General features: G+C 40.8%; 10 protein-coding genes across 15 annotated transcripts; 9 read left to right on the plus strand and 1 right to left on the minus strand.

Annotated features, from left to right (window-relative positions):
• Positions 1-456: 456 nt before the first annotated feature.
• Positions 457-2,070, plus strand: lbx1a (ladybird homeobox 1a). The gene is made up of 2 exons (XM_026356213.1): positions 457-787; positions 1,538-2,070. The coding sequence occupies exons 1-2, from the start codon at positions 457-459 to the stop codon at positions 2,068-2,070; spliced, it is 864 nt and encodes a 287-aa protein (XP_026211998.1).
• Positions 2,071-29,429: 27,359 nt separating this feature from the next.
• tlx1 (T cell leukemia homeobox 1) lies at positions 29,430-33,404 on the plus strand. 2 transcript variants are annotated; one of them, XM_026354088.1, is made up of 3 exons: positions 29,430-29,906; positions 31,189-31,426; positions 32,167-33,404. In XM_026354088.1, exons 1-3 carry the CDS (start codon positions 29,495-29,497, stop codon positions 32,375-32,377), a joined length of 861 nt encoding a protein of 286 aa, XP_026209873.1. In that variant the 5' UTR covers positions 29,430-29,494; the 3' UTR covers positions 32,378-33,404. The 2 variants fall into 2 exon arrangements, with proteins under 2 accessions (XP_026209873.1, XP_026209874.1); XM_026354089.1 differs by having other exon boundaries at positions 31,225-31,426; positions 32,167-33,403.
• Positions 33,405-35,445: 2,041 nt separating this feature from the next.
• On the plus strand, positions 35,446-37,035 carry sdhaf4 (succinate dehydrogenase complex assembly factor 4). The gene is made up of 3 exons (XM_026353925.1): positions 35,446-35,603; positions 35,823-35,930; positions 36,239-37,035. The coding sequence occupies exons 1-3, from the start codon at positions 35,522-35,524 to the stop codon at positions 36,346-36,348; spliced, it is 300 nt and encodes a 99-aa protein (XP_026209710.1). The 5' UTR covers positions 35,446-35,521; the 3' UTR covers positions 36,349-37,035.
• Positions 37,036-37,302: 267 nt separating this feature from the next.
• On the plus strand, positions 37,303-47,113 carry cep68 (centrosomal protein 68). 4 transcript variants are annotated; one of them, XM_026356613.1, is made up of 9 exons: positions 37,303-37,382; positions 39,772-39,863; positions 40,415-40,698; positions 41,629-42,678; positions 44,050-44,278; positions 44,446-44,630; positions 44,748-44,870; positions 45,063-45,159; positions 45,249-47,113. In XM_026356613.1, exons 2-9 carry the CDS (start codon positions 39,812-39,814, stop codon positions 45,431-45,433), a joined length of 2,205 nt encoding a protein of 734 aa, XP_026212398.1. In that variant the 5' UTR covers positions 37,303-37,382; positions 39,772-39,811; the 3' UTR covers positions 45,434-47,113. The 4 variants fall into 4 exon arrangements, with proteins under 4 accessions (XP_026212398.1, XP_026212399.1, XP_026212400.1 ...); XM_026356614.1 differs by having other exon boundaries at positions 44,449-44,630; XM_026356615.1 differs by having other exon boundaries at positions 41,644-42,678.
• Positions 47,114-48,536: 1,423 nt separating this feature from the next.
• LOC113158962 (ras-related protein ORAB-1-like) lies at positions 48,537-57,116 on the minus strand. The gene is made up of 6 exons (XM_026355375.1): positions 56,709-57,116; positions 52,759-52,831; positions 52,377-52,472; positions 51,964-52,059; positions 51,296-51,427; positions 48,537-49,761 (listed from the first exon to the last, which is right to left on the minus strand). The coding sequence occupies exons 1-6, from the start codon at positions 56,720-56,722 to the stop codon at positions 49,561-49,563; spliced, it is 612 nt and encodes a 203-aa protein (XP_026211160.1). The 5' UTR covers positions 56,723-57,116; the 3' UTR covers positions 48,537-49,560.
• Positions 57,117-59,678: 2,562 nt separating this feature from the next.
• hells (helicase, lymphoid specific) lies at positions 59,679-68,316 on the plus strand. Of its 2 annotated transcripts, XM_026353660.1 has the most exons (23): positions 59,679-59,897; positions 60,353-60,450; positions 60,727-60,845; positions 61,131-61,253; positions 61,342-61,383; positions 62,298-62,331; positions 62,510-62,568; positions 62,658-62,699; positions 63,397-63,624; positions 63,748-63,930; positions 64,039-64,182; positions 64,696-64,892; positions 65,015-65,108; positions 65,217-65,378; positions 65,540-65,682; positions 65,771-65,915; positions 66,010-66,093; positions 66,212-66,331; positions 66,845-66,961; positions 67,067-67,226; positions 67,329-67,425; positions 67,548-67,624; positions 67,767-68,316. In XM_026353660.1, the coding sequence occupies exons 1-23, from the start codon at positions 59,890-59,892 to the stop codon at positions 67,853-67,855; spliced, it is 2,565 nt and encodes an 854-aa protein (XP_026209445.1). In that variant the 5' UTR covers positions 59,679-59,889; the 3' UTR covers positions 67,856-68,316. The 2 variants fall into 2 exon arrangements, with proteins under 2 accessions (XP_026209445.1, XP_026209444.1); XM_026353659.1 differs by lacking the exon at positions 59,679-59,897 and having other exon boundaries at positions 60,342-60,450.
• Positions 68,317-69,237: 921 nt separating this feature from the next.
• On the plus strand, positions 69,238-72,878 carry calhm3 (calcium homeostasis modulator 3). Its single transcript, XM_026356369.1, has 4 exons — positions 69,238-69,524; positions 71,897-72,024; positions 72,113-72,240; positions 72,426-72,878. Exons 1-4 carry the CDS (start codon positions 69,238-69,240, stop codon positions 72,873-72,875), a joined length of 993 nt encoding a protein of 330 aa, XP_026212154.1. The 3' UTR covers positions 72,876-72,878.
• A 2,043-nt stretch (positions 72,879-74,921) lies between these two features.
• On the plus strand, positions 74,922-77,842 carry LOC113158241 (calcium homeostasis modulator protein 2). The gene is made up of 3 exons (XM_026353994.1): positions 74,922-75,092; positions 75,307-75,929; positions 76,922-77,842. Exons 2-3 carry the CDS (start codon positions 75,375-75,377, stop codon positions 77,333-77,335), a joined length of 969 nt encoding a protein of 322 aa, XP_026209779.1. The 5' UTR covers positions 74,922-75,092; positions 75,307-75,374; the 3' UTR covers positions 77,336-77,842.
• A 1,845-nt stretch (positions 77,843-79,687) lies between these two features.
• On the plus strand, positions 79,688-94,238 carry ncapd3 (non-SMC condensin II complex, subunit D3). The gene is made up of 35 exons (XM_026356772.1): positions 79,688-79,807; positions 80,824-80,996; positions 81,329-81,491; positions 82,084-82,250; positions 82,452-82,622; positions 82,697-82,758; positions 82,845-82,932; positions 83,395-83,528; positions 84,122-84,194; positions 84,331-84,456; positions 84,728-84,980; positions 85,153-85,191; positions 85,785-85,877; positions 85,987-86,060; positions 86,164-86,298; positions 86,391-86,611; positions 86,766-86,957; positions 87,084-87,181; positions 87,259-87,368; positions 87,542-87,649; positions 88,066-88,180; positions 88,440-88,535; positions 88,681-88,919; positions 89,290-89,369; positions 90,075-90,212; positions 90,356-90,489; positions 90,623-90,831; positions 91,362-91,472; positions 91,984-92,151; positions 92,551-92,663; positions 92,775-92,839; positions 93,270-93,317; positions 93,482-93,544; positions 93,694-93,742; positions 94,014-94,238. Exons 1-35 carry the CDS (start codon positions 79,756-79,758, stop codon positions 94,078-94,080), a joined length of 4,227 nt encoding a protein of 1,408 aa, XP_026212557.1. The 5' UTR covers positions 79,688-79,755; the 3' UTR covers positions 94,081-94,238.
• Positions 94,239-95,354: 1,116 nt separating this feature from the next.
• On the plus strand, positions 95,355-111,335 carry ccdc85a (coiled-coil domain containing 85A). Its single transcript, XM_026356204.1, has 4 exons — positions 95,355-95,588; positions 97,784-98,822; positions 108,080-108,137; positions 111,260-111,335. Exons 1-4 carry the CDS (start codon positions 95,355-95,357, stop codon positions 111,273-111,275), a joined length of 1,347 nt encoding a protein of 448 aa, XP_026211989.1. The 3' UTR covers positions 111,276-111,335.
• The last annotated feature ends 31,416 nt before the right edge of the window (positions 111,336-142,751 follow it).

A 142,751-nucleotide genomic window follows, 5' to 3' on the forward strand; every position in this document is an offset into this window, starting at 1 on the left:
TGGCTCTGCTCCTACTTTCTAATTGGACCCCTCCTCTCCGCCGTGCGCCCTAATTACCGCTCCCCGGCATCTGACTGCATCACACACACACACACACACACACACACAGAGAGAGAGAGAGAGAGAGAGAGAGAGAGATTGTTTTCCAGTCAGCAATAACTTGTTAGTGGTGGTCAATCTCTGCTGCTTTAGAGCACTATCTGCCACCGGATGGGTTCGGCTCGTACCTCACTGTGCGTCATCCTGGACAAGTTGCTCCGAGACGCGGTGCGTTCCTAAGTCAGAAAGTGTCCCCGCAGCCTGCAGCTCGGCGGCCGACATGTGGCTGCAGAGGCACCTGTGATAGGAGCTGCAGCCTCCTGTCGCCCCTCTCTGTGCAGCTTCACCCTCCGCCTGTTCGCTACTAAACGCTCTCGCCTAAATAACCACAGTCAGGTGAGACCCTCCAAACCCGCCATGACCTCCAAGGACGACTCGAAATGTCCAGCGGTGCTGGAGGAGCGGAGGCGCAGTCCGCTGGATCAGCTTCCGCCGCCGGCCAACTCCAACAAGCCGCTGACGCCTTTCAGCATCGAGGACATCCTCAACAAGCCGTCAGTGAGGAGAAGCTACTCCCTGAGCGGAGCGGCGACACACCTCCTCTCCGCCGGAGAGAAGCAGCCCTCGGCGGGTCACAGCCTGTCCAGCCGGGCGCTGCTCAGTCAAACCTCGCCGCTGTGCGCGCTGGAGGAGCTGGCCAGCAAAACCTTCAAGGGCCTGGAGGTCAGCGTCCTGCAGGCTGCTGAGGGTAAAACAGCAGTGATTTTCTTCACTTCTTGTCCTGTTTTATGGGAATTAGCACGAGCATGAATCATTAACTGTTATCTACTTTTCTAAGAAACTGTTTAAAAATTCATAAGTTCAAATTATGAATTTAATTTTAATTTACTTTTAGTTTTTTATAACCTGTGCGTAAAAACGCGGAGGATCCAGGGTCCAATTGTTTTTATTAGTCTTATATTTCAGTGAAACGATAATAATCTTTTTATATGATGGAATTACAAAAACGTCTTCAGTGGAAATATAACCCAAACACACAGTAGAGCTAAAGCTACAAATAAAAATTCTGTTCTACTTTATTCACATACAAAAGACCAACAGAGCTTTAAGATGATGTTAATGTTAGAATAATATATAATAATATAATATCCTGGGATTTGACTACTTCATTGTTTAACCTGCATTTTGAATTTTTATTAATAATATTACCGTAGAAAGGTGGAAGTCAAATGTTTGCACCCAGTTCACAGGAAATGTGAAATGTTTATTTTAAACATGCATTTGTCCTCTAGTGTGATATTTTAAGAAAGAAACTGAAGAGAAAGTGTCTTTGGAAGGAATTAAGAAATCCGTTCAAGCCGTATTTAGATTATTAGATATATTAATATGTATTCTATATATAATTATTATATATATTTTATGTTTATCCGCTCTGATCTTCAGTGTTTTATTTTATTATTCAGGACCCTGTATGACCTAACTCTTCCATTTCTCTTAGGCCGAGACGGGCTGACGCTCTTCGGTCAGAGGAACACCCCTAAGAAGCGGCGGAAGTCCCGCACGGCGTTCACCAACCACCAGATCTACGAGCTGGAGAAACGCTTTCTGTATCAGAAATATCTGAGCCCGGCGGACCGGGACCAGATCGCCCAGCAGCTCGGTCTGACCAACGCGCAGGTCATCACCTGGTTTCAGAACCGACGGGCGAAGCTCAAGCGGGATTTGGAGGAGATGAAAGCGGACGTGGAGTCCGCGAAGGCCGCGGGTTCCGTGGCCTTCGAGAAGCTCTCCAAGTTGGCCGAGCTGGAGAAGTGTGCGGCGGGAGGCATGGGCGCGGGGGCGGTGTCCACGTCGGGTCACACCGAGCTGGACCAGGTGCCCAGCGGGTCGCCGCATGAGAACACCGAGAGCCTGGACTCGGGGAGGCCGCACTTGTCGTCTCCTTCACCGGCGTCGTCGCGGTGCACGGACCGGCTGAGCAGCAAGTTCTGCTCTGAGGATGAAGACGAGGAGATTGACGTGGATGACTGAAGTGAGTGAGTGAAATGCCAAATAACGACGGAAGCTCGGACACTACGGTGATGCCTTTACGCACACACGCGCAGCGAAGTGTTGCCAAAAAGCGGCTCGGTACTGTGATTTCCACAGAAGCCAGAGGCCCCTGCTTCCTGCTGAACAACACAGAACTCCGTGTGACGCGTTTCCAGATGGACAGAGACGGTCGGGAGGAAAACATGCAGGTGCACTAAACCTACGAGTTCATCTGGATACAGTCACGGAAAGATGTCACTGCATGTTTCGTTTGCTTTTATTTTGAAGTGGTTTAAAGAGCTTCTACTGTGTAGAGGCTCGAGCCGAGTGTTGTTGTTGTTTTTTTTTTTTTTGACATCTTAATTAATAAGCTAAATGAATAAATATTCCGACATGATAATCACACACAGAAAAGGTGGAAGAGCTTGTAATAAATCACCATTTGATATATTTATAATGCTTTGTACCACCGTGAAGTGCCTTTAGGATGCAGAGACGTGTACAAACTGTAAGCTGATGATGTAAAATAAAAAACAGACCTTTATTACAGCCACTCGTGTGGGTGTCGTCGTGTTTCTGGGAGAACTGTGACGGATGAATGTCCATTACAGCAGTAGGTGGCATTCTGACCCCGAGAAAGAGAGAGGGAGAGAGAGAGAGAGTGTGTGTGTGTGTGTGTGTGTGTGTGTGTGTGTGTGTGTGTGTGTGTGTGTGTGTGTGTGTGTGTGTGTGTGTGTTCCCCGCTGCCACCCTCCCGCAGCGCGCAATACTGAAACAAGCGTGTCTCCACGGCCGCACCGTCTTCACAAAGGCGGCCAGAGGAGAGCGTTTCAGGGGCCATATGGTTTCGGGAGTCTCCTCTCAATTACGAGTCCCTTTGATAAATGGACTTAACCCGTCCTTTCAGCAGCGTAACCTCCGCTTTGTGGCGCGGAATTCAGACACGCTTGCTGGCCTCGCGGGCCGCTGCGTTAAAAACACGGCCATGAATGTGAATGTGAGTTCGCTGGAGCTTTGACAGCCGTGAGATAATGAACTAACAAATGAACAGAGGCCGACTCAGTCAAACACTGGATCCGTTCTCCATCAGACATCTGCAGCACTTTCCTCCAGTAAGGACAGAGCTGCACATCCGAGTGGGTTTGTAGAAACAGACCCGTTGCCATGGTTTCATTATGATGGAGGGATATATAAATACAAACAAATGAGGCGATTAAAATCAAAAACACACACAGCAACACTACATGAAATGTATGACATAATATTTGTCTGTTTATTTTACTAGACTTATTGCATATAATTATATAAAAGTATACTTATATGTAAAACCTATATACACATCAAAACAATAATTATTAAATTGATAATCAGTGACTTAACATGTAGGCATAAATAATGTAATTATATATGTATATATATTTATAAGTAATAGACTTATAGATAATATGTAATATCTATTACAGATAGTTATAATCATATATATATACACATGCATGTATTTGCAAATTGCCTCATTTATATTAAATTATATCTGTTTATAACAACGAGTCTTTTTTTAAAACTGCTTTTACCGGTAACTTGACGCAGCTCTGTCATTGAATGCTGCTAAAAACATTTATTTTGTCATTTTCTCTAAATTGACTTTGGTATTTCTCCAACCTCCGCTGATGTCTGCATGTGTTTTTTTTTTTTTTTTTTTTTAGAAATAGATTTTTTTTTATTTGCTTCTTCAAGGCGCACGTTTGCGCGTCAACACTGTTCAGTCAGATAGTGAATTTCTGTGCTATTAAACCAACAATATGTCCTCATCACAGTGTCTTGTGTTGTCCTCCTTTAGTGTGGACCAGCAGACATGTTCCCTTTCTTTCTGTCTCGCCTGCACACAGCACACAGCGCTGTGGAAAGACAACACGCAGCGTGTGTAGTTCAGCTTTTCATTAGGAAGCGGTGACCTCACTGTTTGAAGACGTGTGTTTTTTTTAAAGGGGAGTTATTGACCAAACACACATGCACACACACGCAGAGGGAGGGGGGAAAGATAGGAATCCTTTATTCAATCGACCAGAAAATTGAAGTTTGATGCATGGTTCCCTGCTTAAACAACTGGACCTGACACCGCTCTGTGGCTGCTGCCATCTGAGACCAGCCAACACACTGACAGATATACTCATACACAAGAGAAACAATCACCAGCTGCCACTATTAGCAGTATTATTGTTGTTGGTGATGCTTTTAAGATAAACATATTCATTAAAATAGTAGCTTTGGCACTTCTTTTAGTTAAATTCTTATTTAAATAATTCCCGGCTTGTTAAAAATTGTTATTCTAGTTGTTGTTGTTGCAGATTTCCAAATCACTGTCTACATAATAGTAAAATACAGTTACAGTGCTTATAACAATGCTATAGTCCTAAATGGTTGGGATTAAACTGTATTATGCAGAATCAGTGAACACAGGCCGTCATTATTATTATTCTCATCTCCATCATCAGTCCTCTTGGTGCTGTGCAGCTCTGCACAGTGCAACACAGTGCTCTTCTTGTACTGAGTCTGCTGCAGCACTGCACACGGAGGAGCAGTGTGTGTGTGTGTGTGTGTGTGTGTGTGTGTGTGTGTGTGTGTGTGTGTGTGTGTGTGTGTGTGTGTGTGTGTGTGTGTTAAGCAGGCATGTACGCGCTGTGTCTCTGTGTGTCAGAGCCGAGCTGAAGAAATGAGCTGCCTCTGCCGCGGGGCACAGCTTGATTGATCACTAAATAGGGAGGATTTGAAAGTTTTAGTTATAACGTTCCTGTAGAGCCCCTTAACACTTCAAACTTCAATTTTACGGGCTATTGAACTAAGCGTGTCCCTGACAAAATTGATATATGTATTAATTTACTTTAAGCGGTGATTAATTACTATCCACAAAGAGAATAATCCCAAGACTTTCTCCCTCCCCCCTCTGAATGTGCATATTAATCAAATTCTAGTTGATAATTCAGATGGAGAAATGGATTTAGCAGTGCTGGAAGGCATAACTCTATCTCCCACTCTGTGTGTGTGTGTGTTTCCACAAATGTGCAGCGTGTCACCCTCCCTTCCCCAGGGCCTGTGCCCTCTCTCCCTGGCTGCTAAGCTGCTTGTCGAGTGTATTAAAATCAGAGATGCAGAACGAGCTCGGCTGGCTATTTGGTAAAAACAGAAATTGCCTGTCCACTTTTATGATGTGTTCATGCTGAGCAGGCTCTTCTTAATGTGGCCTGTCAGAGCAGTACGGGATTTACAGGGAGCTGGGTCTACACACCTGCGTGTGTGTGTGTGTGTCAGTACAGTGTGGTCTCGTGGGGTAACCTGTGTGTATACCCAATGTGTATTGATGAATGGAAGTGAATGTGCTGAAGGAAAAACACAGGATAAGTGAATCAGGTAAGAACAAAGCAGGAGCATAAGAATGTGTTGATGCAAGCAGAGAGCGGCACTTTGAAGAGCATGGAGAAAAAGTCATGTTTCAATGCCATATGTTCAAGCAGTTTTTAAAACGATGTTTCACTTAGTTCCCCCCTCACTCTGTATGATTAGTGAGCGTGTTCAATAAAAGCATGAAAGATCATGACTTTTTGTGATTTGTCAGCTTTGCAATATTCTGTTTATTGATAATTGGGACTTTGGTGAAGATCAGATCACATTTCATCACCGATTCATGCAGAAAACCTGGACACTGCAGCAGTATGACTTTTTCTCATATGCACACAGACACATGCAGGGGAACGAGTAAGGAGTCTAAAGACATTCTTTATATTATCAATACACATGTTTTATGGGCACGTCAGATGCTAGTTTCAGAACCAGCACTTTTTCTTCTATCGTTTAGCTATTTGCTCATTTTTGCTATTTTATATTCATTAACAACTGTGTCCATGGGGAATCTGTTGCCACAGTGAGCATGCTTTATTAACACAATCACTGATATGTAAATAAAGTTCATTAAGGTTTTATTTTGTTCATTATGTGTGAATGAACAGTGAGCTTTACAACAACAATGCATTGGTTTAATGGGGGATAATCATCTCTTTTTATTATAGGGTTACAAGGAAGATACAGTGTCCAGTGTCTGTAATCACAATAAACTGGACCATGTTATTCCACATGATTAGTAGAAATATCCATCTAAAAACAAGCTGCTGATGTTGTTCCACTGTGCTCTGTATTTTGCTTGTCTTGACACAATCAAAGACTGGATGTCTTCCTTTCTCCTTTTACAAGTGACGTCTGTCTCATTGAATCTCACTGAGATTCTGATCTCTCCAACGTGTGTGTGTGTGTGTGTGTCTGTGCGAGCAGTCTCTCAGTCATTCCTGATCTCAGGTGAACCGAGGAGTCAGTCAAGTGCATCTGTGAATCATTTTGGACTTGATACTTCATGATTCACTGTGACGTAGCTTGTGCTGTTCACTCTGGGCGACACACTTCCTGAGATTTTTGCTGAGCCTCTGAGCATCACAGGGGAAGTCCACAGTGTCAGCCTGGCGTCTAAAGAGGCTGGAATCAGTGCACGGGTCAATTGCCCAGAAATACTTGTCTGTCAATTTATTATGGACTTCCAGGGTAATATGGAAACACAGTGCACGTCTGGATCACATAGACGGAGAAGTGTTCTCAAACTCGTCAACATGAGCGGTGATGAACAACACCCTCTGCTGTAAGCATAACTCAGGGCTTAACTCATATCCAACATGCAAATACATCAACAAACAATGTCTGGCTGTTTATTATCTGATGGTCTTATATTATTTATTTGTAATCAGCAAATGGAGAATCTTCACACTGTGATTTGTCCGCTGGTTCTCCTCATTTGCAGATTCCCTGTTTCTGGTCTTACATTGGAACGCTTAAAGAGCCTCACATCTGATTGTTATGATTGTAAGAAATAGTTTCTGTTGCTTCCACTCTGAGGCTGAAAATGTGCCATCATTATGATGCACTGATGACTTGACAGACATACATGTAGAATATGAAATAATGCTCTCATGTTCACAGCACCAAGCACTGCTGAGATCACCCCTCTGTTGTTCCTCTCCTGACACCTAGTGGTAGAATCACTAAATTACCTTAAAAAATCAAAGCCTGTGACACACAGGCCCAGACTCATTGTGCTGTAAGGTGTATGTACATGTATGCTCAACATGAGAAGTTAAACTGAGACACAGTGTGGAGACTGTTGGTCCTGGAGGCACACGGAGGCAGTGGCTTCTGTCCTCAGAGCAAACTGCTGCACCAGAAACATCTTCAAATCATGATGTCCAACTACAATTCAGTAGAGGTAGTGTGCAGTGTGCAAGTACTACCTCTCTTCGAGAGTATCTCGAATGACATTCTGTAAATGTGAAAGTTTGTTTCAGTGTTCTCTCACAGTTTTATTGGGAACAAGTATTGAGTATTTCTGTATTCTAATGGTCTATGAATCTATCGTTCCCTCAATGTATAAAACCTGTAAAAAAAATGGAATAAAAACACATATTTCACTGTACAAAACAAAGTTTATAACATTTATACTGAAACATGAATTCTATATGTAAATAGCTCCAAACTGATTGATGCCCCTTTTTTCAAGGAAAACTTGTGCTATGTTTGTTTTGTCCATTTTAATGCATCTAGGTGACCCTGTAACCTCATAATACAATAACAACAATAGCATATATTGGTGTTGGTGCTTTAATGTTGCCTCCGGCCTTAATGTTGTTTCCTGTAACTAAACTACATGGGAAACCAGTCTTGGACCTGGACATCCAAGACATCTAGCAGAGCTCATTTTTCATAGAGGTGTGAACCAACCAAATTGTGTTTTTCAAATCCAATGTGGGCCCTTCCCATGTGGTCCTCGATCTGATTCATATCAAATCTATTTGCTGTCAGAAAAGTCAGATCAGAACTCATGTGTGTTGATTTGATTGTTTTTAAATTTGACTCACTTCTGAGCACATCTGCAGCCATGATCAGCCAGCTTCAGCACATCATGGTCCAATAAAGAAAAGCACAGACTTGAGCAACAGAGACAGAGGCTGACAGAGAGATGACTGAACTTTGCAGTGAGACAGATCAATTTATGGAAGAGTGTGTTCCAGATGAACAAAAGATCTGAATGTTGTATGTTCCTACGTCTTAATAAATAACATTTAAAAAAAAAAGGAAATCTTAAGGAGAACATAAAGTCTTTTTGTTTAAATGCATCATTAACCAGTGCGTTTAGAGGCTTATAAAAGTTGTACAGCTTCAAACCACAAGGGGGCAGGTCCTCACTGTGCATTTTATTTGAAAGAGCCTCCAGTAATTTTTCTTCATTATCACTGAAACTTACTGTGACAAGTAGGAATTGACATAAAACTACTCACACTGTGTGTTCACTCCCATCTGTGGCTCCTTGTGTCTGTTCTGCTGCAGGTTTATTGTCCCCTCACAAACTGCTGTTTGCACATATTCTGAGAACAGATTCTACACATGTAACATGTGGTAGGTTTGAGCCCCCGCCCCTGATGGATGCAATTCACAAGTGTAGCAGAAGTGCAGGGTTAGAAACAAATCACTGGTGCAATCAACACACCAGACATCAAGTGGTGAGAAAAGAATAACTAAGCTCTAATCATTTTAAGTCCAAACTTGTGGACAGGAGTTAAAGTCATCACCCAACAGGTCTCCTCCACTCAGATGACTTTGAATCCTTCATTGTTCCTCCAGATTTTCTATCAAATTTCCTAGTAATTTAACATTGCAGCATTTTTCATGTGACTGACAGGGTGCTGCTGCACTTAAAAAGTGCATGTACAGCATAAATAAATGAGATTGGAAGATCAGAAATTATAAGAAAACAATAATATAAATAAAAAACTGCAGTCTTCAATACAATGAGAGCTTATATTGACTACAGGAGCCACGACAGATCAGATTTTATCCATATGTTTCATCTGAGTTTAGGATTAAATTGAAAAGCCTGTGGTTTTGGGGTTATTCTAATCTTTTCTTTTTATCACGCTCATGTCATTAGTAAAATGAAATATTAGGATTAGAGCCTGGGTCAGGTCAGTTCTTAGTTGGTGTTACTTTAAGTTATTAACATCACGCATTAAGGCATTTCTTTAACAGCCGATATCATATACAGCACTGATATTTCCTACAGTGTAGTGATACTGTGATGGAGAGCCCAGATGGAGGTTGTATTTCACAAGCTCATTGAAATGCAAAAACCTGCAGCACTAATGCCACAACAGTCTAAGTGTGTGCTGCATTTTATTTCTCATCTCGGTAAATTATTCATGTTGATGTATTGTAGCCTTTAACAATAAACAGAGCGTTTCTATGAATCGAATTATACACTATTAAGGTATTATATGATAATAAAAGCTTTATGCATCTATTTAATATTTGTTTTCGGGTGAGAAACCAGAAAAGCCTGAAAGACAGAGACAGTGTTTGTGAGTATTATTTATGGCATGTGAGTATTACATCTGCGGCTTTCAGTAGGACATTACAATGTTGTAACTACTATGAAAATGACTGTAACTCAACCTCTTTCTCAATTAATACATAGTCATAGTGGGATACTCAAATTATTTCTAGACATCACAAGATAAAGCAATAATTATTTACAACATTAGGTGTGCAATTCTTTAATAAGTGCAGTATGTTAGGTTTTGGAAAAAAGGGAGCAGCTCAGAGCCGAATCAGCTGGCATCATGGAGTGAAAGGCCTCTACAGGCCTTCACTATCTCTGGTGAAAATTCAAATAATGTTTTCCAGATACATTTTAATGTAGAGTCATGTTAAACCCGTCTGTGTGAAAGGTTGTAATAAAGTGTGGTCATAGGGCACATCCAGAGGCAGCCTTTTTCGGGTTATTTCTGTAACGTCATTGCATTTGCCATTGTGCCTTTAAACTACAGTATGATTTAAAGTACCCTCTGGAGTAAATGGACCAGAATTTAAGAAGACTTTTCTTCCTAGAACTTCCACACCTTTAAATTCAAGACTGCTGTAATTCTGAACTCCTCCATATGAACATTATTAATCATCATCTTCCATACACACATATGCAGCGGTGCATTCTGCACATTTCCTTTTTACCAGTCATCCCTGAGTTAAACATCTGCCGTCTTTCCCTCCAGAGGACCACAACGGAAATCAGCTTTTAGCTTTACTGTGTTTTCCTCCTTGGCATAATTGTGTGTCAGGACAGGATAACCATACTGTTGCAATTGCTTTTACAATTGGAACATAATAAAATCTATCTACTGCATCTATCTATGCAGTACAATAGGTATGCTGTATATCACACTAATGTCCTTGTTTGGCTCTGAGAACTTAGGAATGGGTGCTGACACCATGGATAATGTGGTTACACTACAGCTGGTTGTAATGGAGGTCGACCCCCACAGTCATTATTCACCTTATTTTGATATTTTTACATACATTTTGGGCAGATTGTGATTTTCTTTTTTTATTAGATTTGCCAAACAAGGCAGCTTAGTTTTAAACTACATTCAGTGATGTGAATTGATGTGATGTGGCCCCACCCACCTAGATTCAATTAAACCAGTAAGATCATTTCCAGCCCCAGTTCTTAGAAATGGTCATTAGCCGAAAGGCAGAGACACAAAGAAGTTGTGGTGATGAAGGCCGATTGTGGCGTTGCCTCAAGTCGACCTTGTCTTGGCCAAAACTTGAACACATTACAAAGACCACAACCAACAGCCAAGAGCAGATCTACAGGGGGTCATTGAAGGCTTTGAATAGTACAAATATATTGTGTTCTAGTGGAAAAAGGCTGATTGTTCCGTCATGTACAGTAACTAAAACCTTCACCCACTGTCGACTAGTTTTTCTATTGTACTGTGTGTGTTGGATTGTACTGTCTGAAACCTTAAGGGCCTTCTTGGCCACGACTAACTCTGTTTCTAGAGGGGAGACACACAAAAGACCCACACCCCGCCCCCCAACCGGCCACACTGCCAAAGCTTTGTGCCACAACATGTGTATTTTTTTAGATCCACCACCTTCACCGTCAGCTGAGCTCAGCCTGCAGTCGAATTTACTCTGCTTTAATCCAAACCATCCAGTCTGACTCAGGAGGAGTATTTACTCACACTGTGTACCACGTAACCATGGAATTGTGGGAGACGTAGGAGAGGTAAGACGAGAGAGCGAGGGAAGCAGGCGGGGGTGGTGCTGAAAACAGAACAGTAAGAGGGATAGGGTTTTTTTTTTGCTTTTGTGTGCCTGTGTGTCTGTGGTTGGAACTAAGTGTGTGTGTGTGTGTGTGTGTGTGTGTGTGTGTGTGTGTGCATATTCAGTGGTACCTGTGCTCTGTCTCAATCTGTCAGCCACTTTGACACTGAGATCTATCTTGCAGCAGTGGGCAGAAGACCGAAAGAGAGGACAGTAATTAAACCTCTTGGTGTGTGTGTGTGAGAGAGAGAGAGAGAGAGAGAGAGAGAGAGAGAGTGTGTTAATTTCTGCATGTATGTGTGTAGCTGCAAATGTATTCCATGTGCTCCATGCAGGTTTGTGTGTCATCATGTATGTTTTCCTACTTTGTGTGTACACATGCATTTTAATGTGTATCTGTGTGGAAAGCCCAAAGGGTCACATGTCTTTGCAATAGTCTCTGCTTGTGTGTTTATGCATATTTTAGCATGTCTATGAGTATCAGAATACGCGTTGCAGCACTTGTGAGTGCAAGCATGTGCGTGTGACACTTTTATTGCCAGAGAATGGAAGCAATATCTTGTTTACAAGGCCAGACGCAGGTGACAAAATGGTGTCTCAATTTCCTTCGGGGAGCAGCGGCTCCCTCCATCAACTCCACATCAGCGCTAAACTCAATCACCCAGCAGGCCGAGCAAAACAGGCCTAATGTTTATTTACAGCTGCAGGGCCACAGCAGCACAGATCCCATGTCACCCTGTATGACTCCAACGAAGTCAGGAGTGGGTTAATGCTGAGGAGTGGAGCAGTGTTTGCTGTAAGTCGTGTCAAGAGGCTGTTGGAATTTATTTAGGTTTCATTAAGGATTAAGACTAGTCGCTTCAGGCTCCAGATGGAGGATCAGGACTGCAGTGCAGGTCTAATGTGTTATATGTTAAGTGTAAAACTTAAAGCCAAGGTTTTTCTGAACTGAATTTATTTTATGCTTAAATTCAAATAACCTACATGAAACACTCAAGATGTGAACTTTATTTAAAGAAGTCTGACAAAAGAAGCCCCTGTTTGGGGGCTCATAAGTAACAGAACAAACTAACATGAATAAAAAATAAATCTTGCCTTTAATACTTGGATAAAACGTCTTTGCAGTCAATGAGCCCATGGATATGACTAAATGTTTAGTTCAGAGATGCTTTGCCAGGCACTTACTGCAGTGACCTTCAGCTGCTGCTTGTTTGTGGGTGTTTCTATGTTGTAGATTGATTATAACCAGTTCATCAGTAAAACACCATTGACCTGGTTTCAGTGGCAGCCATACATGCCCACACCATAACACTGCCTCCACCATGTTTGACACATGACGTCTTGTACTTTAGATCATGATCTGTTAATCTGAAGTTAATCTTTCCGATTCTATGACTAGTCGGGCTGTATCAGTCAGCATTCACAAGATTAGCCATAATTTGAAAGTATTGACTGCACTGATGAGGGAGAGGTGTTTTTTTTTAGCAAACCCTGTTTCACATTCACACCTACAAAATGTAAAAGACAAAAACAGTCTGACCTGCTGGTTACTGAGCAGCTGCACTGGAGCAGTTGAGATTTACAGTCTTGTTACCAAAGGAGGCACAATCATTTATGTTTTTCACTTTTGATGTTTATATGTGTATATGCCCCTGAAAAGTACATTGGCATTGGAACCAAAATTCAAGAATTGTATTGCACTGATCTAACACTGTCTGTTTTGCCTATAATTAAAATTTGAGATCTTAAGTCAAACGTCTACAGAAAATGAATTCACTGTTTAATTTTGTCAACTAAACAGTTGATAATTTAATAAGCAAAATAAATATACAAGTATCACTAGTTGAGGTAATCTACCGGCATAATTTCTGGCATACTGTGCTTGAATAAAAAAACAGTGGCAACACTGATCATAAATGTGATGTCAAATGCCATTAGAGCATCATAGTGTGGGACTGTGTAAAAAAATAAATTATATTCAGGTGAAGTGGTGCATATACACAAGTTTACAATATGTACCCAACAATTAACAGTCATGTTGTTGCTCTCCAATACACAGTTAGGGTCGTCTCAAAGGCTATTTAAACACATCTACGTTTGTATTGTATGTATTTACATAGAGAATCTGCGTCAGTTGCCATTTTGCATTGCAGTAAATGCGATGCCCTGTTCATACAACAGAAGTCAGTAAAAGACAGTGTCCCGTGGTCCCACTCAGGCCACAGAACTTGTCAAACAGAAAAAAAATTCCTACAGAAGAGGAGTGATTTATTTTGCTTGTGCTAAATTGTTGCCGACAGAAGAAGAAAAGAGTCAAAGTAATGTTTCCACGTAGCCCTCCTGAAATGTGTCTGCCCTGGCTATGATATTATACATTTTGCAATCCTCCACTGTAAGCATTGACCCTCAGGCTGCAGTAAGTGGTGTTAATGCAGTTTGTAATGTGGGGTGTTTAATACGCAGTAAGACTTTTGTTGCTGGAGTCTTTAAGGCCGAGCCTCCTTTGGATATTTCTACATTACAATTAGTGCAAGATCTAGTCACATAGAAACTAGGTTTTAGTAGCGCTCTCCTACTGCTCTGATATTAAAAAGGTCATTTAATTGGACACAAACTCCAGATTCCTGCATGACAGTATGAAAACATACGATGACAATGAATAGTATGTAACACTCGTCTCTTTTCTGGCTCAGATCCTCTCGTGGATATATGTAGTACACATAAATTCGCCAATAAATGCTGTAATCAATCAAACTTCATCATATCAGAAGTGACTGAACCACATCTGATTGTCAAAAGAAAAACAATATCTGCTATATGAAGCGCTATAACCTGACTGATGTGTGAGGACCACACACACAACTCATCTCCCAAGCCTGGCCTGCCTCCACCTGGTTCATCAGCTGTGTGTGTGCTGGCTGTGGGTGGGTGGCAGTGTGTAGCCGTGTCCAGCTTTGAGAGGGTAATCCATCTCCATCACTTAAATGATTATCCCCATTAATCTGCTGTAAACTAATAAAGTAAACACCATTCCCTCTCCTGTCTACTCCGCCCCCTCTGCCTCTGCTCTGGATGGAGGTTCATTAAGTCTTTAGTACATTAATATGTCTTCTTGTCCCCCCACCGTTCCTATCACCTGGTGCAATTGGGGCCCCCAGAGGCCCCAATACACATTCTTTCTCTCTGTGTCTCTGTGTGAGAAAAGAGGAGTGGAGAATGAAGCTGCTTGTGTGTGTCTGTGCACGAGCGTGCGTTTTTGTCTTCATAGGAGTGACACCGAGTCGAGGTGATGAGCTCGCTGGATTTAATTTTGCGGTGCGGGACTCAGATGGCCCCGGCGGTCGCCACGGTAATTTGCCTGATCAGGTTAGAGAATCGTTGCTGTTGGTGATCAATCATCCAGGTTGTCACAGCGACTAGGGGCCCGGTCGGCATGGAGCCACTTGTAATTGGCGCTAGATTGATGTGGTCACGTTTCCCTAGCATGTTGAACAAAAGTTTGGTCAATTAAATGTTGTTAAAATTACAACCTCTCCACAAAACAACACACACACAGTGTGTATGTGTGTGTGTGTGTGTGTGTGTGTGTGTGTGTGTGTGTGTGTGTGTGCTCTTCTTACAAAGAACGCACACACAGTAGGCTGCTAATGCTTGGCTGTGTTGTCCCTGGGTGGGAGGATGACAGTGACAAGACAAGAGCAGGCTGCTAGAAGTGGAGACAGGGAATAAGAGAAGTGTGTGTGTGTGTGTGTGTGTGTGTGTGTGGGTGGGTGTGGGTGTGTGGGTGTGTGACAGAGAGAAAGACATGGGACAGTAAAGCAGGAGGAGGTCTGGTTTACTTTAAACTCTGACACTATTTATGTTGTTGAGTGATGCCGTGCTGCCGCTACTTATTACTGAGTCAAACAGATAATAACTCCATCTCTTTCTTCAACCCACACACACACACACACACACACACACACACACACACACACACACACACACACACACACACACATACATATATATATATATATATATATATATATAGAATGGCTGCTAATTCAAGTTAATTATTTTCAAAGACCAATTGATTATGAGAAAACCCTTTGGAGCAAACAAGGGATTATGGCATTCCTTAGGTTAAATTATTATCTGAACATCAACAGTTGTTGTTTGTTTACAGGTTCAAAATGGCCAGAAAGAAAGACCTTTCATTAGAGACCTGTCAGTCTATTGTTGTCCTTGGAAAGGAAGTTGAGAGGGAACTTTAAATTTCTTATCATGCTGTTAACTACTCCCTTCAGAGAGCAGCACAACCTGGTTCTAACAGGGTCAGAAAAAGGAGTGGGAGGACACGATGCACAACTGTACAAGAAGACAAATATCTGAGAGTGTAGTTTAAGGCAAAGTCGCCTCACAGGTCCTCATCTGGCAGCTGCACTAAACAGTACATGTCAAACACCAGTGTCAGCATGGACAGTGAAGAGGAGACTTCAGGATGCTGAACTTGTAACTCAGACTGGCCAATAAAAAAAAAAGACTCAGATGAGCAAAAAAGCACAGAAATTGGAAACTGGAAGAAGGTTGTTGTGGACAGATGAGCCCAGGTTTTAGCTCTTTAGATCAAACATGAGGACATTTGTGAGATGCAGAACAAATGAAAAAATACTAGAGCAGGGCTTAAATCGTTCAGTCAAGCATGGTGACTTTTTGGGTGGTAAAATAGGAGATTTGTACAGAGCAGAATGGACCTTGAGGTGAAATTAAGTTAATGTTTTGAATAAATCACAAGGAAGGCCCTATGACTGGGTTTGCCTGGGACACACTAAAACATCTCTGACTTTATTTAGTATAATGTAGCTTTTTACACAAAAAGACCTCCAACAGTTACAGCCATATACGCCCATGTGAATATCCCAGGTATGCCAAAAAGGTGTCAAAATAGAGGCAGTTGTCAAACTTACCATCAAAAAAAAAAAAAATAAAATAAATCAAAAACACTCAACTACAACAAAGTGCTTACATTTAGCACGAAAATAATTATTTAGAAAGTATTTGGATGCAGTCATAAAAATGACTACGGTTGGAATGGTTACTGACCTTCACATGTCAATTATCAGACATTTGTTTTCTATTGGTCTTCCACTCTGGTCTCCTGTGAGAAAGTCCTGTACTATGTTGTCTCATCATCCACCCCAGCCTCCTCCTGACAAACAGCCTCACCTACTTCCAAGCGCAAGGGAATCTACAGTGTCCATGAAATGTCATGTCATCTCCTAAGACCACACCAACTATTAATATGTCAGGTTAAGTGGGTTACTTCAGGCAGTTATATGTTTAGAAACTGGATTTAGTTTTCGTGTTTAGTAAGTACTGGAAGACTATGGGCCATAGCTTCAGTGTAAGTTGGCAAATATTACTATAACTCCAGTTTTACCATATTCATGCTATTCCCTTTCTCCAATCAAATCTAGGAATACTGTAGAAACACGGCTGTGAGCACAGAGCAAAACAGTGGCCTCTGTGAAAGGTAACCCCTGTAGATATAAAATATATGACAATAAAGGAATACTATATTCTATTTCAGCAAATAGATCCCTCTAAATTTTACACACTACACCACAATAATGCAGGTATTTAAAGCTGATGGATGCAACATATTTATAATACAATTTTCTAACAAGTCAGCAGGATGAGAAAGTTCCCAAACAGAGTTTCCCAAATATGTCCAAAAAACGTCTATTGAACTAAATGGCATCTTTATATGTTAAAGAACTGATGGAACTCAACTTCTTTTTCGTCATAATGGGAATGCCCTACAAAGTCCCAAAAAGGCCTACAGAGGTCATGCTCTCGGAACATACTTCCTAGGTCAAGGTTGAGGGTTAGACGCCATCATAAGTCCTGTGTGAGTGTGTTTCTCCAGCTTCCTGTAGCTGGTCGGAAGCTCTTGGCTGCCTGCCTCTCAGGACTGTCACACTCAGAGATATTTATGAGCTGGAAACTCAGAGTTCACACAGTAACTCTTGTTTCTTAAAGCCCAAACTAGAGCATTCACGTGGATTAAATCAGTCATGTTAGGAGAGTGACAATAGAAGACCTACATCTGGTAGGAGGCAGTTAGGGACAGTACTTCTCAAAAAACTTGGTGCTGGTCAATCAAATATTCTTAACAGCAGATTATATGGTATGTGCAACCCAGGGAACTGATGCAATTGTAAGACTTTGAGGATTTCATCATCTACATAATATCATTAAAAGGAGAAAATCTCTGTTCATGGAAACAATGGCCTTAATGTACTACCACACTAAAAACAGACCCAGTTCTAAGATGGAAATTACTCCAAATGCAAATTAAAACAAATGCAAGTTAAAACTCTATAATGGAAAGAAAAAAACATATATAAACAAGATACTGCCATATTCTCTGGGTGTGAGCTTGTGGTTCTTTTTTAAAAAAAATGTAATTCTCTTAAGAAATCATGAACCCTGCATCCTCTGAGCTGAAGAGGAGGGGGATCATCTGGCTTATTATCAACAGACACAACCAAAGCCAGACTCTATGATGGTATAGTGCAGATGACGTGAGTGATTGCACGTCTGTGAACACATAATTAGTGCTGTATGATATATACAGGTTTTGCAGCAACATATGATGGCTTTTTTCAGGTATAAGTTAACACCAACCCACATTTGCCATGTATTACCACAACATGGCTCAGAAGTAAAAGAGTCTGATCCTGAGCTGCCTGCAGGGCAAGCTATTTCTTGAGGAACATTGATGGATCCATCCACACAGGGCTTCATTTGATGATAGAGAAGTGTGTCTGAGTCCACAGAGGGAGCTGCTCAGTAACTCTATCTGGCTGCTGGATGGCAGTGTTGTGTCTAACACCGGTGTGTTTGCTGGTTTGTTGTTCCTCTCAGGTCCATGTCTGCTTCTGATCTGAGCTGACCTGAGACCTGCTTATTTTAGGTCAGGACAGTCCATTAAGCCAATTAGAGCTGACCTCTGACCTCTGGAAAACACGAGACAAACACATAAGACAGAAGCAAAACAATATTCACACACACACAAACACACACATACACACACACACACACACACACACACACACACACACACACACACTCACCTGTCACCTTCTAATCTGTTAATGTGTTGTGTTTCTGCGTTTTAAACCCTTAAAGTTTTAAAGTTTTAAAGTCTCAAATGCTGTTTAGAACACACACACACACACACACACACACACACACACACTGAAAGAGCTGATATTTCCCAACATAACAAAATGTTTTATAACCATTATTTATTTATATGGTGGTTTTAATGTTGTGCTTTGCCTTAATTAGCGACTGACATGTGTCAGAGCTTGTGGGGGATAGGTAGTACCTGTAGGGCCATGTTGACCATAACATTAAAACCATCAGGGGGATTTAATGTTCATACTGAAGATTTGTGTATAAAGCTTACTAGACATCATAACACAGCCCAGTGGTTTGTGATACTCTTGGACGGGACTGATCAGTTCTGGACGGTTATCCTCACAGGACAGCTTTTTTGTCAACCAAGAATTTCCGTTTGCATGTCTGTGATTGGCCAAAGCCAATCAGGTGGAAACCACAAGCTTCCACAGACAAGACAATGGAAAAACAACAGTGACTGCTGTACTTGAGTTTGTCAGTGTGATTGCAACTTAATGAAGTGACAGAGCAGGTCTTGGCCAGACTCTGACAGATCTGCTAAAATGGTTTAGAGAGGGGGAGGGGAGGAGGAGGCCTTTGACATTTAACTGATCACTGAAGGAGTCCATATTATTCTTTTTGCTTTTTCTGTTTTAATGTATAAACTCACTGTTGTGATCATATGGTAACATGCAATGCTAAAGACAGGGTGAGGGTATAATGGAGCAGAGTCTTAGAGATAGAATAGTTGCAACAGCGAGGGGTCAAAAATGCTTGTGGGTCAGGTGATTGATGTAGCTTCTTTACTTTTTGATTGGCTTTGGCAATTATGTGTGTAAATCAATGATTCATTGTACGAAACTAATAATAAATAGGAACAATGGCTTTTCCCATGACTTCACTCAGGCATCAACCGTCAACACAACAGGATCAGCATCAGTAAAGCATTGAGACTGATGGTGTACAACAAGTCTGCTAGAGCCCAGTGTTCAGTACTATTGTGCATTTGGCAATGTTGTCGCTCTCTTTCTGAATTCACTCTGTCACCCCATTTTGTATGATGAGGGATCATATTTGATCTCTAACGTACTATTTTAGAACTACATTAAAACCACACAAGGAATTTGAATGCAACACTTACTGTGCACATTTACACGCTAACTGCAGATCTTGTATATTTACATCACAAACAAAGAGCCTCAGGGTCTCATGTCATCACAAACTCAGAACAAGTGACTCTTGAGTGATACTGCACAGAGCATCTCATTGTCCCCAAAGAGGTTTTCATGATAACATAGAATACTGATTACCGTTAGCTGCTTGTAGTTGTCCCTTAGAAGAAATGGATATGTTTCAAGATTTATTTTGCCCTCTGAGGTCTGTGCATCAGTCACATAACTGAAAACGATGAAAAGTTGAACCCTACTCAGAGACCTGCAGGGACCAGGCGCCTGGTCGCTGCAGGTCTTGGCTTTCATATTGTGAGCCAGATCCTCAGGAATGGAAGGAAAGAAAGGGTAAAGCTACTTGAGGAGATGAAGAGAAGAAGAGGAGAAGCAGATGAGTGGTTGTAGTAATAGCAGAAGGAAAAGGAAGCCCTGGATCCTGGACCCTCCTCCCTGAGTGGCTGAGGACACAATGCAGCAACGCACACCACTGAGGCCTTTACAGGCACCAGCCAGTCTGTTTGGGAATCATGTGTGTGAGTTGGTTGAAAATTATTTGAGCTTTTGACGATTGCCGGTTAGCGTGTGAAGCTGCTCCTTAATTACAGTATCCAGCAGGTGGCGCTGCCATTCAAGCGCCAATATGTTTTGGGGTATTTGTTGAAAACGCTGATGCTGGCTCACACCACCATACACTAGTTATCCACAGCTCAGACTATGAACAGGTCACGGAAGCAGAGTGAAGTGAAGTAGATGGAAGAACAGGATGATCCCATCTGTCCTGCAGCATCTCCCAGCTTCCCAAACTGGATGGATGGGTGAGAACTAGAAACCAGAATAGCCACTACTCATCCCACCCAGTCTTACATAGATGGGAGGAAGCGCACACTCGACCCACAGAGCCCCGGACAGGACGGAGGCACCCGCATCGCACTGGGAGGATAGTGGGGGGATTGCTGGGGCCTCAGGGTGCTGACAGGGACTACCGTTCCACCGGACACAGTCCACCTGTTGGCTGTGTGAGTGTGTGTGTGTGTGTGTGTGTGTGTGTGTGTGTGTGTGTGTGTGTGTGTGTGTGTGTGAAAGGTACTGAAAAATAAATCCAAAAGCCTGTTTACTGGAGTGAGCTCTGTTGCTTCAGTGAAGTGATGAAAAGACGTAATGTTTCTGTACATTCAGCAGGCAGAAGTAAATAAACAGTAAACAATGACCACTTTGCCTGCTGTACTGAAAACAGGCCCCTGGGCACACAGGCCTTCTTCTTTTCACTTTGTGTCTTTTTTTGGTCATTGAACTTTGGGTTTGTTTTGCAGCATTGCCACAAACTTATAATAAAATAATAGTAGCTTTAAAAATACCACAGTACCAAAAGTAAAAGTACTCTTTATGCTAAATGACTCATTTTATATCAGAGAATATGATATTATAATTCTAATTATTTGATGAAGCCCATATGGAATAATATTAATAATAATCATTGCAATAATCCTCAAGACAATGTAGATTAAGTAGAACTATCACAAAAATGGACTCAGTTTAGTAAATGTACTTCAGTCACTATCACTATCTTTATGGTTAGTTCCTGTCTCTTTGAATGTGTTTGGTTTCTCTTTGTGGTCATTTTGTGTCTTTGTCTTTGAACTCCGAGACTTTCAAACAACAAATATTAACAATCACCAGGCCCTTAGGCCAGTGCTCGATGGGCTATATAGGCTCACTGGATAATCCATGCATGGCTACTGTGTTCACAGATCTTCCTAATGATTTGGAGGAATACAAAATTCATAAAATGACTGAGCCTTGCACCTAAAAATGAAATAATTTATTTGTGCAACCAAAACTCTTAGAAATGATGTAACTAATTTGCAACATTAATGCATTGCAATTAATTAATGCAGTTTGAAGGCAGCTTAATTACAACCATGTTACATTTTCTATTAGTAGTGTACTAGTAAAGAAGAGAAGAATATGACATCAGACCGTGATTTATGATTCAGACTCAAATGATCCTCACCGTGTCCCTGATCATCTCCGCAGCCAACATTCCCCACCATTTGTCAGCTGTCAGTGCTCCACTGTGGGGACATGGTGACAATCAGAAACATGTGTTAGAGATGGGAGTAGCCATGTACTTATGATATAAGTACATATGAACATTGTATACTCCACATGATTATATTCGGGGCATCCAGCGCAGAGGTTGTTGTAATCATTGTGGTGCATTTGCACACCATCACATTAGACTGATGCTTGTTAAAGCACGTCTGTGTAATAGATTGTGTTTGGTCTGAAAGGGACTTTTCACACTGGCTCCAGTTGTGGTCGGCAGTATCCCGGCTCTAGTGTTGTGTCTATGGCTGTAGGCTCTAATGACACATGTTGCCCTCATTTGTTACCACAGAGCAGACTCTGAGCAGGGCTGACAGATTGAGTGCTGAGCATAATATTGTATCATTGAAAGTGCACAATGTTTAATATTTGACCATTTTTAATGCTATTTAAATATCCTCTGAGAGCCATCCAATTGGATCCGTTCATTTACCTAACGTCTAATAATAAATGTTTTCGATGCAGGCACATCCTGCCTCCTAACACTAACCTTTCTACCACAACTCATTTGCATCACAAAATATGTTTTGTAGGAACCATCATTTCTTTCCCATCATTTTTATTAATTGCTACAGAATTTAGTTTGTTACATTTTTCATCTTTGAAACTTTACAGTTCACAATAAATATTGTGCCCTTTTTAAGAGTTACATTTCACTGGTGTGTATCCACTGACATTTACTTTTTTAATGCTACTAATCCAAGGGTTGATTGCTGAGTGGAGAAAATGAATTGATGATTTTTAAATTGAATACATAAATGTGCGGGTTTCTGAAGTGGTTCTCTCCTTGAATTCAATTAAATAACAATGTTTCCGATTTCTGCAGGAACCTGATTTAAGAGGCACATGGAACAAACTGGACTAGACATGTGCATTCACATTATCAACAACATCAAGTTCAACAGTGTTTAAGCAGCTGGATAGAGTAGTGGTAAGACACTCCACTCCATGCAGGAGAGCAGGGTTTGAAGCCACTTCTTTCACACATGTTGCCTCTGAACATAATCCAAACAGAGATTTGTCATTTTGACATTTGTCACCACAAAATAACTTGGAAAATGATTGAACTCTGTAAGCTATTAAGTAACAGGTGGTGCCGTTATTATCAGCACCACTGCACCACAGCAAGAAGGTTCTGTGTGGGTTTCCTCCAGGTACAAGCTAAAGACATCCACTTAGGTTAACAGAACTTAAGTGTGAACGTGAACAGTTTTCTGTCTCTATGTGTGTCCTTTTCCAGTGTCAGCTTGGATAACAGCAGCTGAGCTTGCTTCTGAGACTTATTGCTGATGTCATGACGTGCCGTGAGCATTGTATCTCCTCCGTCTCTCTCGTGGATGGAGTTTCCACAATTAACGTTTAGTCAATTTGACTGATGTATGCCAACATGGATCTTCCTCCGTTGAAATTCACACAGCAAGCATCCGTAATCCCAGTGTCAGAGATCACAGTCAGATGAGGTTTCTTCATTAACATCGAGAAGTTTCTTCTTCCGCTCTGAGAGCTCAGGCCAAACATCAAGCATTCCCAGCTTCCTCCCCGATCCTCCACACGGAGCCACCGAATCCTCCCATCAGCCACTCAATCTGTTCTCCTCGAGAGGTCAACAGCACTGGGCCTGACTGACACCGGGCCATATATGGGAAAGTACGGAAAGTTGTGGGTCATTTGGTCCATTACTGTAAGGCCTTAGTTGGATTTTGTTTCACTGTACACCACTGCAACATGGAGAGCCCAGTTAGTCATTTCACAAGCTGAACTAATCTGAACATGTCATATTTTCCATACATCTACTTTACAGTACACAGAGCATTTTGTATATTGTAATTCAAGGGGCATTTGGGACCTGATTCACATTTATTTCACATTTATGTATTTAACTTATACATTTAGTCAACTAAACGTAGCTCATGTTTAAAGCATTTGTCCTCCTCCACTGATGTTTCCACATGTTCTGCTTTGTCTGCTCAGTCTTTCTCTTCACTCTCTCTTCTCTTCATCTGCTGACTGGCTTCCATCAGTCACCTGAAAATGGGAATTCTGGAAGTACTTGACATTCAGATGATAAGTGCACTGATAGGGAGCTGTCAATCATACAGCTTGGAAGGAAAACAGCAGCCTTCTGCCTGAGAGAGGCCTGGAAAACACCGTCACGGCACGAGTGTTTCCCGCATCGCACAGTGGGGAAAAATAAAAAGAGTTACAAAAAATACTTTCCTCTCTGAGTTTTTGTTTTTAAATGTTGGCATAAAAGAACGCTGATACCAGTAATCTGGATTGTATCATATGCCATGGATGTAGTAAGCTGTTGAGAGGGCCCTGGGCAAAATCTGCTAATGGGCCCCTTTTAACACCCCACCCCCACCAATGCCCTACGTGTATTGTGCATAGACAATATAGCACGGCAGGCTATACATTTCTTAGGAATGTCCATACACGCAGAGACCAACCTATTTTCATTTGCTGCAATATTACTGACATGGTAATACATGGTTTTAACCACCATGGTCATATGGGACAGATGTAAATACAGTATAATGATGTTTCCAGAATAGCTGGTACGCCAGGAAAAATTTAAATGAATCTACATTTTTTATCTACAAAAAAAATAGTTCAACATAAATATATGTCTCAATGTCATGATTTTCATGATATTTTATTATAATAGGCTTTGCACTGCAGTGCTTTTGGAACCAGGGTTGTAAATGCAACAGCTGATCTAGACCTCTAGAAGTAGAACGGCTCTTGTGTTGGTGGGCAGTTGCTGCTTAAAGTACCAGTGAGAAGATGAAATCTGACCCAGGAAGTAAGACACGGGGTTTATCACATGGTTTGTCGGATCTGAAAATGGATTTTACATCTCTGGAAAGTCACCACAGCAGCAGCTCTATCTTTATCTAAAATACACACTTCAAAGCATCATTTAACATTAGTACTTCCGCAGGAATTCCTCTCTATCCATTTATTTTGAGTTTGGTTATGTGGCCTGTTCTTTATAACTACAAATCAGACGTCACCTCCTGTTCCCCAGGACGGGCCAGACATCAAGGGATACAAACAGCAACAGTGAGGCCTTCAAGGGCATCTACTCCCACTTGTCCAAGGTATACAAAGTGCTTGAGACAAAATAAAACTATGCCTCCTCACGTTTCCCACTAATGTGACACCAAAGCAGGGTGAAGTCTGACAAATACAGCCTATTTCGCCTGTTGCGTCTGACTGTGTTTGTGTGTGTGTGTGTGTGTGTGTGTTTCCTACACGGGGGGGTTAAAGATGCTGCAGGGCCAGTGGAGTCCGTTCAGTGCAGGGCAGGTTCCCCTTGGTGTCTGCCGTTTCCCTGCGTTACAAAGCAAACAGGATGATCAGTCACTTATCTCAGCGTGTCTGTAGCTCAAAGTGTTATTTCAGAGCTGACAGAGGGAGGCTCATGGTTAACTCCTGTCAGTCTCTCAGTACGGAAAGCCCAGGTTTATCCTTCTGTTCAGCCAGGATCACGCTGCGTCGAAGAAGTCAGTGGGGAGGCTATCCAGCTATTACAGCATATTACAGCAGCTGAAGTGAAAAACTGTCTCCAAAGCAAAGCGATTTGCTACAGGCATGATGATGAAGGTACAAAAACTCCACTGCCTCCATTCTAAACAGGCTCATTTCCAGCTCTGTTTATAGTGTGCGAGTTTCACAGTGCAAATCACTGCAGTAAATACACGGGTGAGTGTACAACCCATGATGGAAAGAGTCCTCCTCGCACTTCTCATTTCAGAGACAGTGACAGTGAACAATTCCAGCCGAGTCCCCAGGCTCTGTACTCACCAGTGGTTAGAGAAAGCTCATCTTGCATTTAGAGGAAACGCTGATGGAGCTGGCGCCAGAGAGGTTGAGGTCGAGGGTCAAGGACTCTGCAGGTAGACCCCCTGACCTCCTGCCTGACAAAGTATTTACTAAACTGTATGATGTTACGGTGGAGGTCTTGCTGTTCATTAAATGTCCAACATTTGTTTATTCATTATTCCATTTTAGTATTAGAAGAGGTGTTCCTAATATTTTGTCCGCCATAGTTTTTCAGTAAAGGCAGAGAAACAATCTCCAAGGAAGGAGGATGACTTACTGTAATTTAACGTTTCCATTGTCTGGTTATTTGGATTTATGCTTTAAAATAACATTTTACAGTATTTTTTAAAATACCAGTGTCATGATGGCCTGCTAAAAAACTGGCAACAGGCCCACACAGTATTTTTACAGGAGCTGGTTAAAATAGGTTGTTTACAGCACTTTGAAGCCAACGTGTCATGGCTTGGACGTAAAAAGGGAGCTGCTGCTGGAGCACCTATAAATCAATAGGAGTCTACAAGATTTTTTTTTTTTTCTGCTGAAATAAAAAAGATATGTGTGAGTGTTGCTGTCACTAGATAGACTACATATTCATAGCTGTTACTGTCAGGAGAGTGCAACAACGTTTATTCTAAGCAACAATTATTTCAAAAAGCAAAAATGACGTTTACCACAGTGGTCCACACAGTATAATAATAATAATAATAATAATAATAATAATAATAATAATAATAATAATAATAATAATAATAATAATAATAACAGGGCGGTCTCGCGTAAAGAATTATATGTGTATAAGCAGTTATGGGTGTATTTTGCAGCAGCCTTCTGTTACATTTTTATTCCAGTAACGTGGCCGCTGTTTGCAGTTTCCAGTCGGTAACCTTCATTACTGGACCACGTCTGAACGGGTCTGTGCGCCTCACCGTGTGCGGACCAGCTCCCGGCGCCTTTACGAATCTAACGCCGTTCAACGGACCAATACGAAGCGCGGGGAGCGCATCAAACATTAATAGGTGTTAAGTAATGAAGTCCCAGCGGCTTTTAGGGACAGAGCAAATCAATGGTTTAATTCTTCGTTTAATTGCGCTGTTGCTAAGTTGGATTCGCTGGATTCGCCTTAATGCGCTCGTTATTTCTGATCTACGGTGAAACGCGTTTCCATCCATTTGTCCTGCTGCAATAAACAGACCGCGCGTTTCCAGCCGCTTCACAGCCATTGATCATTCCCGCATTCATTAATATTTGTTTAATGAATGCAGGTTAATGCCAAATAACGACTCTTCGTCTATTTGTATTATTAAAATGTCACCTTTACTCTGGGGTTTAAGGAATATTAAGGTGAAGTATCCCAGTAACAAATGAAAAGGAAGGAAGGAAGCGCTGTTTGGAGCAGTGTCATCACTCTGAGCATGAATTAATAATACAGCCAGCTCCGCTGCATATATATATATATATATATATATATATATATATATATATATATATATATATATATATATATATATATATATATATATATATATATATATCAATACTTTAATAATGCAAACATCAGTCATTCTTTCACTGATTTATAATAATAAAACAGCGTTTGTCGTTGCAAGGAATGAATTGTGGGCTATTTATTTCTCCAGAAAATAGTCTTAACAGAAAGTCCTGTTTAGACGCAGTTTGAACTAATCCTCCTGTCAAACACTGTGATGATGATGATGATAATAATAATAATAATAATAATAATAATAATAATAATAATAATAATAATAATAATAAAGAGCAATGGTTTATTTGTCTATTAAAATGATCGATTGTATTGTTTGTCGTCAGTGGAATATAGATTTCAATAATGTAGTACAAATGTCGATAACAGATATTTTTATACACTGATACGACAAGAAAATCAAAAATTTAGTTTCTATTGAGAGAGATGAAAACAACTGTAGAATGAAAATAAATGAAACAGGCCAACCACTGTGTGTTATTGATCTGTTCCAGTGGTACTAAGAGGTTTGATAGGTCCAGCCTCTATTGTCTCTCTCTGTCTCTCTCTGTCCTCTCTCTGTCTCTCTCTGTCTCTCTCTGTCTCTCTCTGTCTCTCTCTGTCTCTCAGTGTCTCTCAGTGTCTCTCTCTGTCTCTCTCTGTCTCTCAGTGTCTCTCTCTGTCTCTCTCTGTCTCTCTCTGTCTCTCTCTGTCTCTCAGTGTCTCTCTCTGTCTCTCTCTGTCTCTCTCTGTCTCTCTCTGTCTCTCAGTGTCTCTCAGTGTCTCTCTGTCTCTCAGTGTCTCTCAGTGTCTCTCAGTGTCTCTCTCTGTCTCTCTCTGTCTCTCTCTGTCTCTCAGTGTCTCTCTCTGTCTCTCTGTGTCTCTCTCTGTCTCTCTCTGTCTCTCTCTGTCTCTCTCTGTCTCTCTGTGTCTCTCTCTGTCTCTCAGTGTCTCTCTCTGTCTCTCTCTGTCTCTCTCTGTCTCTCTCTGTCTCTCAGTGTCTCTCTGTCTCTCTGTCTCTCTCTGTCTCTCTCTGTCTCTCAGTGTCTCTCTCTGTCTCTCTCTGTCTCTCTCTGTCTCTCTCTGTCTCTCAGTGTCTCTCTCTGTCTCTCAGTGTCTCTCAGTGTCTCTCTCTGTCTCTCTCTGTCTCTCAGTGTCTCTCTCTGTCTCTCTCTGTCTCTCTGTGTCTCTCTCTGTCTCTCAGTGTCTCTCTCTGTCTCTCAGTGTCTCTCAGTGTCTCTCTGTCTCTCAGTGTCTCTCTGTCTCTCTCTCTGTCTCTCAGTGTCTCTCTGTCTCTCAGTGTCTCTCTCTGTCTCTCAGTGTCTCTCTGTCTCTCAGTGTCTCTCTCTGTCTCTCAGTGTCTCTCTCTCTCTCTGTCTCTCAGTGTCTCTCTCTGTCTCTCAGTGTCTCTCTCTGTCTCTCTCTGTCTCTCAGTGTCTCTCTCTGTCTCTCAGTGTCTCTCTGTCTCTCAGTGTCTCTCAGTGTCTCTCAGTGTCTCTCTCTGTCTCTCAGTGTCTCTCAGTGTCTCTCAGTGTCTCTCTCTGTCTCTCAGTGTCTCTCTCTGTCTCTCTCTGTCTCTCTCTGTCTCTCAGTGTCTCTCTCTGTCTCTCTCTGTCTCTCAGTGTCTCTCTGTCTCTCAGTGTCTCTCAGTGTCTCTCAGTGTCTCTCTCTGTCTCTCAGTGTCTCTCTCTGTCTCTCAGTGTCTCTCTCTGTCTCTCAGTGTCTCTCTGTCTCTCAGTGTCTCTCAGTGTCTCTCAGTGTCTCTCTGTCTCTCAGTGTCTCTCTCTGTCTCTCAGTGTCTCTCTCTGTCTCTCTGTCTCTCAGTGTCTCTCTGTCTCTCTCTGTCTCTCAGTGTCTCTCAGTGTCTCTCTCTGTCTCTCAGTGTCTCTCTCAGTGTCTCTCTCTGTCTCTCAGTGTCTCTCTCTGTCTCTCTCTGTCTCTCTGTCTCTCAGTGTCTCTCTCTGTCTCTCTCTGTCTCTCAGTGTCTCTCTCTGTCTCTCAGTGTCTCTCTCTGTCTCTCAGTGTCTCTCTCTGTCTCTCAGTGTCTCTCTCAGTGTCTCTCTCTGTCTCTCAGTGTCTCTCTCTGTCTCTCTCTGTCTCTCAGTGTCTCTCTCTGTCTCTCTCTGTCTCTCTCTGTCTCTCTGTCTCTCTCTCTGTCTCTCAGTGTCTCTCTCAGTGTCTCTCAGTGTCTCTCTGTCTCTCAGTGTCTCTCTGTCTCTCAGACATGGCCCTGGACTCTCAGCTCCATCTCGCGCTGTCTATTTGCCACTTTGATCGATGTCCTCGCGCGCAGCGAGGGAGGCAGTCCAGCCCCGCTCTTCTGCACGCGCACACGCCACAACATGCGCGCGCGCGCGCGCTCACTAGATAACGACCAGCGCTCGAGCAGCAGTGAGCCCAGACAGCGCAGAGTCCAGGGAGCTGCGCGTGGAGCAAGCTGTGTTCCTCGCGCCGGAGCGTGGGGCTCGCGGAGGCCATGGAGCACTTAGGGATGCTGGGGGCCCATCTGCAGCAGCACCCGCACGTGGAGCCCATCAGCTTCGGCATCGATCAGATCCTGAGCAGCGCGGAGCAGAGCTGCATGCTGGGAAACAGGATGCACGAGCCGGACTACTCGCACCCGGCCTACGGCGGCGGCGGATTCACGTGCGCAAATACGGGATATAACGGCACCGGCAGCTCGTGCGGGATGGCGGCCCTCGGCGGGGCTTATCACGTGAACGGGACTAACGTGAGCGCCGCCGGGGTCATCCGTGTGCCCGCGCACCGGCCTGGGAGCGGAGGGAGCTCCTCCGTCCCCCCGCTCAGCGGAACCATGAACAACCTGAGCGCGCTCACCTTCCCCTGGATGGAGAGCAACCGGCGGTACACGAAGGACAGGTTCACAGGTAGAGCCCATCACACACACACACACACACACTCACACACACACACACACTCACACACACTCACACACACACACACTCACACACACACACACACACACACACACACTCACACTCACACACTCACTCACACACACTCACACACACACTCACAGTCCGTGTATTTTAAATGTAAAATACAGCGGAGCAAAGACTTGAAACGCTCAACAAATGATAGAAGATGCGCACATGAAGACAGATTAATATTTGACAGATGCCACCGGTAGTAAAGCTTCCTGTCAGTTTAAAATAAATGTAATGTAATCAATGCAATGAAATGAGTTTTTAAAAAGCAACATGAAAAATATTAAAACTTCCTTTCTAAACGTTTTTCTTGCTCAAACCGTTGTTATCACAAAGTAATGAAGATTCAACAATTTACAATAAGAAACCGAAGAGTTTATTTCACTTAAAAATAATAAATATAAGCTACATTTCACATTATTTTTATTACTGAAGTTGTTATATTTAGTGATAATAAATAATACAGTTCAAATTTCACTAATGACACACTGAAAAATCTTTATTATTATTATTATTATTATTACTATAATAATAATTATTATTATTATTATTGGGAGCTGTGTAATCAGGCTGTCTCTTCTGAAGCTGTCCCTGCTACACTCTGCTTCTTCTTCTATGTCTGTAGCTCTTCAGCCTGCACCGTCCCTCCACACCAAACCCCTGCACTGCATTACATTTGCCCTGTAAACATCCAGTGTCAACCATAACACACCTATGTCACTGTGTGGAAAGTTAAAGTTCTTATTTTTAATATTATTATTCTTATTATTGAATTGTTGAGGTTGAATTTAGAAAAAAATGCAGTGACACACAGATGTTTTCCAGATGTTCTTTATAGCCTAATAAATAGAAAGCCCATTATCATTATGAACAGTTGCATTTTCTACAGTCCTACATATTTGTTGAGGTTTAAGTTGTATAGACAGTATTAGAACTGTGTTTATTAAATCAAATATACAGCATGTCCTAACTGTTATGGTACCTTACAGTGCCCGTGCTACTGCTTTGCAGTGTGTTTGCCCTGCCTACCCTGCTTTGACCTGTCCTGTCTGTGCTCTTCTGTCCTGATGTCTCCTGCCATTCCTGTCTTGCTTTGGCCTTGTCCTGTCCTGTCCTGTCCTGTCCTGTCCTGTCCTGTCCTGTCCTGTCCTGTTCTGTTCCATTCCATCCTGTCCTGCTCGGTGCTATCCTGTCCTATCCTGTCCTATCCTGTCCTGTCCAGTGTCCCTCTCACCCCTCACTGTGGCACGTCGTGTAGGTCATCCCTACCAGAACCGGACGCCTCCCAAGAAGAAGAAACCTCGGACGTCCTTCACCCGGCTGCAGATCTGCGAGTTGGAGAAACGCTTCCACAGACAGAAGTACCTGGCCTCTGCAGAGCGGGCCGCCCTGGCCAAAGCTCTGAAGATGACTGACGCTCAGGTTAAAACCTGGTTCCAGAACAGACGCACCAAATGGAGGTGAATCTGCTTATTTTGCTACTTTTGCTAGTGGAACCATTAACCTGAACAAGCTGTCTTAATGGAGGGCTGGAGGTCCTCTTGGTTCCTAAGGGCTGTTAGGAACCTCCACCGGTTTCTGAGGGGCCAAGGGGTCCCACTGGACCAGACCAGAAGATAGTTTAAGTTGACTGTCACAGCCCAAAATGAAAAAAAATCATCTTTCATACTGTAGTTACATGTGCACTTATCTGATGCAGAATAATAACTGATTACAAGTGATATTGTGGCAGTGGACAAAATGATGATGATTTTGTTGCAGGATTATTTTTATTAGTTAAGTTACTAGTTTTAGTTTGAGCAGAGTGTCCCCAATAAACTGAACTCTGTTTAAATATATTTAAAGGAAGGATTTCTGCTGCGGTTTGCTGTGATCTGCTTTAATAAAGAAATTATAATTTTTTTTTCAACAAATAATTTTAATTTAATAAAAAAATGAACTCATCATGATAAAAGATGGAAAATAAATATTCTTATTAACGAAATAAAATACCCCAGAGCATGTCTTTAAAATACACGTTATCGAATCATTTTAATTTGCATTAATATACAATAAAAACACGAATAACGATTATTATTATTATTATTATTATTATTATTATTATTATTATTATTATTATTATTATTATTATTATTCTAGTGTGATAATACATGGCCTACGGCAGCATGTGTGAGTCCTCCGCGGTGTTTCCCTGTTGCAGGCGGCAGACGGCGGAGGAGCGGGAGGCGGAGCGGCAGCAGGCCAACAGGATCCTCATGCAGCTGCAGCAGGAGGCCTTCCAGAAGACCATCAACCAGCCGGTGACTCCGGACCCGCTGTGCCTGCAGAACAGCTCTCTGTTCGCCTTGCAGAACCTGCAGCCCTGGACTGAGAACACCGCCAAGATCAGCACAGTGTCGGCCTGCGAGTAGAGGCAGCGCTTCGGCCTCCAGCCAGAACCGGCGCCGGAAGCGACACGCTGCTGGAGGGCAGAGACACGGGCTGCGGCTCGCTGCGGAGCTCCGTGCAAAGGAGGCTCCCGGTGCAGGGCACCGATCGATTCTGGTTATCGGGTCATCTCCCTGCTCTTCTTTTCACCCGCTGCAGCTCTAACAACACACACATGCTCCACACGGGCTCTCATAGCATTACTCCCATCTAATGGGGGGTCCACAGCCTCATGTGGATCTGTCAGAGGCCTGGACAGAATCCCTGGCTCAGCTCTGCACAGACCAGACTCTAGGGCTGATACTTTTGGAAGGATCTGGAGACATCATGGAGTGTGTGCAACAGGAAACCAGAGGACCAGGATAGACTGGCCCTAGTGAGTTCTTATATACGTAAGGTAACAGTTTACCCACAAGAGACTTGATGTTTCATAAACAGCATATTTTCATATCAGCCTCTCAGTATTTATCTGCCATGTTAATGAACTTTTTATTCAACTGTAAAGTAACAGAGCACTTGTTTTAGCACCTTTGTATGAATTCAAACATCTAATCCAACACATCAGACTCCATGTGATGATTTACAGCAACTGCCCACTGATATTTTACCATTTTAGAATTTATGTATAAATGGGCCTAAAGGCCGTCAAACATCTGATTAAAAGAGGGAGAATATATGTGGCTCCATGTGACGACGAGTATACTTTCAACTGCAGTTTAGTGCGTCTCTTATTTCATCACTCTCAGCTCTTATTTTTGTATGGATGTCTAACAGACGGTATTTTCTATCCGCTGTGTAAGCTGTGTAAGCAGATCATTTCAGGCCTGTGAGCAACCACAAAGATCATTTCTTATTTTTCAGTGTGTGTGTGTGTGTGTGTGTGTGTGTGTGTGTGTGTGCAGCACTAATAAGTATGAATTTAAAATCTGTTTAGTGCTGCAGCGATTAGATGATTCATTGATTAATATTAATCAGTAAAAATTGATTCTGAGCGAAAGCACAGGACACGTTCTACTAAAAACTGATCATCGATTTATTACTTTAACAAAAGTGTCAAATATTGCTGTTTCTAACATCCTGAATTTTCTGCTTTACATTTTCACATGTGAAAATCTTTGGTTTATGGATTGTTGCAGATAGTCGTTTAAAATTTGGCATTTATATATATATATGTGTGTGTGTGTGTGTGTGTGTGTGTGTATATATATATATATATATATATATATATATATATATATATATATGTGTGTGTGTATATATATATATATATAATAGACAAACAAATCCAAATCAAATCCAATCTGCAGATTAATCAATAAGGAAAATTATTTATCGTTGCCAAACTAATAATTTTCATTTTCTATATGCAACTTTTATTTTGCTAAAAGAGCAGTCCACTGTTTTTTTGTTCCCACCGTGATTGTATTTTTTTTCTCTGATATTGTACAATGTTTGCATGAGTCATGAATCTTCATCAATCACAGAACATAGCTGTGCACAACATATTACATACACAACTGAAAATAACAATATCAATAACAAGACGATAAGCAACAAAACGCAACAGATCTGAAGAGCATCAGTTTCAGCAATTAGTTTCTTCATCTTCTCTGTGTTCACCTGATGGATCGAAATGTATCATTCCCTTTATTTTAGCTCTGTATTAGGTCGGGATTTTTGTCCTAGAAGTTTTGGGTGTGCACAGGAGTCGACAGAGCATGCTGAGCCAGCTGTTTGGCAGTGTGTGTGCGTGTGTGTGTGTGTGTGTGTGTCTGTTGTGACATTCTCCAGGACTGCTCTCTAAAAGCTTAAAGAGGAATGTAAAGGAGAATTTCATCATTCACTCAGAACTATCAGCGCTGAGCCGCTGGGTTTGAGCTACACGGAAAACCTCCTGGAATTCCTCTCTCTTTCTCTCTTTCACTCACACACACACATACACAAACACACACACACACTTGATTTTACCCCCAGGGAGAAAAAGTGGTCACCAGAGGAGATAAAGGTGAAGCAAGTTGGAAAGAACTCCAGCGACTCCCTTCTATTCAGTATTTGACACCAGTTAACCATGAAGCAGACAGCCCGTGCTGTTTTTGGGACCCGGAGTGAAATCTTAATGTTCCAGCATATAGCGGCTCCATAAACAGTAGGTATTCTTCCAATCTTGTGCAGTGCTGTAGCTAGCAGCTCTATGGAGACTAAATGACCAAAAGTATATAGACACACAAACACTGTAGAATTACAATCGTGTGAACTCTATGATGCACTTACCAGATCTCTCCAAGCTTTCAGTGGAGGGTCACATCTCCTCATAGAAATATCAAAGTGAGATGCAGCTCTAGTGTAACCCTGCCACATTACTGAAGCAGCTCGGCCTTTGATTTTCAATAAATGAACAAGCGTCACCTCAACACGTGTCATAAAAGAATCCCTGTTCAGTAGGACTGTCTGTATTGTAATAGTTAGGGCTAGTGTGACATTTTATTTCAGACCCAGAGGGGTATAGTCCGACAAGTCCCACTATTCTGTAGTATGAACATTATGTAAAGTATGTCTCAGTATGTCATTTCAGGGAGGTTGTTGATTAATAGCTTTCAGTTTATCTGTTAGGCACTGGCTACCAGAATAATGTCATCTTCACTCTCTCCTATAGATTCAACTAATAAAATAAATAATGGTTGTCAGTCAGTTTTACCAAGTATACTTTGGAACTATACACAGAGCCAGGCCAGCTGTAACCAAGTCCACTTACACCTGCTGATATAAGACTGACACAAATAGAAATAAATAAAAATCCCTATTAAAGAATGTATGGAAAATGAGAAAATACTGCAAAGGCGAGATGTATTAGTGTTATTTTTATGTCTGAAACAGACACAAAATAAAGACATTTATTATATTATTATATTATTATTATTATTATCAGTTACATTTGAAAGGATCCATAACAACAACCTGTCATTATAGAGTTAATTAGTCTAAATAAAACTGTTCAGTGCTATGGCTCCCTCTGCTGGCGTTTAATATGAAGTGCACTGCGCCGTCGCTGGATGATGACGAACATTGCTTGTCTGATGCGCGATAGACAATAACTTTTTGCAGCGTGCCGGAGCGTTTGGGTGGTAGTCATGTCTGTCCTACGGGTTTTCTTGGCTTCAGCCAGCAGACACGTCGTTTATCGGAGTCTGACAGTGAACCCGGTTCTCACAGGTTAGTGTGTCATTAAGGCCGAGTCTCGGTTGCTCCGCTCGGGCTTCACATCAACTAGATCTACGCTCACGACGTTGCTGTTTCCATGTTTTTTCTCTTGTGTCACAATGACACAACGTTCAAGATACAGTTTGATTCTAGTGTCGGCTCGAGTTACGTGATTCGTCCCTAGTTTTTAATTCTCAAATAGTCCTTGTCGTATCGTTGTGTCTTGCTCAGGTTGTTCTCGGGCCGCCAGCGGGACGGTGAAGGACAAGGAGCCGCTAAAGAAAGCGAGAACTCCGCAGGGTCGGTTTGACATCCCCGAGGAGAAGAGCAACGTAGAGAGTGAGGATACAACGGGATCAGAGGGGCAACGATTTATGAGCATCTTACTCATTCACTAAACCTGTGCTGAATTGTTAGACCAGCTAGATTAAAAATCTGTCACTGAATGATAACTTCAAACGTCCAAGAACAACAGTTGTACACAATACAGTAATGAGTGTGTGTCAGTGTCACCATCAGTTGCAACAAACATTCCTCATCAGTATCCCAAAAATAGCAACGTTATCCTACTGTCAAGTGTCCATTCCAGTTATTTATCCATGAGATCAATGTGAACAAATTGTTTGACTAAATTCCGTATTTTCCAGAGTTCCCTGATGATGTGAACCCTGTAACCAAGGAGAAGGGGGGTCCCCGGGGTCCCGAGCCCACCCGATATGGAGACTGGGAGAGAAAGGGTCGCTGTGTGGACTTCTAGTGCTTTCCTTCAGGTCCTTTCCTTGAGATGTGTTTTGTTAAGGAGCTGTACAGTGACTGGCACTTTGTAAACCTTTGATTGTAGGGATGTAATGACACAATATTAACGGTTGATCCTGGATGCCCACAGATTTGATATAATATGGTAGATGGGATATTTTTTGCTTAGAGAAACGCACTTGCCTTAGTGTGTGGGCTTTACATTAATAAAATAACTGAGTGTAAAGTGTAGTATGAGCAGCCTGTCAGCTGTTGCTCTGATGTGCTGCCTTTAGGGACAGTACAGAGGTCCTCTGTAGGTCAGCTGTATTTTGAAAGCTCTCAACTCGCAAATAAACAAGCTGTGGCTCAAAAATGAAGAATCATTACACCCCGAACTACTTGTCTTTGCTCCAAAACTTAGTGTCAGGAAACTATAAGAATTATAAAAATACATGTTGAAATTAGTTTTCTACATGTGTAAATGATGTAAATCCTGCAACAAACCCTGTGAATGATGATGATTGTAGTGTTGAATCTACACCTTCCTAAAAAAAACTGGGTGTAGACAAGACCTAGTTTGAGCTGTAGGATAAACTGTAATCCTTTGTTGATTTCACACACTTGCTGTATTTACTGTGAGATACAAGATGTATGTAGTTTTTTATTTATCTCAATAAAAGGGAATAAAGCCTTAAATGCCACATCAGCCTGCTTCTCATGTGTGTTATGTTGCCTTCAAGCCATTAGCAATATTGTAATTATGCTTTTAGTAACAAGTAATAATAGTATAATAAAAGCTAAACCTAGAAGGCAAACTGTATTGTTGATTTAGAAGGTCCAGTTGGTATTAGCCATTGTAACTGAGGGGAAAGCTAATAAGAAAGTTGGGCAAACTGTCACTGTTTTATACTTGGCTACGTAATGAGTGATAAATAAGCGGATTTGACGAGAGGTACGTGAAGGCAGCACGGCTGGAGGAAGACACTAACAACACAAAGCTACAGCGAAGAGCTGGAGGAGTAACTGTAGCTGGAGGCTACTGCGCTAAATGAGGTAAATGTCGGCTGTTTATCTTATTATTACGGTGAGAAAGACTTTGAACGGCGGTTGTAGCAGTTTGTTAGTCACAATGCTCCGATATACATCCCATAAGGGACTATTGTCTGACTTCCGCCCATCAAAACCAGTAACGTTGGTGGGCGCTGGAACAGGGCTAGACACTGGAGGAGGAGGGGGTTGGTAAAAATGAAACACTCTGGTGAAAAATAATAATTTACGAGGAGGTTTTAAAGAACCGTAAAACGTCTTTCATTAGTTACATATGTCGATAAGCAAAAAAGACGTTTGAACTGGGTTCGTGTTGCCCATGTTTTCATAGGAAGGTCTGTATTATCGCTGCTGTCACGTTAAAGCTCCTATCTTTTAAATAGCTTTTAAGGTTTCATTACGTCTCTCAAATGTTTGTCATCTCCATGTGTACGTTGTTCATGGAGCTAAATAAAGCGAGCTCTGGTCTGAAGGTGAGGAAGCACACTGCTGTGATGAGCAGCTCCACTTACAGCGTGTGATCAGTCTGTGTCTGACACACTGTATGTTTATGTTCAGATGAAGGAGTCAGCTGACTGACTACAGCTCTGTGTTAGTGATACACACACAGGTTTTGCAAGGGGCCCAAGGGGTCAGAGGGCCCCTGGGACAGAGTAACATACAACACAGAGTTGTCCTGAAGAGACGACCAGAAATGGGCTCAAAATCATCTCAGGATCCATAGGAACCTGTTTAAAGTGAGAAGTGCTGAGGGCACCACAATCCTAACTTCATTCATTTATTTGCTATTTAGTAATTTCACCCAACACAACAACACTGACACAAGTGACAGATCAGCTGTTAAAAGCGATTATTTCTCAGTAACATCTGGTGACTATTCAAGTTTCTCTCTTCTGTATTTGTCTGGAGAAGTGAAGAGCATTTCATTATTAGTATAACTGCAGAGATCACTTCCTCCTTTCTGTGACGTGTACTCCATTATCGTGTGACCTGCTGCTAAACAACATGTTCAAAGCGTGATGTTCAAACAACAAGTTAGTTGCAGTGAACAAAGCTTTACTCTGTTCTCGGAGTCAGCTCAAAGCGGCATTGTTTCTGCAAAGCAGTAACATTGGTGTGTGAGTTGTACACATGATGTGTCCGTGAACACACTGACCCGCTGGACACACAGTGTTCTTCCTCGTTTGTTTGGTGAGCTCAGGCAGGCCTGAGCATGCAGTCTTAATGAGATCAGTCAGGTGAGGAGCAACGTATCATTACACTGTTTGGACCCAGCTGGATGCTTATCAGGCCCGCTGCTTAGTTATCTCACGACAAAAGGCACAGACTGTCCCATGACCAAGCAACTGGAAGTGTGTATAATAAGTGCCGCTAACACATACAACAAACCATACAATAATTGTATTATTTTTAGTTGAAGCGGAGGGCAAAGGATTATAATTTAAATGTTAAGAAAGGTTGATATAGGAACTAAAACTAACGACTAAACTCAGGCTAACGTCAAAAGTCAATTTGTTTTGCTGCAACAAAACAAAACTAAAGAAGATGCAGGCAAGCTACTGTAATATGAATATAACCAAAACTCAAAATAACTGAGAATAGGTGTGGTAATCAGCATACGTGTGTGTGCAGCTTCAACTGGCAGAATATGGCACCATTTTTCATGTGTCAAAATGGCACAGAGTTCTTTGTAAACATATGATTGAGCACAATCACTATCCACAACAATCATAACAAACAGCACTCTACAATCCCCAAGTCTCCCAAACACTGATGAGACCGTCATATAGCCCTTTCAGCTTGACAAGGCTCACTTTAAAGGTGTTTGCTGACTGTAGCCATTGTTGTTCTGTGCTTGGTGTTACTGTTGCTGGGAAGCTGTAGACATACAGTATATGAATGTAAACAGTGACATAATGACATAGATCTATTTGACTCTTTGAAAAACCATAGCAGTTTGCAGATTTGCTAGTTCAACCTGAAACCAGCACCAGCCAAGAACAAAAACCTAGTTTGTGTCAGTTGAAAAAAGGGTAACTGAGAACCAGATTTTCTGTAGCTAGCAACAGTAAACAAATTAATATAAATAATAATAATAATAACAGTAAAGTAAAAGTGGTCTAACCCTGTGTCTAAAAATCATTGTTGTGAAAGATTTTTAAACACAAGTGTTCAGTCTCTTAAATCACTCATTCACTGCATGTTAAATATACTGGTATGGGTCTCCTGTTTTAGAGGTATACTGTGCAGGACTGTGTTGGGAATGGTCTTTACATTAACTGTGACAATGTTAACATGTTCTGCTGCCACCACGTGGCCAGAAACTAGATTAATTCAGCTTTAAATTTTCTGCTTGTGTTTGTGCCTGATACTATATGTATTTCTTTTATTACAGTGCTCTTATGTGCCTTGAGTCACCAACATGAGGTGCGCTGATGTGCGGAAACTTAACAGAAAGCTCCGCAACAGACCTACAGTTCCCCCAAGGTGCATGACATTTACATTTAGGTCATTTGGCAGACACTTTTATCCAGACTTACAAGAGAGGTACAAGACAAGCAAAATAGCTAAGCCAAGAAAAAAACATTAAATTTCTACATTTTTTTTACATTTAATTGCAGAGAGAGTTCTGTTTTTAGCTGTCGTTAGCTGGCAGACCTGGATGAGGGAGTTCAGGTAGCCAGGCGCTTTTGAGTTGACCACTTTGTAGGTTATGGTAAGGGTGTAACATGTTTCTTTTTTGGGTAATCAAAAATGAGACGTTTTGCTGCATCTGGTAACCCCATCAGTAAGTCAAGATGAGATATGACCAGAGTTGCATAGTCTATTAAGGTCTGATCTTTCTCATGTGGAAAAGGGCAAATCTGCATGCCACTGAGACAGAGAAGATGCGATTAATAAAGCTCAGTTGATCATCAGTGATAACTCAGAGGTTTCTGGCAGACTCATGTTTTAATGATAATAAAACAAGACATCTTAATTTCTCTTAGGCAACAAAATATTGTTTTATAACACTGAACCTTGTTGTATTCCTTTAGTTGACAGAAACGTCTTACATTTCATTTGCCCAATGGAAGCCAATGGATGCAGCGAGCGGTGGAAGACTTTCCCAGGGTTGAAATACAGCAGGAGAAGCTTGAGTCCGAATGCAAAAGACAACAAGACAGAGAGAGACAGAGGACGAACACACAAAAGTGTTACTCTGGCGCCTACCTCCAGGTATCTGACAGACAGATCTTACGTGATGAGAAAGCCTCTGTTCTCTGCAGAACAGCAGACATCAATCTTAAAGAAGACAAATCCACTGAAGCAGACAGAGAAGGTGAGAAACACAGAGAAAACTACATGTTCTAGTAACTGCAGACATTTCTAGACATGTTATGTAAATGAAATGGTAATTTCATATTGGTCTGGAATTTCAAATACTACAGTAACTACCTGCGATAGCATAGGCCAAATAGAAAAATAAAAAATGAAAAAAATTAGGCAAAGCCTATGAGCCAGTTTAGGAAGTCCACCTCAAGTCCACATTGGTCACTGAAGTAACTTAAAAGTGACATAAATAATAATAAATAAACATATACAACAAATTTACTATTGCATTGCATAACATTGCTTTTGAGTTGCATTTTTGTAGAGCCCAGTTTTATTAATTAGTTTTTTAAAATGCATCTGTAGAACTACAGCCAACAGCAATGTCAGAATTTCATTAAAATGAAATAATAGTATGAAGAAGCCATAACCCATTCACATCTCGTAGCTGGTGTCAATACATTGTCAGTGATGTGTCATCAGCAATCCACACAGGTACAACTGCACTAATCCCAACATGTGAAACCAACTGAAAACGGTTCACTTCATCTGCCAAAAACATGTAAAGAGCATGCACAATGAACATGGAAACTTTTAAAATATGTCATGAAAATGGCACTTAATGATATAACGATGAATAGAGCTTATCTTATGATAATATTGTAGATAATACACCTTATGTCAATCATGTATATGCACACTGCACCCATCTTCACAATACTATAATAAAGTAGGGGTGGGAAATGCCAGTCATCAGGCAGCCCTGCTTGTTTTCAATCTGCCTACTGCAGATTACCTGTATCAGGTTAATCAGAAGCTGGAAGATACCCTCTCAGATGAGACTAGAGTAGGGGAAGACAAAATGAATTGAAGGACAAGAATTGAGAACCCATTTTAGAGCATAACAAAAAAACATCAGATCATTGTTTCATTCTGTCAGTTTTCTGCCTTCCAGGACAGACAGTCGGATGTTAGCAGAAGAAAACACACTGACGAAGACTTCCAGACCAGATCAAGAGAGGAACTGAACCTAGAGAGCTTGAGCTCTCCTTACAGAGATATCACACCTGCCTCAGCCTCTATAGAAGACCTTGACACAACCTTGGGTATCTCAGAGCTCAGGAGTAGGTTTTGCCATGAGGGACCTGTTTTTGGATCACCTCAACTGAGCCTCTCTAGCTCTATCCCGCTGGTCCAAAGACTAAGGCCACCCCTGACCTCTACTGTCCTGTATCCAACCTACATCCCTCACTCAGGATCCAGGTCAGGCCATAGTCAGCTCAGGCTTGGGCGTAGTGAGAGGAAAGGTGAAGGGGAGACCAAATTATCTTTTTTTGGAGGACACTCAAAGGGAGAACCCATGACTCCCTATCAGTCAAACTATTGGGCCTGTACTATCCCTAAAACATCGCCTCCATCTCCGGACAGACGCTCTTCGCACTGGAACCCTAACAGAGAGTACCAGGCTTTGCTGGACTACACTTACCCTCTGAGACCAGGACACAGTGTGAGTCCATGGGACAGTTCGAACCTCCATGAAGACTCTGTGCTGCAAACGGATCTCCAGGACTCAGGAATTGAAATGGAACACCTTTGTAGCTCCACCAGTCTGTCAGTGTTGGACTTTTCAGTGAGCGGCATGGGGAAACCTAGAGAAAGAAGCCCTGTTGGTGCGGGTCATAGGTCCCATGACCTGCCAGGGTTCACCATATCCTCAGATGATTGGGCCTCCAGCACTCCGCTCTCCTTAAAAAACCCTGTGGGTTTGTCCTTGGACAGTTTAGACTGCAGTAACGACAGAGGTGGACTGAATCGTTATGACAGTGTAGGTCACAGTCATCAGCAACATGCACTGACTTCCTCCACCTCCACTGCTTTTATCCGCTCCACCAGTGTCCTCCCTCGGTCCAGGTGTGTGGGTGGGGAGGTGGATGAGGAGTTCTGGCCTCTTCCAGAACAGCTGGAGGAGCTGCAACTGCTTTCCAGACAGGTCAGTACTGCAACAGGCATTCTGAGAACATTAGCTTCTTTGAGAAATCTAAAAGTGAAGTGTTTTCCGTGGTACATAATTTCATGTGTCATTTCAAAGATTGCACTACTTCAGTTTATTCCACCATTCAATAGATAACAGTAGCAAAGAAAAACACTAAATGAGAAGATGTAACTGAAATTCTGACTGATACTGTGTATACCAATGTTACAACAGTATAATATACAGTATGTAAATTGACACACAGTTCCTTTTTGCAGCTAAGTTTGTATAAGACACGACAACAAAGCTGCACTATGTACCAGCACCAGCAATCATGCATCTTAAAATTGATATAGACATGAAAATAAATGAAGGTTAAATTTGGGATTTATATTATCAAAGTAAGGCTTTTGGCTTGCTCCTTTCAGAGGTCGCCACAGCGAAACCTATTCCACATGCTGATTTGGCATGTGTTTTTATGCTGGATGCCCTTCCTGCCAAAACCCTCCCGTTTTTTCGGCCTTTTCTAGACCTTTACATTGTAATTCAGTTTCAAAAAATGTAATAATGAAATATATGGCCACTTTGCATTTCAACTTGAAAACTAAAATAAAATGTTGACCAATTCTTTTCCAGACCACTCATCCTGCTGATGATGGACTTTACACACAATGCAACAAATATTACAAGCAAATATTTTCGTTCAATATTTTAGTCTTACCACAACATAGTGACATTTGGTCCCGCTAGAAATTTTGTAAACTCCAGCTCTTGGTTTGTGAACCCAGCAGCCAGTGTAGTGCACACAGCTTTCTATCTGATCAGAAGATCATTAAGTCTAACTGGTGCTTAACTCCATTCTGTTAAAGCTACAGTTTGCATCTTAAGGTAGTGCTAGTATGAGAGCATGTCAGTTCACTTTATGATGTCACTAAATCATGCATTGGTTTCAGTAACAGTAACTTTGATTCTACAAGGATTCATGATGACCCCTCTAAAACATTCTGTAGGAGCTAAATAAAATGCCTCACATCTGGAGCCATTTTTACAAATGAACTCTGGATAATATTGGAAGAGTTATTGTGTAGAGTTGTTTCACACATGTAGCGCACAGTGGGAGATTGTCCAAGTCAGACACGTTCTCACATGGGGACAAATTCCACATGATTTTAGCAGTGGTGGAGGCTCCGAAATTACCCAGACAATGTACCAGGGGGTTTGCAGGATGAAGTCCAGGTAACCTCTGGGACGTCTGCCTCAGACATTTGCGTTTTCACATATTGCTTATTCGGTTATTGTCTAGATAATGTATGTTCAGGTTTTCAGTGCATGATTGAAAGCAGCTTTTCTCGGCTAAACAGACTGAGAGTATGAAATCCTTGTGTGCAGGTGAGGGAGGTCATGACCCACCTGAGCCAGCCTGTCAGAGCCAGTTGGGAATCTCTGGAGCCAGGAACTACCTCCATCCTCTCGTCCATCACCCTGCCTGAGAAACAAGAGGCTGAAAGCAATGAGGAGGAGCCGGAGGTTGAAGTCGAAGAGTCGAAGAGCATCGAAGAAAACACAGAGGAGGGAAAATATGAGCTGGACAGAGAGGAGAAGAGCACTGCTCAGACAGGTACGTGTTGTATAGGTGTTTTGATTTTGGGCCTATATTTAAACTTGAGACTTCTGACCACATGAGACTTCTGACCACAAACACAGTGGACAAGATGTGGAATTTAGTTAGTCATTCTAGCAGCACTGAAGCATTACATCTTTCAAAATCCATCATCTGTCCAACAGCAGTTCATCACAGGAGGACATCTGGACCCTCTGTGGAGCCTGTTGGAGAAGGGGGAATGACTCAGTCTAGTCTCAGGGAGGTAGAGGCTTTGGTCGAGCAGCTGTGTGGCCTCACCCTGCCTGGCAACCAGCGGAGCAGGCAGGAGGACCAGGAGCAAAGGGATTCCCTGATGCGACACATCCAGGTAGAGAATTGATCCCTTGATCTGATTGTAACTGACCCCAGGGAAGGCTCAGAGCTGCAGGGTTTTATTTTCAGTACACACTCTGACATTTATCACCATATATGGCGCATGTTCTAGGTGTTCTGTTCACATCTGGAGCAGCTCATCCAGCAGCTGTACACAGTGTCAGAGAAGATGGAGCTGCTGGCTGCCCCCGCTGTGGACATTGACAGTGTGAAGTCGTCTCTGGCTGAGTATCAGGTGGGGCCCTCTTACTGTACTTTTGCAAAGTAAATTGGATAAACACTGGACTAATCAATAAATTGATTACAACAAGTAACAAGTAAGAAGGAGATTGCATAGACGTCTCCTAGTGTGTGTTAGGTCAGGTATCCGCACACCCAGTCCCATAGAACAAAGTCATGTCTCTGGTTTCTGGTGTCTGGTTTTCAGAGTTTTCAGAGAGAAGTGAGCAGCCATCGGCCCCTGACTTCCTGCGTTTTGCAAACAGGACGGCTTCTCCTCAGCTGCATCGACACCACGTCTCCACGTCAGTCTCTCGACAAATGCAAAAATATCAGCAAAAGATTCTATCATCTCTTTTCAAGTTTGTTTTTTATTCTGTTTCCTGGTTTCCAGTTTTAAGAGACGCCCTGCTACTGATTGAGAGGCAGTCTGGAGCTCTGCAAACCCACACTGAACTCTTCCTCTCGTCCATCCTGTCTGCCATGGACTGCCTGACCCAGCCCAGTCAGCCCAGTCCAGTCCAGAAGTGCGGAGCAGATGACCTGCATCCTGTAGAGATACAAGGTTCTACCATGTGAACAGACTGCTACTGGAGACTTGTAGACTCTCGGACAGACTCCTGGTCTTTCTGTTTTGTCGTAATATTGCACTGCTTTTCTACTCACACTTACTGTCACTTGTATTTGTCAGGACTTCACTATCCTCCGCTCTCTTTCAGTGCACATTAATAGACTGTTACATAGAAGTGACTCTGCTGGAAGGAAGAACACAAAGGTGAATAAGTGGCAAATGAGGTGCTGCTCAGTGGCAGCTGAGGTTCTTGAAGATGTTTCACGTCTTATCCTATGTCTCGGTCATTTAGCTTGTTGTTAATTGACACCTTTAGAATGTATTGCTGTCACAGACATGATTTTAATAGAGGAGTAAAGGAAGCCATCTACTGGATCAGACTGGAACAACCATGACCTAACATCACTGATCCCTCACTCACTGTACAGTGGTCTTGACTCCTCTATCAGAGTGGGGCAACAATCCACCTGTGACCTCGACAACCTTCAAGGTGATAACGGCTTAACAACTGTTATAATTGAAGAAGTGATTTCAGATGAGAATCAAAACATCTGAAAGAACCTCATGCAAATCCAGATCAGGCCAGCTGTGGTTCTGATTAAGCAGTTATCCATGAACCACTTGTCTATAGTTTGATTCCTGGTTCTTCTTAGGGACCTGTGTCCCAGGACAAGACAGTCAATCCCAAACCATTGATGCCTTTACCATAGCTGTTTAATAGCACTGAGCAGCCCTTTGACTGAGAATCTTTACAGATAATTTTATTAATTATTCAATTAATAAAATAATTGATTCTCAATGTGAAGCTTGGATAGGCCTTTGAATGCAGCTGTCTTTCAAATGAGCGTTGGTATCATCACGATTGTAGTTAATATAGTCTGCACTCCACTCGACAATACGTACAACTCCTAAAACCTGCAAACAAGTTCATTTGAACACTTCTGGCTCCCTCATCCTGAAGCCAAGGTGTTTTTCATTGTTAACACAAAGTCAAAAGAATTACAGGTTTAATTCTACATCATAGAATGCAACCTTACGAGCACCTCTCACACCCTCGTTTCTGAGTGTGAGGGAATCGGGGAAAATCCCACTGGCCTCTTGTGGAGGGTATGAGGGTGATGCTAACTTCTTGGTTGGATGAAAAACATCATCCCCACAGCACTCTGTCTCAGAACATAAATTCCCATTGTGACCTCTGTATGAACAGGAGCTGGACTATGTGGCCACTGGTTGTGTGCAGTAACAAGCAGTAACTTTTCGAAGCTCCATTAATTCTGTGATTTACAGCACTTAAAGACAACACATGAACAGTTTTTGAAAAGATTATTGATTATACAGTGATTATTGTAGGGGCTCAGTGATGTCAGACAGTGATCAGCTGTGCAGTGGAGCATAGAACGTGGCACTATGGTGTGAATTTTCTCACAGATTTAATAAAGTAATCACATTTGTACACACAGCCTTAACACACGTTTGTATCTGTTCCCACTGATGTCGCTGTTCTAATGTTAACAAGTGCGGTAAAGACTCATTCACTCTGTTTTCTTTGTCTCTGGTTTTCTCTGCGGCTACTTTCTTCCCCAGAAACACAACACAGAGCACCAGTTTGGGTGGACCCACCCTTTAAGTAAAGGTTTCACATATTGTCATTTCATCAAAGTCGCTGAATAAAGCTTTTTGTGGTTTCAGTCTCTGTGTCCACACTTAATAGTAAAGTGACTTTAAACACTGTGACAGAGTACTAACATACATGCTAGTGGAAAAGTACTGCACTAAGATCATAGTTTAAACAGTGTAGAATTTGATGCTGGTAAATGTAGAAGTTTAGTTCACATTAGTTTGATTCATTCTCAAAGATTCTGACTAAAATGTGTTGTTACCTACAGACTGTGGAACAGAAACAGGAGGCGGATTTTAACCACCTTATTTAGATATTGACAGGAGGTCAATCCATCAGCATTATATTACATTTACACATTTGGCAGACGTTTGACCCAAAGCGAATTACAAGCTACAAAGCAAAGGCAGGATAAGTTTAAGGAGGTCTTGCCTAAGAACTCCTACAGGAGTTAAGTAGGTCACAGCCAGGATTTGAACCCCGGTTTCCTGCACGGAGGGCGGTGATGTTACCGCTGTCAACCAATGCTGAGAGGACACAAATCTGACTGTCTGCTCAGTTTTATAACAGCGTGACAGAAGTCATACGCAATTGTTCAAATAGTACTTCCCTTTTGACTGAATGGGAAGTACAGTATACCAAAGTATTTTGAATGCAGGAGTATCTGTTGGTGTACTGGTCATCTGTCATTTACTTTAGTAAAAGCTGCAATATCACAGTGTAGATATACTCTGTTATCAGTTACTTTCTGAAGGCTCATTTCAAATGAATACATATGTTATTATTAGAGTTGAAGTACTGATGCATTATCATGTTTAATGTTACAGCAGGTAAAGGTGGAGTTTAGAACAGCTTATACAGTATGTAGCTTGATGAGTATGTTTTGAATCTTAACCACTGTTTTGAGGTTATTTTCACTTAACTACAATTCAGAGAAAAATATTGTACTAGTCCTTACTAGTACTTTTTTCGTAAAACAATATTGACTATGTAACTTTGCAGTAAGTATTTGACTCTTTATTCAGATCTCTGAGCTTTATTTTTTTCTTAAATACTATAAAGTTTATACATTTATGTCATTAACAGCATTGAATTCAACAGATTAAGATACATAGTTTTCCTATTGGAGTACTTTTACTTCTACACTTTTGAGTACAATCTTAAGAGCATATAACTACTACTTTTAATTATGTAAAACTAAGTATTTTTTGAAGGTGATACTTTTACTTGAACATTGTGTACTTCTACCACCCCTAGAAAAGTGCCAACTCAGGTCTTTACTCTCTCCCGTTAACTGACGCTGCAGTGATTCAACACTTGCTGTCTGTAGAGCACCATGTTCAGCGAGGTCACTCAAGCAGCAGCTTAGATGTGTGTGCAGCTCGTATGCATTTGGACATAGGAACCACGGTGACCTCAATCCTATGGCCTTTGTGTTGCGACCTGACAATACAGGATTGTTCTTAAGCACACAGCAAACACTGGTCCCAGAGTTCTTTTCAAACTGAATTCAGTTGCCTTTATTATGAAAACAAGAGAACCTTCTGTTGGATAGATGCAACTCCGCACTGAGATTACACAGCAGTTTGCAAACAGACCCGATGTACTGGAAGTGGCACTTTATATATGCCAAATGAATGCAGAATAAATAATTCAAACTGGTTTTCTACACAGACGGGTCATTTTATACAGTCTGGTAGTACAACATTTATTTTCAGTTGAAGTGTTACATGTTGAGCAACAAACTTACAGTTGTCTTTAGCCACAAATGTGATGCAGAGAAAAAGAATCGAGACTATCCCAATATTATTTTGAACACTACAGAACAACTGGCAAATCAGATCTTACATTTATATATATACAATGTTTATGTACATATACTGTTGCACTGAATTCTAGATGCTGGACAGCTGCACACAGCTGTGCAGAGGTTGGTGTGTGTGTGAGTGTGTGGGGGGGATTCTTTTGAATTGGGACAGACAGACTGACAGAGAGACGGACACATGCTGATACTAACAGCAACGTAATCACAGAGGGGAAAAAAAGAAACTAAATCAAAGTGATTTGTTTACCACCCCCCCGTCACACTGTAGGAATGCAAAGAAACACACATTCACACTCTTCTCATGAACCTGTGTTCAGAGGGCCAAATAAAAGTAGTAGAGGACTGAGATGGAAGGGGTGATGAGGGGGGATGTGGTGTGGTGAGGTGGGGTGGGGCAGGTCGTCACTAACAGGACAGTGTGACAAGTAAGATGCTTTATTTGTTTTTGGTAGTGCGGCTACAGTATGTACAGTACAAATACAGGCAACACATGTGAATCATGTCTTCCCTGTCCTGTCTGGTTGTGGGGAGGGGTTCGGGGGGGGGGGGGGGGGGGGGGGGGCTTTTCTGGGACACAGTGGAGTTTACAGGAGGATGGCGCGGCCAGGCTGACAGACCCTGCTGAATAAGCGGGGATAGAGAGGGAGGAGGGAGAGAGGCCAAAGTGGAAGTGGATTCTCTCTCTCTCTCCTTCAGCAGCATCCTCCTGATGAAGGCTTGACAGTGGTGCCCGGGGTCAGCTTCACGTTGGGCTTCTCTCCTCCTCCAGCCGTAGCCCCGGGGCCCATCCTCTTCTTGATTTCGGCAGCCATAGTCATGAAGGCCTGCTCCACGTTGGTGGCATTCTTGGCGCTGGTTTCCAAAAAGGGGATGCTTAGGGAGTCTGCGAACTCCTGGACACAACAGAGGAGGGTGAGAGGACAGGGGTTTACACGTCAGGGAATGTTTCCCATATGAAGACGTAAAGCCATCCAACCACATCAACAGAATAAAAACAAGTATGTAAATTATTTGAAGTGATCCGTTTTCTGCATTCAACAATTTTAAAATGTGAGCTGACCTTCAGCTAAAGCTTAGTGCAGTTAGGATTACCATTACAGAGAAGGCAGGGGGTAAAATATTCCCTGTGGTCCCTGGTGGTCTAATTCACTGTCTGGACATATTTCTAATCATTGTGGAACTACTGAAAGTAGAGAAAGCAGTAGTAGGAAGCTAAAAAAACACAACTCAGTGAAATACAGACACACACACACACACTCAGTTTCTGATGAACACTGGAGTTCAAGGTTTCTGGGAAGTCTGATTTGGTGACGTGCACCATGTTTGAGAAAAATGCTGGCTCAGATGTTTCCTCTCTCCTGGCGTGACTCAAACAGTCTTACCCATCAGTTCTTGTGCATAGAGCAGCAGCATCAACTTTCCTATGAAATCTAAAAGAACCAAGAATTAAAGAAATTTCAAAATGGCTCCTACAGCAGCTCCTCTTAATGTTGCTGTGTCTTGTACTTTAGTGTTTAATTCACCACTCTTAGAGACTCAGCTTCTTTCTTGGATATCTTAAGCTCCTTTTCTAGAGAAGGACTCAGAAGGACTTTTCCAGGGCTCCAGAACCTTTTGTTTCAACAGCTACAAGCTGCAACAGCAACAAGAAGCAACTCTTGTCCTGGTAAACTTCGAGAGGGAGAACTACTTTTTGCTGGTCTAGAACCAAGAACCCCCGACATGAGGGGAAGGGGATCAGGTTATCATGACCAACTAAAGCTTTGTAAACATAAAAATAAGCGTATCTTTTCTTAGATTTGTTTATCTGCAGTGTGATTCAAACCAGTAAAGTTGATGCTTGGTAATTAAAAGCTTACAAAGGCTAAGATTACCATCCTACATACAGTTTTAACACTCAAAATGTATCAAAAGATAATCGCTGTACACAGCAATCACAATAGGCAGACCAGCATTGTTTAGATGTCAATGTTGGTCTACAAAATCAGAAATAATGCTTTGTGCAGACACATTGCTGAGCTTATCATCAGCACTGCTATGAGGGCCGAGATATATTGATTTAAATGCTATGGCTCTATGATGGCTCTCTAGCTAGAAAAAAAACAGTGGTTCCCAAGTTAGACCACATCGGAACCAGCACTAGCACTAGCCCAGAACTAGCACCAAGTTCTTGCTAGTTGGAAAACAGTATGGGAAAGACACTACCAGGAACCTTCTGGTGAAAAGGAAGCCTTTAGCTGGGACCAGCCTAAGTTTATTACAATGGAAGGGAATTTTCACGGGAAACAATCTATTATCTCCAGATCCAAATATGTCAACTCTTTTCAGGAGACATGGCAAGAAACTGAAACTAAGGACTGATTAAAAGACAAAAACTGCTGTAGAATGAAAAGGATGACATGCAGCAGCTTGTGTGTGTGGCCTTACCTTTGCTGTTGTGTAATCCACCACCTTCTTTGTCGTCAGGTCGCACTTGTTCCCAACCAATAGCTTGTTGACATTTTCACTGGCGTAGCGGTCAATCTCTTGTAGCCACTGTTTGACGTTGTTGAAGGACTCCTGAAACATAAACATTAACACTGAGCTCGTTGTGATACTTCAGCACCTCAGTGAAGCCAATCACGGCTCACAGAGCTACAACAGGAATTTTACTTTTTTTGCCCAACATATAATGAAGAAGTGTCTCTATCCTGTGAACATACAGGTGGCGGTGGGTGCTTATTGTTCATTTTAAATACCTCTTTGTATCTTTTTTTACCTTTTTTTTTTTTAACTAGGCATCAGAGAGAGTGTGGTGAACAAAAACCTCTCCTCTTACAGATACAGATAACTTATTTTGGCTTCTATACTTAATACCATTGCTGTCTACCTCTGGCACCTTGCAGCACTACGCCCAGACACCAAGCTCTGACTGAAAGCAGCAAGCAGTCTCCTCATCTCTGGGAGTGGAATTAAAATTAAAAACTCTAACTTTACTGTAGAGAAATTATTATATTTCTTATTTATGAATAAATTTAAAAAGTACCCCAGAGTCTACACCTCATCTGCTAATGCACTAGTTGGAACAGACATGAAAGATGTGTTGTTATACTGACCTGGTCTGTGACGTCATACACTACAATGATACCATGAGCACCTCTGTAGTAGCTAGACGTAATTGTACGAAACCTCTCCTGACCTGCTGTATCCCACTGTCAAAGAAAAAATCATGTAAATGCAGCATTCAGACACAGTTTCTTTTAGCCACATACATACATACATTTGGAACAATGTTCTTTTAATTTAGATTGCCGTTTCATAAATTGCTTGTACCGTCTTCATTACTGGTACATGTTGTTGCACATATGGTTAATGATTATTGTGGTACAGTGAAACATAACTGGACTTCATTATAAACATTTCTAAACTATTCATCAATTAATCAAAAACAAGCAGCTTGATTTATTAAAAAAAAAGAAAAAAAAAAAAAGTCTTCTTGTCAACTAATGATATGTGGCAGGTTACTTACAATCTGAAGTTTAATCGTCTTTCCATCTAGTTCTATGGTTCGTATTTTGAAGTCCACACCAATAGTGCTAATGTAACTTTCTGTGTATGTGTCATCCTGGAGAGAGAAACAGTCAAGAGTTAGAAGGATTGCATATCCTGTTTACTTCCTGCTTCACTATATGCACAAATAGAACCATCAGTCATTACTTGTACAAGGTGTTGGTATTCAAACTGGAGCATGTTACACTAAGCTACAGACACACTGAAGCATTGTTTCCTGTTTACAATAACGTAATAGTGTATTGAGTTAAAAATATCACATGTCAACCAAAAACACTCTCACAATGACCCCTGTGCTTGAATGTAAGCACAGTCTCTGTGTTTTGTTTGGGGAAACTTACTGCAAATCGGAGAAGAAGGCAAGACTTTCCAACACCGGAATCGCCAATCAGGAGCAGCTTGAATAAATAGTCACTGTGAGAGAAGGGTAAAAAACGCTAGTCAGAAAATATTCAAAAATGGTTAACCCAGTGAATGAGTAACAGATTACCCATTAACAACCTAAATGGCAGCCACAGTGAGACCTGGGAGATAATTCTAATTCAAGACCTCACATTGCTTGTTTGTAGCTGTTTTGGGCCTTTTATAGTTAGATCCAGATGCTTCTCAGTATTAGTGTCATTACATTGTTTGGCAAAGTGACTGAAAGGGCTGCATTTTATAAGGAAAGGAAATGTTGAGGATGATGAACCATGCAGGAAAGGGCTGATCATGTGACTGGACATATCAAGCTTCAGTTAAATCAGTTCAAAGAACCTCTAACAAGCTACGTGAAGTGAGGCATTAGCATACCTGGAAGAAAATTATTTTGAGGGTGTGGACTAGAGCTACTTTGAATGACAAAAAACACTCTTTTTCAGAAGAAGAAGATGCTTATGTGAGCCAAACCGCGCCATAAGAAGCTTCCAGAGGATCTACGATCAAGAATAGTTGATTTACATAAAGTTGGAAAGGGTTGAAAAATTATGTCAAAGACTTTAGAAACTCACCAATCTACAGTTAGGCAAACAATCTACAAATGGAGACACTTTGGGAGTGTAGCTACACTACCAAGAAAATGGCGGCCAGACAAAATGACCCCAAGAGCACAACGAACACTCATCAATGAGGTAAAGAAATAACCCCGAGTGACAGCCAAAGATTTGAAGGCATCATTGGAACTGACTAACATCTGTGTTCATGAATCTACAGTATGTAAAACACTGAACTAGTAGGGTGTGTATGGCAGGACACAACAAGGAAGCTGGTGCTTACTAAAAAGAACATTGCTGAGCGCCTGAAGATTGTAAAAGAGAACATTGACTCTGCACAGCGGTATTGGCAAAATGTTTTGGACTGATGAAACAAATATTCAACTATTTGACAAGAACACACAAGACTACATCTGGCATAAAAAGGTCACTGCATATCATCATGAAGACATTATCCCAATCGTAAAAAATGGTTGAGGAAACATCAAGGAATCGCCAGCTTGCAGTGACTGGGGGGAAGATGCATTCCCAAGTGTATCAAAAAATTCTTCAGAATAATGTGAGAATGTCTGTACGTCAGCTGAAACTCTGTAAAAGTTGGGTGATGCAACAAGAGAATGACACAAAACACACAACAGAATGGCTTCAGAAAAACAAAAGCCGCCTTTTGGAGTGGCCAAGTCAGAGCCCAGACCTCAACCCAATAGAGATGCTATGGAACGACTTAACAGAGCCACACACGAGACGTCTAAAGAATATGACAGATCTAAACAGTTCTGCAGGAAGAATGGGCTAAAATTCTATGACAAATGAATGCAGAAAACCATGAAATTCCAAATGGTTCACATACTTTTTCATGCCATTGTGTGTAATTATTTTGTGTCTCTTTCAGTCTTGGGGTCTTTCATAGAATGGATAAATGACTTCTTATTTTCTCATGATCCATGGCTGATTTAACAGGACAGCAGTTCCTACTACTGATAAGGAACTTTACTATGATATTAACCACAGCTACATAAGTCTGGTTTTGGTTCCAGACCTCCTGTCCAGAACAAAAGTCCCTATTGCTAAGCTGGTACTTTCCAATGAACCAGCCACAACTTAGCATTAAGGTAAAATGAGCAGTACTGAACACCACACTTGTGCAGTATTTATTAGGACAGCAGAGAAGTACTACATATCACTAGTATTAATTCTAGGATTGAAAGGTAAATTAGAAACTAAGTATGCTAATTTTACTAACATTAATGGGAATTTGCATTGGCTTTCATTTTCCACCAAGAACAAATAAATTTGGGTAATCCTTGCAGTTTTTGAGACTGTGAGTGGAGAAACCTCTGGGATATACCGGATGGATGCTTGCTTTCAGCCCCATAAGTATTGTTGGGGCAGAGGACAGCTTAGATGGTAACTGTAGGGCATTCTGTTATAATATCAATCCTGCCCAATGACCCATCTTAACACTGTCATACAACAAGCTGGGTCTAGCCAGCCTGCGGCCAACACACAAGTCTAAACTTCATCTTGAAACACTTACAATGGCACCCATATAAAAATGAAGCAATAAAATAATAGCCTTCCCCCCTTCCCCAAACACACACATACAGAGAGCAATATCTGTATGATGTATGTCTGTCTAATATTTGGTTTGTCAGAGATGTGCCAGTGTTCAGGCTTATTCGTTTCTTTGCTCCCCTACTGATTCTTTCCACCTACACACTCCTAATCAGCCTAAAAAGAAGTCTCAGCAAACACCTCTCTTGTATATTATGTATTCTGGGTGTTCTAAGTATATGGACTTATTAAGTTGGAGACTCCAAAACTATGTCTTTTACAAAACAGTCAAAGTGATGCAGTCAAAGTACTAGTTGGCAGCATCAGCAGAGGGAAACAAACACATCAGCTGAGCCTGGTAGTCCGAGTTGTTTCCTGCCTCTCAGGACCATCTCAGTTCCTCCGCTTCTCATTTTGATAAAATCCAGTCATTCCCTCTTCATTAAGCCAGTGACAATGGACAATAGCTGTCCCTATGCAAAGCTGACCAAGCACTGCTCAAACACAAAAATAATAATGGTACCAAAATATCCAAAAACAGTGTGTGATGAGTCCACTTTGTTACCTTTCTTGATACTACATGTTTTCTGACCTCAAATCTGCAAAATGTAATAAACACTGCCCTAAAGCTGGCCTAGTGAAATACAACACTGATAAGAGTCAAGCTGTGCAACTCTGAAATTCCTGCAGATCCATTTTTTGCCATTTTATCTAGAGCTTTGGTATTTAGCATAGTGAATGATACTGTAAAGCATATGTCTCCTTTTCATTATGACACTGGTGCCTGAAATAAGAAGATCTCAGACTTTGTTCGAGAGTATCTGGTCAATACCACGGAGGTAAATCATAAATACAAGATTAAGACTGTGGGTTATCATTCATAATAACTATACACTGATTTTAACAGTATGACTGTTAAATCTAAAGCTGTCAGATAGTACTATATGACAGCTTGGACAAACTGCAGCCCATAAAATTCTGCAATCCACCCTTGTCAACATTTTTGAATGGAAATCCAAAGACAGAGAGAGAAGCCTAAGTAATTGCTCAACACTGCTGTGGTGAAACTGAGGGCTTGTCCTGTAGCATGTGACCAACACATGACTACTTCAGCATTAGTAGACCATCTGACTGAAAACTGAGTCATGGTCAACATAAGGTACAGTGTAAAACCAGTTACCCAAACGTAAACAACAGGTGAATGTTGAAAAAGTATCCAACAAGATAGGTTGACGTTACCACCATAACACAAACAGGCTGAAACCGATGATTATGCCAAAGAAGACTAAAATATATCCACAACTAACTTACAGTGGGGGGGGGGACTGTTGGTGTCGAGTCATTATGCTTTTATGAATTCAGTGGGCTAACTCCAGATGGTGTCGCTGACACTAAATAAAACTGTTCACCCCTTTATGTTAAAGTAAACAGGATTCATCAAACCTGAAACCCGTCAATGAAGCTGCTGCTACCGGAACCAATAGTTGGATAATGCTACGTTTATAAGGAAATAATGAACACTTTGTTCAACAAATACATACTTGTCGATGGCTCAACGTTTAGCATCAGTCTATTGGTAATTATGGAGAATAATCAAAGCATCTGAGGCTAATACAGGTCGGCGATATTAATGTCTTCTTATGTTAGCAGCTAAATTAGCTCAACTGCTAAATGCTAACGTTAAGTTATTATCAAACGCTAACCACAGTAACGTTAGCTAGCTAATATCTGAACGGTAACACATCGTTGTTCAGCATGATACTTACTATTCTGGATTCATTGTTGACTCTGTAAGGTGTATCCCCTTTAGTGGAACGTCTCTTTTCCCTGTCAGCAGCCAAACAGCACAGTTATGAAAACAGGAGCAGTGGCTAACGTTAGCTTCCTTTGCTCCCCAAACCACGGCCGGCTACTTGTTTCTCAGTAAAAATCCAAAATGGCTGCAGCTCCAACCAGGAAACAGCTAACATTAGCCAACTGGTTAGCCGAATCAGGATTAACGAAGGGGTATTGTCTAAAAAACAGACTAAACCGTGTATACAACCTTCAACCAGAACGACAGTAAAAGGTGGATGTATGTTAGACAGGTGTCTATGCGTCCGGTTCTTTCTCTGACTGTGTCGGTAACGTTACCGCAGCAGCGACCTGTCAGCACTCAGAGGGATTACGTCATTTAGTGAAACGTGGCACAGAGGAATCACATACTGCCCCGTGTACGCAACTACACATTAAACACACCTTCCGGACTAGTCTTCAACATAAACCTCGAGTACTTTGTACTACTTAGTTAGAGTCTGCAGCTAGGGTTTTATTTACGAAGACGATAAATTATTCATTTTCACATCCTGATTAGTTCCGTATTTGACCAGTTGGACACATCCATTTACCTTATAGTATCAGTCCATCCTGCTAGGTTGATGTTTGCACAGCACAGACTGACATTTTACAGACATTCATCCCTTTACAATATTTCTAACATTAAATAACATATCACTGTGGAGATGATCAGTGTTGTAATGCTACCACACACATCCCCCTTGAGTCCAGAAACGTCTCTGCTGAGTTCATCAGTCATGACTTATGAGTGATGTCAAGAGTCACAGTTGTCAGTACTAGGTGTGAACTGGTAGTTCATGTCATGTCAGCACCTGTACAAAGGTAGCCTCCAAGTTCTGTATGTCAAATGATTGTTCCAGTGACACATAAAGAATCTGTGCGTTTGAATAACTCTTTTAGATTTAAAAATGAAAAACACATCAATAAGCTACAAAGTTACACTGAAGGACATTGGTTCCGCATTAAAAAAATGGAGTTGATCTGTAAATAGTTTCAGGGATTACAGCTCTATTACACTTTATAGTACTATAGGTCACACAGGCCCATGAACATCACACATGATTCAAGTTCAATAGTGAAGGATACCTTACATTTACATTTTAGTCATTTGGCAAATGCTTTTATCCAAAGCGACTTACAAGGGTAGGCAGGGTAACCGCAAGGAGGTCTTGCCTAAGGACCCCTACTGGAGGTAGGCCACAACTGGGATAGTCCCCAATGTATTTCCCAATAGGTCTGCCCCTGCACAAGAGCAATCAACAGAAAGGCTGTCTTACCTCACAAGGGAAAAAACACAATTGTTTGACATGGTGACTTAATTCCAATACATTTTGGGCTTAAATGTGATGCCACAATTCAGATTCTTCTAATCATAATGTCATAATCATAACATAATGGCTGTCAATCTACTGATAGGTAAGTTACTAAATTTATTGGCACATTTAGTCACAGCATCTTCTACATTAAGTAGAAGATGCTGTAATAAGTTTGCAGGGAGTAGGAAACTTTGCTTCAGAGTCTTTTATTCAGGTCTATTCTCTACTTTCTTGTCATTTTGTATTTCTTTTTGCACGTAGCCATATTGATATGTTTAAAATGTCCAAAGATTAGCAAATGTACTTTGAAAAATTGCAACTCACTAAGAAATTCTTGTGAGAAACTACTTTGTAGCTCACGTCACAGTCAAGTGCACAAGTATCTTTTTCATTAACTGCATTTTGCAACAGTGTGTTTTTTATATTTTTGCCTCTGCATTTTAGATTCACATAGGCCAAAGGAAACACCTGTTTTTGACGGCCTATAAAAACATGTTGTTCATGAGATACAATATCTCTCATCTCTGACACAGTCAGTGGTCTCTCAGTTGCTCTACACACAGCATCTGTGCAACTGTTTGCCCCAGCAACATTAATGCACGCCATAAATGTCACGCCAGAGAGTTGAACACAACAAAGCTATCCTGTGTTGCAAAAAATGGAGCCACACTTGGAGTAAGTTGTATTTGGTCAACTTTGATGATGAAATGGTACAGCAAGTAAGATGGGTTTCCACCTTTGTCCTAAGCTCAGTGATGAAGACATAGCACTGTAAAATCTTCACAGTGAAAGCTTCAACCAGTAATAAAAAGTGACTGTAATATGTAATATATTTCAGATTGTGCAAACTCTCTCTCTCTAAATAACTTACAACAACTTACAGTGCATGTTCAAGTTTACCTGTTGTTTCACATATTAGTACAATTGTGACAAGTGCCAATGCAATAAACTCTGTTATCTCTAGAATTGTTTGTAGTTCTGTTTAAAATCTATGAAATTAAATAAAAAGCAAAGAACAGAAACAGAAATGTATGAAATCTATGACCTTATTAACCCTGTGTATACACTTTTCCGGCAACCTAGATTCGCGGGAAATATCAGATCACTAGTGGCACTTACGCCTACTCAGAGGGGTGGTGGTGCTCCTAAGTTGTGTTTTCTGTAAGGAAAATGCTCTGTCGTCAAATAACATTTTTTGATTTAATGTACAAGACAAGTAGATTATTCAATGTTTTTTCTCTTTTTGGAATTTCTTTTGTAAAATACTGCAGTCTGTACTCTCTACTATAACAACTCACCCGTTTGTAAAAGCAGTGGTTTCGTCCTAACTGGCGCGAAATGCGCCAGCCTCGCCTACAATAAAACTCCCAGTTGCGTCAAGTCGGGCGACTTAATGGCGAAATTGGCGGAAGTACATTGATTTTGCTTTCAAAATAAAAGACAATTACAACATCTTCGGCAGCTCACGACCGTGAAGTTGGCGTAAGCGGTTTTATTTTGAATAGTATTGTCCGGACGTACTGTGTTGTTTGTCGCAGCTACTCGTGTTCAGGACTCACATTGAACTCACTGCAGAGTGTCGTGGGGTGCAGACTGGGACACTTTACAAGTGTGCACAGTCTTACATAAAATCATATTTTAGGAGTATAACAGGATATCTGCGGTCTTGCACAAACAGAAACTGACTTAATAACGTAAAGCAGGCTAGTTTGGTCCCGTTAGTTGTAACTCGAGACAAGTTATTTTGTTGAATAAAGACAGCTTGAGTTAAGTGTCTGCTTCACTACTGGAAACAATGAGCTGGTAAGTAAAATATTTAATTCACTTTAATTAAAGTTGTCTAGTAAGTATAACAATAATGCCTGGACAATGCATTTAGCCTTTTCATGTTGTATTCATTTACTAACTGCTAATGTTAATCTGGCTAGTTAAATTAATTACCATATTTAGGAGTAAATGCTGAAACTTCATTAATACCCAGTAAACAGTCTGCTGGGGAAACTGGGGAGTGGGGGCTTTAACATACTTTGTGTCTCAATAAAGACATTACAATGTATTGCAGATGTTTTCTCATTGTAAATTGGAACTCCCCCTGTTTACTTACACTGTACTGTAACTCTATGTCAACTCTGAATGTTTTTTATGTCTGATTTATAAACGTTTAAAAAACTGATCAATGAATTTGGTGTGCGCTTGTAAAACCACCAGGGAAAAATGTGAGGTCTGCATTTCATTGTGTGTTTCCTCATGCTTGACAGTGTGAAAGATGAAAGTCGCAGTGTGTCCCCCCATTGCCCCAAACCCGACGAATCGGAGGAACCTCTGGGCACAGCCATGGAGACCGGAGCTGCTGATGGTCAGTCATCCCAATCTGTGCCCCCAGGATCCCTCAGAGTTTACTGGGGGGATCTGTTTCAGTTAATATATGAATGCTGACTGTTTATTTGAAAGGCTGCAATGATGTAGGTAGATGTAGGTGTATCACACAGCAGACACGAGGGACCATGTTGTAGGTCAATATATCTCATGGCCATCAACTTTAAAAAGAAATGTAACTAGATCTATTGGTAAGTAAAACACTAAGTAGATGTGGAGGCCAACAGCTTGACTGTCCCTGTTTTTTTCTTTGAAGATGTTAGTGTGAAATCTGAGGATACAAAATCAGAAGTGATTATCACTAAGGAAATGGAAGATGAGGAGCAGCAGCTGATGGAGGAAGGCGAGAGAATTGAGAAGGAGATGATTGAAAAGGTGTGTTTCTTATTCATTTCTCAGGATGTTTCTTTTTTTTGTGTCACGTCTTGGCTTGGTAACGGATGGTCTGTGGTTGTTACTTCAATACTTAAAGCTGACACGTTCTCAGATTGATCATCTCTTTGACTTGCTTATCATTGAATCAAATCGGCTCCATGTGGTTAGGCAGTAATGAACATTTAACATGTTTACCTCTGTTAAATTAAATAATCCTTTAATATTACTGCTGCAAATATATCTCATCCATTTTGTGTTCTGTGTCATTGATGTGTGATCCTGAAGGCTCGCAAATCGTGGGAGAAGGATTCTCGGGACATGCGTTTCAAGAGATTGCAGCATCTGCTTCAAAAGAGCAACATCTACTCTAAATTCCTCTTAACTAAAATGGAACAACAACAGAACGAGGTAGAGAGTGTGTCAGAACACAACATGCAAATGATCTTTTTGCACCTTTCGGGCTGTCATTTTCAACAACTTATATTCTGTTTTTCAGGAGAAACTCAAGAAGGAAAGACTGGATAAAAAGGCAAACAAGGTGAGGAATGTTCTGAAGAAAATTTGAGCCTAGTAGAGGATGGGAACGTGAAGGGTTGGAACGGGTTTGGACAGAAATTTAAAAATCGTGGTCAAATTTGATCACATTGGCAAAACAGGCATGATTACACTTGTAGCTAAATCAGACTATTCATGCTTCTTCTTTAGTCTGATTTGTAAAAGTGCTGTTAAAGGGTAAAATGGATATGTTGCCTCTGCAAGAAAAATGTGACACAAACTCTTCCCCTTTGACTGACAAAAAACACTCAAACTTTTTGAGTGTGCTCCGCTTAAGAAGAAGATGCTTATGCCTCGCTAAAAGAAGCTTATGATCAAGAATTGTTGATTTATATAAAAAGAACTTTATGAAAGAGCACATTGACAAAATGTTTTTTGGACTGACAAAACTAAGATTTAACTATTTGGAAAGAACACACAACACTACATCTGGCATAAAAAGAGCAAAGCATATCATCATGAAAACAGCATCCCAGTTGTAAAGTATGGTGGAGGAAACATCATTATTTGGGCCTGCTTTGCTGCTTCAGGGCCTGGCCAGTTTGCAGTGATTGAGAGATGAAGATGAATTCCCAAGTGTATCAAACATTCTTCAGGATAATGTGAGAATGTCTGTACAGCACCTGAAACTCTGTTGGGTGATGCTACAGTACAATGACCCAAAGCACCAGAGCCAACTAGCACTATGAGGGTTACATGGTTGTCATCAATAAAGATATGAGAGTTCAGATTTCTTTTGTGTTATTATTTTAGGCACATTATATTTGTCAATTCTCTTGACTTAGATGAAGATCAGATCACATTTTATGACTAAGAAATTCACACACTTTTTGCTTACCACTGTATATACAGCTCAGTAATAAAATACTATTCAACTCATTGTCCGTTGTGTCCTAGATGCAGAAAACAAACGGTGCAGAACCTGATAAAGGTGAGTAGATGATCTGACACTTGATCTTCTAAGTACAGCATTATGCAATATAATATGAATTCATTAATAATTTTATCAATAAATACTCTTGCCTATACTATGCCTTAAATGGTCCTAAACTCTGATTATGTAAGCTTTAGATTTTTCTAACTTTATTGACCCTTTTCTTCTGACATAGATAAAAAGAAGAGGAGGAGGGATGAAGACTACAAAATCTCAGATGTCATGTCAAAAGAAGTAAGGTTTTGTTTGATTTTTTTTCATATGTTTTGTATGTTTGTCATTCACTGCATCTCACATTGCCTCCGCTTATTCCTCTCTTTCAGGAAATCATATCTCAAGCTAAGAAAGCAAAAGTGGAAGAAGCGGTAATGGTTTGTTTTATATTTCTGGGTAGAGTTGATGTTGGGGGTGTAACGGTTCTAAAACAATGATGCGAGCCCCCCTGTCGCCCATGTTGCTCTTCAACAGTGGCTCCCTGGTGCCTGCAAATTCGATATAGTATCCCAGAAAGCTGATGTTTCTTGTTGTTAGAGGACCAATTGCTTCTCTGGATTGTTACCTTCAGGGATAGTACACAGTTCAGGTCATCTTTGTTTCAAAAACCTCCAAATCTAAAAATGCAAAAACAAAATAAAAACTCAAGGTGTAAACCAAAGAGCGTATTTGGAGAATCCTTAGACTCCTGCTAATAATCCAGAGGGAGGGTGGGGGGGGGGCATGTGTGTGTTTATATGCTATAAGACAGATTTTTAAAAGTAGCGTTGCTCATCACAACAAATCTAACAATACCTGTATATCTCAAACATCTCATATTAGGATGAGGGTTTGATCACATTGGCAAAACAGGCATGATTACACTTGTAGCTAAATTGTTTCACTTGTAAATATTTTGATCCAAAATCAGACTATTCATGCTTCTTCTTTAGTCTGATTTGTAAAAGTGCTGTTAAAGGGTAAAATGGATATGTTGCCTCTGCAAAAAAATGTGACACAAACTCTTCCCCTTTGACTGACAAAAACCTAATCTAACAATACCTGTATATCTCAAACATCTCATATTAGGATGAGGGACTGGCCCAGAAGAAACTAGAAGCTGAGGATATAGAGAAGATGAGCGATTCCAACCAAGACATCAAGAACCGTCTGTCGGAGACAGTGCGGGACAACGCCAAACACCTCCTGCATCCTGACAGGAAGGTGAATGGTGAGCCAGTCCCTGCCCAGCAGCCACAGGTGTTTACTGGGGGCGTCATGAGGTGGTACCAGATCGAAGGCATCGAGTGGCTGAGGGTGAGTAAGGCTGGATCATTGTGGGATTGTGGAATGTGGGCTCAATATGGAAGTTACCACAGTAACATATGCTCAGAGTTAAAGTCAGAGCCGCTTTCTCTAATACCACACTGGTGTTTTCAGATGCTGTGGGAGAACGGCATCAATGGAATCCTGGCTGACGAGATGGGACTGGGAAAGACCATCCAGTGCATCGCTCACATTGCCATGATGATAGAAAAGAAAGTAATGGGTCCCTTCCTGGTGGTGGCACCTCTCTCCACTCTGCCCAACTGGATCAGCGAGTTCAAACGCTTCACACCAGACGTAAGAGGACGTAATTTCGAGATCCAACCTTTAAGTTTAAAAAAACAGACTTCATCCAGAGTCTGTACTTCAGCAGTCCAATGAGTGTTTTACATGCGTTTGTCCCAGGTGTCTGTGCTGCTTTACCATGGACCCCAGCAGGAGAGGGCCAAACTGCTGAAACAGATCCGCAGGCCTCAGGGGCCCCTTAGCATGTGTCCTGTGGTCATTACCTCCTTTGAGATCTCGATGATTGACAGAAAAGTATTACAGGTAGGATCCTTACTGATCATTCAGCATGTGACTGAGACATTAACAAACGTGTCAGATATATTCTAGGTGAAGTTTTGTATGTTTACTGTAGTTGCATGTAGTGTGCATCTTGTCTGTGGCCATGGATTAAGTAAACTTTATACTTCACTTGTTTGACATTAAAAGCCAACAGGAAAGGGTGTGCACTGAGGTGCTGGAAGACGTCTAATGTAAAACATGTGCACATTGGTGTGTTTTTATCTTAAAGATACATTATGTAATTTTTTTAAAAACTAGAAACATTCTACAAATCAGTGTGTACGTTATGTGTCCCAAGCAGTGATCTCTTTAAAGACAATCAGCTGATGAAAAGGAAAATCTAAGCTCTGCAGCCACTTACAGTGCTTCACTGTAGCACTGCATTATATAGTTAATTAAATAATTATTGGGAAAATTCCAAACGTGTGCTGGGTACACAGTTTTCTGTTTTCTGTCTTCATCCTGATTCTGTAAGATGTGTGATTTCTGCTGCAGCGCTTCCAGTGGAAGTACCTGATCGTGGACGAAGGCCACAGAATCAAAAACCTCAACTGTCGGCTGGTGCGGGAGCTGAAGATGCTTCCTACCGACAACAAGCTGCTGCTGACGGGCACACCGCTGCAGAACAACCTGGCTGAGCTCTGGTCCCTCCTCAACTTCCTGCTGCCAGAGGTTTTTGACGACCTCAAGAGGTGACTGCCCAGTAAACTGCTGCTGCTAAGTTTAAAGACATCACAACGGTTATGGTTTATTATTACAGCTTTCTGTTGCTGTAGTTCAGCTTTAACGTCTCATTGACACGTTTGCTATGCAGCTTTGAATCGTGGTTTGACATCGACACCCTCGGGGAGGCTGAGAGCGTGGTGGCTGCTGAGCGCGAACAGAACATCCTGAGCATGTTGCACCAGGTCTGTCTCCACACAGTGCTATCACAACATCGTATCATTTACTTCACATGCTAAGGTGAATAGAGGGGGGAGAACTGAAATGTTTTTAAAGGTTTTCTGTTGTTTCAGATTCTGACTCCATTCCTTCTGAGGAGGCTAAAGTCAGACGTGACACTGGAAGTTCCTCCCAAGAAGGAGATAATTGTTTACGCTCCCCTGACAGCCAAACAGGAATCCTTCTACACGGCTGTGGTCAATAAGACCATCGCCAAGATGCTGGGCCAAGAAAAGGTAACACAGTGAAGCCTTCTCTGATGTCTCTGTGGGGTCTTCACAACTACAGTGACACCAGACTTAGACGTTTCTCAGTCTTCAGGCAGCTAATACTCGAGGATCCAAAAATAGAAACATATTTGACAGACTGTTTTCTTCTCTTCACTTGTTTTCCCCAGACGGAGGCTCCTGTAGTGTTGACACAGAGCGGCAGGCCCAAGCGCCGCAGTCGAAAAGTGGTGGATTACACAGAGACAGAAAAGGACACACCATACGACCTGGAGAAATATCTGGAGAGGGTCCGCAAGGAGCAAGAGCAGAGGTTTTATATTTTTCAAAGGCACCTAAACAGCCTCCCTCCCAATATGAGAACTAGATTTGACTCAAATCTGCTTTCTTGTCTGCCACAGCTCCTCTACGGTGCTGGATGTCCAAAGTCCGCTGGATGCTCAGATCAACCTGAAGCTGCAGAACATCCTCATGCTGCTAAAGAGATGCTGTAACCACCCCTACCTGGTGGAGTACCCCCTGGACCCCACCACACAAGACTTTAAGGTAACACACCTTTTGTTGGTGTGACTGCCAGTGATGGGTTTATCTTTTCCCTCCTGTCCTGTGTTCCCTTCCTCACATTCTGTCTTATGTGCAGATTGATGAGCAGCTGGTGCAGAGCTCTGGGAAGTTTCTCATACTGGATAGACTGCTGCCTGCACTGAAGAAGAGGGGGCACAAGGTGAAGCAGGATGTTTAAATCGGCATGATTTTCATACAGAGCTGCTGTGTGTCAACAATATTTGTTACCTTTAATCTTTTCCATCCCAGTGTTTCTGACTGTGATTGACTTTCAACAGGTTCTGATCTTTAGCCAGATGACGTCCATCTTGGATATTTTGATGGATTACTGCTATCTGCGGGGCTTCCAGTACAGCCGGCTGGATGGCAGCATGTCGTATGCTGACAGAGATGAAAACGTGAGTTTGAATCTACAACGTCATTTACAAGAGTAAAGACCATTCAAATATATTGTACTGTACACAGTCGAAGGTATATTACCGTGTTACTGATGCTTAAAAAGCCTCTTTAGTGAGAGACAAAACTGAAGTCATGGTCTTTAATAAGACTGGTTACTGTATGTGTGCCTTCAGTTGGAGAGACAGATTTTCCATTTTACAGCATATTAGTTTTCTCTTTGGTTTAGGAATCAAAAGTCAAATCTCAGTTTTGACTTTGTTTGGCTTCAGGATGTTAGTTGTCATCCATTTATTGATAGCAATCAGACACAGTGCCAGGCAGTACAGAGGATCTACATCCCAGTATTCCAGCTGAGATGTATGTAGGATAAGGGACATTTGAAAGCCAGCCAGTTACACTGTAACTCTATCGTTCTGGTTTCTTTGCCCAAAACCAGTTTCACAGACTAGATTGTTTCTGTCATTTCTTCGACACGTCCACACCATTGCATCACATTCTTCTTCTCCCTTCAGATGTCCAAGTTTTCCAAAGATCCAGAGGTGTTCATCTTCCTGCTGAGCACCAGAGCGGGTGGACTGGGGATCAACCTGACAGCTGCTGACACTGTCATCATCTTTGACAGTGACTGGGTGGGTGCATAATTAAACATCATGCCTAATAAACGGCGTAGCTGTACTGTGCATGTGTTGTTTTCAGGTCAGCGTATGTGTTGTGACACTTCTGTTCCTACTTAGAACCCCCAGGCCGACCTGCAGGCCCAGGATCGCTGTCACCGCATTGGACAAACCAAACCAGTGGTGGTGTACCGCCTGATCACAGCCAACACAATCGACCAGAAGATCCTGGAGAGAGCCTCTGCCAAGAGGAAGCTGGAGCAGATGGTCATCCACAAGAGTGAGTGCTTCACTAGCACAGAATACCTACATACACTACTTACAAGTTTTCAGTTTTCTAATTTGATGACTGTTTCTTTTCTTTCATGGCTTTTCTCCACAGATAAGTTTAAAGGTGGAAAGGCAGAACTGAACCAAAGTAAAAGCTGCATTGATCTGGATGAGCTGATGGAGCTGCTTAAAGCCAGAGGCACTGAGAAGTAAGAAACGGTTTCAACTCCAACAAGAGTTCATAGACTAGGAAGAAGAAAAAAAAAAAAGTGTGTTTATTTAACACACAGTAGGCAGACGATAACACTTCTGTGGCTTTTGTCCCACTCAGGGAGGTGAAAGCATCAAGGGGGAAGGTGATCAGTGACAAGGACCTGGAGATTCTGCTGGATCGCAGCGACTTGTTGGGTGAGGACACACCTATATGCAGTTTTCATTTCATTAGGCTCAAGCATCAACAGCCAAAAACACAGTGTTTACAGTTAGAAAGTGTGAAGTTTGACTGTTTAAAAGCAAGTGAGCTCACAAAAAGCCTGCTCTGTATTTTCAGACAATGAAAAGGGCAGCAAGAAGAAAGAGAAGGTGGGAGTCTTCCGAGTGATCGATGCCGAACAGTCATCAGAGATCACGCTGACCTGAATACACTTGGAATACTCAGACCCCAGTCCTACATCCTCCAGACTGAGCTGCTCATACACATCAATGACTGAACTTTCAAGAAAATGTTCTCAGACTGCTGTTTGTTTGTTTTTGTCTTTTGTTCTGCTGTTCAATGAGCTTTTTCTGTTGTAATGTTTTGACGTTAAACCACTGTACCATTAAGATTTAACTGACACTGGGTTGTTTTTGTTGAGAAATCAGCCATTTTCATGCCTGACCGTGACCATCATAGGACACGAGGACCGCTTCACTTTCAGGACACATTCAAAGTCTGTTGTCGACTCAAACTGTCCTTTGACTGTTAACATCCGTTTAACAAGACACAGTTTTAAGTGATGTGATCTTGTTGTGTTGATTTTTATTTGGCCGTTCAAAACAGATCCTTTTGTTGTAATCAAGCACTTTCATGAAGCTGAAGAATACATGTCTGTTCTTTTGTCTTTTTATATAAATAAACTATCATTTGGTATTTTTTTTTGTCATTTTTGTCCCACAGCATTAAATAACACAAGCTTACATTTAGGTCTTTTCATTGTCATTTTCAGTTGCATTTGTGGCTCAGGCCGTGATGAAAATGGTGCTTTGTTTGTTCTTAAATATTGATTGAGGAACTTATTATTATAATTATTATTATCAACGCGAGTCTGGGATGGCATATTAAATTGTAAAATTATCATTTATGTTAAGTCCAAACATAGCACAAATTTGATTTTACTTGTATCCAACTTGTACATCATTATAAACCAGTGAGCAACATGTTTAGCATAGTAGCTTCCTCAGATTATTTTCCAATATAATTATTTTCAGCTTCCTTACTATAATTTAACAACATAGGCTACATCTGTTGCATTTCACAGCTTACGGTCTACTGTTCACTTTCAGTTTGTCCTTAAAACATTATGAATAATTTAAGACTATTTAATTGTTTGGCTGCTTATAATTCTTGACAGCTGCACTGTGCTTCAAAGTTGAGTTTAAGACCCATCGTTCCAGAAACGCTGTGGCTCCTTTTCTCTCACTAAGCCTATAACAATGAGCAGGGTGTGGCCATGCAGCTCAGTCACCTGCTCAGGTTTAGTCAGGCAGTCTGACTCTCACTGCATCAGTCCAGAACACACTCCGGAACTGATATACTCCACTAATATATCCTCGGGTTGTCAAGTTGTGGATTTAAGTCTTTTCTCCAAAAAGGACTGGCTCATACTTTAACTGTTGGAGATTTATCCTTCTTTAACATTTTTACAGAAACATTATTTGCTCTTTAAGGTACTATTGGAACTATTTCTGTTTCCAATATTGGTTAAAAAAAAAAACAGAATCTATTTTTCCAACTAACATTACCTGCAGTATATTTAGGAGCTATGGAGCGTCTGAAGTTAGTCCTACAGTACTTCCAGTCCAACTCTGAGTCCATCTCCAATGGAATCTGTATCATCCTGGCCTTGGTCAGCGTCAAGCTCTACACCAGCTTCGACTTTAACTGTCCGTGCCTTCCTCAGTACAACAAACTGTACTCTCTGGGAGTAATGATAGTTCCGCCCATCATATTGTTCTTCCTGGGGGTCCTGGTCAACAGACATACAGGCGTAATGATGGACGAGTGGCTGAGACCCATTGGGAAGAGATCCAAAAATCCTTCTGTTGTAAAGTGAGTTACTTCTTTCCTTTTTTTACTATCACAGAATCATGTAGATAATAAAGAACTCTTGACACTAAGGATAATTTCTGTCCTGTCTGTGTCACTTTCTTGTCAGTAAAGCACATGGGAAGGTGCAATCCCTTATTCATTTTCCTCACAAAACCAACCTTTGGAGTCCTGACCATATTTTTCTTTCAAATAATTATTACATCAAACCTTTTACCATGTAAAGGTCATATATATACAGTATATATACATTTAGTACTGTAAGGTGCAAGAGGGTGACTGATACTGTATAATTCTGTAGCATATCTTGAAACATCCATTAACTTTTGTTGTTTTCTTTAGCTTCCCTGTTACAGCGCTAGTGAGAGAGACCACTAACACACTGATGACTACTCTGAGGGAGTTACAAATCTTAGCAACTGAGATAGGAGAGACTGTACATACAACAACTGTTGCCCGGGTTCTTTACCGGTCAAAGCTTTATGGGAGAGTGGCAAAGAAAAAGCCACTGTTGAAGAAAACCCGTGTTAAATCACGACTTGAGTTTGCCAATAGGCATGTGAAAGACTCCATGGTCAAGTGGACTACTTCTTGGCCAACATACTATGTTACACTATGTTTGTCACATACCAAGCACTGCACATCTCCACAAAAAAATCCCCACTGTGAAACATGGTGGTGGCAGCATCATTCTGTGGGGATGCTTCTTGGCAGCCAGCCCTGGAAGGCTTGTTAAGGTAGAGGGTAAGATGAATGGGGCAAAATATAGGACAATCCTGGAGGACAATGTTTTTCAGTCTGCAAGACAAATATGGCTTGAGAGAAGATTTGTTTTCCAGAAAGACAATGACCCGAAGCAAACAGTGAAAGATACACAGAAATGGTTAACTGACAACAAGGTGAATGTTCTGAAGTGGTCGAGTCAAAGCCCAGACCTCAATCCAATCCAATTTGTGGGTGGACTTGAAAAGGGCTGTTCACACCCGATCCCTTCGCAACCTGACCGAGCTTGAGCAGTTATGCGAAGAAAAATTGCATAAAATTCCAGTGTCCAGATGTTCAAGCCTAACTGAGACCTATCCACACAGACTCCACGCTAAAACTCGAAGGGGGTGAATATTAATGCAAACACTGATTTCACCTTACCTTTTATAGGCACTGAATTTGAATCTTAAGGATTCATTTGTGGGTGAAGAAGTGACAAGCTCTCATTCACTGCTAACAGATTCTCTTGTGATCTGTTTTAGTCAAAGAGGAATGAAACTAGTTCATTGGAATAGCAGAAATGTTCAGGTATAATCAAGCCATAATGAAAGATGTCCAATGTCAACAAAAGTTAGTAGACCCTACGTTACTGAGATTTCATTTTTGACATTTTAAAATATTTTGTATAACTGCCTACTGCACTTCTACAGATTTGAATCTCTTGTTGATGGTTCATACAAGCTTTTTTCACAAATTATTCCTTTTAGAAAACTCATCAGTGAAGTAATTTTTCATTCATTATTTTCTCGGACTTGGACCATACTCGTATTTTGGTTCCATCTATAAATATCATCTCTCTACACCTTTTGCACTCGAGCTTCATATAAACACACTTTCACTTTCATGTTTCACTGTTGGCACTATGCAGTCACTGTGGTCATCCCACGTCAGGTCCACACCAAACATGCTGGAGCTTACACCTAGTTTAAACCTAGGTTGGTTTAATCTGACCATCTGACAATGTGGTGCAACAAGCAAAACTCAGAAACTTTAATTTTTTAAGATATTTTCAACTTTATTGTAATTCCATCCTACATCAAATCACATTATGAAGCAAATTTTGTTTGTTGATTGTTTTCTCAACACATTTAGTAATCATCAACATTTCAAACTCCCTCTGATTATTTGCAAGTTAATTTCCTGTGCAATTACTATGTAATCATAATTTAGTCTCGGTAAATTACTGCACTAGCTATCAATACTTTTTGTGTACTTTTCACCTGTTCCTCTGCATGACTGCATGTGTGTATAAATGCTGAGCAACTGTACAGTTATTTTTTGCCTTGTATTATTGTTAGTATGACTCTTCCTTTTCCCCCTACCCACTGCTGCAATGTGCTGGGTCTGTTTTTTTGGTGTCAATAACCCAAGTCAGGATTAAAACAACACAGTAGAGGTGTTAAGTGTTTCTGTCTGCTTCTAGTTTTTATGCTCAGCTAGCTGCATTCTGACTCCAGCTTTGTAACACACAGATATTGAAGAATTCCCTTAAATCCAGTAGTCACTGTGCACTAGGAACCCGAATTTAAGCCAAATTTAGCAAACTGTCAGCAAACCTTTAAAGTTTTAACTATTGCACTGATGAAATGTGTTTCTCTGTCTTTCTATAGGTATCTGTTCTCAGCCATGTTACAGAGGGCACTGCTTGCCCCTATGGTTTGGATCTTGGTCACTTTGCTGGATGGAAAAATCTTTATCTGTGCCTTCAGTGTGAGTGTGGACCCTGCACTCTTCTCAGGTATCTGCAAACGCATTCAACCTTCTGTCATAGAGAGTGAATAGTCCATCATCATCTAAATGATGCATCATGTGGTATGTTTCCTCAGGTTTGCCCAATAACACGGGTCTGGATGTGATTAAAATCATGGCCAAAGTGCCCTGTAAAGAGGACATCATCTTCACAAACAGCTCTTTCCGCAAAGCAGTCTCTCGTTATGTCCGCTGTTATTCACAAGTAAGCTGATAAGTTAAAATGAAGATGTACCAGATATACCAGTCATGCTACATTACTGCTCAGGATCTGAGCACATACAAAGCTTCTGTAACAGGATACAACAGGTGTCACTGACAAATTCACTGCACCACATGGCTGACAGCTTTTCTTGCCTTTGTGTAGTTAACATTCCTCGCCCTGTCTAGGCAGTTGGCTGGTCCATCCTCCTCATCCTGATCGTAATGGGAGCAATGGGACGCCTCATCAAACCCTGTTTTGAAGACCACGCCACCTTCCTGCAGACGCGCTACTGGAGCAACTACCTGGATGTGGAGCAGAAGCTGTTTGACGAAACCTGTGTCCTGCACGCCCGTGACTTTGCCCGGAAATGTGTGGTGCAGTTTTTTGAGGACATGAGGGAGGACACCTTACTCCGTCTTCCCCACCCGCCCTTTCTTGCCAACTGCCAAGAGGAGTGGGAGGATGAAGAAGAGGAGCGACTTCACGGCGTGACAAAGCAGGAACAGATGAATGAGCTCCTCAACAAATGGTACTACAATAAACCGGAACTGGACGTGACAAGGATTGCCCACAGACCCAAAATGTGTATTACCTGGGAAGACCGTGAGGGGAAGACTTTATATTCTGATGTCTAGGACACCTGCAGTGATGTTTGGTTTAGTGTGCTCTCTGGTAACAGTAAATGTCTAATCCTTCTTTCAGTCTTTAAAGAGACACAAAAAAAACGCTTGACATATAAAACAACCATTGAATAATCCAAAGCCAAAGAAACACAAAACAATCCAAAACAGAGCCCAAACTAAATTATTGTAAAGAGATGCAAAAGCAAGGAGACAAAAGAGACTAAACTTGTCATAAAGTGATGCACTACAGAAACACCAACGACACAAAATGATTGAAAAGCAGAGACAAAAGCAAGAGACACAAAATAACACAGAGATGCAAAAGATTCCCAAAGAGAACAAAAACAACCACAAAGCAATTTTAAAAAAATGGATGTTTATGTTAAACTGGTAGGACTAGTGTAGCCTTAAGATGAAGCATGTTAAAGGTGTAGTTGGTGTAGGTGTTGTACAGTACCCCCCTCCAGGCATGTTGTCCGTAAACATCTAACCAAAACCTGTTACAGCTTGATCTGGGAAGAGGTCAAAGGTCATAGAGCAGGAGTCAGTGGACAAACAGCACATTCACATTAGACACAGCAGAGCCTCCTTAAATAGAGGCAGTAGTGGTGAGGACTATGTTTCCTACATATGGTTCATAGTGCATTTGAATATAGGAGGGTTTGGGTTCCCTGATTTTGCATACAGGTTGTTGACATGGAGCTCACCCACACGGATTGGACGGAAACATGCAAATGGACAATTGGAAATAAACAAACTTACAGACTCATGTGAAAGTAGTTTTTTACTTTATTTAATTTGTTTCTACTGAAACTAATTAATAAATATTTATCATTAAAATGTAAAATGTATGTGTGAGGTTGAAAGTCTGTACTCTGTCTCTCTAGATCTTTTTTTTTTTTTTTTATCAAAGGAGGATAAATATTTTTACCTGACACGTCACAGGTTTTGATCATGCATGTAAGGTTTTCACACAGTGTTAGTGTTTGATGACCTGGGTGATTTGATTTTGAATTTCATGCTGAGCTAGCTTGCTTCCCCAAATCTGTTGTTCCTTTATTAAAAAAAAAAACAAAACAAAAAAACGGTCTTACTTACTTAGAGACATGACATGAAACAAAAACAACATAGCTAGTAATGGTCGAACTGATGTTAACCACTAAATGTGTCCATTATAGTACGTGTTCATTTATTAGTTAACTATATACTATTTGTTTTAGAAAACTGCATTTGCAGAGTAAGTTAAGTTACAATGCTGTGATAAAGGTGATGAAGTAACAAGTAAAATATTTATTCTTACATGTACAAGTTGCACAATGGCAATACTCAATACTCAATTACATTTTATTTGTATAGCACCAAATCACAACAGATCTTATCTCAAGACGCAGTGTTCAAGGCTCAGGGTGGACGGCCATCTGCCTCGACCGGTTGAGGGTCGAGGAAAAACACTGGACAGATTGGTGGAGTATATGAAATCTCTTCATACACTGCCCGTCCAAAAAACAATCACCACCTGTATTTAAACTAAGCAAATAGGTAAGAGCCTCCCACTGGATAATTACTGCATGGATGATTATTTTTCAGCTGGCAGCAAGTTGTTGAACCCGAACTGATGCAGTGAGTAGCTTCTCATTTCTTAAACAACCATGTTGGAAAACACATCTTGTGGTCGTGGAAAAGTTATGTTAACTCCTGTGTGAATGGTCAGATCTCCTTGAGGTTTTCTTTTCCTTCGAAGCACATTCAGAATCAGATGACATTCAGACAGATTAAATTACAAGTCAAATTGTGATTCCAAGCAAATCATGGACTTAAGCTTTCTAGGGGCAGTGTCAACACTCTAACGCGTTCTGCAGAAAGCATGATCCCACATCAACAGATACATAATAGTGTGTCTGTATGGGTCGTTCAGGCTCTCAGTTCCTGTGTTTCCCCGGCGCTGCTCTGTGCTACCCAACACATGTTTTTACTTGCACACCACATTTCTTAGATTTTTTTTCCACTCGTGGAGGGCGGGCCCTGACTGTGAGTCATCACTGGCGCCCATACTGCTAACACACACTCAAAGTCACACACAAAACGGGGACCTCTCTCTGTTTCTTTACTGTTGTTGAGTGGATTTTTTGTTTTGGACTCGAGTTTTTTCTTAAGATGTCACTGGACTATTTATAATGGATTATTAAAGCTGAGTCACATGTTCCACCTGAGGACACTGCTGCGTCGTAGGTTTGTATAACAGCATTTGGTTTTTTAGTGTTTTAGATAGCAACAGTATTCATATTACAAATATAGCTCTGCTAGTAACCTGAGTTCATTCATAACGAAACAGATGTCCCAACGCTTCCGTCTGAAATGAGTTTTTATTTGAAACTGAAATCTGTCTTAAACTTAGTTTATTTTTAGTTCTCATCTTTTCTTCTTCTTTGTCTTCTCTCTGCAGCCGGACTGCTGTAAACCAACCAAACAACAAACACAACTCTTCAGTTACTATTCTCAGCAGCTCCCAACATGGCTGCTGCTGCAACATTCATCACAGAGAACTTTAGGTTTGCATCCCTCTTCTTCAAGAGCAAAGATGTGGTGATCTTTAATGGTCTCATTGCTCTGGGAACTGTGGCCAGTCAAACTGCGTACAATGTTTTTGCTTTTGACTGTCCCTGCTCCCAAGGGAGGAACTACATCTATGGCCTGGCTGTCATTGGTGTTCCAGCACTAGTGTTTTTGCTCATAGGAATAATGATGAACAGGAGCACCTGGGACCTGGTGTCCGAGTGCCGGCTCAGAAATTGCCGGAAGCTGTCAGGAGCTGCAGCCTTCGCTCTGCTGGGAACCATCATTGGTCGAGCTGTGGTGGCTCCACTGACGTGGGTAGTAATCTCTTTGCTGCAGGGCCAAGCGTACACTTGTGCCCTCAGTGAATTTGTTGACCCCAGTACACTGGAGAACTTCCCCTCGGGTTATGGACCAGAGATGATGGCAACATTCCCATGTAAGGAAAGTGTCCCTAAGGAGTTACAAAACTTCCAACCTGAAGTTGTGCGGCGACTGAAATATGAATCTCAGGTGGTGGAACATTTCATGCTTTGTTTATAACTCCAGTCACTGGTTTAAATCTTGCTCTGACTGTATTTATTGTAGCATTTCATTAAAAATCTACTAAAAAAAGGTGGGAATAGCAGTGAAAAAAACACTGTGTTCTGCCATTGCATTGTTAAACCAGTCTTGCTTCTATCTGAATGCCATAATCTTTGTTTCTAATCTGGTAGCATCATCATACACTGTTTTTACAAAACACTATTCCAACAAAGAATATGTTGATAAATCACCTACAAACCAAAAGTTCATTACATTTTCACATTTCTACTGTTAGATTCCTACACCTACATAGCTCTATACTAATGGCCCCCTTTTTTTTAGAAATTGAGTCCTTCCCAGTAGAAACTCCCCACCCATCTCTATTGTGGCAGCAAAAACTTGTTCTCATGTTACTCATGCTCAAGTCTTCAAATGGATGTGAACAGACCCTCTCCAAAGGGACAATTAAAAAAAAGCTTTACATTTTTTTTTTACCAAAAAGTTGATTTTGCATTATATGGGCACTTATATATTAACTTATATATATTCTCAGCACATATTGAGCGCACAGTGCACAGTATGTGTGCAAACTCAGTCCACAAGGCTGCGATATACTGCAGGTTACTGAATGCTTCAAATGTTTCCATGTCCAGAAAAAAGCAATTTCTCTCCAGCATTTTTAATTTTAATTCCTGTCTAAATTAATGGAAATGTAATGGACATGTGCAGTTAGAACTTCTTCTAAGAGTTGGTAACAGATGGTGTCAGCTTTCTCACATAGTTTCATGCTATAGCAGTAGGGTACAGCTCAAGCTTGCATCATGTGAAATCGACCGAAGGCGTCTGCATCCGTGTACTTGTGTGGACCCTGTTCCATCCCCAAATCCCTAACGCTCCTTTTCAACTGAAGTGATAAATGTGCAACAGGTGGCTTGAAACCTACATAAGGTGCTGACATGTCTACTGTCTGTTGTTTTCAGCTGATAGGCTGGCTGCTGGTGGCAGGAATGTCTCTGATGGTGTTCCTGATGTTGTGTGTGAAGCGCTGCTCTTCTCCACTGGGCTACCAGCAGGAGGACTACTGGTCCCTGTACCGCTCTAGTGAAAACAGCCTCTTCCAACGCACGGCAGCTGTCCACGCCCGCCTCCTCGCTGCAGAGAGTGTTAGGAGCTTCTTTGGCTTCGTGGCGCTGGAGAAGGAGGAGAAGGAGGGGATGCCCGACAGCCAGAGTGCAAGTCCCATCTGCAGCACGAACTGGAACAGAGTGACTGGTGTCTACCTCTATAGGGAGCAGGGGGGGCTGCCTCTGTACAGCCGGCTCAACAAATGGGCCACGTACAGCAAAGAGAATAATGTGGAAGCCCTGGAGGAAGAGATGGAAATGCTCAACTGATAGTAACTATCTGCCATAAAGACATCAGTATGCTTCAAAAGGAGTGCTTGGTGGATCATCAGCTGGCATCTGTACCCCTCTCCATCCACTTCCCTCTTATGTCAGAACTAGAGGAACTACTTCTGACATTTTTAGTAGCCTTTTTGAAACAAACAATCTGATGGTCACTCACTCAATCACACTACCTGTGTCACAGTAGCTCATCTGCAGCATACTGAAGCTTTAAGACAAGAATACGACTTGTTAAGCAGTAAAACTCCATCAGGAGAAAGAAAATACGGGTTTCATGGCACCAACTTTTTCTCATTTTACCTTTTTAACTGTGCAGAGGATGTTGTTTTACAATCAATTGGATTTTAGTGTTTCTATTTTAATCAGGGTTCCTAATTCAATCTGGGTTCAAAAAGTACAAAATCAGGATAAAATGGGATTTCCTAGCACATCATATCCTGCTGCTTATATATTGTTTTACTAAATGTACTTTCCTAAATAAATAAATAAATAATAATTCAGCAAAACCGAAGATTATTTGTTATACAATTCAGTTTATAGATCCTGTTTACAGCTGGTTATTTATGTGAGCTCTATTTCGATATGTTTGCTCTGAGCAGTTAGTTTGCATAATTTAGAGTTAGACTTTAGAGATACAGTAATAAGTAATAGAGGCAGAAATAAGAAGAAACAACAGCACACGCCTGCAAACAGTTCTGAATGGTATTTGAAAAGCTTATCACAAAGGATGGTTGAAGGCTGGTGTTCTAAAAATCAATCTGTCCTGCCTCAGCTCACCGCTGCAAAATACGTCATCTTTGGCTGCTACAGCTACATGCTTTTAAATCCACACCACTACCACGTGTGGTTGTAGTTTTTATAATCAGTTGATTTATGCTACTTCTACTGCTCATGGTGCAGTAAAAACTCAATAGATTATTTTGAAAACAGCTTTATGTTTTGTGCTCTACATCCTTAAACATTGTAGTCTTTTGGGTAGGCTTTTCTAAATGTGCACTAAACTGATCAAGAGGCAGCAAAAACTTTTTGCTCCACCTATCAAGCTGCCCAACTGTTCTGTGAGTCTGGATCACAGGATTTGTCGACAGACTAATACGTTTTGGAGCATATTCCTTGTAATTATTATTTTTTTGTGTAACTGAAGATCAAGCAGAACCTAAGGTTGGAATTTAACAAATGAATCACATGAAGAAATGATTCCAAAACGACTGATAAGTGATGCAACATTTTATATGATTACATTTTAAGATTATTAAGCTGCTTCAGTTGTCAAAAGTTTGGGCATGTAACCTCAAGATGAGGGGATTAGCGAGAGGGTGCGTCTCCAAACTGTTGACAGGAGAGGCACTAAACAAAGTAAGGGTGGAGAGAAAACTGTCATATGCAGAGGCAGCAAAACTGACAAGTGGCAGAGTGGGTGAGAAAGCACATCCACAGGGACAAGCTGGAATCTCCAGTCAAATTCTTAATGACAAGAAAAAAAAAGTAAAACCTATAGTGACCTTTATAGTAGGACTGATTAAGAGCACAGCTAGAGCTCAGAAAGCTTAGAGAATCATCAAAGCTGCAGTCCACCATGGTGGAGTGACACAACTGTCTGCAGGAAACGTGGTTTAATTAGATGTGGTGGCGATGCTCCAGTGGAATGCAAGATTTCCTCTAGCAAATTGACACATTCAAGCAATTCATAGATGAACAAGAAATAATGCCAGATGTGATTTGTGTGCAAGAAACAGGGTGGAAACCTCACTTCTATTTTGCAATTGTCTTGTAATTTTGTAACGTGCAGCCTGTGTTAATGTCAGCAATGTAGGAAAGAGAGTATTGGTGGTATTGTGGATGAGGAGAAAGCAGGTAATTACTAACCATGGGGCAAACTTAAATGTGACGTTATTAATATACAGCTTAGTCCAACAGTGATTATAACAGAGGACAGCTACTTGCTGAGGTGTCCTTGGACAAGACACAGAAACCCCGTAGTAGCGCAGATTCAGTCTGGCAGCTGTCTAAAACTAATTTCCCCAAGGGGATCAATAAAGTATACATTATTATTACTATTATTATTAAATCACTAATATGCTCCTGGTGCAACTAAAGCAGTAGAGAAATTGAAAGATCCTTTAACATTTAACATCTTTTTCAGTTTATTTATGTAAGAGGAAAAATAAAAGACGATTTCTAGATAATCGGAATCCACGATTTGATTTTAAAAACAACAGAAAATGCAGAAAAGCGCCTAGTAAGATGAATTCATTTAAACAAAGTAGAAGACGCGGTTCCATTTCCGGGCCAGCAGGTGGCGGCATCACATTTCTCTGTGGTTTGGAGTCCGTCGTTGAAGTCAAACAGGAAGTAGAAGAGAAGACGCGAGCTGCATTTCTGGCGGGCTGATTCAAAACATAAACAAGATGGAGCTGATATCTGCGCTGCAGTTTCTCAAGTTACATGACATCCCAGAAGGTAAAACTGTGAGCTTTGTGTCCGTTCAACACATCATTCTCAGTATAAGAATACGAAGATTGAATAAAGTGGTACATTTTAAACTAGGTCTAGCCGACAGCGTTGCTATTTTCCGGGTTGATTTTCGTAACGTTATCCTGTTGATTGTACAGACAGAACAGTCCAAATCCCATTAACACCACTGTCAATGTAGCCGAATCCTCCAGGTTTGGAAACAGAACAGAACACTAGTAGTAGGAGTAATAATTAAGGGTGTGTGTGTCAGAGAAATGACAAGAACACATCTAAGGAAAACATCTAAAGAGATTGATGAAACTACTAAAACTGGGTTAAGAACTGTCGAATGGAAAAAGTTATTAGACCAAAGAATGAGGTCAGCTGACTACCTGAATATACTGAATGACCAGGTTATTCCATCAATGGATGTTTTCTTACTTGATGACATGAGCATATTCCAAGATGACAATGCCAGGATTCATTGACCACCATAGAGCTCAGGCCTTAACCCCATTGAGAATCTTTGGGATGTGCTGCAGAAGACTTTATGCAGCGGTCCAACTCTCCCATCAACATGCAATAGAAAATGCAACTCTAGACAGGAAAAACATTTGTGACAGATTACAGAAGCTTATCGACACAGTGCCATGCTGAATGTCTGCCTAAGCTAAAGGCCGTCCAATGAAATATCATAATGTGTGCCTTTTTTTTCGACTGGCAGTGTATTTTGATAATTAGTTAATAGTGTTAGTAATTTATGGAGCAAAATACAAAGAATATAGTAGTAGATTAAACTGATGTCTTTTATCGTGGCACATCAAGCTTCATCTCTTCATTTTACAGCCAAACAGTTAATTGATAATATTACTCAAGACTTATAGGTGATGAAGACGATGTGTCAGACAGATCCCGAGTATCATTGTCTTGAGAAGATAATGACCAACTGAAAATGTCCCTCAATAAAAACAGTTGTGATGTTGAATCACTTCAGGTCATGTGATTACTGTTGTTATTTCCAGCCTGGGTGGATGCAGTTTGGGATGTGGAGTTTACTGAGAGAAAACCACTGGATGACACCATAGAGGAAGAACTGACAGCTGGTGGAGACAAAGCCTTCAGGAACCTGTACCAGTGTTTACTGGTCCATGCTGGTGACCAACAACAGTCTACAAACAAGGATGGAGCTTCACAGGTAAAGTTGATCTTTACCTGTGTATATATAATGATTATTTACAGTGTACAGGCAGTCAAGTATGGATTAGTCTGTAAAATTTAAAATCATTTATGTTTTAACTTATTTTCTAAATCATCCTGTTAGTTTAACATTTTTTACCAATAGATGTTTAATTGATTTAACAATAATAACAATAAAAATAATATCTGTGTGTGAAAGTCTATTTTTTTTTTTTATTGAAGAGAAATGTATATAAGTTCTATAGGTTTTCTATGCCGTGCTCTCCGGAAAGTATGTCATGTGCCTGCTAGCAGCAGTAAGCACTAAGTGTGTCCCATGTTGTATTGCAGAGTATCTGGGCTGTTCTGGGGGAGAGCGGAGTGTCAGTCAAGTCTCTGGTGGCCGTGTTGTCCTTTTTTGTTCTGGCAGGAAAAGCCAAAGCGGCCAGTGTCCAGCAGAGAGTGAGCGCACTGCATGCCGCCTCGCTCTACCTGCTGCTGTTGGGAATCCCAGGTGAGGAAATCGGAGAAATACACCTAAGACTAAGAGTTTAAATTTTTTTTTTCTTACTATTTAAACAGTACCCACATTCCTCTATAGTGTGTTTTTTGCTTCTGAATAAATCCAACAAGGTGGATAATACTGTCCTGGTATTGATCTATAAAGTTTAGGTTGTTTGCATAAAATGTAAGGAAAAATTCCCTACTGTTTGGGGTCCCTTTTAGATTCTTGAAAAAAAATCGGATTAACTCAGATAGGTCAGAACAACAGTGTAGACATTGTTATTGTTGTAAATTACTAGTAGTAAAATCTCTTTAAGTTGAATATCCACATACGCGTGCAGATTTCCATCATTAACAAACAGCAGTTCTGTGTTCCAGTGGCGTGGTTTACTATAGCATTAGTTTCCCATTTAAAAGGCAAATGAATCATTAGAAAATATTTTCGCAACTATGTTAGCAGAAAAGATATTCATAGGAAACATGGAAATTACCAGAATGTTGAACTGCAGTTTTGGTTCATAATGTTTTGTGTGTCTAAGTATTTTCTATTCACAGTTTTCATTTTTGTCCTCATGTCTTGTATATGTGTTTACTTTTTCCAGGGAGCATTGCCAACAAGGTTTTCCATGAGGTTTTGTTTGAGACGTGTTTAAACATGACTTCTCACTGCTGGCCTCAGGACTCTGGAAAGAAGCGCAAGAAGGATGGCCTAAAGAGTTCTCAGACAGAGGGCAAGCGTTCCAAACCACAGCGGAAAGACCCTGCAGAGGTATATCAGAAATCAAAACCATGATGTAAGAGTTACCCTGACAAGGTTAACTTTTCAAATTAGCCCTTTACTGGTATGTTGTGATAATGCATCACTGTGATGAATTAGTGCCATCTGGTTAGCTTCATTACATTGGGTCTGCCACAGAAGGAGACCTACTGTATTATTCAAATGTCTGGAAATGATGGTGCCTGTCTGCAGATGGAAGTGGATGAGGCAGATGAGGAGGATGAGGAAGAGGAACTCCATTTCTCTGGTCAGGACTTAAAGAAGATCAGAGATGCTGTTATTCTTCTGGTTCAAAGCGTCCTTAGACTACTGCAAACATTTCCACTCAAAGACAGAACACAAAGCGCCAGCAACATCACACAGGTGACTACTGACTCCACCATTACACCTGCTTTGTAGCGCACTGAATTCGTAACCTGTTTACATTGTCTCTGCAGATTTTTAGTAAGCTGCTGTACTTTGAGCCAGTCATTGGAGAGCTAACCTTTACTGCAGTAGGGTGAGTCCCCCAACTTCTCTCTGTCATGTTGAAGAATTTATCCAGGAACTGGAAAAGATGACAGTTGACAGCTGTTGTATTAACAGTGATATCGACAAGCTGAGGAGTGTTCCTGAGATGGCTTTCTATGGTCTGCAGCTGCTCTGCACACCAAAACATGGAGACCAGAAAGAAGTAAGATCCAGTAATCACAGTCCACATTGGGCCAATAGTTACAGATTTGTTAACTTACTGGGGAAACAGGTCTCATAAAATAACTTTAAGCTGCAGGAATTTGAAACTTTTTTTTTACCAATATGGATGAAAATAATCAGCTTTCTCCTTCTTTATAGTGAAGCAGTAACCATGTGTCGCTTATAGAGATAAGCTAAACATACAAAAGCTTTATGTTGTACAGACCACTTTTCAGGCTGCTAGTCATACTCTAGACCTGTTCAAGTCCAGCATGTTTTTCTAAATAAATACTAACTAGTTACTCTACCAAACCATGCAATTTTCAAAGTAAATAATACCCTTACATCTAAGGTAAGTACACTAAATGCAATCAAATGATTAAATGTCAAATGATCAACTGATTGTCCTTAATGGCATAACAGAGGCATGTTTCAAATCTAAACTAATGTCTTTGTTGTCCAGTCTCTGCGGAGGGTTTTCCACCGACTTCTCTACATAATCCTGATGATGAATAAAGGCAACAGAGGAAAGCCCACCCTCCTCATACCCAGCCAGTCCATCCTCGCAACTCGTGACCAGGCCATCCACTTTGTCTGGTAAACAGCTGAACTTTAATCACATGCTAAACAAACTGCAGACTGAATTGTATAAAGGTTATTATTGTGTATAGCAAATGATGTATTAATATTGGGGATGAGGGGGCCCTTAAACAACAAATAGTTTCAGTTTTTGACAGAATTTGGCACATGACTTGTTTATCCACCCAGCTGGACATAATGCAGAAAGATTCTCCTCCATTGGGGAAACTTTCCACTGAAAGCATGAGTCATAAAAAAGACAATATTGGTTGTCATTGAAAGAAAAGGTGATGTGACAACGTAACTCAACAGTTGAATCAGTTGAGTAGATCTGAAAAGTTTGGGTTATTTATAAAATAAATGAACAAATGTCAGAATAAATTTTTTGAAAAACTTCTGTGGAGTTGGGTTTGTAGAACAAATTGAGATAATTGAACTAAAAGGAGTTAATGTTTGGACGATTTGTAAAAAGGAGATAGATGGAGTGCAAAGACCTTTCACAATCAGAGTTCTTCATTGTTAATTATTTGAGGCATGTCTAGACCTTTAACCTCTGACATTTTACAAGCTGTGTTTTGACTTTGCTTTTGATTTGTGTGGACATATAACAGTCATCTTGTGAATGAGCTGAAGGAACTGGCGCTGCCTTTCCTGCAGATCCTCCTGCAGCACATCTGTTTCCAGGTAAATCTTGTCAGAAGACAAATTGACCACTATCTCAGTGTAAACTTTAGTTTGAAGAGATATTGGTGCTGGTAGATTTCATACTGTGATCAGCTGATGTGTTATCCCAGCTTGACTTTGTGCTGTGGGTGTTTAGATGGTGGAGAAGAGCGAGTTTCGAAGCCACGGTGCCCAGGCTGTGGGTATGCTGATATCCCAGATGACAAGCACAGACTATGCCCGCTTCGTCAAGTGGCTGTATAACTTCTCCAGACACACAAAGGTAACTCATCCCTCTTGTTTTAATTATGTTCCAACTACAGTACATGTTGCTTGGTTGTTTGGGCTGTTTTTTTGTTGAAATATCTACATAGATCAGTCCTGCACATGCTTGCAAAAAGCAGGTTTGAAATCCAGTTACATGTATACATGGCATTCTTCAAGAGAAATATCTAATTTCATCCCTTATTACGGAAGCCAGGTTTCTCGTTTACTTCACTTCTCCGAACCCTAGAATCCCAGTTTGTGCAGTCTGTTTATGCTGGCATCTGTAGATGGTGCACCGCTTGTTCTCCGTGGATGTGGTGATGGTTTTGCTGGAGCAGCCTGAGAGGAGTCCAGAGGAGTGTCAGGACCTGGAGCTCGCCAGCTTTTTGCCGCACAAGTTCCTGATCCAGAGCATTCTGTTCGCCCAGCGGACGGACGAATCGCCCACTGTGCAAGGCCACGCCCTCGCCTGCCTGGCTCAGTGTCTGGAGCTGCCTTCACTCAATGTCACCCGAGCTGTCCACAACCTCTTCTCTGCCAGTGAGAAAACACACACATACACAAACAAAACCTAACAGGCAGAGTTTAGAAATTGCTTCTTTTAGATTGAAAAAAGTTGATTTTTGTATTCAAATCTTTTTTAGAGCTGCTATGTGCTGTGTTTATGAGGACATTTTCCACTAGAGTAACCTGTCCACTCTTCTATTTACAGCTGGGACCCAGACAGAACTGGAGGGGGAAATCACATATGGTACACTTAATGTTTTATTTTTTGAGTTTGGTGTTTGTCTGACTACAGAGGATATTTGGGACAGGGTCACACATGAGTATAACCTAGTGAGATAGGTCTCACTAGCATATACTCAAAGGAGTCAAAGCATGTCTACGTTTGAAGTTATATACCTGACTAAGCCTTTAATAATCTGTTGCTTTAGAAAGTCTATATATAGCCCTTCACTTTAGACACCATATTAAGAATATGGATCAAATTTGGGGTTACTGAAATCCTTATTTCCTGTAAAAACATACACATTATAGCAAAAGGTTTTCTAGTGATCAGTTTTCAGCCTGTTTGATTGTCTGACTTAGAGTTGCAATGAATCAATAAATCAGTTTGTCCACTAAAAGAAAGTGAACCCAAAACTACTTTTCTAACGGAACAACCTTTTTCAGAGATGTCACGAAGACAGGTGGTTTGGTTAAATATGTTTCTGAAGTAGGGAGCAAACAGAGCTTAAAATCTGATCAAGTATTAAGATTTAAGTTTGATATCCAGACCTGGCATAGTGAAGTGCGTGTTGTTTGGAATTTTGGTGTATTAATAGCTGTGACTGTGTGTTTTAGGAAGCCTCAGTTCCCACCAGACTCAGAAAACCTACCGCACGCTGCCTTTCAGGACAGTGGAGATCAGCAGCACTGACGGTCCAGGTTGTGAGGGTGAGACAAACAACCTTCAGAGTGTCATTGAAAATGATTTTCTATACATTGTAACCATTTACAGTTGAGGCTGAGATGAGATGTGACTTATTACATGTGCTTCATACAGTGAAAGAGAACCTGGCTCTTCTCCTGCGGCGTGTAAAAGACTCAAAGACTAATGTGAGGAAAGCTGCACTGCAGGTACATGGAACTGAGCTTTACCAGACAGCTTCATGTTTCTCTGCTGTGGCTCTCTGTGCTTGTAGTAAAAGGTGAACATCTGACCTTTGCTGTCCTTCCACAGGCCCTGGTAGGTCTTCTGAAACACAGTGTGATCCCTATGAGCTGGGAGAACCTGTCGACTCTGTCAGAGCGCTGCAGAGACCCGGCTGTTTCTGTGAAGAAGAAGGCCCTGCAGTGCGTGGGAGAGCTGCTGGCGGTGAGTGTTGCCCATCAGCTCTGTGAGACAGTACACCTGATAAAAAACACAGATGAGGTTCAAAGGAGAGTGTTGTTTCCTCTGATCATCAGGCTAAACCAGACAGCAGTGTGGTGCAGAAGGCATGGCTGTATGGCATAGTGCCGGCTGTGGTGGACTCTGAGACCTCAGTGCAGGACAAGGCCCTTGAGGCTCTGGACCAGGTGCTGCTCTGTCAGGTTAAGTTGTACTCTGCCAGCCGCCACCTGGATGCCAGTCAGAGGCTGACCTGGGACCTGCTGGGCCTGCTCTGTCACGAGTGCCAGAACCTGAGGTTGGACAAACTCCATTTTGTCTAGTTTCATACCAAATAAGAACACATCCAAATAAATAATTGTTGCTAAAAATAGTTGCTGACTTTCAAATAGCTTTTTTGTTTGGAAGCACATTCTCTGCAGCTGTTTCTGATATAGTTCCCGTGTGTCCAGCCAATATTTCAGCAGGGCCTTTACCATCTGGGCCAAACAGAAGAAGTTTACACCGACGTTCATCAACCACCTGATCTCACACACTGAAACGGATCACTCAGCTGGAGCCTGGCTGCTGCTCTCTAAGGTTGTCGCTTCGTCCCCCAGGCTGGCCTACGACAAGATTCTGGACGCCTGGGACCACATGGTCGGGTGAGAGGAATATACAGTTTTTATAAAAAATAAAAGATGAGCTCATTCACCTGGAGCCTTTGCATTATTTTCAAGTGAGAAGCCAGTGTTATTTGTGATGTATTATACACTTCTGTTTGCTCTCAGTTCAAAGGATATGAGCGTGACAACCTGCTGCCACATCCTGTGTGTGATGGGAGACATTGCTGTGCATTTGAACGAAGATACCAAAGAAAGGATAGTCAGTAAGTAATGAAATGATGGGGAAAATTCACAGAAGCTCTTTGGAACTGTCATAACGTGTTGTCATTTATTTAATCAGATGATCTGATGTCTTGGTTGAAAACGTTCACTTTGTCGCTGGAGGTTATCAGTGCTGCTGTGGAGACTCTTTATCTGCTCGGCCGCACTGAAGACATCAAAGAGACTCAGGTTAGACTTCTGATACAAGCTAGTGTTTGATAATTAGAAATGTAAGGGAGCAAAATGGAAATGAACAATAACAGCCCACCAACCAGCAGAGAACAGAAGAACTTTTCTCTAGCATGGTTACAGTGTTAAATAATTTTTCCAGTGTCATATATCAACATTCTTTCTGCATTCAGGCTTTTATGGACCAGCACTGTGGTGAGCTGGTTACAGTCTGTGAGGCCTATTTAGCTTCCATCATACTGAGCAAAACGGGAACCCAGAACCTAAATGAGGAGCTGATGGTAAGAATGAACTATTAGCTGACTTTCATTTCTTACCTGAACACTAGTGACCCGAACACCTCCACACTCAAGTGGATGAAGCTTCATGAGCCTTTGGAGCTTGTGTTGTAAACAAATAAAAAACTTTGGAGCTTTAAACAAAGCAAGTGCAGCAACATTCGGTGGTTGCCATTGTAACCACCAAATGTCTGGCCTCACTGATCTTCATAGTTTTAGTCTCTTGTATGAAACAACAATAACATTTAATATACAGTAAATTATGATGTGATCAGAGTGTGGCATTCATAAAACTATGCTTGTATTTTTGCTTTTATGCTTTTAATTTATTTATTTTTTCACATTATTTTTTGTGTCCAAATTACAGGTGGCACCATCCTAGCTTAGTGCAACATAACTGTAAATATTCTATCTTTCAGGTGAAACACCTCCACACTCTGGGTGTGGTGTCACTCCACTGTCCTGCCAAGATTGGCAAAAGGACAGTGCTGCTGGTGGAGTCTGTCCTCACAACACATTCAGACAAAGTGGCAGGTGAGGAGACTGAAACAGGTGCTCAGATAATTTTACTGGAGAACTATTTGTAATGAAGTAAATGTAATAGAGTAAAATGATAATATTAGCTTCTGAAATGTAGCAGTGTTGAAATATGAAGCAGGAAATGGAAAAACTGAAGTAAACTTGAGTGCTGTGTGACAGGGTAGTTTTTGTTTTTAAAAATCAACACATTGAATAGTTACATTATATACTTATGTTCTTGCTTTGATTCAATGTGTTCTGTGGTCATTGATAGAGTGCCAGGAGGAGCTTCCAGCCTCGCTGCCTCTGTCCCAGTTCAAAGCAAACTCTATGCCTACCAGAGTTCGAGCCCATGGGGTAATCACTTTAGGTAAGCTGTCATCTCAGCTTCGGTTTCTCTTTCAGTAACGTCTGTAGAACATTATCCATAATGAGGGACTTTTAACCTCTTCGTAACCTCTATGGACTCTTCTTCCTGACCTTTAATCATCTCTGCTGGCGTCTCTTTGGTGCAGCTAAACTGTGTCTGCAACATGAGGAACTGGTCCAGAAGTACCTGCCTGTGTTTGCCAGGGAGCTGGAGGTCGGCACAGAGGTTGCCGTGCGTAACAACGTTGTGGTGATTATGTGTGATCTGTGTGTTCGATACACCAACATTGTGGATCACTACATCCCCAACATCTCTGCATGTCTGCGGGACAATGAAGCCGTCATCAGGGAGCAGACTCTTATCATGCTGACCAACCTGCTCCAGGTGGGAAATGTTCCGCACGTTCTTTACTACAGACTGATTCCATATGAGATCATTGCATCCATATCAGCATTATCATTTTGAGTTTGAAAGGGATTTTTGCTGTCATGCCTCTTGAGTTAATTTGAAATATAAGCAACAAAAACTAAAATTGGAGGATGAATAAAAAGGTAAAGTGCAACAGCCAGGACTGGACTTTTTGTAATTGACACTAATTTAACATGTGATTGCTCATTACCAGTGTCTTTATGTTGCCAGGTTCACAGATTACAAAAAAGGTTGACCCAGACATCTTCATGCTGCTAAACTCTTCTTTAAGCAGGATGTGTTTTAATGTTTCTCTTTTGTTGCCTTTGATTCTTTTTTTTTCTAGGAGGAATTTGTCAAGTGGAAAGGCTCCCTCTTCTTTCGCTTCGTGGTGGCGCTGGTCGACCCAGTCCCTGCCATCGCCAGGTAAACCACAGGGATGAAAGTTTGTGATCTTTTACAGAATTTTTAATACAGATTTATTCATATAGCACCAAATCCCAACACAAACATCTCTAGACACTTTGCATATTAAGGCAAAGATCTTAAAGTTATACAGAGAGAAACCCAACAATGCCCCTTAAGCAAGCACTGGGTCACAGTGAATGGGAAAAACTATTTCTGCACTAATATGACTTAAACATGATCAGATTTTAACCCATGTCCTAAATCCACATAACGAGAAAACACACTTATTCATTTCTTCATGAGAAAAATAATTCATTCTTAAGTATTTGTGTGGCACAGGAATCCATGCCACTTTTGCTGCAATTAATTAAGCTAAAGGTTTTCAGTAATAGTTGCCTGCTTCAGGTCATTCCACAGTCATAATTACAGTGGAAGACCCAGCCTTCTCTTGAAATAAGGCAAAACCTTCCAGTCTCGTATGCGATTACCATCCCATTGATTGAAACACCTGTATCAAATTCCCCCTATAAATGAACTGATCATACCAGAGGTTCAAATGTTTAAGACTGAATCATTTTTCACTATAAATAAGTGTCTCGTTTATTTTAGGGTTTTAACACTGTGAACACCTTTGGTCACAGGCAACAGGCAATTTTTAAGGCTTCACAAAGTTCACAAAGAAGTCTATTGTAATATTAAAGTCTCTCTGGTTTCCTGTCCCAGTCTGTGTGAATACTGTCTGCTCCACCGGCTGCTGAAGAAGAACCCAGAAATGTTCAGCCAGCACTTCATCGAGTGCATCTTCCATTTCAACTCCTACACCCAACACAAATCCTACAACAAGTTCGCCCAAAGTGAGAGGTAGGAAGCTGTCATCCAGTTCACATTTGACTTGACTTCTTTTTTTATATTTTCAAATGAATTGTAAATACAATTCCAGCTGGAGATTACTTTAACTTTATTCAATCACTTTTTGTTCATTCATTCCTTTAAAACCTATGCAGAGAAAAGGTTCGGTTTTCCCTGAAAGGAGCTCAGCACCGTGAGAAACGTTTTCGGATCTACCGTTTCCTGTTGGAGAACTTCACAGATGCCCAGCGCTTCAACATCACCAACAAGATCAACCAGACTGTCTTGGGTGAATACCACTCATAAAGCTGTCATAAATAGAACCATGCATCTTTGAGCTTCGTAACATCTCTTCTTTATGATGCTATTAGGAAGCACCAGTATGGGCAGAACAGTATTAACTTATTACCTCTTTACCCCAGCATGCTTTGCAGATGAAGAGCTGCCTCTGGATGCAGAAGGTGCTGAAGTTTTGTCTGAGACCTTCAACATCTTGAGTCTGAAGGAGATGAAGCTGAGAGCCATATGTGCTCCAGCAGGAGGTGCTGCAGGGGAGGAACCAGAGGAGGAGAACATGGCCACCATGGCTAAGGCCGTCCTGCAGGCTGCACAGAAGAAGGTGGTGTCTCAGGTAAAGCTAGACAAATCTGAGAGCACCTGAGCACTTAAAGAGCAAATTCACAGATTTTCAGCTCTCTTCCTATGGTTTCAGTTTGGGGAGCAGATGTACAAGAAAAAGCAATGACACTGTTTGTACTAGCCTGGTTTTTGTATAAATTGGTCCTGAAAGTTTAATTGAGGTTCAGGAGGAATTTTGAACCTCTTCTTCCTGATGGAACTGCTTCAGCTAAGACAGATTCCTGGGTCGTTCATGACCAGCTAGTTTAGCCTGAGGGACCCTAGGGTCAAGTGAACCTCTTTTAATACAGACTCACTACTTCACATCTTCCTCACAGCTTGAGTTACTGTCTTAAACTAATGAGTCATGGACATGGAGTCATGAGACATTCATTACTAAATGTTAATTATTAATCACTTACACTGCTCTTTACTGAAGAAGACTAGCAACATTCCTTTTACTGTCCATAATTGGATAGTGCAAGAATGAAGACTACGTATGTATGCAGTAGTGAGTTCCACAGCATTGTGCTCTTTCCACAGGTCCAGAAGAAGGCCTTCATAGAGAACACAGTTCCTCTCATCATCAGCCTGAAGAATCTGCTGGAACAGAAACGCTCTCCAGTCCTCAAAGACCTCATGGCGTACCTCCAGGTAAGACCACGGCATGAACATATGCATGTGGAGGCTCTCTGTATGTTCACTAGAGTCACGAAGGGACAGCTGATGTGCAGCACAATGACACCATCGACAAAGTTTATACACCGTATTGTTTATATAGAGCTCTGGGAAAAAAGACCACTGCAATGTTTTTGTAAAACAGTCTGTATGACAATAGCATTCACTACCCCAGCACATCTAATTCTTCTTCATGAGGTAGTGACTGGGTGACCATGTGAATCCTGTTTGATTTCTTGAAGAAGGAGTGGTACACAGTTAATAACAACAATGTGAAACACTGGTGGGGAGCATGTCAAAATGCACGACAACAGGGATGCTAATTGGGGCTATTCCATCAAATAATGATTTTAGAGTTTTCTTTAGTGAAAACATTATCACTGCCTTACAAATAAATAGATAGAAGAGAATAGATTTATTTTCAATGTCTTGGTGTAGAGTTTTCTTTAAATTATTTCAATTCTGCAAACGCTGTTTTTACCACCAGGTGACCATGCAGGACTACCGCAACGAGGTGAAGGAGTTTTTCTCGGGAGATGAGCAGCTGGCGGCTGAGGTGGAGTTTGCCCTGAAAGAAGCTGAGAAGGAGCGAGAGATGGAGGAACAGATGGACAACTGTAGCCTGACAGGAGATGCCAAGCCTGACGGCGCACAGGTCAGTATACAGAGAGAGGAGAACACATTCAGAAAGTGTCGGTACTCTTCCACCTAGAAAAATGACACACAGTAATTTTCTCTGAAATAACTTGACAAAAAAACATCTTATTTTTTTTAGATCCAAGGGAAATTACATGGGCAAAAATATTAGGAAATTTTGTACGCAGAGCTCTCTGTCTGTTTACATGTTCCTGTCTCTTATCCTGATTTCACTCTGTTCTGAATTGTCAGTGGGAGCCTGCCGGTGGGCTGAGCAGAGCCTGTAATGTTTAAGAATTACTGAATCTTCTAAGAAAAAAATATTATTGTCTTACATTAGTACCAAGTGTTGTGTAAAAGTGTCTCTGAGTTCTACACATTTACTGAAGGTTTATTGGTGATTCCGGTTTCTCATCAGGGTTCAGTCCAAAATTCTCCTGTGAAGTCCAGGCCCCTGCTCCCATTCACCTTTGCCACACCCCAGCCACCACGTCCAAACCCCCAGTTTAGAAGACCATCACACACTGACAGGTAGGTTTCCATCACGGAAGCCGAACATCAGAAAGTCACACTGTTGGTTTTATGTAGTTTGACATCTAGTCAGTACATGGACATATTCTCTGTGTGTGTGTGTTTTATCAGGCGTGGGTGCATATCCAAGCAGGACGATCAAGTCCAATCCAAGTCAATAAGTCTGGAGGGAACAGGTAAGACTTAGCTGAACCTCACTAACCAGCTGCCAGTTAGAACAGTGGGGAAAAAAACAGGTTTCAGAAGCTTCAGGCTGGTCGACTCCAGCTAAGTTCCTGGGCTGGAAACAGTTTTCAGTTGTATAACGAATTCAGGGAGAAAGTGGAAGAGGAGCTTTACACATTCGATTTATCAGGTGAATAACAAGCACTGCTCTAAATGAATGTCATCTGCTTTGAGTTTACTACAGCGAAAGAGCCAAAACATCAGTCCCTGCAGGTTTAATTTAGATTAAGGAGAAACATTTGATATCTTTTTAAATGTGATTCTCAGAAAATTTTTCACTTTTTCATATTTAATCCAAACTGATGATAGTTTTTGTGTCCAGCTTCAGTATTTTAGGCAGTGACATCACTCAACCTTCTTGCTTTGTGTGTCTGTTTCCAGTGATTCCTAAAGGAGCTGTAAACTACAGAGCCATCAGTACACCAAAAGGTACGAGCTCTCCCACATCACACACTTACAAGAATGTGTTCTTCATGCAATTATGTTCATGTTTTTTTTTTTTTTTTGTATTCATTTTAGACTGACTAATACTGATGTCAAATCTTTATGCATAATAACTAATTTAGTGTTGTCACCTCCACCCTGTGATCCAGGTGTCAGCGTGAACCTAACCTTTGATGAAGGAGTCAGCGCCATCTTCAGCGACCGTGGAACAAGTAAGCCACTCTGACTGCAGCTCATTAGTATGAGAAGCTCTGTTCTCATTTAAAATCAGCTTCATCTCTACAGCTGAGGAGCTTCTGTCAAACTCTGACATTCGCATGTTTAAGGTTTAACTGTGTCTGTTTTTGCTGTGTCCTCGCAGGTCTGATCGGGGAGACCAGTGTCCTTCATGTGCGTTCAAATGAGCAGCAGTAAGTGAACCGCTTCTTGTCTTTAGTTTAACACAGGCGTTGTAGTTTGATATTTGATTTGTCATCTTATACTGTTACTACCAAGTATGGTCCATGCTGTTGCACTGGCTGACACAGTGGTTTATTCTTCCTGGACCCACAACATGAGCCTGTGGACATTTGTGTCGCGGTTTAACCTCTGTTTCAGAACCGTTACATCCCTAATTTAGCATTTCAGTGTCTTCTGCCTCATTGCCTGTTCCCAAAATGCAGTGTTCTTTCTGTGTTTCAGAGCTCCCGGACTGAGGCAGTGGAACGTGCAGTCTCCTCTCCGTCAGAAGAGAAAATCAAAAATTTAGGCTTGTTGTTATTTGAGTTCTTTACTTGAATTACCACTGCTCCTGGTTCTTTCATCACAATTTTCACCTAAATACTGTAGATGAACATTCTCCCACTTAATATGTTTGTGTCACTGTTTGTCTTTTATCTTTTTGCTAATAAATGTGTCTTTAATTCATTGGGTCCTATTTGATTTATTACGTTTCCTTCATTAATGTTAGAAGACCCCCTCTTTTCCTTGTGATGGAAAGTGATGGTCTGAGAGTACACAAAGGACATTATTGCCACAACTGAGGATTGTTATGGGAACATATTGCAAACTATGGCTGCTGATATAACAAACATTTCCATGGGTTTACTAGGATCTGGCAGCTGGTGGTAAACATGGTGGATCATTTTGGACAGAGCTTTATTCTGGCTAAGTGACGGGACACACGCTGTGATCAGCCTGTGTATGACATATGTTAGCTGAAGGCTCGGCTGGACAGTTTACGTGTTTGCAGACTGTTCTCTGGATGGTAATGCTGTGTTTTCTTTATATTTGTTCTGTTGCTTTTTAAATAGTCATTTGTAAGGAATATTTGTTTTCACTTTGGCAATTCTGTACTTAATAATCATTACTTTAATGTAATAGATTACACTTATTACAGTGAGGGACTGGCAGTTTTAAAGACTTTCTTCCATCACTGGTGTTATCAGTCTCCTAAATATTAAAGTTCCAACATTTACTGTTATTTACCAGCACCTCTTTACCATTTGTGCAGTAGCCGTCAGATACCAAACATTTACTGCAGATGGCGCAACGAGTCAAAGAGGCGACAGGAGAGGGAGCGAGGCAAGGAGAGAGAGAGAGAGAGAGAGTGGAGAGTTATCTCCACGCTGACGCACCTCATCGTCTTGGTTGTCCGGCTATGCAGCTGCAACCTCTCCTTGCAGCACTCCAGCGGGAGTGCGCAAAGCGTCCGACATGCGCCTGGAGAGAAACCGCCCCGCGAAGCCGGCCAGCGACTCGTACCCGGAGACACGGCAGCATGCAGACTGATGCTCCGACAGCAGAGGTGTAGCTGCAGAGACCGGGTGGATGTTGGAGCTGCAGCATGGGAGTGGGAGAGAGGAGCAGCCGGAATGAAAGCAGCATAGTTCCATGCACATAGGAAGGGTGGGGAGGAACAACTCGAGCAGTGTCGGATCAGAGTTGAATTTTGGGGTTTTGTTTGGTGTAAGTTCTTCTTTGTCTGCCACTCTCCTCCGGAGTTCAAAAAAAAAAAAAAAAAAAAAAAAAAAAAAGAAAAGGATGGAGAAAGGCGCACCGCTGCAGCCGCAGATGTCCAAAGGCGCAGAGATGTCGGCGGACGACATCTCCAAAATACACGATGAGGAGCTGCTGAAGTGGGGCAAAGACGAACTGGTGCGGCGGCTGCGGAGGGCAGAGGCGGAGAAGAGGAGCGTCATCGTGGAGCACGGCAACGTGATGCGGGAGGTGAACCGGAGACTCCAGCAGCATCTGAACGAGATCCGGGGTTTGAAGGTGCGTCTGCGCTCGGTGTTAGATGAAGTAGAGTTAGTGCTGGATCTTCACTGCTCGTCACAAGCTGCACTGGAAAACACAGTTCATTATGTCACCTTGATCTCTGAGAAGCGGCAATGGACATTTTTGCATAGTTAATTGAGAATAACTTGATACGTGATAACAAAGATATTTATTTAATGCAGCCCCAGTGTTAATAGTGATGAATTAAATTAACAGATTTATTTGTTAATACAAAACTTAAATGCCAGTCACAACTTCCTGGACAGCAGGGCATCGTCCACAGATGCAACATAAAAACTTTAATTTCAAGTTTAATTAACCTTTTTTTTTTTTTATTGACACAAAGAGTGTATATATTTGTTCATGATTTTCATCAGTTTGTCTCTGTGCGCCACCATAAAAATTGAAATTAAACACCAAAGATACTTAATGTACAGACCGTTAACTGGGGTTTGGATAAAACGTGTATGAAATAACAACCATTTTTATTCTGGGGTTTCCAATTTTGTGCCTTAGAAATGTAATATTTAGACAATTGGTTGCTTATCAAAAACCACTGACTAGAAAGAAACACAGCTGTGGTGGGCGACAGAAGAATTGGTGAAGAAAACCCCTTTCACAACAGTTGGTCAGATCAAACACCAGGTGGACATACTTCATCTATCTTAAAGTCAACAATCAAGAGGAGACTGCACAGATGAGACCAAGATAAACTTGTAGCAGAAAAATTAGTTTGGAGAACAGAAAAACAGCTTATGATCTGAAGTGTACCATCTAGTGTGTGTGAAGCATGGTGGAGGTAGTGTTATGACATGGGCATGTATTGCTGCCAAAGAAATGGGTGTATTTATTGAGCATGGGGCTGTTGGCAAAAGCAGCAGGCTGGAAGTGTTAGGGTTACATTACGTGCTTATATACAGCTGGATGCCTTAAAACTCATTTGGATGAATGAACTTGAAGCGTACTGCAAAAGCAACCCAAGATATTTTTAAGGCAAAGGAGTGGAGTTTTCTGTTTTGTCCAAATCAGTATTTCATTTGCTGATAAAAAGCCAATTACAGTTGATGTCTATGGGTTCTAGATTCAGGCAGCACTGCCTGATTTATAATTCATAATTATGTTTGCAAACATGTTTTTGAGCCAACAAAACTGGGCCCATAAATCAAACGTTTTTGCCCAAATCCTAAAGTTGACAGTCAACTCTTCTCATTGTGAAACCATCGTGCAGGTGCCACAGAGCTACTATAAAATAGATATCCAAGCATACACTGTTCAGCATCCACATACGTTATAAACACAACAAACAGTACATAGCTAGATAAACAACAAGCAACATGTACCTGTAAATGCACAACTCTGAATATGCTATGCAACACATGCAACAACAGATATAAATGACACCTAATCAGTGTTTTTCTCATCTGCCACAAAAACACAGGCAACTTAAACATTAAATCTGTGATTTGGGGGCTTTTCCTAGAAAAATTCTTACTGCCGCTGAATCACTGACTAATTTGTTAATCTTAACATGTTTATTGATTGTTAGCAGCCCACCTTTATGAAGTAACATGAACTATTTTAACACTATTATGCGTCTGATCTTCATCTAAGTGAAGAGTATTAACAAATATAATGTGCATAAACTACACTACATATCAATGACCCAAAACACCAGAGCAAGTCCACAACAGAATGGTGCCAGAAATTATTTTATGGTTGTTTTAATAAAGACGTGAAATATCATATTTTGTTGTGTTAATACTTTAGGTACATTATATTTGTTAATATTCTTCACTTACTGTAGATGAAGATCAGATCACATTTTACACATTTTATAACAGATTAATGCAGAAAACCACAAAATTTGCAAAGGTTCACATAGTTTTTCTTGCTACTTTACTTACATGCAATCTTAACAATTATTTTTTGCACCCTTTTCCATGCAAGCAGCCTTAAAAATGTGTTAGGTCTGACAAAAAGCTCCTCACAGTGCTGAGATGATGTCACATCAGTGATATCAAACCAAAATGTGCCCCCAAAATCACAGAAAGACATGTCCACACACAACAACCTTCTTCTTCTCAGCAAATGATCAGTCCTGACAGGCATGTGCATGTGATAATGTACTCTGCTGTCTGCTGCTGCTGTGTGCTCATTTTTTCTGTATATGTGTATATGACTTTGAAAACCAGGATGTGAATCAGAAACTGCAGGAGGACAACCAGGAGCTGCGGGACCTGTGCTGCTTCCTGGATGACGACCGGCAGAAGGGGAAGCGAGTGTCGCGAGAGTGGCAGCGTCTGGGCCGCTACAGTGCCGGCCTTATGAGGAAGGAGGTGGCTATTTACCTACAGAAGCTGAAGGAGCTTGAGCAGCGGCAGGTGGAGGTCATCCGGGAGAACATGGAGCTCAAGGAGGTGTGTCTCATGCTGGAAGAGGAGAAGGCTGCAGTTGGGGCTGGAGGGGCAGGTGGTGGTAAGAGCGAGCAGGTGGGCCCTGGCTGCAGGAGCTCCATTGACAGTCAGAGCAGCTTGTCTCAGCTGGGTGGAGGTGTCCCAGCACCTGGTATGTTGCGAGATGTTGGTGATGGGAGTAGCACCTCTAGCGCAGAGAGCACAGATAGCCCTGATAACCCCCACCACAAACCCAGCTCTGGATCTGGAACAACTTGTGTTGAGCACCCTGACCAAGCAGGAAATGTGTGCGAGTCCACAGGCAGGAGGCACAGTTCCACCCCAGAGTACCACACCTTCCCCCAACCCTGTAGGCCACGTGGGGGGTCCCTTACTAACTTGGACCCTTGCAGCCTTTGGGGACACAGTCCAGAGAAACACGGCAAGGTTCCCACCAGGTTACCATGTGACTCCCAGCCCAAGCCCTGCTGCTCTGACCTACTAGCCCACAAACAGCTACTAATGTCAGAGCAAGCTTCGCCAGTCTGTGTGAAGGGCACAGCCAAGTCCAGCCCAGAGCTAAGTCAGAGACACAGGCAGATTAACACCATGGGGGTGGGCCATGGGAGTCCCAAGGCCAAACAGGCAACTATGGGGACACCTGAGCACCTCAGGAAAGGGCGGGTGATTGTGGGGAGTCCAGAGTCTTTACGGCGCCACCATTACTATCAGCCTAGCCCTGGGGAGAGGTATAAGACTGGCTCCTCTGGCAGAGCTGGGTGTCAGAGGAGGGCAGCGGAGGAGGACATCGCCCCCCACCAACAGAGTCTGTACAACGGTAGGCACAGGGTAACTTCTATCTTGTATTTCAACCTATAACCTATTAATCTCTTAAACAATATAATGTTTACACAGAGTTACATCCAGAAAATGGTATTAAACATGGTCTCAAAGATGATAAGATGAGTTTACCTTACCTTATCCCCCAGCTCCTGCATATTATTAGCAGCTGTCTGTCTCTCTATGTCTCTGTAGAATGTGTAGTGTGAGCTGTCTGTCAGCTTCAGGGCGGGTAAGGGGTTCAGGGACAGCACATACTGTTCTGTAGGGTTACTGTGTTTCAAGACTGCTCACGGACCAATAGCAATAATGTTCCAAACTGTTGGTGGTTTAATAGAATCCTGCACCCAAGAAACAAAAACACAACTGATACTGAGGTCTGAACCTGGTTTGAAGAACCGTTACGCTCTAATTGGCTGCTATAGGTGTAGCTTCATATTGTCATTTCATTGCATTACTCCTGGTTACAATAGGTTCTTCATTGCATTTGCTTATATTCTAAAATCACACAGTCCACAGAGACTCAAACTCACATACTCTCTCGCTTCGAACTGTTAATGTTGTGCCATAGTAATAAAGGGCCCTGATTTAATGTACATGCCCACAGTATATGCTTATACCCATGTTAGGAGCCACAGTTACAATTGTACAATTACATTATGAGTCATTTAGGCACACCTTTTTATTCTGTGGTTTTTTGTAGTTCTGATTATGGTCTACATTGTAGAAAATATCAAATCTATTAGTTAATATGTTCAATTAATCATATGTTCAATTATGCAGTAGGCAAAAAGGGTAAAAGCTAAGTAAAATACATGTAGAAGAAATATGTAGTAAAGAGTCATTGGACAACATCCTGAAATAGCAACATATAGCTTAGTTGGTAGATCAGTTGTCTATAAACCCCAGGGTCACCAGTTTGATTCCTGGTTCCTCCTGTCTACATGTAGAGGTGTCCTTGAACAAGACACCGACGCCCCCACAGTAGTGCCGTCATCTACTCCAGCTGTCCATACAACAATTTTCCCTACGGAATCGATAAAGTGTGTTATTATTATTAAAATCCTGAAAGTATTCCTCCTCATCAAGACAAGACACATTAGTTTAACTACAGAGAGGAATGTCCTGTCCTTCCTCTGTGTGCAGCAAGTACAGCTGTACACAATCCTCCATGGAGCCCACGTTCATTTACTACTTCACTCATAGAAATGTCTAGTAGCTTAAATCGCCACCTTGAGGACCAAGCTTGATCACCTCCACAGGCTTGTAAGAGGGTTTTTGTGCTGGCCGGGCCTTCAACACTTGTTGGCTAGTTTTTATTCCAAGTCATCCAAAACATCTCAGTCTGGTTTCTTTTGGGTGCTAGTGGAGGTCAGGCTGGTCGGACGCAGCATCCATCACTCATCCCTCCGTTGTATGTGCGGCGTCCTTGTCTAGTTAAAAACCAAATGATGGCTCAGTTTATGTTTTGATGTTTCTGCCTTGTAAACTCCGGGAAGCACTGATACGTCCTCTGATCTGAGGAGTAGTCCATTTATGAAGCATGGTTACTTTAATGATCCTGTCCTCTGCTGCAGTGGTAACACAGAGCTCCCATGCATTCACTGACTGTGGCTGATTCAGTACATCCTCATCTGTGTGTGTGTGTGTGTGTTTGTAGCCGGGGAACTTGGGTGATGCAACTCTCCAGGGTGTGTAGGTACGCTGGAGGTGTTCCGGCCATGTAAACACACACTCATACACACATTCACACCTCTGAGGAATGGAAGTGAATGCAGTGAGAGAGGATTAGAGTGAGTATTTCAGACCACGCGTAGAGATGGATAAGGGTATTTGAACACGTACATATGTGTGCAACTTTTATTTAGCTCACACCTGACTGCTGCTTAACTCTGCTCCCAGTTTCACAGGGATTCTTCACACATACACCCTATAAATGGCTGCTTTTTGACACCAGAACATATGTTGTGCTTTAAAATGTGAAACATATTCGCTTGGCTTTTAAGCTCGGCTTCATTTTCTTATTTTTAAATATTCCAAAGAACACCCTTGTGGCGTTTCCACTGTGGTTATTTCTCTGTTTGTGTGTTTACACCCATGTTCTGAACATACAAATTTGAATATTAAATTTAGTCTTTGGGCTATTAGAACTAAAGAGGCCAGTTTGAAAAAGGCTGTCGGTTTGTACAGTGTTTGGAAAGAGCCCCAAATGCAGCTTTTTATGTGTGGTCATTGTTTGTTCACATGTAATTATTTTTGCAGTGTGCAGTGCTTAGGGGAAATATTATACTGCAGAGCCTGAGAGCTCTGTGAAACGAAAATCCATCAGACAGCTGCTGGCTATATTACAGCACAGTACATTTAGACAGCAAAAAAAAAAAAAAAAAAAAAAGAAATACTTCAGGGGTTTAGGTAGATGTATTGTGATATTTAAAATAAGCAAATAAATACAAAAGCCAATATAATATCTCTTAGTTAACCTCCTGGGCACCTTAGCAAACATGTTAATATTAATCTTAAAGGTACTGATTGAAATCTAAGCAAGAATACCGTGCCTCAAAATAGGAATTTATTATTATTGTAGCTCAGGAAAAAAAGTGTTGGCAATATAGTTGTGGGACAAAAATACAAAACAAAATGAACATATGCTGTCCATCCATAGACCAACAAGATAAATCAGCTACAGCATGAAGTCACACAGTGGACTTGCACCAATGCACCAGTTTTCTCTCTCAGTGATAATATTTCCTCTTCATTCTACTGTTCTGTTCCTATTAAAGCTTGTATTATGTGAACTTATGTGAGTTTTTCTACAGTAACACAGCTTTTCCTTCATCCAGAATGAACGTCTCCTCTGGTGAAGTGTGTTGAGTATCACAACCTCAATAGTGATCTCGGAGGTTATTTTACAACTTGGAGATGTGTCTGGCTGATGCAGTAGAATAAGGTGCATTTTAGCAGGTGCTATTACTGTAGCCTTCACACTGCAGGTTATTGTTGAACCTTCTGCTGCATCTTATCTGATGTATTTGTATCAGATGCTTAAATTTGAGTGTGTCAGTGCTGTTCTGTCGGAGCCCAGTAGCAGCGATGATTTCTATAGTGCTGAGTGGAAGCGTTCTATATTACAGCTGAGACCATGGGAAATAGCTTTGTACCTTAGGTGGGCACAGGATCCCTGACTCAGCTGTTACCAGGAAACAATGGTGAGTGAAAGTGCTGCACCATAAGCTGACGTGATACATTTATTTTTCATATACAACATCTTACGACCACATGAAACATACTATATGCTTTTATCAGAATGCAAAATGTAATAAATGCCCAGGTGAGTTTTGATTAAGAGTATGACTCTTGGAAATAAACAGCATAAATCAGAAAGTGACTGATGACTGCAGCTGCTGTGACACACAGTTTGGATTTAAATAGTTTCATTAAGTAGTTAGATGTCATATGGAGCTGAAATGTTGGCTGCAGGGAATCAAATTAACATCTTCTGTTACACTGTAAGTGAAGAAAAACGAACAGTAATTTAGTTTTATAAGATGTGTCATTAATACAGACTCGCTGAGGCAAAATATGATGCTTTTATTAAAACTAAAGTTAGAAATGACGCTGCTTTTAAAAGCTAAGGTTTCTCTATCTATAGCACTATATAAAATAAAAAGTCATTATGATCAATATCCTCTATCATCTATAATTGATACCCCTGGCGGGAGAGGTGCTTTATACTCCATCTGCTTTTAATTGTGTGTAGTTGTTGGAAAATACTGTATATTTCAGTGTAACATAACTAACTGTTGTATAAATATTGCATAGAAAACTATCACATTAAACTAGGCCCAGTGGCTTTCATAAATTATAAGTGTATTGAGTTAGGGACTGAATTCAACCCCAATCTTTATCATGGTTCATATAGGTTATGCTGTTGTGAAAAGTTTTCACTAATTTTTCAGATACAGTAATTATAATTACTGCATTTGTCTAAAACTGTTTTTTTTTTTTTATTTAAAGGTTTTTTTCTAACCTTTTATTTTAGTAGTAGTTATTTATGTATGTGGACAACATGCAACAAATGAATAAATAAGAATGGATGGAAATTGGGTCACAGTCACTTGACCTTTGACCACCAAAATGAAGCCCAATTAGAAGAATGCTCAATGCATTTTTGAGATACTGTTTTTACTAGAATGGGGGAGAAGAGGGATGAATGGACATCCTGAAAACATAATGGCTTTGGCCATGGCTGTTGCTGAGAAAGAATAAAAAATAAAAGCTGATATTAATTATATATGGATGTGAAAACCTGGGCAAGCACAGTGTCTTGTTTGTTTTTATTTAGCTAATATTTAGAAAAATGTAAAAAATATTTTACTAGTAAATACTTTATCATAGCACCATGTCAGACTCATCTACCATCAGATCCCTCATCTAGCAGTTGCAGATGATGGATCTGGAGGGTCCCTAGAGAGTCTCCCACAGTCTTTATGTGTGCGTCTCACTTGATGGCACTAACTTTAAATAGCAGTGCACAGACTAATTTAATGCCACTGAAGTCTTTAAGAGTGTTTCCTGCTGCTGTTGCAACAAGGCTAACATAAAGCAGGTTACACAGACAAATCAATATGATGGATCGTGAAAAGAGCAACATTGAAAACATGATGGTTAAGCGTCTGTGAAGATTCTCAGTCATCCAGATCATTGTTATCCCAAAATTGCTGTTAAGTGGCAACTGGACTGAAGACATTACTCCTTCTGTCCAGAAGGCTCAGGCATAATCTATCACCCACCTAACACGCAGTTCTTTTATCACTACACAGGCGGTTTTACGATCGTGTCTCAGATCATCAACGTGATACACAGGGCAGCCTGGTGGTACAACAGACCATCAAGTGCTAACGACTCAATGACTCCACAGTACTGATAAGTCTGTTTTTCCAGCCAGTCGGTCAGAACCAATGAATCCTTCCGGATAGAAGGCAAAATGTCTTCAAGAGCTTAAAACTCTTGAAAGTCCAGTTGCCACAGAACAGCAAATTAGGGATAATGGTTTGGTGCGTTTGCTATAAGATACTTTAAAACACGTGTTTATTTTTCAGTCAAGTATTTCTCACTGTCCAACTTGTCAAACCATCATTAGTGTATGATTGAGTATTTGTACTGTATAATTGGTGAAAACCTTTCAGAAACACAGCTGCTGTGTGGGACATAGAGAATGCAGGATGCGGGTGTATGCCTTTAAATAGTGAGGACACTCAAACGTCCTGCTAGAGGTTCATATGTGTGTGTGTGTGGTATACAATACTCTAGTTTATGCTGCACTTGTACTTTCTTTTTAAAGTGTAACTCAAATCCAACAAACCTATTTACAGCACCTATCAAGTAAAGAGAAAAGTACAAATAGGACAGCAGTTTGTCAGGTGCATATTCAAGAAGAACGGATTCATATGAGAAAGGGGGAGGAGGTGGTGTGCAGTATCCTCTGTCGACTCCACTACACACTAGAAGCAGTCTAACCCATACGTTCTTGTTCTTCAGACTCTGCACGAGTTCATTCCGTTTGAAGTAGGATAATGGATACTACATAGACTTGCATGATTAATCTAGTCGCACTTGCAATCACGTCAGCCTTTGCAAAAATATAATATCAAAAACATGACACCTTCTTTTTTGCTTGTGTGCAGTTCATTATCTGTCTCTGTTTACTTAGTGGAGCATGTGGTCATGTGACATTCTGACGTGCTGCCTTTTCCGTTTTAGCTCTTATGTTGCAGGTTTGTATTTGCTACTTTAGTCCAAAGTTTGTCCTGGATTTGTGCAGGAAGCTCCTCTGTGAGGTCATTGCTGCGGTTCAGCCACTTACCTTTTCTACTATCACTCTGTATATTTAATAAAAATGTTGTGTTTGTTGAAATCCTTTTGTTTTTGGTGAAGATCTGATCACATTTCATGACCACATTATGCAGAAAACAGGAAACTGTAGAGTTATTACTTTTTCTATAGCCTTGTGGCTATAAATGGATGTCCAGAAATAACTTCAGGTACCAGGCCATGCAGATTTAGCTCACCAGTATTTTTGTATTTAACATGTAAGATTTGATTTGTCATGTTCTGTGTGTGGAATAGATTTCCCGGCTGTAACCACACTTGACCCCAGAATGAATTAGACCAAACAGAGTGAATGCGCAGCATCTCAATGAGCTGAAACTGGACTGTGTTTGTTTCATGTCGCAGGCTTCTAGCACCTGTGAATTTACAGATGAATCATCCCTACTTCAAGATTCCTGTCATAGATTACTGTTTTACTTATTTGTTTAAGAGTCTAGGAATCTTTGGCAGTTAAAGTCGTTAAGAGTTGATTCAAGGTCTTGGTGCATTATGGCTAGTACAGTACAGTACAGTACAGTCAAATCAATGACAAACACACACCCAGGCCCACATGAACAAATGCAGGCATGATGATGATGATGGTCAGGAAGGTCTGCAGAGGTCTCTGGCAAAGTTCAGCTGTGCAAGTGCGTCATACCGTATGTGTGAGTGTGTACAAGCTTGTGTAATATAAATCTGTGAGTGTGTGTGTGTGTGTGTGTGTGTGTGTGTGTGTGTGTGAAAGATCAGAGGTCCTTTGTTAAGGACAGGCCTGTTAACTAGGCCAACAGCTGCTTGCCTGGCAATTCATCTTCAGTCAGCATGGAAGCTCCTTTTTTGTCCTATTATTGCAACAAAGCAAAATGTTGCATATTAATGAAGCATTGCAGAATACTGACCATCAGACACAGGCCACACGCACATAACCGTTGCGCAGGTTCATTTAAAATCTCTTTGTAGATGCATAAGTGTCCAGGTGTTGGCTCTAAGTCTGCTTTATGTTTTATGTATTCAAATATATGCAGCATATTCACCTTCAGTGTGTGTGTGTGTGTGTGTGTGTGTGAATGTGTGATGCGTATATGATTGTGCACCACAGAAATTAGACTTCGTTTAAATTCTGAAAGCTTCCACTCTGTCCTTTGACCACCGCTTAGGTGTGTGTGTGTCCTCTGATGGTGGACTGAAGGCCAGTTTTCATGTTCAAAGAGATTCCCAATTTCTGTTCTGTTCTCTGTGTGTCTCTGTGTGGAAGCTACAAATGATATCTCTTTAGATAACATAAAACTATTTTATTTTGAGAAACTGTAGGCTATTACAATATGTAAGAACATTTGTGGTTAGGACCATCTGGGTAGTTATGCAAATAGAATAATGCAGTGAATTACGCAGATCATGTTCTCTGTGGGTTGATTGTGCATCAGTCTGTTGATAATGCCTTGGAGCTTTAGAAGGGGGATTGATTGTTGCTTAGATTTAATATAATAATTAATTTTATTTTATTTTTCACACACACACACACACACAGCCCTACACTCTCCTCCTTGCTGACACTTCTCTCTTCCTCCGTCCATCACCCTCTCTGACACACACAGTGAGGTGCACTGAAGCGAAGCAGAGCACACAGCTGTGAATCAACCCAGAGGCTGTGTGTGTGTGTGTGTGTGTGTGTGTGTGTGTGTATCTGTCTCCTTCTGAGCCTGGATCACTGGAACACAACCAGAGGGGTAAGCAGGTCAGCACGAGAACAGGGGTAGTGTGCGTGAATGGGACACAGAGAGGACAGAATGTGGTGGAGGAGCACAGGTCGATCCAGCAAACTGTCACTGTTGAGTTTGATAGTTGACAAAATAATTACAGTCAGCAATAGCTTCTCTTCTTTTCTCCATACATACAGAAGAAACAGCAGACCGCTAGGTTCACTGTGGTAAACTGATGGAAACAGCCAATAACATTGAAACCAAGGAGGGTCTCTGCTTTATTAAACCAATCTCACGTTTGCACTAGTTACCACTGGCCAGATGTGACTGTGTTCAATATGACTACACTACCTACTATATGACACAGGAAAGGCAGCCCAAGCTCTTGTGTCTCTAAAATACTACTCTGATATCTTAGGAGAGAAGTATAATACACTGTACATTGTATTATATTTATCTTATCTTATCTAGTATCCAGTTATCATAATACATCAAGAGGTGCTACTAAAAAGACAAGCTGAAAAGACTTAGTGACTGCTTGGCTTCATTTGCTTTTTACAGTGCCTATAAAAAGTATTCATCCCCTTGGATGTTTCATCCTTTTATTGACATTATAAATCAATCATGATCAATAAACTTGGCGACTTTGACAAAGAAATGTCAGAAAATACCTCATTAATGTCAAAATGAAAACAGGTTTCTACACAGTAATGTCAGTTAAATAAAAATATTCAAGGTGAAATCAGTGTTACATAACTTTGCAGATTTACGTTAAAGAATCAGAGTGTTCACAGTTTCTTTTTTTGTGTCTATACTAGACATATTGTAAATACATTCAGCACTGTGGAAATTGGTTATTCATATGTGAGTCTGAGTACAGCCCTGAACATTACATTTTTCCAATCTGTACAAATCCAGTCAACATTCATCTTTAGCAGATGGAGAGTGAGCATGTGATGTGGATGAATAATGAGAAATCTTCTTCTGGCCTCGTCAAACTGTGCTAACGTTCATGTCTGAAACAATCCCCCCCCCCCCCCGGCTACTGCAAAAGAGACACTGACACAGAACAGAATTTACGATCACTTTAAATTACAGCTCATTTTCCACAAATGTGTGTAATTATGTGTTGGGTCAACAATATTTGGCGTGGTTGTCTGTTTTCCTGTCCAACTGCCACATCACTGCATCACTGAGCTTGAAGTGTGCTGTAGTCATTTTTACTTGTCACCATATTAAACACCCATCATCTCTTGGGCAGTTTTTATGTGGCACAGAGTAGCCAATCAATTTAGGTAAGCACAGGCCGATCTTTATTGTGGCAATGGGGGCATGGTATTATAGAACTTGCCCCCACAGGTGCCTCTACACCCTCGCAGGGTGAGAGTCTAAAATAACAGTCTAATAAAGGGTTGAATATGATTTTGATCGGTCATTAATAAGAAAGAAGTGTAGATTGATGGGTAACAGGAAGTTATGTAAGTGGCTGGCAGATGATGACAGGAATCAAAATGGGTTGATAGGAAAAAGAAACTCATTTTAAAAGGATTGAGCATCAGTTTCTGTGTTTGTAATACCTGCAACATGCTATAATAAAAGATAAACTACTTACGAGCGTTTCACTCACATTTCACTTTTAACCTCTGCCATATTGGATTATTGATTGTTTCTATTGGTTCTTTTGCAGCTCTGATATCTGCTGGCTGCTGTACCAACTCCTGTAGGAGTGCAAAGCTTTGGGACAGGTGAGTCACACATGCACAAGCAAACATACCAAAAAATAAAACATAAATAAATAAAAAGCGAAAGGGTAGACTAAGGAGCACAACAGCAATTGAACAACAACAACAACCCCCAGAGGGCAGGAGTGAAGGTATCCCAATTTACTGTTTGCAGAAGACTTCATGAACAAAAGTACAGAGGCTACACCAGAAGATGCAAACTCATTAGCAAGAAGAATAAGAAGGCAAGGCTGGAATTTGCCAAAAAGTAAAGTTTTATAGACTTATGAGACAAATATTAAGATTTACCAAAGTGACAGAAAGGCTAAAGTTTGGAGAGAGAAAGAATCTGCTCATACCCCAGACATACAATCTCATCTGTGAAACACGGTGGAGGTAATGTCATGGCTTGAGCTGCATGGCTTCCTCTGGCACAGGCTCATTAATATTTATTGATAATATAACACATGATGGCATCAGCCAAATAGACTCACTAAAGAAAGATACAACTAAACTGATTGGGAGGTCCTTTATCATGTAGCAAGATAATGACCCAAAACACACTGCCTAAACAACAAAGGAGTTCATCATGGACAAGAAGTGGAAGGTTTCAGACTGGACAAATCAGTCTCCAGGCTTAAACCCTATAGAGCATTTTACCTGCTAAATAGGAGACTGAAGGCCCTTCATAGCTTCATTCATCTGCCACGTCCAGGTAGTATACAGTAGTTACTGTTCCTTTAACCGTTAGTCGGGCAGGGAACCATATATGGTAACGTCTGTGTCATCAAAAGTGTCACCAAATGGGGTCATGACAGCTGCCTGCTGTTTGAATAGTAAGGCTGTACCATGACTTCTTAAAACTGATAATTGTGGGCATAAAAATGCTGGTAATGCTATTAATTAGTTATTGTTTTCGGGTTCCGGGTTTCCTAAAGTGCCTAATTTGAATTGAGCTGAACTGGAGTTTGATATGTTTGTCATATTTGTTACCACGCAAATTTTTATGAAAGTCTCAAAAGCAAAGTCTTGCAATATGCTACAATAACGGTCCATGTTTCAAAGGTTAGATTTCCAAGTATTTCAATTTATAGTACCCTATGAATGGTTAACTATGACCTTTCTAAACATGCTTCCAAAAATACTTTTGCTCTCTTTTTGTATACTTTTTGTGTAAGGCCATGATCTTTTTTAAAATGACAATTAAATTAACTAACATATTCTTTTGTAATTAATTATTGACAACGATAATCAAAACTTAAAAACTTAAAAAACTTGAAAAAGGTAGTTGCAAATGGCAAAAAGCAGCTTCACTGCTTGATTTAATATTGTAATACATGTAATACTGAGCACCACTCATGGCAGAAATTCAGCAATGCAGCCTTTTCTTTTGTGAAACAATAGGATGGTGACAATAGGACAGTTTTTCTCACACATGAAGAAGGAAAAACCCTTACTGGGAATTTCAGCAATTGATGATCACTTTGACTGTTTGAACACTAAACTCCCCTTTTCCCTATTGTGCAAATTGGGTTTATATGTGTAGATGTAAGCTGGAATGGCAAACTTCTTATCTCCATTTTCACTATCTCTTTCAATCTTTGTATTTCTTTGCCATGTGGCATGCCACAGGCAGCAGTCTCTTGCAGCATCTGAGTCATTCGACTGTACTACTTTCACCCCTTGCATAGGTAGAAAACGGGGTTAGTGGTGCTTTGAGTCTGTTGTGGGGACTGGTCTTTGCCATAATTAACAAACTTTGTGTTTTTTGGTTTGTGCCAGACTTTCCATGCCCAAATCATGTCCAGATTTGGCCCCTATTTTGGCAAGGCTAAGACAAAAGAACTCATTATTTTGTCTCAGCTGGCTAATGACTTAAAGTATCAGCTAAATGATAAAAGAACAGATAAAACAAACACACATACTCTGTCATCATGTTCTACTAACCTATATGAAAGGCTGTCATAGGCCTATGGACATTATGGAAAACTTAATCCTGAACTCATGCAGATATAAATTGCTCGCTTGGCACATGAGCCTAAGAAGTTTTTAGGCTCACATAACTAAGAAAAATGAAGAATGATAATCTTGATGATGTTGAGGTTTTGACATTTAGGACCAATGATGCCAACAGAAAGCACTGATAGATAGTAAAGAGTTTATAGAATTAGCAATATACACAGAACAAAGATAACAAGATTCTCTTTAGGTTCCCTGACAGAATAAACTGAAGGCAACATTCAGACTGTGACAAAAGGCTGAAACCCTTTCTAGAACACTTCACCCAGATGTCCCTAGATTTTCACACACAATAAAGAAGATGCTCACAAACAAAAGCCTCCAGGTTTCTAAACCAAATTATCAAAATACATTCTCACAGGATATTAGCAAAACCAAAACCCCAAAACCTTGAGTGAATGACAGGTTGGGGTCAGATTGGAGTTCCAGAGGGTAACAAGAAAATGTTCCAGAAGTTGATTTGGTAAGCAGCTATGACAATGTGGCAGCATTGTGAATGTGTCAGACTGGCCTATATACTGTGTGTATGGGGAGTGTAAGTACAAGGGAGTGGGCGTGGCTCACATGAACTGGAGACAGACCAGTAACAGGAGAGTGAGGGCAAAGCAGGCAGCATGTGTGTGTGGCAGGTAAGAAGACAGGCCTTCAGAGGTGTAGGTCTGTGTATAAATGAATAGGAACAGGAGGGGAGAGACTGGTAAGTATGTGTGCCAGGATGAAATGAGTGGAAAGGGGGAAGACCAAGAGTTCTGGAGGCTCTCTTTTGTCATAGTAGTCTATAGAGAAAATGCATCTTGAAATGCAGAGTGGAGTATGGGAAAAATGGCAGGATGGCAACACCCATCCCCAAAAAGTACCAGATCAATAGTAGTAGCATTGTCAATACAATCTTGATGATATTATCCCCAAATGTATGTAATTTGAGTTGTTATCAAAGTGTTGGCTTTGCATTTATGTTCGATGGGAAAGCTGTTCTTCATTGGTAAATAAAAGAGCCCCTTGCTTTACCTGGAAAGCACAAGCCCCGGCTCAGGGATCCTGCGTTCAGATGTTTAAACACAGGATCAGCACACAAATACATAAATATGCATCTGAAATCGTTGCTCTGTTTCCTTCTTGTCTTCCAGTTTTGACGCCTCCTGACAATGACATGCCTCATGATCAGATGCTGCTGCTGTGACAACACACAAGCCAGACAGAAAAAGATCTACAGTACTGGCAGGATGGATCGATGGCGGGGTCGAGAGGATCAATGCCTAACTGGATAGCAAAATGTTCCTGAAATACAAAATCAAGCAGTGAAGAGCGAGGGAGCAGATAGCATGACAAAACAAAACTTTCCTGTCTTTCCTGTTTGCTGCTTCTATGCATTTCCTGTGCACCACCAGTAAAGAGTGAATGTCATTGCTTGGATGGGCAGGAGCTCATCACTGCATTGACATAAAGAAGAGACAAGACATCTTTGTGTTGCCAACTAAAAAATCCTACCTCTTCGGAAAGACAGAGACCTTTTGGTTAAAGTAAGCTGTATATGATGACTAACTTCTCTGAAAGTTCTGCCCCCCACCTACACTATCACAATGTCAGTGATTATTTTAAAACTGAGTACAGAACATGTGATAATAGTAACTACCTTAACAAAGTCAAACCCAGAGTTAAAGCACAAATCAAAGTGCTGAGTAGTTTTAACTTCAAGAAAGATGTTTTTACAGTTATTTAAAGGGATCATTCCAATTTATTCCAGCTTAGCTTTATATGTCGTTATGTTGACGTTATACTTACCAAAGTAACTGCTGGAAAGTCCAAATGGCAGGGGAAAACAAGAGAAGGTAAGCACACTCAAACTTTCGGAAATCCATCACTGCACATTAAAATAGAGTTTTACACCTGCACTGATCTACAACCTAATTGGATGTTTCAGGATTTCTGTCTTTCGAGTTATTGGGTAATTCAGGAAATTGGGATAGATGAAGTAATAGATTAAATAAATTTGTAACTTTGGTTAATGCACTGTTACATTATATTTTGGCGTATTAAAATACTGTATATTCCCGAACGTATCTCATCGTAGAGAGTGTTTGGAGGTGCTGTCAATGCCTCTTCATGGACAGCCATGCAGAGATACTCACTTCTAAATGTTTTCGAGCAAGGCTTGTGCTTCCAATCAGTCACAGAATTTCAACTACGGTATTTCTGCTTGACTAGTAAAGTTTTGCAGCTTCTTATTAATTGTGAATTAGAATGTGCACAACATGGCAGATAGTAGCAGATGGTAGCAGAGCAGAGCAGGGAGAGGGAACAGCAGATTTATATGAGTTACATAGTAGTTTTAAGTACAGGAGCTACTTTATCTTAATGATTTATGCTGTTGTAGTAAGCCTTGCAATACATTGGCTTAAGCTTTGGATTCTTGCATAATTAAATCTTAAGTCAGCTAGAATACATCAAAGCTTCTCTGTCACCATACTCCCCATGCTGAGTTTTTCAGACAGCACTGGCCTAATGGTGAACTGATGCGAAGGAAAGAGTGGTAGCAGCTACTGGTGTTGATATCACTGGTGCGCCCTATCAGATGTACCGTAATATACCCACACACTGTGTGATTGCTGTTATTGCAAATATTGCCACCCAAGTCTACCTAGTCTAGACTGCAAAAAGTCTATAAGAGAAATGGTCTACATTGGATCTTGAGAACTGAGCAGTTGTTTGGTCTATGACGCACTTTCAATCTCTCAAGCAGCTTCCTGTGTGACAGCCAATGCAAATGCAATGTCAATGCTGGCCAACATGAAGCACCACAACAAACCTATTCAGTGTATCATCTCACACAGGACACAGTTATGAAAAGGTAAATAACTGTCGGTTATTCTTGAAATCAGCCGCACACTATCAGTATCACTATCAACTGCTGAAACAACAAAGTGAGAGCAGATAAATTCACTGGCTGGAGGACTGAGCTCCTAGACCTCCAATAGGGCACTTGAAACACTGCCCTGTCAGGTGAAGCTAGACACCAGAAACACTTGCTGAAGTACTTACCACATGTTAGTTACATGCTTTTACAGATGCAGCCTAAAACTCTGTTGAATCCAAACAGCATCTTGTTGACTATCCCAGCCAACAGCTTCAGTGCCACCTGATGTGGCCACATCTCTTGCCAGGGGCCCTGCCTTTTCTCCCTCCTATAGCTTCACTTGTTCATGCCAGTGCTTGGGGGCAACTTCTACCTCTTCTTGTCACGCCTGCTCTTCAGAGCAGTAGGTCAACCTCTTGTCATCCTTACACTCCCTCCCCCGTCCTCGCTCCTCTATTAATGGGCAGACGGACTTCAATGGGCACGCGCCATCTCTTCATGAGCCCTTGTTGCAGGTCAAGGACAGCAGGTGGTAGACTGAAGTGTTTTTTCTTTGGCACTGTTTAATGTGTTGTTCATTCAGACATTCAGTATATTCTGGTTTCTGCATCCTTTGTATGTGTTGACCTCATAGTTGGGTTTTATGCCATTATACTATTTTCTTCTCTCTCTGGTTTCTTGTCTGAGGGCATTTTCAAGCCTATAGCGTGTTTGTACTGGGCCACATCAGTTGACTTGGTCAGCTCAGTTTGGTTGGATTTTCACACACACTCATGTGAATAGGCTTGTCTGCTCATTGGATGAGTGGATCTGGGACAGGAACAAGAAAGTGAAGTTGTTTTGATCCATACCCAAGTGTGATTCCTCAGTTCAGATGTTCAGACCTGCCCAAGGAAACTGCTCCAAAGGGGAAAAAGAAGTTAAATTCAGTCAGACTAAACGAGGCAGTAAAAAACAAACAAACTTTGGAATAATTCTAGTTCATACCTGACATGTTTCTTATGATGGGACAGCTGAGCAGCAACACAGAATATGTTGGTAAGTGGAGAACACTTTCCACCAATAAACAGGATCACAAATGTATTTAAGCGATGATTGTGGAAAAACTGGACTTACACAAGATATGGACATATTCATAGAGAATCTTTTGTGCTGTTCTTGCACTGCTAAAAAGGGCAAATAACTTAGTGAGTATGATGGAAGATCATGGACATAATTATGTAAACAAGCTGCAGGTAAAGATAAATTGGAATCGTCCTATAAAGAACTCTAATAAATGCTTTTCTTGGAGTTACAACTGCTCAGTTAATATGAAACAATAACATTTGACATAGCAGTTACCAGCACAGCTAGCCTTTACCTTCTGTGTGAAGAAAATAAGCCAACAGAGAAACTAACAAGTCGCCAGATTTGGAAGTATCATGAACACATTTCGATCTCTTCACTTTTTACACACTGCATTGGGTTGTAGATTGTCTTTGATCTGGATAAAAGAGCAAATTTGCCCATCACTCTACACACAATAACCCTGAGTGACAAAGTGAAAATACCTGGATCGAATGAAAATCAACACTTAAAGTCACCCATTCGCAAAGGTATTCACAAAAGTGTCTTCTTGGACCAGAAGAATATTCATTTTTCTTCACAGATATTTTATATAAGTCTGGGTTTTGAAGGACAGGCCCAGCCACTTCAGTGTCCTGGTGGCTCCAAACACTGTGGCTCCTCTGAACACTTAAAATTGTTGAAATGTTTTTTTACCCTTGTCCTTATGTGTGTCTCACCATAGTTTAATTTTGGGCTTCATAAGTTGCTTCTGTCTTGACATAATATGTGAATTATGCAAAAGGCACAACATTTGAAAAACATCATTCTGTGTAAGCTGATGGACATAATAATTAATAGACATGTTTATCCATTTAAAATTTGATCTAAAGCATAAAAAGTGAAGGGATCTGACTACTTCTTGAAGTCCTTCTATGTGTAGTGATATTTTGTTCCTGTGTAGTTACGAGGTATTTACCTGGGGTGCTTTAATTTAAAGACTTACAGAAATAACGTGTGGGGGAGAATTAAAATGTGTCCTTGTTTAGAGGAGAAGAAAGAAAAGTTCGCTATTTCTCTAATCCTCATTCAACTTTTGTGCCATGATACGCCCCTGTACCGTTATAGTATTAAGTGTTTCTTGGTGCCTGTGTGCTTGGCATTTTCCACACTCCCAGGTACCTAGTTAAGGACACCATGTCATGAGCAATGTTTTGTGGATGACAACCAGCAATGCCATGTTCAGTTTTTTTAGATTTTAATGCTCAAGGCCTCATATAAAATGTAACTATAGTATTTCACTTGGAACTACAGGCCTGTGTTTGTGCCCTACATAGTTATTGTACTACACATTATTAGGAACAATATTCTTTTTGTTGCTGAGGTTCTCACAGGGTCCTTTTTTTAGCCAGCCAGAAAAATAGCTCAACTTCTAACTAAACATTCCTATTCTATAATAATATGCAAATAATAATTATCTGATATTCTTACATTTCCTGACGACTGATCATGGTGAAAATGTTGGTGAGTCACATCTGCCTATATTTTAATATCACACTCATGGCATCTAATGATAAGTCAGCTCTGCACTGTACACTGTCCCATAGTTAACACTGACCTGGCTTTATATTAGCTTACAAAGCTTTATGGATAAAACCTGATTTTAACCTTGATTTGGTCAGGCACAACCAATTTTAGTATCAGGCTAAATTTCATGCCAATGTGTTAGTTGTTTGAGGTGCAGCGTGAGCAGGATTAGATGAGGTTAGGGGTTCAAGCAGACTGAAACATGTTGGGTGATTAGTAAAAGTCATAGTGTCTGTTTAGTTTCGCGCACAAAGTGAGCTAAGTCCTGTATATCAGATTCTATAGATTTCCATAAGGACAACATTGGTCATTTAGATGTTGGTTTTAATGTCTGTATGGCAGGTGGTGAAAATACAAACTCTGGCTTAAACTACTATTTTCTAAATTTGTGAAGAAATTTATAAGTAAAACTGTGGCTCTTGCTCTTGGAAAATAGAAAAGGTGAAATTGCGTTACATCATGTTGCATCATTCCAATCTATTGGAGAAAGGAAGAAAATATTTCTTTTGCAGAAACTGCAAAACCAAACAACAGTATTTGAATGAACTAATACCATAGATCCATGAGCTTATTACAGATCTCGATACACTACTGCCACTACCTTGATATTAGAAGTGATCTTGTTTTTGGACACAGTATATACCCTTTGCAAGAGTTTAAATGTCATAAAACGATAGAAGCTGATGAGAAGTTCTCCAGTGGCTGGGAGCTAATTCACAAGCTGACAAAATGCTGCAAGAGTGCAGGCATACTGTGAAACCTTCAGTAAAGTTCAGCAGTGGGATTCTTAACAACACCACAGCATAACAACATGATTCTTGTGCTGTGGTGTGGTGTGACGTCAACTTCACGTTCACTGTTAAACTTTTTTCCACCAGTCTTAAAACGAAAACCAGAATCATTCAGCTGTACTTTCATCTAACCAGCTGGTCTCCTAAGTAACCGAAGGATCTTGTCGTAAGTGAGCGAATACGCCTACATACAAGCTACCTTTCTCACAGAAGATAATAGAACTCACCATTATAGTACAGCTGTGCTGATTTCAAGGTCAAGCTATAACAGGAAGTGACTCTGAAGCATGATTTGAAAATGTGTTTAAAACCACCATTAGAGATCCTCTACTGCTGGTATAGTTCATGACTGGAAGCCCATTTATGGTCATTTATAGGTTTTGACATTGTACATGTGCTGTTTTGTATGAAACTAGATGCTTGGATGTGCGGAAAATGTGACATTTTACTTGGTGCATACACACAATGGTTCACAATAACATCCACATACAAACACACATGTATACTTATATCCTAAATCCATACTGTATAACCTCTTCACTTTATGTGTTTGTCTTTGGTGACTGATGATATCAGAAAGGAAGTATAATATATTATCAAAGACTTTTATGTTTTTCAAAGTAAAGAGTAGTATATCTGTTTAGTTTTATAAATATATAAATATAGTTATTATTTTTGACTTCTTGGTATTCTATAACTGATTATTATATCCAGAGATGTACGTATAAGCTAATAAAGTGTCTTTATGTAAAAACAACTCCTTTTGCACTAAGTGTTCTTTGTATGTTTGTGCTTTTATTGTACAGTATTTCCACATAATCAAAATATGTGTAGTTACTATTAGAAACTATATTGTGTGTGAAATTCACAACCATCTCCAATATCGTGTCCACATTTAAGCACTGTCATGGTATCACTTCACTAACCACATCCTTTTTCTTGTCATACTCATCTGGCCCAACGTATGTAGTAAAACCCTCTCAACCACACACTTGTAAGATTGTGTTCGCACACCACGCCTCCGACTCCGGCCCATCATCTTACCCAGCTTCATAAAAGTTACTTATTGACTAGATTCACATCTACCCACTGTATCCTTTATTCTGCCCACGCCTACCTTAGTTTGTTTACTCCCTCTTGGCGATTCACCTTGTCATCTGTGAAACCTGTAAATAAACCTTTTACTCACCTTACACCTTATTTTCCTGGTTATTTGTGATTGGGTCCTAATCCATTGTGTATGGCGTTTTGTGCCATACAGTGTTCCTGTAGGCTGACTCATCATTGTCCTTAATGAAGGGACATGGTGATGGAAGAGTGGTGAAAGTGCTGCAGTATACAGAGGGTACAGGTACAGGCATGTGAACCTCTGGCAGCACACTTTTACATTTATTACATAATATACAAATAGCAAAACAATGTTACAACTTTGCCAACCGTAAGTGGAAAGTTTTATTGTGTTAAATGTGCCACCTGGCATTAAAATAATTAAAAAGTTGAGTAGTAGTTAAAAGTCTAAGTAGACTTAAACCAAGTTACATTTTAGAGGTTCCAGTTAAGTTGGAATGTGCTTGAAAAGCAACTAGTAGGAAGATTCGGGCAATAAAATGGACAGAAACAACTGAACAGTGGCATGCATTCATAGATACATGCAGCATTTCTTACAGAACAATTTCTAATTTGTATGTTCTGTACATGAACATAATAAAAGAGATACAAGGTTGGGATCTTGTACCAGGTTTAGATGCTTCTCCACTCTTCCAAAAATATGATGATGTGCATAAAATACCAGCTATTTGTAACACTAGTCAAGAAATGCAGAGGACTTGTTCAAACAAGATCAATCCATGGCCCAACTGCTGCCATTTAGGCTCCTGTATGCTTGTTTATTATTATTTCTTTTACCGCAGCATGGCAGCACCTTTTTGCTTCTAGTGCACTCACTGCTTAACCATCAGTAACATTTCTTGCTGTGTATGTGTATAGTAAGCAAATCAGACGTTCTTTATTCATTCATTCAATTACAGCGGCAGTAGATGTGTATTTCTCTCTACGTGTGTGTCCTGTGTGCTGTGAACAGATCGATTTCTGGCTGGCTGGCTGCCAGAGGAAATTGTCCCCTCTTATTTATTAGCTGGGATGGCAAAGGATCAAACAAATTTGAATATGAAACACCCATGCATCACTCGTGCTCACGCTCGAACCAGCATAATATACCAAAACCTGCTCCCTTATTTACCCATCAATCTCCATTCCTCTGCCTCTGCCTCTCTCTCACACTCACCGAACAGAAGGGGTGGCAGCTTATTAAGGTGTCACAGTCAGCACCACAGAATACACAAAATCTCACTGCCTCTGTCCTGTATGCAGACATCCCCTACACACACTTGTAGCCCCACTCTTCATTGCTGCAGTATTGTGCTCCCAGTGTCTCTGTCTGTATGCCAGTACACCCGTCTGTCCCAGTTCCTCTGTGACTGTCTATGCTGGTGAGTCACACTGTCTGTTTGCCTGGCTGTCTCTGCATCTGACAACAGCCATCTGCTTTCACACATCTCATGACTCCTAATGAAAGGTATTCTTCGTCACCGAGAGGGCTGAGAGGAATGACAAGAAAGAGTGTGGCTCTGTTCAAACTGGGCCAGGAAAGCTGCAGGACTGCTTTACAGTCATTTTAAAATAGAATGGTATTGGTATTTATTCATAGTCCAGGAATGATGATGATGCACATGTGGACACTAGGTAAGCGTCTATGTGCTGGGACGTATTGTGAAAAGTGTCCCTGTATGAATGATCCTAAGACACTTTCCAAATTTGCACTAGAGAACATGTTGGCGATCTCCTGACTGTACGAAGAAGCTTCTGTGCTGTATTCTGCTCAACAGTGCTGACTCTCGCTGCCTTCAGACCCACTGGGTCAAACCACCGTTTAACCAGGACTGGAGTGACATTTGCAGGTGCGTTTACATGTTGCCTAATGTGCTGTAGCTGAGCAGCTTTTTAGCTAATTAGTAAATTAATGCCAACTGTATAGAAGTGCTCTGACAGCTCACAGCACTGGTTGTTGGGCTGACAGGTTGTTAGTGCTGTCTGGTAGCACCTGGGCTTGTTGTTTCCACCTCATAAATCTATTCTCTGTAACTCCTTTGGTCTCTTTCTCCTTCCTTGCAGGCATTCATTTGGCTATGTTGCATTTTTTTTAATCTCTCTTTTTTTTATTTACCTTACCCCCAAACTCCAATCCTACATCACACGAAATAAGAAACAGCCAATGAAAACCAGTACAAGTGTATTGTCATATGCACAGTGAGGAAAAAAAGCTGGTTCATCCCCACAAGTGATCCGTCCTATCAATGCGGTGTCATCAGCAAACTAACACACAATCATGTGTGAACAGTGTGTAGAGGATAGGGGCTAAAAAAACACTGCTGTGAGGTGCCAATGTTTGTTGTGGTGATGGTGGAGGTCCTCTTTTCAATCCTGATTGAAAATAGTCTATGGCCTGCCAGTCAGAAAGTTTAGGAGCCACAGAGTGTCGGGTCTAACTGTTTAACCAAGTGAAAACAGTTTGTGTGTAAGTTTTTTGGGGGATGACTATGTTAAATGCAAAGCTGTAGTTGATAAAGAGCATCCTGATGTATCTGTCCTTATGGAGGGTAGCAACTATGGTGTCTGTTGGGCCAGTATATGTAACAGTGCATCTGTGAGTGAGTGCTACTTGCCTGTAGTCATTCAGGCAGGTTGGGGGACTTTTCTTGAGAAGGGAGATCGGTGGTCCCGGTATGTGTGTGCCTCCTGTCTGTGTTAATGCTGGGGGACTCAAAGCGGGTGCAGAAGTTGTTATGGTCATTCAGCAGGCTGTCTGAGGAACTAATTGTGGTGCTCATGATGGTCCTGTAGTCTGTGATGTGTTGCAAACCTTACCACATTCATCCTACATCAACAGTAGAGTAGAAACTGACTAGTTTCTCTGTGCTACCTCTTGGCTGCAGTAATGGCTCTTCTCAGTCTGTACTGTAGATTTATGCTGTGTCTCATTGTCTGGTTGAAAAGCAAGAGATTGAGCACACACCATGTGGTGTGCCTGTTTATGCAGGGCCAATGGTTGGTGAACTCCCTGACTTGTATGGTGGGTGAGTTGGCTCTTCAGCATTGAATGTCCCAACAAGCACAGTGGCCTCCATCATTGATAAATGGAAGAAGTTTGGAACCACCAGGACTCTTCCTAGAGGGGGCCTCTTGTGAAAACTGAGCAACTGAGAGAGACCCAAGAACCTGATGGCCACCCTGAAAGATCTCCAGGATTTCTATGTGGGGAAAGAAGAACCTTTCAGGAGAACAACCATCTCTGCAGGACTCCACCAGTCAGGTCTGTATGGTAAAGTGGCCAGATGGAAACCACTCCTCAGCAAAAGGTGGTGGCATCACGATTAGTGCCTTTTGGAGTTTGCCAAAAACGTTTGTAATGTCTGGAGGAAACCAGGCACTGCTCAGCACCTGGCCAATACCATCACTACAGTGAAACATGGTGTTGGCAGCATCATGCTGTGGGGATAATTTTTAGTCGCAGGAACTGGGAGACTAGTCGGGATTGAGAGAAAGATGAATGCAGCATGCATGCATGTACAGAAACACACTTGATGAAAACCTTTTCCAAGTCTGGACTGACAGGACAATGACCCTAAGCACACAGCCAAGAAAACAAGGGAGTGGCTTCGGAACAACTCTGTGAATGTCTTTGAGTGGCCCAGCTAGAGCCCAGACCTGATTGAACATCACTGGAGAGATCTAAAATGGCTGTGCACCGATGCTCCCCATCCAACCTGATGGAGCTTGGAAGATACTGCAAAGAAGAATGGTAGAAACAGCCCAAAAATAGGTGTGCCAAGCACAGAATCAAACTGAAAAAGATTGGTTCTAAAGATGTTTAAACAAAGAATTGAGCCTGTGAATACTTATGTACATGTGATTTTTTTCTTTTCGTATTGTTAAGATTTCCAACGTCTTTCACGTTGTCATTTTGGGATATTGTTTGTAGAATTTTGAGGAAAATAATGAATTTAATCTATTTTAAAATAAGGCAGTACAATGTCAAAATGTGGAAAGTGCCGTAAATACTTTGTAGATACACTGTAAGCAAGCCTGATTTTGTTTTGTCTCCACTCACATTGTTGCATCTGCCCATCTGTCTGACTCAATTTTGGCTATTCTCTGCCTCATACTTTTAGATGTTCAAGACACAGTCAATGGGATGATGATCAGGGAAAAGGGCTATATGTAACCGGTACAGAATATGCCACATAACCACAGATAACAGATTTTTATTTTATTTTATTTATGCAGAAACAGTGAAAAGATACAGAAACTTTGAAGTGCCACTGCAATGAAAAAGAATCAGTCAGGTGGCATATGTTATCCCTAAAGAATGTTCTGTTATACGCAAGCAGCATTTCAACCTACAAGGACCTGGTTCAGCATCTGGCAGCTTCATGTGGATACCAAGTTGGTCCTTCTGCAGCCTAAAGAAGCTTGACCAGAAATGTTTTTTGTGGAAAGAAGTCAAGAAACCACTTTTTGTGTTTCTAATGTAAAAAAAACAGACAAAATGTAAATAATAATATAAATAAAAGAACTAAGCAAATGGTGTAATATCTATCTATCTATCTATCTATCTATCTATCTATCTATCTATCTATCTATCTATCTATCTATATGTATATTTGCTGTCATGTCCAAACTTAGTGTTAGTAAGTATCAAGTAGCATGCCCCTAATGTTTAAAAAAAGCTTTTTACCTCTTAGCATCTGACAGTGTAAACAACACGTTCTGCAATAAAATCCGTCTCAAGTGTGATAAAGTCATATGTGGTAAAGTATTCATAATTCATATACTTCAGTGACAGAGCAATTAAGAGAGTAAGTTTGTAGACTCTCTTTCCATGTTTTAAAGACCATAACCTAAAAATAAACATATGCTAAACAAGAACAATATATGAAAGAACAATTCTGTGTGAATAATCGTATGTTGTATGTTTACACCAAGAAAACAACATTCAAATTAGGAAATCACATGGTGAAAAACAACCCTTTCGTCAGTTAGTTTCTATGTGCAGAAAAACACAATGTCCCAAGGAAAAGAGTGTAGTGCAGCCCCATCACTTTCTATTTCCAGCAGCCTGAGGCAGGGGTCATGATCCAGAGGAAAAAAATCCAGTATAATCCTTCTATGTTCTGTTTTCATTCTGTTTTATTCACTTTGCTTGTTTTCTTGTGTTATCTTTGTATTGTGTGCATGCATATCCCACTTGCAGTACTTTCACATCCTTCTACTAGGGTTCCTTCTCCCAGGTTTTGACACAAAATAGTCAATAATACAGCACAATAAAACAGATTTAATACCATACATGTCAGAGCCAAATGAAAACCTTATTCTGCAATATCCAAATGCAATGACCTGTAGTAAAATTAAAAACAGCAACAAAACAGCATCTTTTGTTTTTTAAAAAAGTGATAACATGTCGTGTGATATAATAAAATATGGCAGGCCAACTGTATGGCCAAGTATGTTAAGCTATGAGTTCCAGTACTGCCCCAAAGGCTGAGGGCTTATTTTAGATTTTGGCACAGGGATCTGAAGAAGTGGGCAGTTTGTCATTTAAAATGTCTTTCTTTGTTCTGAATGGGCAGTCATAAGTGAGCAATGGGCAGTGAGGCAGATAGTCAAACTAAATGTAGCCATATATTCTGTGCACATTAGTTCCCCTCATCCCTGGCATGCACGCCCACAGAGAAAAAAACACACAAACACACACTCCTTTCTGCCTCATTGACCCTGCTTGTTCTTACATAAGTGTGTGCTGCGATGTGAACAACTGCTTGCTAACATGAGCCGATCCCATTGGTAACAGACCTAAATTCTTTTCCCATGCTACGTTGTGTTTAGCACCTCTTCCACTGGTTCAGTCTCAATCACTAGCCTGATCCCATTTTGTCAACTAATTTTCTAAGGAGGCGCTGCAGGCGCTCTGCCTGAGGCAAAAATAAACCTCAATGAAATGACTCTAGGACTTCCACTGACATAATGTGTGTGAAATATTTAATGACACCAGGTTGTCAAACATTACTCTGCATTATGTGATGTAAGACATGGTGTGCTCCTGTGGCTCATCTTCGGAGGGCGCATGCTATGATGCAGAAAAGCTCCTCAGATTAGGGGAGTGTGCATTTTGGTGTGTGTCATTCTTTGTGGGCATCTGAGAGACAGTGGCTTGTCAGTTTGTATGCTGACAAGTGGCACTGTCTGCTTCCAAAACAGTACTGTTACTAAAGAAAATCCAAATAAATAATCAGTCAAATCCCTAGGAGCGTAACGCGTTCATTCCAAGACACAACTATAAAGTGTGCAGCTGCATACACTGGGCATTGCATTAACTAATACTTAGAATAAAACAAATGAATTGCCAAGTGCCTAAAATTTACAGCTTCCAAAACTCTTCTTCGTGATCAAAGTTTGATTTGAAACACCATGCTTCGTGGAAATTTAGTTACAAGATAAGATACAAGATACAGTAAATGACTTGCAACATAATTCAGTAGAGTGTCTGACAATCTGCACCTCACAGAGCCCTGAAGTCAACATCATGGACTCATGGATGACATAAATCTGCAGAAGTTCTCCAATATGCCTAAAACAACTTACCTGCATTATTTCAAGTTTTCACTCAAAAAACTATTCATTGCTTTACTTATGAAAGGATTCTCTCTTTATTTTTATTGTTACAAAATATCTACACTTTGAGTTAATGTCTGTAGTTAGATGTACGCTTATCAAACCTTGAACTTCTTTAACAACTGCACTACTGCTGTTTTAATAAAATACATTGGAGGGCTAAATATCTGCTAAATTAGTGACTTTTAACTAGATCAACCAACTCACACACCATCCTCTGCTGCCTTTGTCTTAAGTGGTTAACAAACACTATGTTGCTAACATGCTAAACCAATACAGAAACCGTGACAAACATTATTAGTCCTTAAAATCAGCATTTTGGCATTGTCACTGTCAGCATGTGATGTTAAACCACAGCTAAACAAAATGGTTTGGGGTATGAGGGAAATCTTCACAGACAGTCCACAGGGACCTACTCACCCTCTAATCCAGCTTTGCTTTAGAACAATGACACACACACACACACGCACACTTCTTAATTCATTAGGTCTCCATTGAGAGATTATTCCTGGCAAAGGCTAAACTTCATTCTAGTAGCTCATATAAAAGGCAGCCCCTGACAATAGAGGGAAACCACACTCCAGTTACACTCAAAACAATGCGTCAAGCAATTACTGGCAACAGACGCAGTGGGACATGACAGAAAGTCACAGCCATTCACACAGATAAAGTACTGGATGGACGGCAATAGAAAAAGGGAGATTATTTGAAATCAAATGAGTGTTTTACAAACAGGCTTGTGTATTGGGTCCAGTTGCTCTATTCCAAATGAACAGAACCAAACAAGCAAACACAGCAGTCGCTTATTATAGTGGGTTCTAAAAGGTCAGGTTTCAAACAACCTAATTCACTCATTTCCAGGGGCTGTGGTTAGATAAAAAAAAGATAAAGATGAAAACACCAAGAATTGGAGTAAAAAAACAAACAAAAACAAACCAAACATCTGTTTTTTTCTCTGTCCCTTTCACTCTGCTTGACTCTCTCTGTAAATATTAGAAATAAAGACTCTAGAAGGAGAATAAATGCTGCATTGCTCTCACATGCTTCCTTCAGTATACTTTAAGTATAGTTAGGGCTTACAACCATGAATAATATTGGTAAAACACCAATAAAATGGCAAACAGGGAATGTGTTTCCAGCTTGCCTATGCAAATATGAAGTGAGCCTCTCATCCGACGAAGGCTTTGTTTACTCACAGCCAAGACGGATGAGCGAACATTTCCCCCTGCTCCTCTAGCTCCACTGGCAGAACAACAGCCCCCTGATAGTGAGTGCTGTTCATTTGCATTGGACACATGGTAGAAATAAGATTCCCACTGTGATGGATGGGCTCAGTCCCCCTGCTATTTAAAGAGATCCACTGAAGCCCGTGGAGGCGTGCTCCCTTCCATCCGCTGCAGTCTCACAATCCCACGTCAAGCTAATAGACTTGGAATAAGAACCGACACTCTGGTGGATTAATGCTGTCCCACGCTTGGTTCATGTTGCAGCGCAGCTTCAGACTGGTGAAGATGGATCGAGATGGCCGTCACTGATCATTCTTCTTTAAATACATCAGCCACATATGTGTGATTCTGTGTGAATGACTCATGCATCTCTGAATGTCTTCTGTTCAGTTTTTACATCAGTACAACGCTGGAGCTGTTTGATCGCTGCATTTGCAGCTCATGCCAACCCATAAAGAAGAGAAAAGCGATGTCCTGCAGGGTGGATATAATAAAAAATGATTTGTTTAGTTTCTGACAGAACCTTATTTGGTGAAAGACCAAAAAAATCTTGTGTCATCTTTGATTTTACTTTATTTTAAAGACTTGCATTAAAGTCCTCCCTATTTCTTTTGGAGTAAATCATATTTTTGTTATTTAACATATTGTGCTTACTATTGTGGATATAAACTGTCTATTGTGACAGAACAAGGGGAGGAACAAGTGGAGCCTCGTACCATCTCTTACCTTTTCGACAGAAAAGGGAGCTGGGAAAATGAGGAGATAAATCAGACCCACCTTTAGGATGGGGGAAGGGCAGAACATCAAATAGAGCAGCAGCAAGGAGAAGTCAGTGAGGAGGAATGACTGAGACAGTGGACAACTTTGTGGAAATACAACAGATGCTTAAGCTCATATCCTTTAACATTGAGCCTATTTACTGGAAAGACAATATGAATGTCTAAAAGCAAAATCTACTTTTCCCTCTGTGACTTCAAGGACTTGTCCACTGCTGCAGCTAAAACCGCAGCTGTTACAAAAAGTAAAATGCAACTTCAGCTAGTGCTAGTAGGAGACTTCGAATGAAGCCACCCTCCTCCGTTTCTCTTCCTGCTCTGCTGTGCCTGCTACGATCGGCTACACACCTCCATGCTCTGCAACAGCTCTTCAGGGAGTTGTCATTAGGAAATTACAATAACAGAGAGTTCTCCAAAACAAAGCAGAAATACTGTCAATTATTGGATGGGTTAGAACATGAGTTGGCAACATGTGGCCTGGCACTCACAAGGCACTCAGCCGGTGCTGAGATCCGTTCAGCATCACCGCGTTGGCACTTTTTGAACACATTTTGAACACTGTGGCTTTCAGACTCTCTCTCGCTGTCTCCAAATGACTGTAGCTCAGTTGCTTTGCTGGAGTTGTAGGTATCAAAATTGGCAAAAATAGTTCTTCAGACAGAAGAGAGAGTCAACTGCTGGGTTAGAAGGATGTTCCTTGCTCAGACGTTTTTAAAAGAGATTATCTGCCCTGCTGAAACTTTCCTACATGTAAAGAACCTAATGATCACAGTGAACCCTCTAAATGATTTGTCCCAATGCTGTGACTTTCTTGCCCGCCTCCACAGCTGTTCTCCTGGGAACTGCATGTAACCACCTGTAGACAGTGTGAAACAGGTTTTCAGCTTTTCCTGTTAGAAGATTGAATTTTGAAAACAGAGAGAGAATGAACCTTAGCTTTCTCTCTGTAAAAAGTGGAAACCCTTTCTCACTGAGGCCAGCAGTGTTAAATTATTCTAAAAGTCAAAATTTTGTGTCACGTGAAAATGATTATTACATTAATATTTTCAACACTACAAAACTCCTGTGCCGAGAACAATTTATTTATTTATTTTTATTCACAGAGATGGAGTAATTTTCCTTCTTAGGGGCACTATGTGATCTGTCCAGCCCATTTTGATAACAGGTGGAATAAAACATTGTTTCAATAACCTTTACTGTAAAGATTCCAATCAATTCGTCCACATCTACAGTGGCATTAAATCTACAGTGGCAGATCACATTTTAGGACAACTAAAATATGATCTGATCTTCAACAAGTCAAGAGTATTATAATGTGCCTAAAAAAATAACACACACACACACACACACACACACACACACACACACACACACACACACACACACACACACACACACACACACACACACACACACACACACACACAATTCTGATCTTTCATGTCTTTATTGAGAACAACCATAAAAACATCATAGTGCTAGTGGAAATGGTATGTGAACCAGACCCAGATCACTAAATAATGTGGTAGGAAGATCTTAGATCATTATGCAGATGAATAAAATGCTATCAGCATATGAAATAACAACCCTGTAATAACTGGTTGATTGATTGCTGGAAATAAAACAACACATATAGAATAGATTAGTGGCTTAATACAGATGTACACCATCTATGCATCAGCATCACTAAGTAAAGGATCTAAGGGAGTTCCATAAGATTGTGAAACATAATAAAACAATGTAAACCTTTCCCAAACAGCTGGTGGCAAAGGGAAAAAAATCAAACTTGGTATATTTTAATGCAAACCTTAAACTGGGACTTTAGTCAGCTGAAGTGAACGATTTCAAGACGATGAGTAGCAGTCTCAAAACCACAGGAATAGTCCCGACCTCTGTTTCAGAAACTCTGGTTATAAAACTTTACCATGTAAAATAAGCGATTACAAACACAAAGTTTTATTTTCATTTTTATTTTACAATAACTGTTCAGTGCAGTTAATGGTAAAATCACTTCACTTGTCCTAAAGATATGAATCCAGTCTCAGTTGGTGTGTTTAATACAAACTGTAAGCAGAACATCTCCAGCTTCTCCACAGACAGCTTGATGTTCGACAAATGAACTGATAAACATTGACATTAACATTAAAATGTTGTGAACCAACATTGATTGATAAATATTCACCAGAATGTGAGATCGCTTTGTGACATTGAACATTTACGGTGCATGCTGGACTACGATTAGTTACCACTGAACATAAACTTAACATAACACTGATTATTGATTTATAATGTCTCAGCTCAGACGCCTTTGTGGTAAAATGATATTGACATTTTTCAAACAGAGTCATAGATCCCCAATGGTTGAATTTCTGTTTGAGATGTATGTGATGACCCTGTGCGTGTCAGTGAGGGCTATGCTGAATTCCAAATTCAATATTAGAAGCCTCCAGATGAGCGCAATCCAACAAAATTGGGCACTAAATCTCAGCGCTGACGGAGCTGCTGTAATGTCATTTGCCATTTGGCTTATTGTGTCTCAGTCCCTGCAGTCAACCAGCTGGGGCTTTTGTTTTTGACACACAAGATATTAAACGACTGAGGCGAATGTTGCCATTTAAATCTTTCTCTAAGCTGGAGATGTGCTGGTGTCACCTTGGCAGAGGTGTCTTGTTCACACCTTAACAGGGAGCACAGGGTGGGGGGTCGGGGTTCACTGAAGATGAGATGTAGCGCAGTATAAGTGTTGGCAGCTTGTGTTATGCATAATGTGCATTTATAGGCAAATAAGCACGTGGTCAGACAAAAATTGCACTGCTGTAATACATTGTGTATGTATATAATACAATATTACACTATCAAAAACCAAATGGCTCATGACTTGTCTCCTCTTCCCTGCTGTTTTATCACTTGTGTGCACAGTATGTGAATACTGTCACATACAATACTGAGCTCTATTATTCTTATAGTTGCTGTAGTGTCAGTTTTAGCTGTCCTTGATTTAGCTCATGTCATGTCCACCAGGAGCAGGTTTGCAAACTTTTGAATGAAGAAACCAAAAAGTTTTAAAGAAGGGTTGTAGGCCTCCGCCAGCCACAGCAGTTGCAGTTGATATGCACGTCTGTCTAGACTCATATTCTAATCTGTTTATCCATGAGTCCAAGGGGATGAATCAGATGTAAGGAAATTCCTGCCCGGTGTTCCTGAGATATTGCACTGACAAGAATAGGATGGATGCAAGATAACACCGGCCTTGACAACTGACCACTAACATCTGATTAGTTTGTCATTGAGTCAACTGTATGTTTGTGCCATATATAAAGAAATTTCCTCAAGGCATTCCTGAGCTACAGTGGAATGTAGTGTATGTACAGACATCGCAAAAACATGATGCCATTGCCTGCGGCTGTCTCTGCCATGGAAGCACAAAAACTCAATTTGTTGGAGTATTTGCTTTGATACAAACATTTTGTCTTAGAAAAATGTTACGGTGCAGCAGCTCTAAGCATTGCATTACAGCAGCACTGTATACAATGTACTAGAGAAGGCTTGAGTTGTGACTTGTCAGAGACATGATGTGTAATCATATTCTTAGCCTAGATGACATAACATTTGCCTCAAGTAACACTGTGAAGAATCTCAGAGTTATCTTTGACCAGGATATCTCCTTTACTTTATACATACAGTTTTTCTCAATAGCTAAATCACTACACCCTATTGTCCGAACCAAATGCTCAGTTGCCTGAACCCACTGATTGAATCAATCACTCTTTGGGCAAAACCATAAGCACTTTTCACCTGTTTAGACACAACTTGCCAACACATTTTCATTGTGATGCACCTGTGCTGCATAATGGTGAGCACAGGTGACAAAAGTCAAACACAATTAAAGCACAGGTGTCACCACCTGAACACAACAACTCAAAACTGATCACACTTGTGGCTAATGATGTGAGGGAACATGTACAGTAAGCCAGTTCAGAGAGCACTGGTTTGTCAGACCTTACAATGGATAGAAATCAGAGAGGAAGAGTTTGTGTGAGAGGAGGTCGAGGTGGTCAAGGTGGTCAGCAAAGACAAAGAACAGTAATATCTGATGAAATCAGAGCTACTGTGATTGACCATGTTCTTGTCCATGGTATGAGCATGAGGGAGGCTGGACAAAGGGTACAAGCAAACATCAGTAGATTCACTGTGTCCACCATAATCAGAAGATTTAGAGAAGAGCACAGGGAAATGCCTTTATTTGACATTATAGTACAGTATATAAATGTTGACCGCAATTACTGTATGACTATATACTATAGAGCTGGTAAGTCCCGCCAAACCCGTGAAACCCCACTGGACCACTAGATTGAAAAACTATTATTTTAGCTCTATGTACTGTACCACAGTATACTGTAAGTAAATATATGTTTCACTACATCACTGTACCAGTGTACTGTAGTATTGTAATGGAGGGTTGGTCTAACTGTTTGTAGGCCTAGTATTCCATGTATATTTTTTGTAACTCCATGTTCTCTTTTTGTAGAATTGAAAGACTGCCACATGGGGGTGGGAGGACAGGTATGTTCTCCCCACACCAAGAGACCCTAATTGTTGATATGGTCCGTGAGAACAATGCCATTAAACTGAGAGAAATTCAGCAAAAGATCATTGAGGACCATGTCAATTTTGAGGGTATCAACAGTGTCAGCCCCTCTACTGTTGATCGTGTCCTCAAGCGCAACAGACTGCACATGAAACAGCTATATAGAGTGCCCTTTGATATCCAGTATGTACAGGTTGGCATATATCCAGACACATTCAATGTTGATTACTCCAAGTAGTGATTTACTGTAGTGGCCAAAATCACTTTCCGTATCACTTACAAAACTATATTTCTACAGAGGGTTTTTCAACTGGATGCAATGGAAAGACCCCATGAAGACATCTACATGGATGAAGCTGGGTTTAATCTCACCAAATGGAGAAGGAGAGGCCGTAATGTGATTGGCCATCGGGCCATTGTTGGTGTTCCTGGGCAGCATGGTGGCAATGTCACATTATGTGCTGCCATCAACAATCATGGGGTTGTCCACCATCATGCCAACCTGGGGCCCTACAACACTCACCGGCTCCTCATCTTCCTCAATCACATGCGAGATGCTCTGTGAGGGCAGCAGGAACAGAATCCCATCTATGTTGTTGTTTGGGACAATGTGAGTTTTCACAGAGCCCTCCAGGTTAGAGAGTGGTTCAATATGAACCAAGGTTTTATCAATCTTTGCCTTCCACCATACTCCCCTTTCCTAAACCCCATTGAGGAATTCTTCTCCTCATGGCGGTGGAAGGTATATGAACGCCAACCTTACACCAGGGTAAATCTCCTGCAAGCCATGGAACTTGCCTGTGGTGACATAGGTGTGGAGGCATGCCAAGCCTGGATAGGGCATGCCAGGGGTTTCTTCCCCCGTTGCCTGGCCAGAGAAAATGTGGCCCGTGATGTGGATGAAGTCCTGTGGCCTGACCCAGTACGGAGACATGATGCTGTGGCTGAGTAATGCACTTATTTGTATATTTTTGTATTTCATTTTTACATAGGCTTACTGTACACAAGTGGCAAATGCACAAGATTTCTTTAGTTTTACAACATGCATTTAGCCTACAGTGAACAATAAACCTTTATTTCTCCAGCTTCATGTCCTGAGCATTGTGTTTTATATTTTCCTATGTAGTGTTTAGTGACAGTTCAGTAGTGTTTTTAATTTTGATTGACTCGGGGCACGATTTGACAACATAGTTCAGTTTTGAGTACAGATTGAACTGTTTTGAGGTGAAATTTTGGTTTTGCAAGAGGAGTCTGAGGTTTTGTGACTGTAGCTTGAAACTTTGGTTTTGTGTTCACAGTTTAGAGAAAAGGAGAGCAGCTTTCAAGAAATGTGTCTGTAAACATAAATAAAAGTAGCACTTTATATGGTCCTATGTAGTATGTCCAGGAATCTGCCTTAACTAGCTTTACATTCAACAAAACCAGCTGCACAGTAATCCGGGCTAATGACAACCATTCTGCTGTGTATTCAATTCTACTGACGTTTAAAATGATTGATGAGGAAAACTGTGGGGCACACGAAACCTGACCCCACTGCACAGCTTACATCATCATCTGACAATCATAGATCATTTCAGTGGAGGTTTTAAGGCTTTTGAAAATGACGGATTTTCAAATTTAACTGTGAACATACAAAGTCTAAATGGCTGTTTATTCTAAGTAGCTGACTAACCCTCACCCACACAGTGGGCTGAAAAGGTCTAATGAATGAAGAAGTATTTAATGTACAGTCCTCATGTTCATGTTTGATTGCTCACTTATAGCTGACACATCATACCCAGTATTATTTATGCAGCAGCTACATTATAACCTGAATCATGAAAACACAACAAAACAACAAATAGTTTTGGTAGTTCTGAGAGGCAGCAAGTGCTGCTGAGTCAGTGTAATCTAATAAACTTTATTATTCACTAGTTTAGCTCCAAGTAAGGTCATAAAGCTTTTTCTGTAAGTATATCTATGACCTCTGTTTCTCTCACCTTTCTCTCTCCTTCTCCTTCTCTTCTCTCTTCTTTCATTCAGGCTCTTTCTGATTAACGATAATAGTCACAGCCTCAGAGAGATGTTCACATAACTGTAGGCTCTTTGAATTTAGATGAAATGTTGACTTAAGACATTTGTATTCCTTCAGTAGATCTTTTAACACTCTAGCAGAACAAGGCTCTTCTTACTAACTGATGAGAAAATCTGAAGAAAAAGAACGAAGAAAAACCCAGTTCGCCTAATATTGGTTCAGAGTACAGCCAGAGTCAGAGAAATGTATGTGTAAATGTCACAGGAGCCATCTGGGGTATGCTATCAAGATTATCTCATCACACAATCTATATTGAACATTCTGTGCGTCTCCTTTTCCGACTCCAGACACAAACTGCTTCTTAAATTGCTGTGTTCAACACACAGCAACATCGACCAATATTTGATTTAAATCAAATCAGCATCTAAGGCTCTGTGAGAAGCTATTTTATTCTAATGGCAACTGCGGCGCTACGGGCATCGGTTCATAGTAGAACTGAGATGCACTCACGCTTCACATGCAGAATAGGTTGACAATATACGGCATCTAATTGATTTTTCATGTTTTAAAAGGACACAGGAAGATTTATTGCCTTTGCTTAGGCCACGAGAAGCTGGGCCTTGGGGGAATACGCCTATGCTTCTTTTCGTCCCAGGTCCACCTAAAGCCTTATTCTGGCTGCTTGACTGTTAGTTACCATGGCAACCTCAGCCCCATCTCTTGCTAACACAAGCTGGAGGTGAGGGGGACAATCTGTGGAGTGACCTGTGTTGTTTTAAGTTTTTTAAGTGTGGGAATGTGCTGTGTATCGACCTTCTAGTTATTGGAAAAATACAGTTAAAGAGGGAAATGTGGAAAAAGAAAGAGTTCAGGAAAAATGTTTCGATCCCTAAATGGTCAAAACTAACTGCTTTTACAGGAGGAAGCAAGATTTTGGTTATATCAACAAGGTGACATACAGTAAAAACTGTGTAAAAGAAGCATAGTTACAGTTCCCATATTTCCCCAACCATTTTCTGGAAATTTTCCTTATTCAGTTCTGATGTATGAAGTTACTGGCATTTCGCTGCCAATTGCCAAATCTTACCGGTAACCTTCCCATAAATGAGACACATGGGGTCATGGAGTCCATGTTTACATGTTTTTGTAAACATGTTTCTACAACCTCCCACAAACTGGACATGTGAAATCAAGTGAGTCAGTGTGAAACCTTTTCTCTCTGATCAGAAATGAATTATCCTCATTCTTTGTCATTGCGTGTTCATGAATTATGTTTCACCTGACTAGCACATAATTTCCCCCCAGCTCTGCATGACTAGCTGTTAATTAGTAACTGTAGCCATTATCAATCGTGTGTGCCTTTCGTGGAAACCTTCCAATAATTAATAACTAAATACCACATCCATAAGACATATTACTAATAAATTATTTAGAAAATATAATACAAGTGCTACTGTAGTTCCTTAGTTACTGATTGACCAACATTGTGTGCATCATATGTAAGAATGGATAAAAACAAATATTTTCAGTGAAGAGATATATACTTTACTACTTAAATATAAATCTTGCAAAGGAAGCTTGGAACTAAATAAAACCCTAGCTTCTCACTTTTAACCCCTTCGTCTGTGCCCATTTATTATTGATGCTGTTTTACACTTAAGTTAAATTAAAAGAAACTGGCCAGTAGCCATCTGTGGACAATCTTCCATGTCATGGGTCACTACAGTTGATTACTGTCTATTGATCCCACAGTAACATTGTCCATTTGTGTGTATGGAAACCTTTAGATAATGAGGTCAAAGGTTCTCCGTGGACAACAGTTTCATGTTGTTTTCGAAGTGCTTACACAATTCAAAGAGAGTAACTAATGTTGAATATTTCTTACTCAGTCTAAAGGACATTTTAAACTAATAGGGGAATAAAATCAGATTTTACTGACAAGTTGCTTTATGAAGCTAGTTTTATTTATATTATTTTGTTGTTTAAGGATACCGCTAGTAAAATCTATATTGTGCACATAGATTCCATGTGCTTTAACATAAACTCTGGCAATTTCCCACTCCAACCTTCTGGTACTGGCCACTGAGTAACTCTGGGTCACTGTTGTCACTGTTTTGGAGGCTGTAGTATGCCAGTGTAATTAGTAGTTTTTCGGTGGTTATTGATTGTGGTGGACGTATCAAAGTATGATGTGACTTACATTAACAAATATTCTGCAGTCTGCTGAGAAGCTGCAGCATGTTCAATATTTTATGTAGATTTTAAAACCCTGAAGTAAACAGACATTGAAATTAGCGATTTTCAAATCTTAATGCACTGTGCAGGCGCTCACAGTTCTGTGTGTTGTTCCTGAGCATACAAAGCTGGCTCCCACTCCTTAGCCATATGGTGACGGATGTGATACAGAGTGGTGCAGAGAGATACTCTCAAAGGTGAACGATTTGATCCAACATTTTCAGATAAGCGTACCTGAATGCTAGGAGTTTTAAACTTTAACGCCAAATTCTGCAGTCATGGAGAAAATAGCAACCTCCTCCTATAAATCTCGAGTTCTTTCCTTGGAGAGATGAGATGGAGGAAGAGTATCATCCCCTCTGACGAGTGCTCGCGCTGTGTCATAATGTGGCGTGCACAGCAGCCTTCAGGCAGACCCAGCAGCTGTTTGTGCATTATGGAGAGCACTCCCAAGGGAAACCTCTGACAAAGCAGCGGCTGTCTCCCTGGCTGTGCGCGACCATCATACAGACCTATGTGTCAGCAGGGAAGGAACCCCTCCCATGTGGCTTTCGTGCCTATTCCACAAGAGCCTTGTCCTCCCCTACAGCTCTCTTCAGTGGAATGACAGTGAAAGACATCTGTGTAGTGACATCGCAAGCTTCCCTGTGTCCTTTTATCCAAATTATAACTTGAGCAGAGCTCCGTTCATGTTGTTGCTATATACCATGGATGTAGACCTGCAGAAGAAAAACAAAAATCATAGAGTCTAGGATTATACTACATAACCAACAATACTTGAGAAAATGTTACTGTTGAGGTAGCTCAGGCAAACACATCTGAAGGTTATTAATCTGTCGTGTGTGTGTGTGTGTGTGTGTGTTTATGTAATCCTCTGTGTATAAATGCAGAAGGGGTGGGAGGCGGGGGAGTCACAGTGTGATAGACTTGGAAGTAATCTGATGTCATTCAGCCAATTTAAACCAACAGAGATTGACCTTGTCGACAGAGTCCAATTCACTGAGCTGTCCTACTAACTGGGGAACATACATTGTTATTGATCTACGTTGATAGACTGAGCTTGTTGTCAGCGCTTCAATATACTGGAAATTAACTGAATGACACCTTGAAGTTGCTTCATGTTCAAAAAATTACTTTGAAGAGTGATGGTGTAAGGGGGAAAGATGAATACTCAACACAATGTGGCGCTCTAAGACTTTTTTCTGACATTTCGGATCTTAGCATACACCCACATCACCCACTCTATAAATTTCCACTGCTATGCAGATGACACCCAGCTATATTTATCTATCAACCAGAAAAAAACTATTCAATAGTCAAACTTCAAGCATGCTTAAAAGACACAAAGGCCTTGATGAATTTTTTACTCCCAAATTCAGAAAAAGACAGAGGTTATTTAGTTTGGTCCTCAAAATCTCAGAGGCATGATGTCTAATCATATTCTTAGCCTAGATGACTTAACATTTGCCTCAAGTAACACGGTGAGGAATCTTAGAGTTATCTTTGACCAGGATATCTCCTTTAGATCATACGTAAACATAAATAAAAGAAATCTACAGAACTGTCTTCTTCCAGTTCTTCCAGCTGAGGAATATGGGTAAAACTATAAATTTCTCCTACACTGGTTTCTCTTTATTGGCTCCCCTTTAAATCCAATATACAATATAAAACACTTCTCCTCACATAACCTAATAACAGCAGTAAACACAATAACACCTAATAATCAGGCTCCATCTTGTCTAAAAGACCTCTTAGTTCCATATTTTTCAAGCAGACGTCTCCGTTCTCAGACTGCAGGTTTACTTTTGGCTCCTAGAGTTTCTGAATGTAGAATGAGAGCCAGAGCCTTTAGCTATCAAGCTCCTCTCCTGTGGAACCAGCTCCCAGTTCAGGTTTTGGTTTGGCAGATACTCTCTCTACATTTAAACAAACTAAAAAAAGACTTAAAACCTTCCTTTTTTTATGAAGCTTATGCTTAGAGAGGCTCAGGTGGCTCTCGACCATCTCTTAGTTATACTGCTATAGACTAGTCTGCTGGGGGACCTCTACTGCTACACTAAGCCTCTCCTCTCGTCTATTTAATCAAATGCTACCATTGCATGTTACTAACTTTGTCTTTTTTCTCTCCCATAGTTGTGCCTTCTTCTCTCTTTCTCTCTCTGTTCTCCTCTGCAGGTATCCTCAGCCCCGGAGCTCTATGCCTCCAGAGTGCAGCTCCTGGACGAGATGACTTCTTTTGTGATTGGGCGCTATACAAATAAAATTGAATTGAATTGAATTAATGCAAAGCTAATAGAAAGCCACATCACATCAAGACTAGCTTACACTCTACTAGCTTTTGTAACCCAATGCAGTTGCACATTAAACATGTCTTTTCTGAGGTTTACTGTCTGAGATCAATTGGTATCTACAGCAGTTACTATTAGAAACCAAAACCACGATAACTTTAACGAGTTAACAGTTCCTGTGCGAGCAAAAAAAGTTTGGAAACTACAACTCCAATCAGTGTAAAAGTGCAGTAAAGCAGCTTAAAGTTGTAACTTTGGTTCATCCATATCCATAAAACTCATGCTGTATGTGTGTGCTACATAGAGCTTCCAGTCCACACTTAGAACGGTGACATCCATGACAGCTGAGCAGTGACTTGCATCAGTGAACAGAGTGATAAACAGACAGTGACGCTGCCAGAGAAGAGGAAGCCAGGTGGACTGAAACAGAGACAGACAAATAACTGTCAGCAGGCTCACATCCTGAACCTTTTTCGGTCCTCTCCATGACACTGGCTTATAACATGCAATGCAATTTCTTGAAAGCCCTGAACGATTCCATTCAATTCAATTAGAAATACTGTTTTCACTTTTAAGAACATGAAATATTTCTGAATGTTTGCTGGTGTTCAATTGTAGTTTATTGGAAGACAGAGAAGAAGCAGTTGAACACAGAAAAATATACAAGCATCATAAAATAAATGTCCAACAGTGGTTGGTATTGATTGAAGAATTTAAAACAGCAAAGTTGGATTTAAAAATAAATCTGAATCTAAGAACCTCTATTCACAATCCGTTAAGCTATTGTATATTCCTTATGCTGGAATCCAGTCAGTGGATTGCTTTGACAATTTTTCTGTTCAATTTAGTTTTATTGAGCTGCACACGTAAGATCCTCATTGACTCCATCTCTCTTTAAGACCTGTGTGCTACAGGAGAGGTCTGCCAGCTGCCTTTTTTGGCTCATGAGCTGCAGCATTGCTGTTATTAAATGTTAGTTTTTATTGTTGACACTGGTTATCCATGGTATGTGAGCAGTGACACTGCCAGAGAGGAAGAACCATCCTGAGCCACAACCCTCTGTTTTTTTAAAGCCCCTGTAAACTTAATGAACCAGTGTTCTGTTCATTAAATTGCTCCTACTGTTTCCACTACTGACACATTTTGTTGCATAAGCATCTACACATTAATGAGGTTCTCTACACTAGCATGTAGGCGACTGCTCAGACACATCCTGCACAATTCACTTTGTAACACACACACATCTGAGCAGTTTTACTGTACCTCTCTGGTACTTTATGTGATGTCAAATATAAAAAAAATGCTGAGATTAAACACTGTTTAAAGATGCATTAAACTCTGTAAACCTGTTACTTGTCAACTGGCTGTCAGGTAGCCTTATAGCTTTTCTATCTCTAAGTGAAAGTGATGCATTTTATCCTCAGCTTTTGCTCATTGCCTTAAAAACACACACCATAACTTTCATAAGTCTTCTGCTTTAACTACAGAAACTCTTCCTGGCCAACATGGTGACTTTTGTGTTATGGTTATTACTCAGGACTCTATAAGGTCGTAATGGTGAGTGAATGGTTAGTTTGGATGTGTGTAATAAGTTTCCAGTTTTGCAATCCCGCAGACTCGAATCATACCTGTAGTCTATGCTAAGTTAAGCTAAACTTTAGTTAAACACATCAACCACAATATTAATACTAACCGGCAGTTTTAATGTTGAGGTCAACCAGTGCCAGCATGTCTGCAGCTGCAAGCTGTGATTTAGTGTTGTTTTTCTGACAGCTGTCGATCACAGCTGCATTAAAATTAAACCACCAAAACACTTACACAGTCATCTGTCCACATGGTGACCTGATGACAGTCAGCTGCGCTCTCAATTATGTTATTATATAATTAACCATGACAAAACTGTGCTTACTAAGGAAGCCCACTTTTGTTATTTCACCCACTACCAGCTGCATTTAATAATTTTTACCCATGCTCATAACTGCATATTCACTATTAATATTTTCTTTACCGGCTGTAAACTATTAAATCCTCATAACGTTTATAGCAGCATCCTAACCTATGAGAAAAACAGAGTTTCACTGAATTATCTTGACTAAAAGAGAAAATAAATGACTAAAATGTGTCTGAAGCAAACTAGAGTTTTCAGGTAGTGACGATAATTAAAACTAAACTGAAAATCCCAGTTAAAATGAACACAAAGATCATAATTAAACTAATTTACTTTGCCTCCTTATGCCTACACAGCCAGGTCAACGAAATTCCTCATTAATTTATTCTTATTTTGCAAATTGAAATAAAAATAAATATATACACAACCCAATTTATTTATTTATATATTGCCAAAGTGAGTTTATATATTTATTTTTAATTTATCACATTTCTTTGTTTTTTCTTTTTCTGTCACTCTTGAACTTCCATAATGCATGGAGAAAAAAATGAGAGCGGAGGTGGGGGGTTTACTGAGTGTCTTGTTTCCCCCTTGTCATCTGAGCAAATTTAGATGAATTGTCTCGATGCAGAAGAGCAAAGCTCAGTAAAATTTCAAAGGGTTTGTGGTGTCAGACAGACGACACAGTCTCCACCACCAGGCTTTAGATCTTTCTATCCTTCCTGCCTTTCTTTTCTGTGTCTTTCACTCATTCATCATATCTTAACCAACATGTTTCTCACCTTCTTGGCACTTTGATAAGTCGTCAGTCACATGGTTTCATCTGTGGGAGCAGTGTGAACAAAGGAGAGCAACCTTTAAGTTTATACCTTCCTCATTTTGTGTGTATGGTTGTGGTCATTAACACACTGACATTTAAGAACATAAAGAATCCTTCACATGCAGAGGGGGCTGGCTACAAAGTCATCCTTTACTTGTGAGTTCTTGTGCAGTGTGCTGTGCTGAGCAGCTTCCAGTCTGTGATGAGACACATCATAAAGAAGTCCACTTGCCAGATGGGGAAACACCAGATGGCAGCTTAGCTGGGAAGAATAAGAGTGAATCCCCAAGATTTCTTCTGAGAAAGATGCATCATGGGATGTTCAGGGATAGCTTTTTACATCCATTAGTGAATCATATAACAGAACAGACAGCTCCACATGTTTTGAGTCTTGCAAAATGCTCATTATTGCCTTTTAGGATGAAGGAGGCAGAGCCCTGATAGAGAGGTAGGACTACTAGAATAAAATCAGAACACTTTTTATTTTAGTGAAATATTCCTAGGAAACAACTAATAGGAATTAGAAAATTGTCACATACATAACAGCATCATGAAGGTAACCTGTGACTAAAATACTAACTAACACAAGAAAATAAATGATTAAAATGGAACTGAAGTGAACTACATCTCTCAGGTAATGAAGATGATTAAAACTAAACTCAAAATTTAGCTTTGTAAAATTTAACTAAACTGAAAATTCAGCTCTGTAATTCTGTCTCAAATAAAAAGCTGGAGCACAATGTGTTGATATGTAAATGGATTAGATCCATTTGTCACTTCACCTCTCGGTTTGCACCGTGTCAGACTGTATGCACACCCATGCTGAGTGAAGTGGGAATCTTACAGTGTGAGAATGAGGAAGAGGTAAAGAGAGATGAGACACAAGGCTTATGATATAACTGCCTTTGTCATCAAACAGGAGTTTAATATAGGGACATCCCAGTTAAGGTCTATCGTACTCATTCACTCCGTGTCTTGTATTTATTTATTAGACTGGTATATTTCTAAAGTCATCAACAATTCTTGATCGTAGATCCTTTTGAAAGTTTCTTTTAACCAGGCATAAGCGTATTGTTCTTGTGCGGGCAAACTTAAAAGGTTAGCGTGTTTTTTGTCAGTCAAAGTAGCTCTAGTCAACACCTACAAACTAATTTTCTGAACCTATGCTAACACCTCACTCCAATTAACTTTTTTGAGGTCATTATTCAAAGGTACCACATACGTTTTACACTCGCACTGTGAGGTTTTTATGGTTGTTCTAAATACAGACATGAAAGATCTGATTTTGTTTTTGTTATTATCTTAGACACATTATATTTGTTAATACGCTTGACTTAGATAAAGATTGTATTGAATTTTATGGCAAATTCATGCAGAAGACCATGAATTCCAGGAGGTTCACATACTTTTTCTTGCCAGAGCAGGTGCATAAAAAAAAACATGAAAGCAGATCATGATCCGCAATAAACCTTGACTGATGATAGAATATTATTTGTGTTTATGATTTTTTTCAATCAGGACTTTTACAAATGTGGATTTGACCACAGTAGTTGCTATTAAAACAGTAAAGCTGCACTACCACACGAATAAGTATCATGAAATAAATAAAAATCAGTTAGGTCTTCCCCATCCTCAAAGTTAAAAACAGAAAATACAAATGACCTAGGAGGGAAGCCCATCGGTTGCTCACACAGTTTACATTTTACTACAGTATACTGTCCCCCACTCAGGGAATCAACAATACGCTAACACAGCATCTTCTGCAGGCTCTGACCAATTAGGCTTGATTGATAAGGCTGGGATTACCACCCTAACTCTTGAGTCGTTAATGAGAGCGAGAAGCCCACCCTCCCTAACCCGACGCTGTCTATGTAGCTGCAGGCAAAATGGCAGCATGTAATGGATGATGGCATCTGCCTTCACAATGACACCAATGAGGTGTGTGTGAGTGTAAGAGAGCAAATAACAAATTGCAAACATGGGCTCAGTATGCACTTTGTGAGGATGCAGTAGAGCTAACTGAGATGGTGATAATGACAAGCAAATTTCTTTTTGGGTAGCACTTTAAAAATAGATAGCAGCTGTGCAAATCACCAGGAATCCAGATGATATAAAATCTCCAAGCTTGTCAGTTCACACGTCTGGATAAGAAAGGAAACTGAATTATGAATTATTTAGGTCTTTTTTTTTTTTTTTTTGTAAATCTAGCATTCATTAGTGTCGACATCTTGTTAATTCCATGTCAAACCTGCTAATAATAACAAAGCATCATTCAGTATATGGCATTTTTTACTAGCACCAGAGCTTCCAACACAATAATAACCTGCTTTAGTTAATGCTGCATTTATGCAATGTCAACAAAAAAGAAAGGACCTCAGCGCTTCCCCTACATGCATTCAACAGTGATGCACTGCTGCTGAAGAATTATGAGTGCTCCTGCTGAAATTTCACATGGTTCATTAATATTCAAAGTAAAAGGCCACCACACCACAACTTGCACTTTCTACAGTAGGTGCAGGTACTGCAGAGGTACCCCCCCCAAAACATGTCTCATTCATTTAAAACATATAGCTATAGCATCTTTGACTCTCTTGACAGCGCTGACAGGAGTGTGACAGGACACAAGGGAAAAAGAAAGAGCAGAGGGATGAAATGTGAAGGTGGGGTTGGATCTGAACCTTCAGTTCTCTGCTCTTGTCACGATCAATAGTAAAAAGTTAAGTAGGGTAAGAGGCAGAAGAGAAGGAACTGACACATGAACAGAAGAGGCCATCGTGTTT

This window comes from Anabas testudineus, chromosome 15 (assembly GCF_900324465.2).
Source record: "Anabas testudineus chromosome 15, fAnaTes1.2, whole genome shotgun sequence".
Taxonomy (NCBI): domain Eukaryota; kingdom Metazoa; phylum Chordata; class Actinopteri; order Anabantiformes; family Anabantidae; genus Anabas; species Anabas testudineus.

Coding starts and splice junctions, on each gene's coding strand:
- lbx1a (XM_026356213.1), top strand. CDS start 457: ATGACCTCCAAGGACGACTCGAAATGTCCAGCGGTGCTGGAGGAGCGG. Junction 788..1,537: donor CGTCCTGCAGGCTGCTGAGG/GTAAAACAGCAG, acceptor CATTTCTCTTAG/GCCGAGACGGGCTGACGCTC.
- tlx1 (XM_026354088.1), top strand. CDS start 29,495: ATGGAGCACTTAGGGATGCTGGGGGCCCATCTGCAGCAGCACCCGCAC. Junction 29,907..31,188: donor CACGAAGGACAGGTTCACAG/GTAGAGCCCATC, acceptor TGTCCTGTCCAG/TGTCCCTCTCACCCCTCACT. Junction 31,427..32,166: donor AACAGACGCACCAAATGGAG/GTGAATCTGCTT, acceptor TCCCTGTTGCAG/GCGGCAGACGGCGGAGGAGC.
- sdhaf4 (XM_026353925.1), top strand. CDS start 35,522: ATGTCTGTCCTACGGGTTTTCTTGGCTTCAGCCAGCAGACACGTCGTT. Junction 35,604..35,822: donor AGTGAACCCGGTTCTCACAG/GTTAGTGTGTCA, acceptor TGTCTTGCTCAG/GTTGTTCTCGGGCCGCCAGC. Junction 35,931..36,238: donor GGAGAAGAGCAACGTAGAGA/GTGAGGATACAA, acceptor CGTATTTTCCAG/AGTTCCCTGATGATGTGAAC.
- cep68 (XM_026356613.1), top strand. CDS start 39,812: ATGTGCGGAAACTTAACAGAAAGCTCCGCAACAGACCTACAGTTCCCC. Junction 42,679..44,049: donor TGCAACTGCTTTCCAGACAG/GTCAGTACTGCA, acceptor CCTTGTGTGCAG/GTGAGGGAGGTCATGACCCA. Junction 44,871..45,062: donor CGTCTCTGGCTGAGTATCAG/GTGGGGCCCTCT, acceptor TCTGGTTTTCAG/AGTTTTCAGAGAGAAGTGAG.
- LOC113158962 (XM_026355375.1), bottom strand. Junction 52,473..52,758: donor GCCTTCTTCTCCGATTTGCA/GTAAGTTTCCCC, acceptor TTCTCTCTCCAG/GATGACACATACACAGAAAG. Junction 49,762..51,295: donor TGGATTACACAACAGCAAAG/GTAAGGCCACAC, acceptor TGTTGTGTCCAG/GAGTTCGCAGACTCCCTAAG.
- hells (XM_026353659.1), top strand. CDS start 60,342: ATGCTTGACAGTGTGAAAGATGAAAGTCGCAGTGTGTCCCCCCATTGC. Junction 64,183..64,695: donor TTGACAGAAAAGTATTACAG/GTAGGATCCTTA, acceptor TTTCTGCTGCAG/CGCTTCCAGTGGAAGTACCT. Junction 65,916..66,009: donor CCACCACACAAGACTTTAAG/GTAACACACCTT, acceptor TCTTATGTGCAG/ATTGATGAGCAGCTGGTGCA.
- calhm3 (XM_026356369.1), top strand. CDS start 69,238: ATGGAGCGTCTGAAGTTAGTCCTACAGTACTTCCAGTCCAACTCTGAG. Junction 69,525..71,896: donor AAAAATCCTTCTGTTGTAAA/GTGAGTTACTTC, acceptor GTCTTTCTATAG/GTATCTGTTCTCAGCCATGT. Junction 72,025..72,112: donor GGACCCTGCACTCTTCTCAG/GTATCTGCAAAC, acceptor ATGTTTCCTCAG/GTTTGCCCAATAACACGGGT.
- LOC113158241 (XM_026353994.1), top strand. CDS start 75,375: ATGGCTGCTGCTGCAACATTCATCACAGAGAACTTTAGGTTTGCATCC. Junction 75,930..76,921: donor GACTGAAATATGAATCTCAG/GTGGTGGAACAT, acceptor TGTTGTTTTCAG/CTGATAGGCTGGCTGCTGGT.
- ncapd3 (XM_026356772.1), top strand. CDS start 79,756: ATGGAGCTGATATCTGCGCTGCAGTTTCTCAAGTTACATGACATCCCA. Junction 84,457..84,727: donor ACTTCTCCAGACACACAAAG/GTAACTCATCCC, acceptor TGGCATCTGTAG/ATGGTGCACCGCTTGTTCTC. Junction 92,664..92,774: donor AGACCATCACACACTGACAG/GTAGGTTTCCAT, acceptor GTGTTTTATCAG/GCGTGGGTGCATATCCAAGC.
- ccdc85a (XM_026356204.1), top strand. CDS start 95,355: ATGGAGAAAGGCGCACCGCTGCAGCCGCAGATGTCCAAAGGCGCAGAG. Junction 95,589..97,783: donor ACGAGATCCGGGGTTTGAAG/GTGCGTCTGCGC, acceptor TTTGAAAACCAG/GATGTGAATCAGAAACTGCA. Junction 98,823..108,079: donor CCAACAGAGTCTGTACAACG/GTAGGCACAGGG, acceptor GTTCTTTTGCAG/CTCTGATATCTGCTGGCTGC.